Source organism: Saimiri boliviensis, chromosome 4 (assembly GCF_048565385.1).
Source record: "Saimiri boliviensis isolate mSaiBol1 chromosome 4, mSaiBol1.pri, whole genome shotgun sequence".
Lineage (NCBI taxonomy): Eukaryota > Metazoa > Chordata > Mammalia > Primates > Cebidae > Saimiri > Saimiri boliviensis.
In genome coordinates, this window is record NC_133452.1 from 97,918,861 (window position 1) to 98,039,491 (window position 120,631).

At 53.4% G+C, this 120,631-nt stretch overlaps 2 protein-coding genes across 4 annotated transcripts; one reads left to right on the forward strand and one right to left on the reverse strand.

Moving 5' to 3' along the window:
- The first annotated feature begins 17,388 nt into the window (after positions 1-17,388).
- ITPR3 (inositol 1,4,5-trisphosphate receptor type 3) lies at positions 17,389-96,109 on the forward strand. Of its 3 annotated transcripts, none has more exons than XM_003923153.3 (58): positions 17,389-17,752; positions 37,793-37,863; positions 52,892-53,013; positions 55,309-55,395; positions 56,308-56,466; positions 56,673-56,771; positions 57,093-57,176; positions 60,407-60,553; positions 60,808-60,903; positions 61,401-61,451; positions 61,634-61,776; positions 62,738-62,837; positions 62,940-63,100; positions 63,751-63,892; positions 65,352-65,513; positions 66,011-66,183; positions 66,716-66,835; positions 67,122-67,304; positions 68,772-69,023; positions 69,118-69,262; positions 69,617-69,758; positions 70,477-70,676; positions 73,360-73,489; positions 73,978-74,035; positions 75,445-75,610; positions 76,537-76,701; positions 76,784-76,858; positions 77,264-77,389; positions 78,476-78,598; positions 78,680-78,880; positions 80,215-80,466; positions 80,662-80,787; positions 80,892-81,017; positions 82,213-82,333; positions 82,896-83,086; positions 83,707-83,855; positions 84,033-84,141; positions 84,266-84,356; positions 84,442-84,611; positions 85,012-85,186; positions 85,295-85,479; positions 85,692-85,892; positions 86,048-86,158; positions 86,647-86,742; positions 86,860-86,961; positions 87,107-87,193; positions 87,710-87,820; positions 87,900-88,092; positions 88,306-88,431; positions 88,862-89,034; positions 89,621-89,785; positions 90,517-90,709; positions 91,201-91,305; positions 91,387-91,514; positions 92,310-92,475; positions 93,120-93,280; positions 94,476-94,637; positions 95,260-96,109. In XM_003923153.3, exons 1-58 carry the CDS (start codon positions 17,664-17,666, stop codon positions 95,326-95,328), a joined length of 8,016 nt encoding a protein of 2,671 aa, XP_003923202.1. In that variant the 5' UTR covers positions 17,389-17,663; the 3' UTR covers positions 95,329-96,109. The 3 variants fall into 3 exon arrangements, with proteins under 3 accessions (XP_003923202.1, XP_074254016.1, XP_074254015.1); XM_074397915.1 differs by lacking the exon at positions 17,389-17,752 and adding an exon at positions 28,253-28,275; XM_074397914.1 differs by lacking the exons at positions 17,389-17,752; positions 37,793-37,863 and having other exon boundaries at positions 52,936-53,013; positions 55,265-55,395.
- Positions 96,110-97,424: 1,315 nt separating this feature from the next.
- Positions 97,425-112,452, reverse strand: UQCC2 (ubiquinol-cytochrome c reductase complex assembly factor 2). The gene is made up of 4 exons (XM_003923154.4): positions 112,272-112,452; positions 101,172-101,246; positions 100,261-100,330; positions 97,425-97,595 (listed from the first exon to the last, which is right to left on the reverse strand). Exons 1-4 carry the CDS (start codon positions 112,407-112,409, stop codon positions 97,498-97,500), a joined length of 381 nt encoding a protein of 126 aa, XP_003923203.2. The 5' UTR covers positions 112,410-112,452; the 3' UTR covers positions 97,425-97,497.
- Positions 112,453-120,631: the final 8,179 nt, after the last annotated feature.

A 120,631-nucleotide genomic window follows, 5' to 3' on the forward strand; every position in this document is an offset into this window, starting at 1 on the left:
GCTTGAACCCGGGAGGTGGAGGTGGAGGTTGCAATGAGTGGAGATCATGATATTGCACTCCAGTCCGGGCAACAAAAGGGTAAAACTCTGTCTCTCTCTTTTTTTTTTTTTTTTTTTTTTTTTTTTGTGAGACGGAGTTTTTTTGCTCTCGTTATCCAGGCTGGAGTGCAATGGCGCGATCTCGGCTCACCACAACCTCCGCCTCCTGGGTTCAGGCAATTCTCCTGCCGCCTCAGCCTCCTGAGTAGCTGTGATTACAGGCATGTGCCACCATGCCCAGCTAATTTTTTTGTATTTTTAGTAGAGACAGGGTTTCACCATGTTGACCAGGATGGTCTCGATCTCTTGACCTCGTGATCCACCCGCCTCAGTCTCCCAAAGTGCTGGGATTACAGGCTTGAGCCACCATGCCTGGCCCAACTCTGTCTCAAAAAAAAAAAAAAAAAAAAAGAAAATGCTTTTTTCTTTCTCTGCCACATGGTCAGGCTGCAAAGTTTCCAAGCTTTTAAGCTCTGCTTCCTTTTTAAATATAAATTCTAACTTTAAGTCATTTATTTGTTCCCATATCCAATAATAGGTTGTTAGAAGCAGTCGGGCCACATATTGAATGCTTTACTGCTTAGAAATTTATTCCATCAGATGCCCCAGGTCATCACTCTTAAGTTCAAACTTCCTCAAATCCGTAGAGCATGGAGACAGTGCAGCCAAGTTCTTTGCAAGGACGTAACACGGGTGACCTTTGCTCTAGTTCCCAATAACTTCCTCATTTCCATCTGAGACCTCATCAGCCTGGCCTTCAGTATCCATCTCACCATCACCATTTTGGTCGCAACCACTTGACCAGTCTCTAAGAAGTTCCAAACTTTCCCTCAATGTCCTGTCTTCCTGTTAGCCCTCCAGACTCTTCCAGCCTCTACCCATCATCCAGTTCCAAAGCCACTTTCACATCTTCAGGTATTTTTATAGCAACGCCTCACTCTTGGTACCAATTTTCGGTGTTAGTCCATTCTCGCATTGCTATAAAACAAATATCTAAGGCCATACAGAAATTCTGTAATTTACACAGAAAAGAGGTTTGATCGGCTTACAGTTCTGCAGGAACTGCACAGGAAGCATGGCACCAATATCTGCAGCTGGTGAGGCCTCAGGAAGCTTCCAGTCATGGTGGAAGGCAGAGCAGGAGCAGGCATGTCACATGGTGAAAGAGGAAGCAAGAAAGAGGTGGCGGGGGGAAGGCGCCACATTTTTTTTTTTTTTTAAACAACCAGATATTGTACAAACCCAGAGCAAGGACTCACTCATCACCATGAGGAGGGCATCAGTCATTCAAAAGGCATCCACCCCCTTAACCCAAACACCTCCTACCAGGCCCCACCTCCAACACCGAGGATGACATTTCCACATGAGATTTGGAGGGGACAAATATCCACATCATATCAGTCCTCTACCTTCGTAGTCCCCATTTGACAGATAAGAAAGCTGAGGTTTAGAGAAGGCTTTTGTTCAAGGTTAAGAGCTAGGCAGTGGGCCGGGCGCGGTGGCTCAAGCTTGTAATCCCAGCACTTTGGGAGGCCGAGGCGGGTGGATCCCGAGGTCAAGAGATCGAGATCATCCTGGTCAACATGGTGAAACCCCGTCTCTACTAAAAATACAAAAAATTAGCTGGGCATGGTGGCGCGTGCCTGTAATCCGAGCTACTCAGGAGGCTGAGGCAGGAGAATTGCCTGAACCCAGGAGGCGGAGGTTGCGGTGAGCCGAGATTGCGCCATTGCACTCCAGCCTGGGTAACGAGAGCGAAACTCCGTCTCAAAAAAAAAAAAAGAAAAAGAAAAAGAGCTAGGCAGTGGCAGGTTGGCCTGGGGAGCCTAGGCCCAAACAGGGGTGGTCCCTAAGCACTGACTGCATTGTGGAGAGCAGAAAAGAGAGAGGCCGGAGGTCCTTGGCATGACCTTTCAGGAAGGGAGACCTTGAGGATGCGCAGATGTTGGGAAGATGAAGAGTCCTGCGGAGGGCCTTGGGCCTCAGTTTTCTCATCTGTCAAGTAGGCATGATAATAGGACCCCTCCCCTCCCATAGGGCCATTTGGGGATTGAGTTAATATAGACATAAAGAGCCTGTAGTAAGTGTTCACTAAATACTAATTATTATGATGAATGGGAACAATGTGAGCTGTCGGGTGTGGTCCTGGTTGGAGGTCTGAACAGGTTCCAGAGGCAGCCTTCCAGTTCCCACTCCCAGAACCCAGGCCCTGAAGGGAGAGAGCTGCAAAGACAAAAAAAAAAAAAAGTTAATCACTCTAGAACCCTTGGACTTGGGGTTTTAGTCAGGCAGCCTTCATTCCTGCATCTTCTGTTTTCACAGAACACCACAATCTCCGTCACCCAATCTTCACATCTCCATTCTCAACAACCTGGAAGTCCTCCCTGCTGTCTAACCTCTTATCTTCCTGCTGTGCATTTAGTCTGTGGGGCAAAGGGAGAGCTAATGAATCTCAGTGATTGGCTTTGGAGTCAGCTGGAAGCAGGGCAGGTGGAGCCTGTGTGTGGTCCACAGACTATGGTGCCAGAGAAAACTCACCCTGGGCTCAAAGGCCTGTCTGGCTCAGGATGGACGGAGTGGGCCAGAGGCCCCCACTGGACGGTGGGATCAGAGAAGATCTTGGAGGCAGCTGCAGGTGGAGGCTGGAGATAGGCTTTGGTGAAGTCCCTGTCCCAACTTTGAGGCTCCTCCCAGCCACTGCTGGGGAAGTGTTCAGGGCAGGGTCTGTGAGGGGTCCTCTGCCGGGCTGCCCTGCCTTTGTCTGAGCGTAACTCCTGAGTGAAAAGAGATTATCCTCCCAGATTCCCCGGCTGTGACTCTTCTGCAGCATGGAGGTGACGTCTACAGGCTCTGGTGACAAGCAGACCTGAGTTTAAGTCCCCACTCTGTCACTCACTAGATTGTGACATTGAGCAAACCCCTTCACCTCCCTGAGCTTTCCTTATGTGAAAAATGAGGCTGTCTTGCTGTACAGCCTTCACCGAACAGCTGAGTTTCCATTCCCTAGCTGGAGCACAGGAATGACCCATTAGCTGTTTGATTGGCAGCAAGTCCCAACAGCTGGGTAAGCCTCAGTTTCCTCATCTGTAAAATGGGGACTAGAATGAGTTAAGACAAAGCACCAACACACCTAAGCACCATGGCACCACCTGGCGGGGGGCATCGGGTGTTGGCGATGGTTGGTTATTTGTTCCTCCTTTCTGAATCCTCCCCACGTGCCTCGCTCTGGGTAGCTTTCCTTTCCGCTCCCCCAGCCAACTCCGGGCAAACACAGAGGGCTGCCAGTCTGCTGGGGTCACTCCTGGGAGTGGTTACGCTTTGAGATAGAGCATAGAATGACATCTCTGTCATTCCGTGCCAGCCACAGGAAGGAGCTTCTGATGTTCAGCTTGGCCCAATCCTGTCTACCACAGGCTTGCAGGGGGTCAGGAGCTGGGCTGCGGCTGGGGGCCATGGCAACCAGGGGCACCTAGGCCCGTGGGGAGTCCTCCCCTTCATGCCCCTGCTTTGGCTGGGAGGGGAGAGGAGCCTGCCAGTGCAATGGTCCTTCAGGGTTGGTTCACCCGGGAACTCAGCTGAGTGTGGGCAGTGCTTGGCAAGAATCCATCACTGTACTCTGGGAACCACCCTTTGGAGCTCAAGGAGACTGACCACAGGCCCTCCCGTTCCTGGGGACCCCCTTCCAGGGACCTTGAGATTCCACATTCTGCTGCTTCCTGCAGCAAAGTGACAGGGATCTGAATGTTTCCTGTGAAATGAGCCCCACATGAGGCTGGCACGCAGCAGGCGTCCACTGGGGGTCTATGGGATGAATGAGTGACTGGAGATGCGGAGGAAAAAGCAGAGGACTGGCCGGGCGTGGCGGTGCACGCCTGTAACCCAAGCACTTTGGAGGCCAAGGCGGGTGGATCACCTGAGGTCGGGAGTTCAAGACCAGTCTGACCAATATGGTAAAACCCTGTCTTAAAAAAAAAAAAAAAAAGCAAGGACCTAGTTTGGGGCCCTCAGTGCCCCTCTGAGTCCTTCCATGGTTTCTGCTAGGCTGTTCCTCTGTCCTGGGCTTCCTCCCTCTCCACAGGGACATGAGGATGCTGGGATTAACATCTTAGTACTACCCTCAACCAACAAGTGCAGGAGTTAGTGGTTAAACAACCTGCCCCCCACCTCGGCTCTCTCACCCCTTGGTAGGACAACCTGAAGTTATAGCGCACAGCTCATGAGAATGTTGTCAGCAGGGGCGAGCCCCATTGCCAACCAGGCTTGTGTTTCCTGGGATCGTCTCCCAAATAAACCGCTATCCATAAGACCTGGCCTTAGGGTCCACTTTAGAGAAACACAAATGAAGCCAGGGTCCCAAGCTTTGCTACTTCCGGCTCTGTGGCCATGAACAAATGAAATAACGTCTCTGAGCCTCGATTTCCTCACTCGCCTGCTGTCTTCATGATGGCTACTCTCCACTGTGGCAAGGGTAGTGGGGTAGCGTCGCCTGGGAGGATGGAGTGCAGTCTGTGGGCTGGGAGCAGCTGGCTGGTTTCCGCTGGAATTGCTCTCCTGAGATGGTGAAGCTATCTGCATACTGCAACAGTGGATGCGTGACATGATACATTTTTCAGAAGCCATGGAACTGCGCAAAACGAAAAGTGAGCCCTCATGTAAACTGGCGTTTCTTTAATAATAACGTATTGGTTCCACAGTTGTAACACCCATATCACACGACAGCACCACGGTCATCATAGGGGAATCCGTGAGAGGGTGAGGGGATATATGACGACTATATATTAGCTGCTCGATTTTTCTGTAAACCTAAAACCATTCTGCAAAGATAAAGTCTCTTAATAAAAAAGAAAAAGAACAATCTGTGGGCAGCCAGCACAGGGCTTTCTTTGGCATTGCTCTCCCAGGAGTCCCACCCACCCTGGATGAGGGTCAGAACAGAGGACGAGGTTGACCGGCCGGCCACATGTGTCAGCTAATCAGCAGGACAATTAAACCACTGGATCCTTCCCTGCCCGGGATTCCAGGAGGGACTGGCCTGGTCAGAGTGGGGACTCAGGAGGTTAGAATCTTCCTGTGAACCAGGCAGATGCCTTGCATGTCCCAAAGCCCTTGGGAGGCTAAGGCGGGGAAGCAGGTGTTGAGGGAGGATGAAAGCCACCTCCCCACGTATGACAGCCCATCTGGTTCTGTCAGGGCTCATCACCCCCTCAGGCTGCGGGCCCCCGAGGGCAGAAAAGTCACCCTCATCCCCCATTCTCTGTTATCTCCAAGGACCACTGTAATTTACTCTTGACTCCCTTGAATCTGTCCACTTCTCTCCCTTCCTGCTTCCCTCCCCTCACCCAGCCCTGGCACCTGCTGCCTGGACCCTGTGGCAGCCCCTCCAAGCAGTGCCGCACTCAGATACTGGGAGTGGGCTTCAAAACCCAGCCACCAGCCAGTCCTCCCACGAAAAAGCCTTCCGTGGCTTCTCATTGCTTGAGACAAAGACCAATCCCTTCCTGTGGCTCCAAGTCCTGGCCTTAGCCCCATCTCTCACCAGGGCCCCTCCTGACCCACGACAGCTGCACTGCCTGCTCCTTTCTGATGCATATTCACTGTGTTCCTTCCTGCCCCTGGGCCTTTGCACTTGCCATTCCCCAGTGCTTGGAGTGTCAGTTCAAGTGTCACCTACTCCGGGAAGCCCTCCTGCCTCTCCCTGCCTCCCCCGCCAACCCCTACTGCTCTAGCGTCCCTGGGAGAGCTCCAGTCCTGTATCACCACACCCCACTCTCCCACAGCACATGGCAAAGTTGCAATATAATTTAGGTAAGTGATTCAGACCTGCATCCAAACTCGAATTCTAAGGGGGCAGGGCTGTGTCTACCTGGGGTCACTGTAGTCCCCCGGCATCCCGTACAGCAGTTAGCACACAGTGCAGACTCAATCAATGTCAAGTGGCTGAACTCAGCCTCCACGCCAGACTGCTTGCTTCGAAAGTCAGAGGCTGGGTTTGGTCATCCACAGACTGGAGAGCCCCTTCCAGAGAAAACCTGCGCAACTTTGAAGGCCAGACTCTGAGGATGTTTGCAGCACCGGGGCCTCCGGAAGGCAGCACTGCATTCAGCACCTTGGGATGTTTCTGAGCCCTGGCTGCCTCTGCACTGTGGTGCCTGCGGGGGTTGGGAGCTGCAATCCCTCAGACCTCAGTCAAGCCTCCTCTGTTCTCAGGCGGGCCCAGCAGTCCGTGGGGCTGTGGGAGGAAGAGGCCGACTGCTCAGGCCAGGCCGGCTGCTCTCCATCTGGCCAGCAGCCTCCCCTGACTGCCCTAGGACAAGGGCCCCAGTGTCTGCTCAGCTCCTGGGCAAACAGCAGGCTTTTCTCTCCCTCTCCACTCTGGAGCCTCAGCTGTGACCCCTCCCTGCCCCCTTGGGAGGCACAGCCCTCCATGCATGACCTTTTCCTTCTCAATGATTCAGAAACAGGCTGACAAGCCCAGTGCGGGAGCAGGTCCTATATAGTGGGTGAACCCCTCCGTTTCATCGTTCCCAGCTGTGGCCGGGCAGCCAGGGCAAGGACTGGCTGGGAGGGCCTCAGTCCTGCCAAGGTGGGGTGGGGTGCGGCTGGAGGCCAGGCCCAGCCCAGGTGGACTTGACGTCATGCGTTTCACCTCTGGCTCCCTCAGACAAAGCCTGCTTGCTCCTTCCTGCCTGGCCCTGCCCCGGGGGAAGTTTTCCACACCTCTCTCCTTTCCCAGCAGGATTACAGGGTTGATGCTCCCCCTCCCAACCCACCTTTCTTGTTGGCAGGTAAGGTGCCAAGACCTGGGCATACTCACAGAAACCCGCCCCGCTTCCCTCTTGGTGCAGGGTCCACCTCTAGCGTCTGGAGAGAGAAAGAATGGCCAGAGGCCACCCCCTCTCTTTGGGAGCTCCTGCCAAAATGCCAACCTGGGCTTCAGGATGGGGTGACTTCAGAGGGCAACTGGGAACTGTAATGAGCCTCCACTGCAATCCCCACCACTCCCAACTCAATCTCAGAGCTCAGGGGGTTTGGCCGCTCAGCCTGGCCCCCCAGCTTCCTCCTCCTAGCCATCGGGTATAACAGGCACTCAAAAACTGATTACTAAACAGGGAAGGGGACTTGGAGGCCTGATTTGTGGAGATCTTGTTAAAATTTTGCCTTATACATGTCCTATTCTTGGTCATCCATTTGAAACAAAATTCCACCATTAGATGGTCATTCCTTTAGTGCGCTCTCTCTCTCTCTCTCTCTCTCTCTCTCTCTCTCTCTTTAAAACAATCCTGAGGTCTGGCTTGGCATGGTGGCTCATGCCTGTAATCCCGTCAGTTTGGGAGGCTGAGGTGGGTGGATTGCCTGATCTCAGGAGTTTGAGACCAGCCTGAGCAACACAGTGAATCCCTGTCTCTACTGAACTACAAAAAAACTTAGCTGGGCATGGCGGTGTGCACCTGTAGTCTCACCTACTTGGGAGGCTGAGGCAGGAGAATGGCTTGAACTCAGGAGGCGGAGATTGCAGTGAACACTGAGATTGTGCCACTGCACTCCAGCCCAGGCGACAGAGGGAGACTCCGTCTCAAAAAAAAAACACAAGAATCCTCAGGTCTAGGCAAATAATGGCAATTACAGGCAATATTTCTTTCCTTTTTTTTTTTTTTTTTTTGAAAAGATGGGGTTTCACCATTTTGGTCAGGCTGGTCTTGAACTCCCAACCTCAAGTGATCCACCCGCCTTGGCCTCCAAAGTGCTTGGATTACAGGTGTGAGCTACCAAGCCCGGCCTACAGGCAATATATGTATATATATATTTTTTGAGACAGTGTCTCATTCTGTCGCCAGGCGCCAGGCTGGAGGGCAGTGGCGCAACCTCGGCTCACTGTAACCTCCACCTCCCGGGTTCAAGCAATTCTCCTGCCTCAGCCTCCCGAGTAGCTGGGACTACAGACGCGTGCCACCATGCCCAGATAACTTTTTATATTTTAGTAGAGACAGGGTTTCACTATTTTGGCCAGGATGGTCTTGATCTCTTGACCTCGTGATCTACCCACCTCGGCCTCCCAAAGTGCTGGGATTACAGGTGTGAGCCCCTGCGCCCGGCCTGGCAATATTTCTTGATTAAGCTAGGTGTTTTTTTGTTTTGTTTTGTTTTGTTTTGAGACGGAGTTTTCGTCTTGTTACCCAGGCTGGAGTGCAATGGCACGATCTCAGCTCACCTCAACCTCCGCCTCCTGGGTTCAGGCAATTCTCCTGCCTCAGCCTCCTGAGTAGCTGGGATTACAGGCACGAGCCACCATGCCCAGCTAATTTTTTGTATTTTTGGTAGAGACAGGGTTTCACCATGTTGACCAGGATGGTCTCGATCTCTTGACCTCGTGATCCACCCGCCTCGGCCTCCCAAAGTGCTGGGATTACAGGCTTGAGCCACCGTGCCCGGCCTAAGCTAAGTGTTTTACAAAGTAGTCACTTATGCCAGATATTTCCATCTGCCCCTCCAGCTCCTATGCTCCCTCTTCTGCACTGGCTCTGTTCTGTGCCCCAGGAGGCTGACCTCTGTGACCTGAATCACTCAGCTCCCTTACCCTCTGGTTTCCCATTAAGCTGTGCCAATGGGGGACACTGGTAAGAGACTGGAGAGCAGAGGAGAGAGAGGTGGGGGTATCTGTTCCATCAGGTCCCTGCTTCCAAGGCCAGGCTGGCAGTGGCTGGGCCTTGCCCTCTGGAAGGCTGTACTCCTCTCCTTGACCTTTTCAGGCCTGAGTGGTAAGACCTTCCTGCAGCTGCCAGCTCCAGGGTGCTGCACCACCCTCGGTGCCCACACTTCTGCCACTCCATAACCTCTTTCTTTCTTTTTTGGTGGGGGGTACAGGGTCTCACTCTGTCACCCCGGCTGCAATGCAGTGGTGCGATCTTGGCTCACTGCAACCTTCGTCTCCTGGGTTCACTCGATTCTTGTGCCTCAGCATCCCTAGTAGCTGAGACTACAGGCGTGTGCCTGTAGTCTCATGCCCGGCTAATTTGTATATTTTTAGTTAGAGATAGAGTTTCACTCTGTTGGTCAGGCTAGTCTCAAACTCCTGACCTCAAGTGATACATCTGCTTTGGCCTCCCGAAGTGCTGGGATTACAGGCATGAGCTTCTGGGCCGGTCCACTAGCCTTTCTCTTTAATCAGCTGCTGAGGGTGTGTTGCCAATTTCCTGCCAACAACTTTAGACACAGGTCTACATTTTTATTTTACACAGAAGGAAATGGAAACCCAGAAAGGCTGGGAGCTACTCTGCCCAGTTAGTGGCCAGAGGTAGGACTGCAGTGATCTTGCTCCAGGACTTTTCACTGTGACTGTGAAAGTGCCCTGGGAGGTCACAGGTTACCTATCCTATGACCTATCCTCTCAGGGGAGAGCAGGAGGGGTCGCCTAGTAATGGGGTGTCAGCCTGAGAAGACCTGGAGTAGAGGCCCCTTGGTTTCAGGACTCCAGCACCAGGGGGCTTATTCCAAGGCCAACACCAGAAGGGGCGGGGGTCAGGCTTTCTATTGTGCCGGTGGGCATCTCGGCAGCGGCTGGCTTTCATCTCTTGCTTCACCAGGCTAGAACCACGTGCTGGAGTTAGCTGGCTGCATTCCTCCAGTCCGTTGCATGTGGTAGGTGGTTAGCAAACATCTGAAAGAAATAGATGTGGTATTGATGACTGGGGCATGGGGGTTGGGGGTGAGGAAAACAGAAAAAGTTCTGTCTCCTTTCTAGTCTTCCCGAGAAGCCCAGTGTGCCAGTGTGTCTGAGTATGTGGATGAGCGTATGTGAGTGAAAGTGTTGGTGTATGAGTGTGAAAGTGTATGAGGGAGAGTGTGTGTGTGTGTGTGTGTGCTCCTGGGCCAGGAAGCCCTGTACATTATTCTCCCTGGCTGTGGCTAAGTGGTTACTGTGGGCTGGGGTGCCTGCCCAAGGCAGCTTATGGCATGGGGAAGGAATTCTCTGGGAACCCCAGCAGGCCTGGTTTGGCACCCCACCCACGGAGGGTGACCCAGCCGGGTGACTGCTACACTGAGTCAGCCCTTCTGGCCCGGCCTCGCCCCACCCTCTTGGCCCTGCTGTCAAATGAGGACTGCGGGGCAGAGGAGCCCTTGAGAACTCCTTGTTATCTGCCCTCAACCACGAGACTATCTGTCTGCACAACTAGCTGGCATAAAGAGTATGTTCTCCTACGCCTCCCAATCACAGTCAGAGAGGGCCAGTCAGAGCTTCAACAGTCAGAGCCAAGGGTGGAATCTGGGAAGGTGATGTGAACCCTGCTTAGGTCTGGTCCTTGTGCAAAGCCACATAGCAGAGCTGAGAGCAAGTCTCCAGAAGGTGGAGGGGAAAGAAAGACACTGTTGGAGGATGCGTAGGTTTGGAGCAGCTTGCCCCTCCCCGGATCCCAGTCCCCTTCTGAGTCAGGGAGAAGGTCTGGGCACTGCTGCTTTTCTTTCCTTGCCTCCTCAGGCCCAGGCTGGATACAGAGTGTAGGAGGAGGGTTTCCTGGGGACCTCCTGCTGCCACTTGGAGCTTGGGGGTGATGCTTTGAACACCTTTTATTTGTATCTATTTTTGGTTATAGGTTATACATCCACATAGTCTGAAAGGTAAAAGTTTTAAAGCCGGGGCATGGTGGCTCATGCCTGTAATCCCAGCACTTTGGGAGGCTGAGGCACGTGGATCACCTGAGGTCAGGAGTTTGAGACCAACCTCACCAACATGGTGAAACCCCAGCTCTACTAAAAATACAAAAAATTAGCTGGGCATGGTGGCGCGTGCCTGTAATCCCAGCTACGCCGGATGCTGAGGCAGGAGAATTGCTTGAACCCAGGAGGCGGAGGTTGCGGTGAGCCGAGATCGCGCCATTGCACTCCAGCCTGGGTGACAGCAACAACAACAAAGGTTTTAAAAAGAGAGAGGGTAATGCCGGGCGCGGTGGCTCAAGCCTGTAATCCCAGCACTTTGGGAGGCCAAGGTGGGTGGATCACTAGGTCAAGAGATCGAGACCATCCTGGTCAACATGGTGAAACCCCGTCTCTACTAAAAATACAAAAAATTAGCTGGGCATGGTGGTGCGTGCCTGTAATCCCAGCTACTCAGGAGGCTGAGGCAGGAGAATTGCCTGAACCTGGGAGGCGGAGGTTGCGGTGAGCCGAGATCGCGCCATTGCACTCCAGCCTGGGTAACAAGAGCGAAACTCCGTCTCAAAAAATAAAAATAAAAAAAATAAAAATAAAAAGAGAGAGGGTAAAAAGTGACTCTTTTACCAGTCCCTGGCCCCCAGACCTCCCACCCAGAGTTCTAAAATCACTGGCTTCCTGGGAATCCTGATCAGAGCTTCTTATTCTCTCTGGGAGAGGAGCCTTGGGAGGTGGGGCTGGGGGGTGCTGGGAGATGCCCAGCCACTGAGGTTGGGGCCTGGGCCAGGCAGATTGGTCATGAGGGGGATGATGGTGACTCCTTCCTGGGCCTGAACTTGGCCCCAGCTTAACAGCGTTCTACTCAAGCCGCTCAGAAGAGGTGCAGTCCATCAGTTCTTCCCAGTTCCTTAGAGTGTCTCTGGGAGCTCTGTGTTCCCCACCCAGGGGACCCAGCCACCTGACACCCCAAGCTGGGGATCCCACGGTCTCCTTGTGTATGTATCTCCTGGTGTAGTTTATATACTTTCCTCACCTCTTTCTCCTTGACAATTCAATTCCACACAGATTTATTAGGCACGCACTGTTTTCTTTTTCTTTTGTTTATTTATTTAATTTTTTTAAGATGGGGTTTCACCATGTTGGCCAGGCTGGTCTCGAACTCCTGACCTCGAGTGATCCACCCATCTCAGCCTCCCAAAGTGCTGGGATTACAGGCATGAGCCACCATGCCCGGCTACTTCTTTTATTTTTTTGAGACGGAGTTTCCCTCTTGTCACCAGGCTGGAGTGCAATGACATGATCTTGGCTCATTGCAACTTCTGCCTCCTGGGTTCAAGCGATTCTCCTGCCTCGGCTTCCTGAGTAGCTGGATTACTGGTGCATGGCACCATGCCCAGCTAATTTTTTGTATTTTTAGTAGAGATGGGGTTTCACCATCTTGGCCAGGCTGGTCTCAAACTCCTGACCTCAAGCGATCCACCTGCCTTGGCCTCCGAAAGTGCTGGGATTACAGGCGTGACCCACCTCGCCCCGCCAAGCACTTACTATTTTCCTGACTTGACCTGGAGACACAAAGTGAGGGACACAGCTTCCTTCATCCAGCTCACAGTTGGCTCAGGGAGGCCAGAAAAGACAGTATTTCAATCCAAGATGGCCCATGATATGTTCTCTGATAGTGGGGGAATAAGGAAATCTCTTTTTTTTTTTTTTTTTTTTTTGAGACGGAGTTTCACTCTTGTTACCCAGGCTGGAGTGCAATGGCGCGATCTCGGCTCACCGCAACCTCCGCCTCCTGGGTTCAGGCAATTCTCCTGCCTCAGCCTCCCGAGTAGCTGGGATTACAGGCATGTGCCACCATGCCCAGCTAATGTTTTTTTTGTATTTTTAGTAGAGACGGGGTTTCACCATGTTGACACCAGGATGGTCTTGATCTCTTGACCTTGTGATCCACCCGCCTCGGCCTCCCAAAGTGCTGGGATTATAGGCTTGAGCCACCGCGCCCGGCCTTTTTTTTTTTTTTTTTTTTTGAGACAAAGTCTCACTCTGTCACCAGGTGCCAGGGGCTGGAGTGCAGTGGCGCGACCTTGGTTCACTGCAACCTCCGCCTCCCGGGTTCAAGCAATTCTCCTGCCTCAGCCTCCCAAGTAGCTGGGACTGCAGGCACGAGCCACCACGCCCAGCTAATTTTTTTGTATTTTTAGTAGAGACAGGGTTTTACCATATTGGCCAGAATGATCTCAATCTCTTGACCTCATGATCCGCCCGCCTCAGCCTCCCAAAGTGCTGTGATTACGGGCGTGAACCACAGCGCCTGGCCTGTAAGGAAATCTCATGTTAAAAATTCTGTGTTGGTTTAGGGTATGGTTCAGTGGGCACATTCCTATGTAGCTGGTAAGAGAGTAAATTAGAATATCGAAGGCTGGGCTCGGTGGCTCACGCCTGTAATCCCAGCACTTTAGGAGGCTGAGGTAGTTGGATCATGAGCTCAGGAGATGGAGACCATCTTGGCTAACATGGTGAAACCCTGTCTCAACAACAACAACAAAAAATTAGTTGGGCGTGGTGGCAAGCACCTGTAGTCCCAGCTACTTGGGAGGCTGAGGTAGGAGAATGGCTTGAACCTGGGAGGTGAAGGTTGCAGTGAGCCGAGATTGTACCACTGCACTCCAGCCTGAGCTACAGGGTGAGACTGCAACTCAGAAAAAAAAAATAATAAATAATCCAAATTGGAGAATAATTTGGCAACTCCTAGGAAGTAATCCAGCAATGGTACTTTCTAAGTTTTTACTCTAGTGCAGGGCTTTTCAAGCTTTTTTTTTTTTTTTTTTAAAGAATTAAAATTTAGCCGGGTGCAGTGGCTCAAGCCTGTAATCCCAGCACTTTGGGAGGCCGAGGTGGGTGGATCACGAGGTCAAGAGATCGAGACCATCCTGGTCAACATGGTGAAACCCCATCTCTACTAAAAATACAAAAAATTAGCTGGGCATGGTGGCACGTGCCTGTAATCCCAGCTACTCAGGAGGTTGAGGCAGGAGAATTGCCTGAACCCAGGAGGCGGAGGTTGCAGTGAGCCGAGATCGCGCCATTGCACTCCAGCCTGGGTAACAAGAGCGAAACTCCGTCTCCAAAAAAAAAAAAAAGAAACCAAATTTGGCAAAATACAAAGATTTGGCAAAGTTGGAGGAAAGGTACAGCACACTCACTGTATTTTTATCTATTACTTCTTAAAAAGTGTCATAATAGTACTTAAAAGATTGGTGCTCCAGTAACTTAGGGAAGAAGACTTTATTCTGATCTTGGGAAACTGAAAAGGGGAAGTGCTAGAGGAAGCCACAGGAGCCCAGGCACAGGCGTATGAGTGGATGAGGTCCCGGGGAAATGAGAAGGGACATACTCTCACTCCTGCCTGGGATGCTGTGCTGACGGCTCACGCTTCTCTCAGATGTTGGGATGGCACTTTACCCATTTAACAGATGAGGACACAGGCTGAGAGAATGTCTTCTAGAAAGTGGCAGGGTGGGGACTCTAACCAGGCTGTAAGAGTCAGAGCCTGCATTCTTTCTTGGTCAGTCCACAGCATGGATCCTCCTTGAGGAGCAATGGTGGTGTCTGCAGAGGGTGGGAGGACAGCAAGGCTTGAGGGTCTGGTGTGCGGGGTTCGGGTCTGTAGACTGTTCTGTGGGCAGTGAGGAGGCACAGGAAGGCTTTACGTAGAGAGCAGGGGAGTGAACTCACTGCAGCTGTACCATCTGTTTCTTTTTTTTTTTTTTTTTGAGATGAAGTCTCACTCTGTTGCCTAGGCTGGAGTGCAACGGCAAGATCTCGGCTCACTGCAACGTAGCCTCCCAGGTTCAAGCGATTCTCCTGCCTCAACCTCCCGAGTAACTGGGATTACAGGCATGCGCCACCATGACCGGCTAATTTTGTATTTTTAGTAGAGACGGCGTTTCTCCATGTTGGTCAGGCTGGTCTCAAACTCCTGACCTCAGGTGATCTGCCCACCTCAGCCTCACAAAGTGCTGGGGTTACAGGCATGAGCCACCATGCCCTGCAACATGTTTCTTTTTTTTTTTTTTTTTTTTTTTTTTTTGAGACGAAATCTTGCTCTGTTGGCCAGCTGGAAAGCCACCACACTTGGCCACCATCTGTTTCTTAAACTTTGGTTTCTGTTGTTGTTTTTTAACCAACAACTTTTCTTGAAACAAATTCTTTTTTTTTTTTTTTTTTTTTGAGACGGAGTTTCGCTCTTGTTACCCAGGCTGGAGTGCAATGGCGCGATCTCGGCTCACCGCAACCTCCGCCTCCTGGGTTCAGGCAATTCTCCTGCCTCAGCCTCCTGAGTAGCTGGGATTACAGGCACGCGCCACCATGCCCAGCTAATTTTTTGTATTTTTAGTAGAGACGGGGTTTCACCATGTTGACCAGGATGGTCTCGATCTCTTGACCTCGTGATCCACCCGCCTCGGCCTCCCAAAGTGCTGGGATTACAGGCTTGAGCCACCGCGCCCGGCCAACAAATTCTAACTCAGAACCCAGGTATATAAAAGAGCTTACAGTGGAGCTGATTTGGCAAAAGCAGATGACGGGGGCCTACAGCCCTCACCTTGGAGACCTCCTGGTTGGTGGAGAGATAGAAGTTCCAAGTACTCCTAGGCTGGGGAGGGGTGGGGAGAACCAAGGCCATGTGCTTTAGTCCAGAGAGGACCGAAGTGGAGTGACCTCCATTCCCGGCTACCACACCTCATCTGAGTTATGGAACCATCTATATGGATGTCCGGGGAGGAGACAAGTTGTCAACTTGTCCCTCTTCCTCCTCACCGTCTGGGGAGGGAAAAACGCAATTGGGCCCAGGCTGACAGCTTGATCAAAGCCTGATGCCCAGCAGAGGCCTGACATAACAGGCCTTCAATAAATGCTTACGGAACGAATGCATATTTTTTCCTTCTAAGTTTTGGGGAAGATACAGGAGGCATGACTTCTGGGAGCAGGTGAAACTGTCCCAGGGGCTGACCCTTCTCAGTGAGGTTCCAGTGATCCACGCTCTGGCTCAGTTGGTGTGGGGTGGTAGGAGAACACCGGGCTAAAAATCAGAGGCTTGGTTAGCTTCTGCCTCCAGTTGCCAGGAGCCTGCTGTGTGCTCTTGATGGGTGGTGCTCCTTCTCTGGGCTTTGGTCATCTCTTTTTGGCACAATGGACTGGATGAGGTTTTTCAAACTGCAGTTTGCAACCCGTTTGGAACATTTAAAAAAAAAGCAATTCAGTGGGTTACAATCAGCATTAAAGCAACAACACCAACACAACTCAAATAGAATAGAAAATATCAGCGGGCATCAAAGGTCATAAGAGTAAGTATTGTTTGGCGAAACTATTATTTTGCTTATATATAGATGAAGGTGGGGACTGGTCTGCTGTAAAACTTGTTACTGTTTGCCCTGGTGAAAAACAAAACAAAACTGTAAAATACGGGACTCGGCGATCCTGGAAGTGTCCTTCCCTCCCAGGTTCCTGGGGGGTCCTCGAAAGAAAAATAAAAAAGGGAACCCCCCCTCCAACCCCGCCACTGCCTGGGGCTCTTCTCCTCCCAGGGTCAGCAGCTGTCTCTTTGCTCTTAGCTGTCTCCACCCCTCCCCTAGCCTCTCTTCTTCCTGCTTCAGTCACCGAGTCCCCTCCTCCCTTTCTTCCAGGGACAAACGCCCCCCCACAACTCAGGAAGTGGGGGTAGGGGGGTCTGAAGGGAGAGAATGTGATCGAATGGGGGTGGCAATGTGGGCACCCTATCCTAGAAGTTCAAATAAAGGACTAGAAAGCAAACACCCAAGCACCGGGAAACAGAACAGAAAGTAAGCGAGCTGCGGACGCGAATTTGAGGGCAGGACTTCGGGAGCCAGAGCCTGGCGGCGCCGCCGCAGCGGGTCACTCCCAGAGGGCCGGCACCCAGACTTGGCATCCTTAGCGCTTGGGTGCGCTATCAACTAGCGAAGGTAACTTTGTGTGTGTGTGTGTGTGTGTGTGTGTGTGTGTGTTTTGAAAGGAAAGACGGAAGGAGCCAAGAGTTTTGGAGCCAACTCCTGGAGAGGGAGCGGCTGAACTGATTCGGAAGTTGGATCTCTTTGTACACAGGAATGCGGAGGAAAAAAACAAAACAAAACAAAACCCACCCCATTGCTTCATTTCCCCTCCAAGCCCGAGCACTTTCTATTGTGCAATGAAAAGGCTTTTTTCACGTTGAGAAAAATGAATCCCGAATTTGCGCTGCAAAGGGATGAGCGCGCTTCTGGGCGCTACCATGCTCTCAGCTGGGCTCGGGGACCGCGCGGTGGCCGCAGGGCGGCCGCGGCCAGGGCGCTCCAGGGCGCGTCCTCCGCGCTCCGCTCCGGGATAGCGCCCGCGGGAGCCTTGGACTCCGGGAACCCAGAGGGCGGAGAGCTCCCCACTACGCCTGGGCCTCCCAGGTATGGCAGTTCCGCGAGCCCGCTGGACCCAGGGCTCCCCAGTGCGGTACAGGACGCCTTCGGGGACCAGGAGAGCTGGCGGCGCATTTGGCGTCCGGGAGGCCGGGACCCGGACCAGCGAGGAGCGCTGGGCGCCGGGAGGCGGGCCGGTGCACATGGGTGCCGGCGGGCGGACGGTTGGAGGGGGGGCAGGGGGCGGGGTGTGGCCTCCCCGCCTCCCAGGCGGGATTTGCATGTATCTGGCGGCCCCAGACTTCCTGCTCCCTCTACGCTGCAGGTACGCGCGGGCCGGGCCGGGCGGGCGGGCGGCGGACGCGCCCAGACGTGGGCACCTCCTCACCCGGACCCCGGGCCGCGCCGCGCCGCCTCCTGGCTCCCGTGGCCACCAGCTCGCCCCGGCCGCCCCGAGCGTCGGGCTCCGAGGTGGGGGCGCGCCCCTCCCCGACCCCCGGACGTCTCAGTCCTCCGCACTGAGCTTGGCCACGCGCCCCTGGGCGCCCCCCACGCCCACGGAGGGCCGCAGCCATGAGTGAAATGTCCAGCTTTCTCCACATCGGGGACATCGTCTCCCTGTACGCCGAGGGCTCCGTCAATGGCTTCATCAGCACTTTGGGGTAAGTCTAGCTCTCGACAGGGGCGCGGGCAAAGAGGGGGCGCCGTGGGCCTTGGTGCCAGCTGCGTGCGTCCTGCCGCCACCCTCCGACAGAGGGCCTGGAAGTCCCCCCAGCCTCAAGGAGCGGGGAACGCCTCGCCTCCTTCTTTTAGAGAAAGGAAGTGAAGTGTTTGCTCAGGTAGGACTAGGGCACCCTACTGGAGTTGGCAGGAGGCGCTCCCAACGGCGCAGCCTCTACCCTCCTGTGCAAGCCTTTGGAGGGGGCAGAGGGGCCGAGACTTCCTTTGCAGGTGGTCCACGGGGCAGGTGGGTGGCTGGAGGCTGAGTTGGAGAAGGGCAGCCGGGTCTGGACGTGCCCAGCTCTGAGGCCAGGGCGGAGCTGTGGGAGGTGGGCAGGCTCTGCCTGGAGCCCGAAATCCTCTGTGATGCCTTTGAGGGTTCGCACCTTCTCCTCACAGCTCTCTCTCTGTGCTTCCCAGCTGCAGTAGGAGTGTCTTAGCCCTCCCCTTCCAGGCTTCCAGGTCCTGGCCAGCTGCCCCTTCTCCCCGCCTGTCCCGTTTAATTTCCTGCGCCGGTCATCTGGCGCCCTTGGGTCCCTGGTTCTAGCTTCTCTCCAGCACTTCACAAACATTAATTAATTCTGGCCACCACCTCCCAGGGTCTGGGCTGGATAAACAGGGAATCAATTCATGTCCCTGGAGAGGGCCAGGCCTGTAGCAGGGATGGGGCAGGAGAGAAATAAGACAGAGAAGATGGGTTTATCTTCAGAGGAGCAGCTGAGTGATTGGGAGTGTAGTGTGGTTTCTCCAGCCAAGGCCCAGAGCAGAGCCTGCTACCTTTGTCCTGTTTGCAGTCTGGGAGTCTAGGTTAAATTGTCTCATCCTCCCAACCACACATAGCTTCCCTCTAGGGGACACCTCCCTCCTCTGCTGACCCACTCAGTGGGACCAGCCAGCCTGGTGGTGCTTCCGGGGGATTTGGAGGACAACCTGGTACCCTCAGCTCAGGACTGGCTCTGGACAGGGCCCATCTCACCCCACGCCTAGGAGGTGCGGGGTCACCGGTCTTCTCCAGCATTGCTGGGAGTTTAGCTTTGGTCTTGCTGGAAAGGGAATGGATTGTGGGATTGGAGGGCTGACTCTGCCGGCAGGCAGTTCTCACCCAGCATTCCAGCGTGCCCTGGTCCCCTTCTCCCAGAACCATCCACGTCCCTCCTGGTGACCTCTCTTTCACACGTGGAATCCCTGGCTACTTGTCCCCCCTTCCACTAGATCTGGCTTGTTCCCAGCTCCCTAAAGGATGGGGGTGGAGCAACATCTGGGACAGCATCTGTGCAGGCCTCCTCCAGAGAGCAGTGACTAGTCTCTGGCTGCCTTGAGGCCAGGGCCTGCACATAGTAGGTACTGAGTAAACACCTCTGATAAATCTGAGGGAAGGGGCAGAGGATGTGGGGGTCGGGAGGGTCATAGGGAACTATTGGGGAAGTCCCCTCCTAGTGAAGAGCACCAAGGACTTTTGGGAAATGACCACCTCTGTTGCTGAGTGCCTGGCCCAGGGCTGAACACACTGTGGTTTTTAAGCACCTGTAAGGTTTTTTTTTTAGACAGAGTCTCACTTTGTCATCCAGGCTAGAGTGCAGTGATGCGATCTCGACTTACTGCAGCCTCGACCTCCAGGGTTCAAGCAATCCTGCCTAAGCGCCCCCAGAACGAGCTGGGACTACAGGCACACCTGGCTAATTTTTGTATTCTTTGGTAGAGACAGGGTTTCACCATGTTGCCCAGGCTGGTTTCCAACTCCTGAGCTCAAGCAATCCGCCCGCTTCAGCCTTCCAAAGTGCTTGGATTACAGGCGTGAAACACCGCGCCCTGCCTAGCACCTGTGAGATTTAATAACATCAGGGAAGACATCTTACTGCTGCTTCCCCTGCTCTTGTGCAGGCCTCACTCCCAAGGATTCCCTCTGTTGCCTCTGTAACTTCCTTCCACCTCGGCCCTTCCCGCCCCAGGAACTGCTTCCTCCACCCACCTTGATCTTGGGGCAGGTCCAGGCGACCTCTAGAGCGCTCTTCTATGACAGGGTGCTCTCTTCCTCTGCAAACACCTCCAACATCTGATTTTCCACCAGCAGGCATCCACCCTCCTAGCATGGCTTTCTAGCATCGGCCTGTGCAGGTCTGCATCATAATTTTCTTTTTCTTTCTTTTTTTTTGAGATGGAGTCTCGCTCTATCACCAGGTTGGAGTGCAGTGGCATGATCTCAGCTCACTGTAACCTCCGCCTCCTGGGTTCAAGCGATTCTCCTGCTTCATCCTCCCGAGTAGCTGGGACTATAGGCATGCACCACCAGGCCCAGGTAACTTTTGTATTTTTAGTAGAGACGGGGTTTCATGATGTTGGCCAGGATGGCCTAGATCTCTTGATCTTGTAATCTGCCCGCCTCGGCCTCCCAAAGTGCTGGCATTATGGGCGTGAGCCACCGTGCCCGGCCTACTGCATCATAATTTTCTGGGGCTTTTTCCCCACACACCTGGAGCTCCGGGTGCACCACATGACTGCAACCTGTCCTGCGCTCTGAGTCTCTTTACCTTTGCTCTTGTGTCGTTCCTGCCCTTTAGCCAGTCTCCACCTGGGTAAATCTGTCCCACCCACTAACGCCTAGTGCAAAGTGGCCTCTTTTGAGAGATCCAGCTTCCCCTACCTGCAGGGCTGAATTAACCCTTTGTCCTCTGTGCTTTTGAACTGCTTTGGACAAACCACTCTCTGGTGTCCCTCACATTGGAGGCTTCCCTGTAGGCCCATCTAATGCTGGGCACCTTGCCAGGATTAACACCATTCATACATTTAGCAGGTCCACAGGCACTGTACTGGGTGCTGGGGATTTGGTGGTGATTAAAGGAGCTGTGCTTCCTGCTTCCTTGGAACTTAAGAGTCAAAGAAGGAATGATTTGTAAGTGCTGTAAATAATTAGTCCAGCAACTTCAGTGTTACAAGGAAGCTTGTCAGAAATGCAGAATATCAGACCCCTGTGCCCAGTCCTACTGAATGAAAATCTGCATTTTATTAAGATCCCCAGGGGACTGGTGCCTCCTTTCTCAACTCCGGTCCCCTGTGCCTTTCCCAAGGCTGTTGGTGCCCATGTCTGTGAACCCCGAGGCTGATTTGACTGAATTCCGGGGCTAACCCAGTGCCCACTGTGTGGGTTCCAGGAGGTACCCAGTAAGGGCTCGATAAAATGCATTTGTTGAAGGCAGGGGTGGCCTTGGTGGGCAGATGGGCCAGGTCACCTGGGAGATGGGAAGAGGGCATTGGTTGGGGAGGAGGGCAGGGGCAGCCTTCAGAGCCAGAGCTCTTCAGTGCAAAGTGGAGGAAGCCAATCAGAGCCTCCTGGAGAATTAGAAGTCCTGGTAAAGATTGTACATTAATTGTGGGTCGGAAGGACAAGAGGGGTTCAGGGAGTGGACTCAGGAGCGGTGAGACTGCCGGCCAGCAAGGGAAAGCAGCCCCACGCCTGTTCTTGGCATGAGAGTGAGGTCAATGCCACTGACTTAGCCCTCACCCCAGGGGGAGCAGCAGAGGCCAGGGCTGGAGTAGCTGATTACGGCCAACAAAACAAAAAGTGGAGAATTTAATGTGGCTTCAGGCCAGTGGCGAGGAAGAACTGGCCTTGGGTACACCACAGGATGGACCCGTCAGGATCTCATGTCATCTCTTGAAAATCTTTTTTTTTTTTTTTTTTTGAGACGAAGTTTCACTCTTGTTACCCAGGCTGGAGTGCAATGGCGTGATCTCAGCTCACTGCAACCTCTGCCTCTCAGGTTCAAGTGATTCTCCTGCCTCAGCCTCCTGTGTAGCTGAGATTACAGGCATGTGCCACCACGCTTGGCTGATTTTGTATTTTTAGTAGAGATGGGACTTCTCCATGTCGGTCAGGCTGGTCTGGAACTTCTGACCTCAGGTGATCTGCCCACCTCGGCCTCCCAAAGTGCTAGGATTATAGGTGTGAGTCACTGCACCTGTTGAAGATCTCTTTTGAGTACCCAGAGGAGTGGCTCCAGACCCGCAGAGAGTAGACTGGGGGAGTCCAGGTGAACTGGGTCTTGGAGCTGAGCTTTCGGCACTTGTCAAAATGCCTCTTCCCACCCATGGCTGGGCTTTGGTGCCTCATTTGGAGCTCTCAGGACCTCTGGACCTGGATCACCAGGGGCTGGGTGATCATAGTGGGTAGGATCAGAAGGGACCCTGCCTCTTACCCATGGGGTTCCCTGTCCACCTGCCAGCCTGACCTGCTTCCCTGGAGGTCAGGACCCAAGAAGTATGGGGGTGAATATAGAGAAAGCCCGGGTTTCCAGGCGCATGATCCCTGCATCGGAAACCTCGGGGCATGGCTCTCAGGAACAGTGTCAGTCTTGTGTTCCATCAACAACTTGCTGGATGGTTTGCGTTTTGTTTTGTTTGAGATAGGGCCTTTGTCCCCCGGGGCTGGAATGCAGTAGTGCGATCTGGGCTCATGCAGCCTTCACCTCTCAGGCTCAAGCAATTCTTCTACCTCAGTTCCCCTCAGTAGCTGGGACTACAGGCATGTATTACCACGCCTGCTAGTTTTTGTATTTTTTGTAGAGACAGGGTCTCCCCTTGCTGCCCAAGCTAATGTCAGACTCTTGGGCTCAAGTGATCCTCCCTCCTCAGCCTCCCGAAGTGCTGGGATTACAGGCATGAGTCACCGTGTCTGGCTGTTACTGGGTGTTGCTGGGTGTTTGTGCTCTGGCTTTACCTGAGAATCTCCCAGGGATTAAAAAAAAAAAAAAAAAAAAAAAATCCAGCTCCCAATTCTCATGCCCAACCAATTGAATCACCATCTTTAAGGCTGGGGTCTGGTTGTTGGATTTTTTTTTTCTTTTTTTTTGAGGTGGAATCTCTGTCACCCAGGCTGAAATGCAGTGGTGCGATCTTAGCTCACTGCAACCTCCGCCTCCCAGGTTCAAGCGATCCTCCTGCCTCAGCCTTCCAAGTAGGTGGGATTACACATTCGTGCCCCAACGTAGGGCTAATTTTTTTGTATTTTTAGTAAAGACAGGTTTTCACCATGTTGGTCAGGCTGGTCTTGATCTACCTACCTCATGATCTTCCCACCTCAGCCTCCCAAAGTGTTGGGATTACAGGTGTGAGGCACCATGCCCGGCCTGGGTGTTGGATTTTAAAAAAGCTCTCCAGGTGATTTTAATGAGTACCTGGGGCCTGGATTCCTATCTGAGGGCCCTCCTGGGCTGACAGTCTGTGAGGAAAGCCTGCCTGCTGGGTCTACCTGCCCCTCAGCCCAGAAGGCCCATCTCTTTGTCCTTATCAGACTTTATAATGCCATTCAACAAACATTTATTAAGCATCTACCATGTGCTAGGCAAGGCACTGTTTTAGGCACTGGGGAATCAGTGGTAATCAAGGCACATGTCCAGCTTGTTCCATTCTGTGCAGTGAGGCCCTTTGAGCCTTAAGTCTGTTAGACACATGTAATTCCAGGAATGTGAGACTGCCCCTCCTATGCGGACCGCATTCCCTGGGTGGATTTCAGACCTGCCTTGGCTTTCATTTAGCTATTATTTCACTGGAAGGAGATGTTAGACTACTGTACCCCAAGGCAGAGTCTTGGTCTCAGCCTAATCCATGCAACTCATGTTTTGAAAATATATATATATTTTTTCAGATTAAAAAAATATACATTCCATGGAGAAAATGTGAAAAACTAAAAAAAAAGAAAAAAAGTCTGTAACTTACATTAACATTCTCTAAGTGACTTACATTAACTGTGACTTACATTAACATTCTCTACGACCTTCTAGCCTTTTTTTTTTTTTTTGAGGTGGAGTCTCACTCTGTCACCCAGGCTCGAGTGCAGTGGAGCCATCTCGGCTCACTGCAACCTCCGCCCCTCAGGTTCAAGTGATTTTTCTGCCTCAGCATCCTGAGTAGGTGGGGCTCCAGGTGCCCATCACCACACCTGGCTAATTTTTGTATTTTTAGTAGAGATAGGGTTTTACCATGTTGGCCTGGCTGGTCTTGAACTCCTGATCTTGTGATCCTCCCACCCAAAGTGCTGGGATTATAGCCACTGCGCCTGGCCCTAAACAACTTTTTTTTTTTTTTTTTTTTTTTTTTGAGGCAGAATCTTGCTCTGTTGCCCAGGCTGGAATGCAGTGGCACAATCTCAGCTCATTGCAACCTCCACCTCCTGGGCTCAAGCAACTCTCCTGCCTCAGCCTCCTGAGTAGCTGGGACTACAGGCTTGTGCCACCAAACCCGGCTAAGTTTTTCCGGGTGAGACGGGATTTCACTGTGTTAACCAGGATGGTCTCGATCTCCTGATCTTGTTATCCGCCCACCTCGGCCTCCCAAAGTGCTGGGATTACAGGAGTGAGCCACTGCGCCTGGCTACCTTAATTTACTTAAGCAACTCTAGTGTTCAGCATTCAGGCTGTTGGTCAATTTTTGCTGTTATGAACCATTTGTCCTGAACCTCCTAGTCCATACATGCCTGAACACTTGTCTAGTTACAGGTATCCTCTCAGGTAATAAGTTTCCAGAAATGGAGACCAAAGATAAGGTAGACCTTTACCTCTTAGGCTCTCTAATGTTTTGTGTTTCTGTGGTGGTGGAGAGGTATAGGAACAGAACTTGTGCCACAGAGGGTCAAACCTGATTCATGTGATGTGTAAATGTTGCACTAGCGTGTGGAGAGTAAGATCAGCCTCTGCCCTTGAGGTTAGGTTGCAGAGGTACCAGGCACTTCCCTGGCAGGGCAAGGATGTGCTGGAGAAGGGATGAAGTGGAGAGAGGGTGGTGTGGGGGTTGGCTCAGCCTAGAATCAGGGCCACACGTCCACCTTGGGACTCCAGGGTCTCCAGCTGCATCCAGCTCCTCGCCCTGAATCCTGCCGGCCTGAAAGAATCCTGCTGGAGCCACTTGCTCACACTCTGCCCTGCCCTACATTCCTGACCCCACATCCTCTCCCTGGCTTGGTCCATTGGGGTGGTGGCTTGGGTTGGGGGTGGGGACACATGCTGCGTTTTAGGGTGGGGCCACACCAGCTTTCTGCTTTCTGCTTGCAGGGAGGTTTCTGGGTTTCAGTGACCTCTGCACACATGCCTGGAGTCCCTGCATGTCCACCCCCAGCCCTGCTCTCTAAACTTCACCCCGTGTGCAGCTGGGGCACCCCTCTCTGGGAGTGGGGGCTGTATGAGTGGAGGGGAGGAAATCTGCGGTGGGGGAAGGAGGAAAGCAGAACCCAGATCTCCACTAAGTTCATCACAGGCCTCTGAATGTGAGCTCTGAACCCCTGGGTACCTCAGGCTGGTCATACGAAAGGTGCCAGTGGCACCCAGCATTCGTACCTGCAGTCACAATTCCCTGCAGTCAGGACCCTGGCTTAGAGAGCTTGGGGCCATGAAGCAGGGGCCTGAGGAGAGGGGGTTGCAGCGCCTTTCAGACCAGTGACTAGGAGAGAATTGTGGGTGCAGAAATGAGGCTGGGCGTTCACAACACAGTGAGTCCAGGGTGTGGGCTGGGGATGGAACTGGGTGGAGCTCCATTACTGAGGGATTTCCACTTGGGGAGACAGGCAGGAGAGACTCATTGGAGAGGCTTCAGTGAGGGAGTAAAATGATCAGAGTGGTATGTTTTTTTTGGCCAGCAGGTGGACAGAGCCAGAAGGGGCAGTGAACACAAATCTCAGTCCAGGAGCAGCTGCAGGTGCTTGAGGCAGACACCTGTGCATATTTGGTTAGCAAATTACTCTCCCCATCATTCAGCCAGCCAGCCAGCCATCACCCCTTCCTGCATGGTGCAGGAGAGCCCTCTTCTCCAGTAGAAGTCTAGAAATAGATGAATGGGGGTGATATAGGTAATGGGAGGGAGAATTAAGTCTGTGACTCAAAGATGATGATGGCAGTGGGTAGACTTTACAGATCACTTACATTGGGTGGCTCTGGCCTTTATGAATGCTATCACAGCCTGAGGCGTAAATATACTTCAGAAAAAGTAGAGAGAACCTTTTAGAACACTGATTTGCCTACCACCTAGATTTAATAATTGTTTACAGTGGTCATACTGCTGTGTATTTTTTGCTGAGGTATTTTACGAATAATTACATACATTGCATCTTTTTCACCTCTAAGTATTTTATTATACATCCCTGTGTAACTACAGTGCTGTGATCACACCAATTAATAGTTTTCTAATGGCATTCAGGACCCAATCCATAGTCAGATGTGCCCATTGTCCTCAGTAGTATGATCGGAGTTCACTGTAACCTCGAACTCCTGGACTCAAGCGATCCTCCTGCCTTGGCCTTTCAAAGTGCTGGGTTGTGCCTGGCCTTAGTCTGTGTTTGACTGACCATTGGTTTCTTTCTTTTCTTTTTTTGAGATGGAGTTTTGCTCTTGTTGCCCAGGCTGGAGTGCAATGGTGTGATCTTGGCTCATCACAACCTCCGCCTCTTGGGCTCAAGCAATTCTCCTGCCTCAGCCTCCTGAGTAGCTGGGACTACAGGTGCACACCACCACGCCTGGCTAATTATTTGTATTTTTAGTAGAGACGGGGTTTCACCGTGTTAGCCAAGATGGTCTCCATCTCCTGACCTCATGATCCAGATGCCTCGGCCTCCCAAAGTGCTGGGATTACAGGCATGAGCCTCCGCGCCCCGCCACGGTTTCTTTTTTCTTTCTTTCTTTCTTTCTTTTTTTTTTTGAGATGGAGATTCCCTCTTGTCGCCCAGGCTGTAGGGCAATGGCGTGACCTCAGCTCACTGCAACCTCTGCCTCCTGGGTTCAAGTGATTCGCAGCCTTCCGAGTAGCTGGGATTATAGATGCCAGCCACCATACCTGACTAATTTTTGTATTTTTAGTAGAGACGAGGTTTCACTATGTTGGGCCAGGCTGGTCTTGAACTCCTGACGTCAGGTGATCCACCCACACCTCCCAACCCCTGCCTGGCTGTGGGTAACCTCCCATATAGGCACCGAGGAATGAGAGCTAAGCAGAACCCTTGCACAGTTAGGGCTTGAGGAATATCTCACTTTATAGTGTTACTACTCAACTATTTCCTTTTATATATCCTTTACATAATCATATACTAGTTTATAGAAATAGGGCTTGAAGAATCCCTTTATATAATCCTCTATATATAATCATATAATAGTTGATAGTATGAGTGCCTAAAGAATATTTCTCTACATATATACCTACAATTATATCTTAGTTCATAATCGGAGGAATGCCTAGAGTGGACACAGTACAGAGCATGAATTAAGGAATAAGCAGCTTATAATCGGAGGAATGCCTAGAGCAGACACAGTGCAGAGCATGATTTAAGGGAAAACAGTTATATCAGGACAAGGATCCATGGCCCAGGTGGCAGCGCTCAGTATCGTAAAGATACCCGCTGTATGGCAGGCTTGGGGCGAGAGCCGCTCCTCCTGATAAAGGAGTTGTAGGACCTTGCTCCAGTTCTTGTGGAAGGCTGCCCTCAGAACGGCCATCCACCTTGGTGACCGTGAACTTTATCAGCTCTTGCTACTGTGCTGCTTGAAAAGCATCTTCCCATAGGAGCCATTGGAAGCTGCCAGAAGGTGGCGGTAACCTTGACGGCTCTGTCAGTGCTATGTGGCTTAAAGCATCCTCCTATAAATCTTCTTAGAAGTAGTTTCCTGTAGATAGAAGTATCGCACAATGCACCCTCTTGACTGTGCACGGCCCACCTCCATGCCTCGGTGACCTAATGGTGGTGGACCCCTTACTGCACATGGCTCTTGCCTTCATGGGAACAGGGCCCTTGCCTTCGTGGGAATGGGCCCCTTGCTGCACGCACTGTCCACCTCCTGGCCTAGGTGACCTAATGGGGGTGGACCTTATGTTTTAATTGCTCACGACCCTATCACTATCCTTAAAGATGATTTCACTCACTGCCCTACCCCCTAACCTATACACAATAAATACTCATGCTTCTGGACATTCGGGGCTTGCAGCCGCCTCGCCAGCCGCTCGCCAGCCAGCCTCTCCTGACTCCGCTTATAGGTGGCGTGGCCCCCCAAACCCAGCTGCATTTTCCTTGTACTTCTGTGTCCTGTCTCTATATCTCTCGGATCCTGCACCTCAGCACAGCATAAGGCTCACCCCACGACCCTGTGGGGCAATCAGCCATACATCTGGCTCCCAACGTGCCCTACACCTGGCCTGACCATTGGTTTCTTTAAATTAGGATCCTATCTAGGTCCTCAAATTACATTTGATTCTTAGGCCTCTTCAGTTTCCTTGAATCTAAAACAGCGCCCTGCCCCCCTTCTCCTTTCCCACCATGAACACTGAATTCTGGCAAGGCAGGGTTGTGCTGTAGGCTGCCTCACTTGCTGTGTTGATTTGTCAGGGCTGCCTTTGTTGCTTTGTTTCCTAGAGAGCTCTGTGGAGGTCTGGAGCCAGGGCGAGCAGGCCTGAGGGTCTGCTCTGCCGAGGGTCCTACAGCCTGTTACTCTGTCAGGTGAGAAAGACTGAGAGTCCAGATCTGGGTTATGGAGAGTGGGAGACAAGCTTGGGGCTGGCAGGGCTTGAGGCAAGGGCAGGCTGGCAGCCCATGGATGCATCTTTTCTTCCTCTCTTCCCAGCTTTCCCTCTGGTCTCCTGCTCCCTGTCTTCTCCTTGTCCTTACAGATATGTTCTCCCATGCACCCAGCACTGCTGTAGAGACCCCAGGACTTGTCAGAGAGCCTGCCTGCCCCTTACAGCCAGAAACCCAGGCCTGTGGCAGAGGCAGGCTGGCACACTGGCCCCGACCTTTATTTCTACTGCGTTGTTCTTGCTGTCTCCGTTCTTCCTAGAGAGACTATTGGGGTTCTCTGCGTGTGCAGATTATTGTCCTTTCTAGGACTTTAAGCTTTCTGAAGGCTTTAGCTGTACTTGTTTTTTTTTTTTTTTTTTTTTTTTTTCGAGACGGAGTTTCGCTCTTGTTACCCAGGCTGGAGTGCAATGGCGCGATCTCAGCTCACCGCAACCTCCGCCTCCTGGGTTCAGGCAATTCTCCTGCCTCAGCCTCCTGAGTAGCTGGGATTACAGGCACGTGCCACCATGCCCAGCTAATTTTTTGTATTTTTTTAGTAGAGACGGGGTTTCACCATGTTGACCAGGATGGTCTCGATCTCTCGACCTCGTGATCCACCCGCCTCGGCCTCCCAAAGTGCTGGGATTACAGGCTTGAGCCACCGCGCCCGGCAGCTGTACTTGTTTTAAAATTCCATATATTCCATATACTGCCTGGCCCCTCGGTCGGCACAGGCACAGATTCTTGGTAAAGATATGTAGAGGCAAAGAAAGTAGTTGCTTTTGCAGGGATGCAGGAGTTAATTTCTTTTCTCTGATGAGCCAGGAACCCCAACCAGTGAATCTGGGTTCCTCTCTTAACATTCCTGCCTCACCTCTTGCTAGTAGTGTGACTTTGGATATCTGGAGATAAGGCCCCCCAGGCCTCCCACCCACCACCAACCCAGTGTTCAGACAGTGCCTGCTGTTGGAGTGGCCTCCTTGGGGCTGGCTTGGATCTGTGGTGTGGTGACCAGTGTTTAGGGCTGGGAGTCAGAAGACCTGGGATCTGGAATTTGCTGTTCCATTAACTTGTGTGACCTGGGCTGGTCAGTTTTCCCTCCATGCCCCAGGGACACTTTTCTCATCCACAGCTGGATGGAGTGGGGGTTGTTCAGGGTCCCTCGGGGATCTCCCCAGTCTGTGACTCCCTCTCCCATGGTGCTCTGATGGTGGCCAAGCTGGTAGGTGCAGGTTTTGAGTCAGGTTCCTTGGTAGTCACCTGCCCCACTTCTACCTAGCTCCCTTCCTCCTTATCTAATCTTTCCCGACAGCACTGCCCCGCCCTGCTGCCTTTCCCAAGGCGCCCACCTGGATCTCCAAAGTCCACGCTGGGTGGAATGGGGCCACCCAGGTCTGGGGATGCAGCTGTCTTCCTTTCCTACCTCAAATCAAGGTCTTGGAGTGTAGACCCTGAGAGCATTTCAGGGACTGTGCCCTCCTCATACCTTAGAACAAGCTGTCAACCAGCTCCTCTCCAGAAGGCCCAGGATGGCTCTGCCTGGCCTCCAGCCAGGACCTTTTCCTTGTGACCCAATCCTCCTCTCCCTTCTGCTGTTCAGACTAGTCTTGTGCCTCCCAGTGGATGAAAGGCGCCCTGCAGGGACCGTCCTCTGGGCTCCTGAACCCACAGGTGCCAGTCATGAGCTGAGCTGGTCCTGAATGGAGGTGGGAAGGGGACACACAGGTGTAGACAAGGCCCCTGTCCCCCGCACTCAGAATGGTTGAAGGAGATCCCGGAGGGTGGGGACCACACCCAGCACACTGTAGGCTCGCAGTGAGGTTTGTTGAGTAGATGGAGACCTGGGTTGTGTTTGTGCCATTCTCTGAGCCACTATATGGCTCCAGGGTTCGGTCCACTCTGTGGGCCTCACACTGGACTGTGGTAAGAATGCAGTGAGATACTGGATGTAAAAACAATTGATGAACTCTAGAGTTCGAGCGATAGAAGGGCAGTTTTTCTGTGATCTTCGCTGGGGTACCACCGGCCTCTACATGAGGGACGATGCCGGTGGTGGACGTGGGCAGGGAGCCACGCGGGAGCCTCAGCTCAGCCTTGAGATGGCAGGAGTGGATTGGGGCTTCATCCTAGTAGAGGCTGGACGGTGAGATCGGAGGGCTGGAAGAGGGTGGGAACAGGCCCTTTCCGAGGCCCGTGGGCGGAGGGACCTTGTGGGGAGGCGTTCGGGAAGGGGGGTGAGGCGACGCGGCCACTTTCCCCTGGAGAGCGCGGCTCTGGTTTCAGGGCTAGGTGCGCACTCAGTAGGGCACCTGCGGCCCAGCTAGTTTGATAAACACAGGTGCCCGCCATGAGGAAGAGTCGAGGTGGCGCACTAAGGCCAGGGACATCGGTGCCAGCGGGTGGGGAGGGGTCCCCTGGGGCCGCCCTCCGCGGGCGGCGGAGCCGGGGAGAGCAGGAAAGCGCGGGCGCAGCAGCACATCACCCGCCCCGCCCCCGGGCGCGCCTGGCGGAGGCGCGGCGTCCTGGCAGCGGCCGGCAGTCGGAGGCAGGCCGGGGCGAGGCTGCGCCGGCCCTCCCTTGGTGGCGGCGGCGCGGCGGGGGAGACGGCTGCACGTGGGACGGCTAGTTTCGCTCCGCCGCGGGGGCGGGGGCGGGGCCGGACGCCTGGAGCTCGCGGGCCGGGCCAGGCTGGGGGCGGGGCCAGAGAGCGTGGGGCGGGGCGGGGCCGGGCCGGGGCAGCCAGACCCGCGCGCTCCAGAGCCGCGCGGACCCAGAACCGCTCCCTCCACGTAGCGAGGAGGAGGTCTCGGTCTCGCCGGGTGGAGCTCCATCAAAATTACCTGACTTGTGTCCCGGCCCTCGAGCCTCCCTCTGGCCCCAGGTCTCCCGACAGCTCATCTGATAAGAGCTTTTCTGCTGATGTGTTAAATGACTTCACCCGACGCTCCCTCCCGTCCCGCCCCCTCCCGCCGGAGATCACCTTCCTTCGATCCCTCAGATCCAATGAGTATGCACGGAGACATGGGGGAGGGCCGCTTGGGGGCACGGTGGGACCCTGGGAACATCTGCCCAGGGCCACCTTCTTTGCCTACACACACCAGATGCGGGCTGCGCTAAACACTAGCTGGAGAATAAAACAAGGAAGGCAAGGTGGCAAGGTGCCACCCCTTGGAGGTTCTTGTGGGGCACAGAATGGAGCCTAACATTCCCAGATGATGCCTGTTTTGCTGGTCCTCGCGGACGCAGGAGGAAATGCCAAATGTCCCATCTCCTGCCTCGCAAGTCCTCACTCCTGACCGACCCTCCCTGCTTTCCAGAGCCCCCTCCAGGGCTTGTTTCTCTCCTCCAGCGCCTCACACAGACCATTCTCGCCTGCTCAGCTGCACATGTGGGATGTCTTCCCTTCCCAATCTTGTTTGAATTGAATTCCCCTCAGGAGGCCATGCTCCCCTCATGACCAGTCCCTCTCTTCTCTAAGTGGCTTCTGGATTTTTTTTTTTTTTTTTTTTTTTTTTGAGATGAAGTTCCGATCTTGTTGCTCAGGCTGGAGTGCAGTGGTGCGATCTTGCCTCACTGCAACCTCCACCTCCCAGGTCAAGCGATTCTCCTGCCTCAGCCTCCCGAGTAGGTGGGATTACAGGCATGTGCTACCACGCCCGTCTAATTTTGTGTTTTCAGTAGAGATGGTTTTTCTCCATGTGGGTCAGGCTGGTTTCCGACTCCTGACCTCAGGTGATCCGCCTGCCTCGGTCTCCCAAAGTGCTGGGATTACAGGGGTGAGCCTAAGTGGCTTCTGTTTGCACTCCCTGCTTTGCCGACTGCCGGGCACTGGGATGGGGAGGGGCTGAGTTGGAGAGGCGGGGCTTCAAAAGCTGTGCCAGCGTGGGCAGGGACAGATGGACATCCACCTAATGACCGCGTGGGCTTGTCCAGAGGGGTGAGGAAAAACACTTTGGCCCCCAAATTTGCATGTCTTTCCTTCATTTGTGACCCAGACAAGGAGTTCGGAGGAGAGGTGTGGAGGGGTCAGGAATGAGGATGTGTTTTTTTTGTCAGACAGGCAGTCTCTGAGGAAGGGGACTCTGCAGCTTCTTCCTCTTCCCCCCAAGCTTGTGTGCTGGTCGAGATGGGGGCTGTGGGGACGGCCGCCAGCCTCTCTCCAGCTGCACAACTTCCATGCTGCCCCTGTCGTTCCATCACCCCTGGTCAGTGCTTTCTTCCTCCCACCTTCAAGATTTATTCTTCAGGGCTTTGCTAAGAGACAAGCAGGTAGTCTGATTCACTAATATCTTACAGGTAATTTTATGAATTATTCAAGACTCTGAGCAGCTCCTGCTTCTCCCACACCTTCTCTGATTGGCCAAGTGCTGACCTCTCCCTTCCCTGAATTCGGAGAAAACCCACAGCTGGTACCACCAGTTGGCTCTGATACATATTCTTTATGTTTTTTTTATCTTTTGAGTATGTGATTTGTCTTCCCAATGAGATGTTAAACTCCCCGAGGCAGGGACCTCGTCTTTTACTTCCTGTGTACTTTACTGCACAGCTACTAAAACCAATTAATTAACTCGGTATGTATTTCATGTGTGCCTGCTCTATACCAGGCAGCGGTCTGGGTGCTGGGGATACGGCAGGGGGCAAAACAGGCATGTCTGTGCCCACCTGGAACTTACATCCCTTGGGGTAAGGGTAAAGAATAGTAAATAAAATAAGTAAAATAGCTAGCCAGCCAGGTGGTGATAAAGGCCATGGAGAACAATTACACAGGGAGGGGCATACCGAGTGTGGCAGGAGGCAGTTTGCAATTTTTAATAAAAATGGGAGGGAGGGTCTTCATAGGAACAGGGCTGTTTGAGCCCAGATCTGAAGGAGATGAGGATCTGGAGGTAGAGGGTTCTGGGCAGAGGAAAGAGCCATGTCCAGTTCCCTGGGGGGCTTTAAGGAGCCTTGAGGGGACTCCAGAGCCAGAGCAGAGGGGTGAGGGGAAGGGGATAGGGAGGAGATGCTATCAAAGAGATGAGGGGGATGGACCATGTGGATCTTTCAGGCCATGTGAGTTCTTTGGTTTTATTCTGAGATGGGTGGTTCTGGAGGGTTCCGAGTGGATTCTGGCCTGATTTGACTTATCTTTTAAAGGGATCCTCTCCCTGCTGGGTATGGTGGCTCACACCTCTGATCCCAGCACTGTGGGAGGCTGAGGCAGGCAGCTTAACCCGCGGTCAGGTGTTTGAGACCAGCCTGGCCAACATGGTGAAACCCTGTCTCTACTAAAAATACAAAAAAGAAAACAAAAGAAAAGAAAAAATCAGCTGGGCATGGTGGTGGATGCCTGTAATCCCAGCTACTCGGGAAGCCGAGGCAGAAGAATTGCTCGAACCTGGGAGTCAAAGGTTGCAGTGAGCCAAGATCACGCCACTGCACTCCAGGCTGGGTGATAGAGTGAGATTCCATCTCAAAAAATAAAAAATAAAAAAGGGATTCCCCTACTGCTGTGTGGGAAATAGCCTGTAGGGAGCGAAGGGGAAACCCAGGAGACTAATGAGGAGGTAGTTACTGAAATCCAGGTGAGAGCCGGTGGGAGCCTGGACAATGTGGTGGTGAAAGTGACAAGAAGAGGTCCAATTCGGTAGCTGATTGTGCATTTTGAAGATGCAGCCCACAGGATTTCCTGACAGGTTAAGTGAGGTGTGAGTGGAAGAGAGAAGCCAAGGATAGGTCCAAGGTTTTTTGGACCAAGCAGTTGGAAGGATGTAGTTGCCGTTGACTGAGATGGGGTGGACCTCCGGAGGAGCATATTCTGGTGGGAGGCCAGGAGCTCAGCTTGCACAGGCTGAGTTTCAGATGCCTGTGGACACCCAAGTAGAGGTGTCAAATAGGCAGTTAGATCTCTGAGGCTAGAGTTTGGGGGAGGTAAAGGTAGGAATTCTCAGTTGGTGGTGCTTTGAAGTTCATGAGTGGGGTCAAGATGCCCAAGGACTCGAGTGCAGATGCAGAAGGGAAGAGGGCCAAGGACGGAGCAGGTGCTGGAGGCTGGGAGAAGAAGGAGACAGAAGACCCTCCGCCCTCCCCGTCCCTCTGCGGTCCTGCACAGCGCCTGCTCTGACGCTGGGCTGCCTGGCTTCAAAGCCCGACTCTGCAGATTGTTTATCTTCTCCATACTCTGCTTTCTCTGCCTGCAAAATGGAAATAACAAAGTAGAATTAGAAACTTAAGTAACAATATATGAAAACATGAGGCAGTTCTCCAGTATCGAGGACACCACCTGATGTCCTCCAGTTCAATTCAATTCTGACACTATCTACCTGAAGTTTGTCAGATCCCACAGGTGGAAAGCTCAGTCCGCCAAGACTAACATCACTTCAGACACCAATCACAAGTCTGGGCCTCTGGGGCTTCTGACCAATCAGCCATAAATGAGGGGTTCCCATAAATCAGGAGTTCTCCATCTCCATCGTCCCTTCTCCTCTTCATGTTTGATAATTTGCTAGAATGGCTCACAGAACTCAGAAAAACAGCCAGGTGGAAGAGATGAATAGGATGAGGTATGGAACAGGAGGTGTAGAGCGTCCAGGCCCTCTCCAGGGGTACCCTCCTGCTAGTACCCCCATGTATTCACCATGTTCACCAGCCACGCTCTCTCCGAACCTGGTCCTTATTTATTTATTTATTAAATAGAATCTTGCTCTGTTGCTCAGGCTGGAGGACAATGGCATGATCTCAGCTCACTGCATCCCCTACCTCCTGGATCCAAGCGATTCTCCTGCCTCACTCTCCTGAGTAGCTGGGTTTACAGGTGTGCGCCACTACACCTGGCTAATTTTTGTAATTTTTTTTTTTTTTTTTAGTAGAAATGGGGGTTTCACCATGTTGGCCAGGTTGGTCTTGAACTCCTGACCTCAGGTGATTAGCCCACCTCAGCCTCTCAAGGTGTTAGGATTACAGGTGAGAGCCACTGCACCTGGCCCCTTTTGGGTTTTTATGAAGGCTGATTAAACCATTGGCCATTGGTGGCCAACCTAACCTTCAGCGGCTCTCTCCCAGGAGGAGGTTGTGATGGGGGTGGGGCTGAAAATGGGAACCCTCTAATTAGATGGTTATTCCTCAGGCAGCCCCATCCTCAGGGGCTTTCCAAAAGTCACCTCATTAACATAAAACCAGGTGTGATTGAAAGAGGCTTGGTATGAACAGAATTCATGCCATTTCATCTTTATTGCTTCCTATCTATTTCAGGAACTGGATACAGAAATCTGCACATTGTAACTCTTCTTGCCTTTATCACTTAGGAAGTTACACTTTAGGAACTCTGGTCAGGAGCTGGGATGAAGACCAAATATATATTTCTATTATGTCGTAACACTTTGCATTGTGCAAAATGTTAGTCGTTTCAAATAAAACACACCGGGGCTTGGTTCTCAAGGAACTCACAGTGTAGATCCAGCAAGTATAGAAGTGGGGAGAGACACTGTTGCAGGAAAGGCCGGGACCAGGTGCCGGAACATGGAGGAGGGAGGCCCACAGGGGCTGGCCAAGGAAGGCTTTGCAGAGTAGGAGAGCTGAGGGAAAAAGAATGGAGTTCTGCTAGGCCTGTGGCTTCATGGGGCCAGGGTGGAGCACGTGTGAAACACTGCAGGCTGCCAGGAGTGCCTCTGGAGAGATGAGTGCTTCAGGGACCTTGGGATCAACGGAGGTTTAGTAGAGTTGGGGCAAAGAAATAGTGAGGCTAGCTATGGAGGAGGTGGAGGTTAGATCACAAAAGACCTTGTTAACCAACCCAGGGAGGGGAGGTACAGAAGGAGCATGGGCTTTGAAATCAGCTCTGTGAGTTTAGGCAAGTTATTTAATATTCAGATTCAGTTTTTTCCTCAGTAAAATGGCACTAATAACAAGCCTCTTGCTGGGAAGTTGGTGAGAATTCAGAGGCAACAGGCATGAGGGTGTTGAGACAGAGTTGGCCTTTGACACAGTGGGTGATCAGTATCACTTTATCCTGAAGGCTGGAGACGCAGTGGCAAATTTTAAATGCAGGAAGCTGGATGGGTAGATGGGTGGATGGGTGGTGGATGGACGGGTGCATGGATGGGTGGATGAATAGATGGATGATGGGTGGTTGGGTGGAGGAATGGGTGAAGGGATGAGTGGATGGGTGGATAGATGGATGGGTAAATGAATGTCCTCAAGAGATGCAAGATTGCTGGGCGCGATGGCTCACGCCTGTAATCCTAGCACTTTGGGAGGCCAAGATGGGTGGATCACCTGAGGTCGAGAGTTTGAGACCAGCCTGATCAACATGGAGAAACCCTGTCTCAACTAAAAATGCAAAATCAGCTGGGCGTGGTAGTGCATGCCTGTAATCCCAGCTACTCAGGAGGCTGAGGCAGGAGAATCACTTGACCTGGGAGGTGGAGGTTGCGGTGAGCTGAGATCGCACCATTGCACTCCAGCCTGGGGAACAAGAGCAAAACTCCATCTCAAAAAAAAAAAAAAACCCAGGCACGGTGGCTCAAGCCTGTAATCCCAGTACTTTGGGAGGCCGAGGCGGGTGGATCACGAGGTCAAGAGATCGAGACCATCCTGGTCAACATGGTGAAACCCCGTCTCTACTAAAAATACAAAAAAATTAGCTGGGCATGGTGGCGCATGCCTGTAATCCCAGCTACTCAGGAGGCTGAGGCAGGAGCAATGCCTGAACCCAGGAGGCGGAGGTTGCAGTGAGCTGAGATCGCGCCATTGCACTCCAGCCTGGGTAACAAGAGTGAAACTCCGTCTCAAAAAAAAAAAAAAAAAGAGAGAGAGAGAGAGCGAGAGAGATGCAAGATTAACCGCAGCATGGCTATAAGGGGAAATTGTCCTAAGGTGAAGCAAAGAGAATATAAAGTGAGGCCTGACTGAGACTGGGAAGGTGTGAGACTCATTGTCCTTCCTGGGAGACCTGAAGACTCATGCCGCTGGTTTGGTGTCTCCTACGCTTCTCTCGTCTATCTGTCTCTGGTCTCTCTCTGCTGCTGTGTCTCATCCTTTTTATCTTTCTGACTCTCTTTGTGTCTCTCCCTCCCACTCCTCTGTGCCGTTGTTTTTCTGCTCCTCTCCTGCCTGCTTCAGCCACTGCTCTTCCCATCAGGGTAGCAGGGTCTCAGGACTGGGACAAGAGATGCACCTGCAGCATGTGACGGCCCCAACTGGTGGCAGAGTCCCCCCAGGACAGCTGCAGCTCCACTGAAGGGGTCGGGGTGGGCTGGGTGTGCTTCTGTGTTCTTCCTGGGGTTCTCCCCTCGCCACCCAAGAGACACCTTGCCTTTCTGCAGTGGTGCCAGGAAAGAATAACTTGATGGTGGGGGCTTGTTAGTGATGGAGGAATTATCTTAGGGGCTCACTGGTGCCCTGGAATCCCCTGCTGCAGGGGAGGGATGCTGTGGGAGATGGGTCTCTTCTCTCCTGCTGACCAAGCTGCCTTGTCCCCCAGGCTGGTGGATGACCGCTGTGTGGTGGAGCCCGCAGCCGGGGACCTGGACAACCCCCCTAAGAAGTTCCGAGGTAAGATCTGCACTCCCTCTGCCCCCGCCCCTCCCAGGCTGCCGGGTCCTGGACCTGCGACTGAATTTATTCAACTGCATTCAGCCGCAGCAGCTGGATTAGATGTGGCTGCCCTGCAGACCTCACTCTGCTATCGGCAGAATCCCCCTTGGCTTGCACTGCTGCCATCTTGGCACAGACGAACCATTCCCTTCATTTTCCGGGGCCACACCCCACTTTTCAGGGGCGCACCCACTGCTGGCCAGGGGCCCATTCTCCCCTCAAAATCCCCATAGCCGCAGGGCTTTCTGTGTCTGCGTGACTGGATGTTTTCTGAGGGAACAGGGATGGAAAAGAGAATTGTCTGAGGCTTTAGGAGGCCCTGGTGATAGCCCTTCCTTGTGCCTCAGTTCCTCATTTGCATGGTAAGCGATTCAGACCCTGGTTTCCAGAACTCTTTCGTCCCTGGCTGTGTCCTCAGCCCCATCCTGTGTGTGAGTCCTGCTCTGCAGGAAGCTCTAACAAAGCCCCTTGCTGGGAAGTTGTGAGAGTTCACCTTGGCCAAGTGACTTCGTTCGTGGGGCCTTGTCCTGTGTGGTCAGTGGACTCCTCAGCTGCCCATCAGGCTCAGGGCCTTTGTGGGGATTAAACAGTATCCTGGCTGTCGTTGTGCTAAGCCAGGGTGAGGTGCTGTTGCTGTGCTTACCTTTGAGGGTTGAGACCGACTGATAGTCAGACAGACAGGTCCTGGGCGTGGTGGGCAGGGTGGGGGCAGGCAGCAACACGCTGGGCCTGCTGCCACCAAGTCGGCCTGTGTGGCTGCTCCTCTGGGGAGAGCTCAGCTGGAATTATCCTTGATGGGGGTGCTGGGAGGGGAGCTGGATTTAAGACAGTCCAACTGCATCCTTGGCAGGCTGGCTGCTGGGGGCCTTGCCCGTCCCTTGGAATCCACAGAGGGGCCTCCATCTGCAATTCTGTTCCTGCTTCCATCACGGGGCTCTGAGCCGGGGCTTTGGCTGGTGGAGGTTTTAGGTGGGAACCGCTCTGGCCCTGGACCGTAAGGCCACTCTGCCCTACACCGTTGGCCCGGTGCCCCTCCACCTCATCCTGTCCCCTACACTGTTGTCCTGCGCCTCTCCACCTCGTCCTCTCCCCTGCACTGTGTCCCTGCGCCTCTCCACCTCGTCCTCCCCCCCTTGGGCCTCTCCACTTCCCTGCAGCCACACCGGCCTCCGCCTACCATTCCTCATAGTCACCAGCCACACTCCCGCCTCCACACCTTTGCTGTTCCTTCTGCCTGGAACATTCTTTCTGCACATACCCACGCGGCCCTGACACTCAGTGGCTTCAGGTTTCACATCTTCAGTGAGGCCCCACCTCCCTTGCTTGCTTTCTTTTTCTCTGTAGCATGAGTCTGCCATGCTCAGTGTATTTTATTCATTTGTGTTTGCCATCTATCTTCCCCATTTGAATGTCAGCTCCACCACGGCAGGAATTTCTGTGTTGTCGTCATTTCCTGTTTTACCTGCAGTGTCTGTCACACAGTGTTGGTCCCCAGCACATATGAGGCATCAGTGCATGCGCGGGGCCCATCCCTGGCATCACTCAGGCCTGGCTGCTCCATGTCCCGTGGCTGTGACCCACCCAGAATTTTCCCAGTGGGGCCCAGGCTCTGTGGGTTTCATGTGCTCGCTTAGAGGCATGAGGTGAGGACAGCTCTGACCTCACCTGTACCAGTTCCCTGAAGGATGGGTAGAGACAGGAGGCCTGGGCCTCTCCTGGAGACGGAAATGGGAGGGTGTTGAGGCTGCAGATGGGGCGTGGACTGCCATCTAGTAGCAGGATTTAGTCTAGTTCTTTTTTTTTTTTTTGAGACGGAGTTTCACTCTTGTTACCCAGGCTGCAGTGCAGTGGCGCAATCTCGGCTCACCACAACCTCCGCCTCCTGGGTTCAAGCAATTCTCCTGCCTCAGCCTCCTCAGTAGCTGGGATTACAGGCACGCACCACCATGCCCAGCTAATTTTTTTTGTATTTTTAGTAGAGATGGGGTTTCACCGTGTTGACCAGGATGGTCTTGATCTCTTGACCTCGTGATCCACCCGCCTCGGCCTCCCAAAGTGTTAGGATTACAGGCGTGAGCCACCATGCCCGGCCTAGTCTAGTTCTTGTAAGGAACTTAGAGAGAGAGAGAGAGAGAGAGAGAGACAGAGAGAGAGAGAGAGAGGTAAGGGTCCCATGGGTAGGCTCTGCCAGGACTGGAAGGAGAAGGTTTGCATGTGTGTCGAGGTGTTTGTGCAGCTGTGTGGTGTGACAGGCTGGTGATAAGGAGGTATGTGTGACCAAAGAAGACTTGCCCTAGGCTGCTAGTGGACAGAGTTTGGGGCCAATTTTTGACAACAACAAAGCCATTTAGCAGAACAAATGTTCCTTCCACTTCCTGCCCTCCGCCCTCATCACTCCTTCCCTCTTTCTCCTCCCCCAGGCCCCCCATCTCTTCCTCTCTGTTTTCTCAAAGCCTGTGAGTGGAGCCCACCCCAGAACACCTGGGCCACTCTGTGGTCCCATAGCCTTGCCGGGTCCATCCAGCAAAGTGACGTGGAAAAGAAAGATTCAGACTCCATCTCCTTCCCCCTCTTCTCTGCTTCAGCTCCTGCTTCCTTGGTGTCTTGATGAGGTGGGCAGAGGCCCCTCTGGACTCCCTATGGCCCTGTGGGGACCTGAGTGGAGCCTACCTTCTGGGACGGAGCCAGGTCTCCATGCACCCTGTGGCTGGCAGGTGCAAACTGGAGCATTAGAATGTGGGACAAGAGACACGGACTATATACCCTCTTCAATTTTGACACAGGAGCCTGGAGAAGACAAAGATGGGGCTTGGCTTCAAGCTGGGAGTCCTGGCTTTCACTGTTTCCATGTCTCCTGCAAACACCCATGCCTCGAGGGGTGGGACTTAGCAAGGGTGGGGTTATGGCAGGCGTTTTAGAAGTTGGCTGGTGGTCATCAGAAATGGCCTTGTCCTGAAGACTCCGAAAAGTTCTGCCCTCGACCATCCTGGGGTGAGCCTGGCCATTGCTGGGACTTCTAGCTGCCTGCCCAGCTCCCTGCTAGCTTCTCCTTTACCTGCTGACCCTGGAGGCTGGGCTCGCAAAGCCCCCGCCACCCCCACCTCGGGAAGACACCCCAGCATGGCTCCTTGCTTGTAGCTTCAGCTCCAGCCACTTTCGAAGCCACCCTAAGCCACAACATGTTCAGAGAATTATTTCCAGAGCTGCCAAGGCCCTGTGAGGCCCAGGTTGCTGGTGCCCTTGTGCGTGTGGCACCCACTCCAGGCCAGCCCTCGAACTCTGGCTGGCTGTAAGGTTTCTGGCTGTGGCTGCCATGAGACCCAAGCTGCTTACTGGGCTGAGCCTGGGGCACATTCCTTTCCCTAGCCCTTTCTCCTTCTCTTCCCCTTCCTGTTGGGGCATGGACTTGGGTAACACTTGTCTCCAAGTCTATCTCAGGGAAGCTCAGAACTTGCATCCCCAGCCCCGGTGCCCACAAGACAAATGTGTGGGGGCAGGTGCCAAGGAGGGGAATGATGAGGTGTGGATGCCTTCCATTTGTGTGAGTGGACACCCCCTTCCCCAGCCTACACCTCCTCTCTACCTGTCCGTGCTCCAAGTCTTGTTTATTGTTATTACAATTAAGACATATTGTAAGTGGGCCGGGCGCAGTGGCTCAAGCCTGTAATCCCAGCACTTTGGGAGGCCGAGGCGGGTGGATCACGAGGTCGAGAGATCGAGACCATCCTGGTCAACATGGTGAAACCCCGTCTCTACTAAAAGTGCAAAAAATTAGCTGGGCATGGTGGCACGTGCCTGTAATCCCAGCTACTCAGGAGGCTGAGGCAGGAGAATTGCCTGAACCCAGGAGGCGGAGGTTGCGGTGAGCCGAGATCGCGCCATTGCACTCCAGCCTGGGTAACAAGGGCGAAACTCCGTCTCAAAAAAAAAAAAAAAAAAAAAAAAAAAAGACATATTGTAAGTGAACACAATAGTAAAGAGAAAAATAGGGCTGGCACGGTGGCTCGCACCTATAAACCCAGCACTTTGGGAGGCCAAGGTAGGCAGATTACAAGGCTGAGTTCAAGACCAGCCTAGCCAATATTGTGAAACCCCATTTCTACTAAGAATATAAAAATTAGCCGGGCATGGTGGCACATGCCTATAATCCCAGCTACTTGAAAGGCTGAGGCAGGAGAATCGCTTGAACCTGGGAGGCAGAGGTTGCGGTGAGCCAAGATTGTACCACTGCACTCCAGCCTGGGCAGCAGGAGAGAAACTCCTTCTTAAATAAATAAATAAATAATAAATAAATAAATGAATTCTGTACTGTTTCTGAGATTTATCTGAGTTGATACACATGGTTCTAGTTCATGTGTTTAGTTGCAATGTTGCATTCCATTGGGTGATAAATTGAATCCCTTCATTGGCGCTCCTGTAGATGGACTTTCAGCTCATTTCCAGCAGTTGGCAATTGCCTGCCATGCTGCAGTGAACCTCCCTGGGCTCCTGTGCTCGGGTTCCCCCAGTGTGTTCTGAGTGGGGGGACTGCTAGGTGGGAGGGATGCGCCTCTGTGGCCTGAGAAGTGATGCTGTGGTGGCTGTGGGGCAGCTCCCCTCGCTCCGCCCACATCCTTGCCACACCTGGTTTTGTTCCACCTAAATTTCTTCCAGCCTGCTGGGTGTGAAATGGCATCTTACTGTGGTTTTGATTTGCATTTCTCTACTAGTGACGCTGAGCATCTTTTCCACTGAAAATGTGCTCTTATCCCTTTTTTTCTTTTTTATAAAAGTAAGACAAATACATGATCTAGAATCAAGAGGAAAACCTGGTCCCTGCTCTACCCTCTTCAACCCAACCTCCTTTTCCCTTCTCCAGGGCAACCATATAAGAAAATCTAAGTAGATAATTTATTCATTCAGTTAAAAAATCAAGCTGGGCATGGTGGCTCACACCTGTAATCCCAGCAGTTACTTTGGGAGGCCAAGGTGGGTGGATCACGAGGTCGGAACTTCAAGACCAGCCTGACCAAGATGGTGAAACCCCATCTCTATTAAAAATAAAAAATTAGCTGGGCATGGTGGCACATGCCTGTGATCCCAGCTACTTGGGAGGCTAAGGAAAAGAATTGCTTAAACCCAGGAGGCGGAAGTTGCAGTGACCCAAGATCACACCACTGTACTCCAGCCTAGGCGACAGTGTCTGGAATGTTCCATTAACACTAACATATATCCAGATTTTCCCTTCTTTTACAGAAAGATAGCATTTTATATATACTATTCTGTTTTTTTGCTGGTTTTGCTTTATAAATCTTGCTGTGGACAGATCATACTGGAGATCTTTCTCTGCTAATATATAGAAGCTCAAACTTCTTTCTCTCTTTCATTAAGTATATTCAATTTAGTCGGGCGTGGTAGCTCATACCTGTAATCCCAGCAGTTTGAGAGGCCGAGGTAGGTGGATCACTTGAGCCCAGGAGTTTGAGACCAGTCTGGGCAACATGGCGAAACCTTGTCCTACAAAAATACAAAAATTAGCTGGATGTGGTGGCACACGCTTGCAGTCTCAGCCACACAGGAAGCTGAGGTGAGAGGATTGCATGAGCCTGGGAGGTCAAGGCTGCAGTGAGCCGTGATTGCACCACTGCACTCCAACCTGGGCGACATAGTGAGATCCTGTTTCAAAAAAAAAAAGAAAGATGGAAAAAAAGTATATGTATTTTAGTTGCATATCCTAGACAACCATGAGAAAATAGTCTCCTACAAATTACTATGTAATTTGTCTTAAACTTAAAAAAAGTTATTTATGGGCCGGGCGCGGTGGCTCAAGCCTGTAATCCCAGCACTTTGGGAGGCCGAGGCGGGTGGATCACGAGGTCGAGAGATCGAGACCATCCTGGTCAAACAAGGTGAAACCCCATCTCTACTAAAAATACAAAAAATTAGCTGGGCATGGTGGTGTGTGCCTGTAATCCCAGCTACTCAGGAGGCTGAGACAGGAGAATTGCTTGAACCCAGGAGGCGGAGGTTGCGGTGAGCCGAGATCGCGCCATTGCACTCCAGCCTGGGTAACAAGAGCGAAACTCCGTCTCCAAAAAAAAAAAAAAAAAAAAAAAAAGTTATTTATTTTTAAGACAAGGTCTCACTCTGTTGTCCAGGTCAGAGTGCAGTGACACCATGGCTCACTGCAGCCCTGACCTCCCAGACTCAAGCAATCTTGCCTCACCTTCCAGAACAGCTGGAACTACAGGTGCATGCCACCATGCTTGGCTAATGTATTTAGTTTTTGTAGAGGCAGGGTTTCCCTATATTGCCTAAGCTGGAAAATAAGCAAATTCCTGGACTCAAGCAGTTTGCCCACCTCAACCTCCCAAAGTATTGGGATTACAGGTGTGAATCACTGTGCCTGGCAAAAGTCACTTATTTATTTTATTTTATTTTTCTTTATAAAGATGTTTCTCTATGATGGCCAGGCTGGTCTTGAACTCCTGACCTCAGGTGATCCACCCACCTAAGCCTAAGCCTCCCAAAGTGCTAGGATTACAGGCGTGAGCCACCACGCCTGGCCAAGTCACTTATTTTTAATTGTGGTAAGATACACATAACAAGGAGTTTACCATCCTTCTTTTTTTTGAGACGGAGTTTCGCTCTTGTTACCCAGGCTGGAGTGCAATGGCGCTATCTCAGCTCACCGCAACCTCCGCCTCCTGGGTTCAGGCAATTCTCCTGCCTCAGCCTCCTGAGTAGCTGGGATTACAGGCACGTGCCACCATGCCCAGCTAATTTTTTCTATTTTTAGTAGACACGGGGTTTCACCATGTTGACCAGGATGATCTCGATCTCTTGACCTCGTGATCCACCCGCCTCAGCCTCCCAAAGTGCTGGGATTACAGGCATGAGCCACCACGCCCGGCATCTTTTTTTTTTTTTTTTTAAGACAGGGTCTCACTGTATCATCCAGGCTGGAGTGCAGTAGCATCTTGGCTCACTGTAAACTTCCTCTCCCATGCTCAAGTGATTCTCCTGCCTCAGCCTCCTGAGTAGCTGGGATTACAGGCACCTAACACCATGCCTGGCTAATTTTTGGATTTTTTTTTTTTATGGAGTCTTGCTCTGTTGCCCAGGCTGGAGTGCAGTGGTGCAATCTTGGCTTACTGCAACCTCCGCCTCCTGGGTTCAAGAGATTCTTCTGCCTCAGCCTCCTGAGTAGCTGAGATTACAGGACCCCGCCACCATGCCTGGCTCATTTTTGTATTTTTAGTAGAGATGGGGTTTCACCATCTTGGCCAGGCTGGTCTTTAAGTCCTGACTTCATGATCTGCCGCCTTGGACTCCCAAAGTGCTGGGATTATAGGTGTGAGCCACCACACCTGGCCTAATTTTTGGATTTTTAGTAGAGATGGGGTTTCACCACGTTGGCCAGGCTGGTCTCAAACTCCTGACCTCAGGCAATCCTCCCGCCTTGGCCTACCAAAATGCTGAGATTACTTACAGGTGTGAGCCACCGTGCCCAGCCGAGTTTACCATCTTAATCATCGTTAAGTGTACGGTTGAGTGGCATTCCGTACATTTTCATTGTTGTGCAACCATTACCACCATCCATCCACAGAACTTTTTCATCTTGCAGAACTGAAACTTGATACCAAATAATAACTCCCCATTTCCTCCTCCCCCAGGCCCTGCAACTACCATTCTACTTCCTGTTTCTATGAATTTGATTACTCTAGGTACCTCATATAAGTGGAATCATGCAGTGTTTTGTTCTACAGGTTGAGTCTAAACACTGAAGACAATTGGAAGCAGATGCAGGGATTATTTCATGCAGAGCTCGTCCATTACTGGGATGGATAACTTGCTCTGTGTTCTGTCCTTGCCTTGGATCCTCTACACGGGTGCTTGGTTGAGCAGCAGAACCATCTGGGGTAGAAGGGGAGTGGGGGGAGATGCCTTTAAAATGCATGTTCCTAGGCCTCACCCCAGACCTGCCAAGATCTGTGGGACCTGGGAATTTATATACATATATATATATATATATATATATATATATATATATATATATATATATATTTTTTTTTTTTTTTTTTTTTTTTTTGAGACGGAGTCTCGTTCTGTCACCCAGGCTGGAGTACTGTGGACGATCTCCGCTCACTGCAACCTCCGTCTCTCTAGTTCAAGTGATTCTCTTGCCTCAGCCTCCTGAGCTGGGACCACAGGCGTGTGCCACCACGCCCAGCTAATTTTCTTATTTTCAGTAGAGACAGGGTTTCACCATGTTGGTCAGGATGGTCTTGATCTCTTGATCTCATGATCCGCCCACCTTGGCCTTCCAAAGTGCTGGTATTACAGGCATGAGCCACCACGCCTGGCCCGAGTTTGTATATCTGAAAGCTATTCCCCTTGCCCTGGAATGTTGGAATGCAGTGGCAGTGGGCGTTTGGAGTGGTAGGCACCTTAGTTTTGGGTGAATGTTGACTGACCTTATTTAATAGATGAATACCCTCTTGTCTGTAGTCTCACCAGCCCTGTGCCCCCTCATCCACAGGTACACACCCCGGGACACACAATCCTTACTTTAAGAAACCTCCCTGGTCTCTCCACCTTTTCTCATGCCTTTGATGCTGCAGCTCCTGTGTGAGCCCAGTCTCCTCGCTACCTGTCCACCCTGCCTCTCTCTGCCCTTTAGCCCTGTGGTTTAGTGACAAGGAAGGTTCAGGCCCTGTCAGGGTTCTGACAGGGCTGCCTCTGTGCAAGGAGCAAGCATGGAATGTGTGTGGTGACGGGCCTTGAGTCTACTCATTTGTTTATTCATTCACTCGGCATCTTCTGACATGTGAGAGAAAAAGTGCAATCTCACAAGTTCCAGGTATTAAGTTTCCAAGAAAGATAAGAAGAGAGGGCTCATTTCTGACTTCATTCCTCTCCTGGGGATGCTTCAGGGCAGTGCATGTCATGCAGACACAGGCTCTGACCCGCTAGTGGGCTGTGAAGTCACTTGAATGGGCTCAGCCATCATTGACAGAAATGGATAGGATAGAATTGGAATGAATCTACCCTATAAAGGCTGTTATGATTTCATTAATTCGTTCTTTAGCTCTGGCTATTCTCTGGTTAAATATGTCCAGTGAGTTTAAAATTTTGGTTATTAGAACTTTTTTTATTTCTGGAAGTTATACTTGGTTCTTTTTTTCAATCTGCTGTGTTATTTTTTATCGTTTTCTGTTCTCTGCCGGGATCTTCAAGCTTTTTTTGTTGATTGAAGCAGAGAAGACGTATCTGTTTTATGGGTGATGTCTGTATCTGAAGTCTCTGCTCGTGTCTGTTTTTAGCGTCTATTTTGTGGGCTTGTTCTCCCTCGTGGTGTCTGGTTCCCAAGGATTCCTGCTTCTCTTTGAGCATATACTGGTTATTGCAATTATAAAGTCTGGTTTTGAGTCTAGAATGAAGGCAGCTTCCTCCAGGAAGGCCCTGCTGCTCCTACTGCCAGACTCCTAGGGGAGTTTCACCAGTTCAAGCCCACTTGAAGCCCAGCTCAAGTTTGGAGTTACTTGAACCATCTGGGGGATTCCAGTTGGTATCTTTAGCTCCTGGTAGGAGCTGTTCTACTGTGGGTTCAGCACTTGACTGAGGCTGAAGCCCTTTAGGGTCCGGGTCTCCTGTTGACCCCTCACCTTCTGGGGGCCTGGGCTTGGATCTCTGAACCTTCCACCTGAAGAAGCTGTCAAAATTAGAGTCCATGCTTCCTGGAATCAGGAAGTCACCTCAGGGCAAAAGTAGCTGGTTGTTTCTAGATCTCTTGTTTCCCTTTCGATCTTCTCTTCTGGCTGGTTAATTCTTCACTGTCTTATCAATTCTTTAAGAAGTCTTAGCACAACATGTATTTCTTTCTTTTTTTCTTTTTCTTTCTTTCTTTCTTTTTTTTTTTTTTTTTTTTTTGAGACTCAGTGTTGCTCTGTCACCTAGGCTGGAGTGCAGTGGTTCAATCTCAGCTCACGTGCAACCTCTGCCTCCCGGATTCAAGCGATTCTCCTGCCTCAGCCTCCTGAGTAGCTGGGATTACAGGCGCCCACCACCACACCAGGCTGATATTTGTATTTTTAGTAGAGATGGGGTTTCACCATGTTGGCCAGGCTGATCTCGAACTCCTGATCTCATGTTCTGCCCGCCTTGGCCTCCCAAAGTGCTGGGATTACAGGCGTGAGCCACTGCACCTGGCCACACACCACACATTTTAAAAATCCCCTTGTTTCAGTTGCTTTCTGTTTGGGTTGGTCCTGAGTGGATGGTCGTCATGGTTCTCAGCACTGTTGGACCTGGAGCTCATACCATGACCAGGAGCGGGGAGTCCCCATGCTGTTTCAAGCAGTGGTGATCTAAGTTGTATTTCTTAAATGAGTCAAGGTTGGAAAAGCTCGAGACCGTTGCTCTAGGGTGACCTAGGGCTGTACCTGTCCCTTTCTGCCTTTTCTCCTGTCTGGACTAGGGGTCGAAGGGGCTGGTGGGCCATGTGGAGACTGGGTAGCTGACAATCCCCAGGACCTGTGGGCTCAGACGCAGGGCTCCGTACCTCTCAGCCCCTCTGGTCTCAGCTCAGCACCTCCCCACCACCCCCGGCCCCTCTTTCCTGTATGAGCGCCCTGCCCCTGCCAGGAGGGACCTCTGTCCTGTTCCCAGATTCGCCATCTCCTCTCCCACCTCCTGCCCTTTCCCCCAGTTGTGTGCTTCATAACCTTTTCCTCTCTCCAAGGCTAAATCAGACCCCACCTCCTCATATAGGAGGAAGTCGTTTCTGGGTTGATGTATTCATCCGGCAGATGCTTGCTGAGCCCCAGGTTAGGGCTGGGGAACAGTGATGAGCTCAACCAGGTCCTGCCCACCTGCCCACCCATGAGTCTGGTGAGGGTAGCAAAAAACACAGTGGAATTCATAAATAATACACTTTATCCATATCCATATTTATATAATGCAAAATGGTGGCCGTCTAGAGCCAGGGTCTGAGTGAGCCTGGAGCCAGCAGGAGGGAATGAACTAGTTTAATGTCCTAAGTGTGACAAAAAAGAGAAAAGAAAGGAAAATAACTTAAAAAATATATTTTGACCAGGTTCAGTGGCTCACACTGTAATCTCAGCACTTTGGGAGGCCAGGGCAGGTGGATCATGAACTCAAGAGATCGAGACCATCCTGGCCACACATGACGAAACCCTGTCTCTACTAAAAATACAAAAATACAAAAATTAGCTGGAGGTGGTGGCACCTGCCTGTAATCCCAGCTATTTGGGAGGCTGAGGCAGGAGAATCACTTGAACCTGGGAAGCAGAAGTTGCAGTTAGCCAAGATCGAACCACTGCACTTCAGCCTGATGACAGAGTGAGACTCCATCTCCAAAAAAAAAAAAAAAAAAAAAAAATTTTTTTTATACAAGGAGTCTTGCTCTGTCACCAGGCTGGAGTGCAGTGGCACGATCAGGGCTCACTGCAGCCTTGACTTCCTGGCCTCAAGCGATTCTTCTGCCTCAGTCCCCCAAGAAGCTGGGACTACAGGCATATACCACTATGCCACGCTAATTTTTTCGAATTTTACTTGAGACAAGGTCTCACTATATTGCCAAGGCTGGTCTTGAACTCCTGGCTCAAACAATCCGCCTGCCTCAACCTCTTGAGCAACTGGGGTTACAGGTATACACCACCATGCCTGGCCAAGTTTCAATTATTTTATTTTATTTTTTTTAAAGATGGGGTTTCACCATGTTGGCCAGGCTGGCCTCGAACTCCTGACCTCAAGTGATCTACCTGCCTGGCCTCCCAAAGTACTGGGGTTACAGGCATGAGCTGCCACGCCCAGCTAATTTTTAATTTTTAAAAAATTATTTTTAGTTTTTCCATCACTTGCTGCTTGTTGATAATTTTTTTTTTTTTTTTTTTTTTTTTTTGAGACAGAGTCTTACTCTGTAAGCAAGCGCCAGGCTGGAGTGCAATGGCTCAATCTTGGCTCACTGCAACCTCCACCTCCAGGGTTCAAGCAATTCTCCTGCCTCAGCCTCCCGAGTAGCTGGAACTACAGGCACGCGCCACTACGTGCAGCTAATTTTTTGTAGTTTTTAGTAGTAGAGACGGGGTTTCACCATGTTGGCCTGGATGGGCTCTATCTTTTGACATCGTGATTTGCCCACCTTGGCTTCCCAAAGTGTTGGGATTACAGGCGTGAGCCACCGCGCCTGGCCGATAATTTTTTATTAAAAAAAATTTTTTTTTTGTACAGTCAAGAATTCACCATGTTGCCTAGGCTAGTCTTGAACTCCTGGCCTCAAGTGATCCTCCCTCCTTGGCTTCCCATAGTGCTGGAGTTACAGGTGTGAGCCACTGTGCCCAGACCACTTGCCTTTAAATCATGAATGTGGCAGCCACACATGCACCCATTTGGTGTGGCCATGAGTGATGTGTTTTCTGAAACAGCAGAAAACTCCTGGGAAAATTTGAACAACATGAAGGACAGCTTTCTTTTTTTTTCTTTTTTTTTTTTTATTGAGACGGAGTTTCGCTCTTGTTACCCAGGCTGGAGTGCAATGGCGCGATCTCGGCTCACCGCAACCTCCGCCTCCTGGGTTCAGGCAATTCTCCTGCCTCAGCCTCCTGAGTAGCTGGGATTACAGGCATGCGCCACCATGCCCAGCTAATTTTTTGTATTTTTAATAGAGACGGGGTTTCACCATGTTGACCAGGATGGTCTCGATCTCTTGACCTCATGATCCACCCGCCTCGGCCTCCCAAAGTGCTGGGATTACAGGCTTGAGCCACCGCGCCCAGCCTAGGACAGCTTTCCCTTGGTTTATATTGGAGCTGCATTCCTGGAAAATTCAGTGTTTGCTAAAATGCATGCAAAAAAATATTTGTTCCTCTGTGTATAACTCTAGGCCCAGAATGCTACTCACAGATGTCCACCTACGCATGTGGGCAGGACATTTGCAATCAGGCATCACCCAGGACAATCTCCATGGTGCAGGCGTCCAGCATCCCTGTTATGCTCACTTAGTGCCACTGTGACAATCGGTGGTACAACCCCGATCACTCCCTGCCCACTGAATTTCTGGAACATTCCCTGGTGTGGCCCCATTTCCCACCACTCTGTTGGGAACCGCCTGCTTCTAACAAGGCAGTGAGAGTCACGAAATGAAATCAGGAAACCCTGGGAGTGCCAACCCAGCCGGAAGAAGCAGGAGACCCCAGCTGCCTACTGAGGGCTGAGCCGAGCCCATAAAGACACACTCTCAGCCCAGTGCGGTGGCTCATGCCTGTAAACCCAGCACTTTTGGAGGCCAAGGTAGACACATCATTTGAGGCCAAGAGTTTGAGACCAGCCTGGGAAATATGGTGAAACCACGTCTCTACTAAAAATACAAAAATTAGCCAGGCTTGGTGGCACATGCTTGTAATCCCAGCTATTCAGGAGGCTGAGGCAGGAGACTTGCTTGAGCCTGGGAGCTGGAGGTTGCAGTGAGCTGAGATCCGCACTCCAGCCTGGGCTACAGAGTGAGACTGTGTCTTAAAAAAATAAAAGACACTCTCTCCAACAAACTGGGTGCTCTTTCAGAAGTGATGTCCACTCATGCTGGCAGTGCTGAGTGGGGCTAGTTGGGGCGGCCCTTGGTGGCTCCATCTGCTTGTGGAATTGCCATTTTTTCCCTTCTTTTCCAGGAAATTCTGTCTTCCTTGATCTTTGGTTCACCCGGTTTCTACTCCTGATGGTCCCGTGGGGCCTTTGCCTCCTTATAAGCTGGGTGGGATATCCAGGTTTTCTTTGGTCCCTGCCACTGGATGACCAGCTTTGACCAGAAAAAAAGACACAGCTTTCTTAGAGGGAATAGGAAAGGACCCGAGAAAGGGGTTTTGTTTCTGGGACCCTCCATTGGCCCCCTCCAGTCTCCCAGCCCAGCGGTCTCCCTTCTGTTGCACGCTGCCGGAGCATTGTGCGATCAGGGGCTCACACAGCTGCAGCATGAGGGGGGTCTCAGGGCCACTGAGTCCTGCTCCTTGCCCGGGCTGTGGATCCCTCCTGTGATGGGGAGCTCACTGTTTCCCAGCCCAGCCCAGGCTACTGTCATGCAGGCCCCGTCACTAACACCAGCCCCTCACCAGCACCCAGAATCCGCCCTCCCCTCCCCCCAGGCTTTTGAATAGGCTTTTCCAACTCATGCCTCCTTTTGATAAGCAGAAAAGTCAGACACCCTTCCTGCAGCTTAGGCTTATGGGAGTGACAGTTGTTTTATCTACTTGCCGAAGTAAAAATTGTACTAGAGAACATGTTTCTGGACTTTGGATTTGCTTCGTGTTAGGTCAGGTTCCTAGAAGCAAAGCCTAAGATGGGTGAATTATTGAGGAAGTCCTCAGGAGAACAGTGAGGGAGTTCTTCCTCTCTGTATAGGGCAGGGGAAGAAGCTGAGCAAGGATGTGGTTTCAGGGGAAGATTCGCCTCAGCCTGACCCCACGGGGAGCTTGGGACTGTGAGCTGCCCCTCGGACAGTCCCCTCCAGAGGCTGGGCTGTTCTACACCTGTGTCAGTCACTGGATAGGGGCTGCCCCTGGGGAGAGGGGTATGCAATTTCCCAGGCATCTGTGTGTAGGATGGTTTCTATCCACCAAGGCAATTAGCTAAAGAAGGATGCAGATGTGGGCTGTTAGCTGCCACTACTCACAAAAGCTAGGTACAGACAGGGCATAAGGGGGAGGCTCTAGCAGCCTCTGGTAAATCTCCCGGGAAAAGAGGGTACATGCCCACCCCACCAAGTGAGATGCGCTGCTCTCAAACTTGCCTCTGAGCCTCCCTATTCTACTCAGCATAATCCAGGATGCTCCAAATTCTATGAGGTTCTTCCAACCACTTCCTCTTTACCTGCAGTGGGGACGGCGGGTGGGGAGGGGTTGGGAGAGCAGAGCTGCAGGCTGGGGTTTTTTCCAGGGAGGGCCCTGAGCCCCAGATGAACCATTCCCCTCACCTGCCTCCTGCCCCGCCACAGACTGCCTCTTCAAGGTGTGCCCCATGAACCGCTACTCGGCCCAGAAGCAGTACTGGAAGGCCAAGCAGACCAAGCAGGACAAGGAGAAGATCGCCGACGTGGTGTTGCTGCAGAAGCTGCAGGTATGTGTGTGTGCAGACATGCATCTGTGCGCATGCGCCAGGAGCCTGGGTGCACATGTGGGGCCACTGCTTGCCGGAGCCAGTAGGGGCTCCGTGGCTGAGCTGAGCGGTTTCCAAAACTCAGCTGGGCGTGGCAGTTCACACCTGTAGTCCCAGCATTTTGGGAGGCCGAGGCAGGAAGATTGCTTGAGGTCAGGAGTTCGAGAGCAGCCTGGGCAACATAGCAAGACCCTATCTCTACAAAAAATTAATAAAAAATTAAAATTCCAATATGCAAGAGATTGGTGTGAGTTGCTGTGAAGGAGGGGATGTGTGTGTGGGGTTAGGGTCCCTTCCCAGTGACCCACCGGTCTGTATAACTCTGTTGTGTCAATGAGAAGAAAGTGTCCCCTCCTCCAGGCTGCCACAGCCCCATGCCAGAGTGCATGGCTCAGAGAGTGGAATGCTCACACCTAGAGCAGTGAACAACCTTTGCAGCTGTCCATGGAGTTCCCAGTGGCTCCTAGAGACGGTGGCTCCAAGGAACCCAATTTGGGAGCCCTGGATCTAGTCTTACCCTCTCCCGTTGTTTTATAGAGTTGGAGTCTGGGCCCCTTAGATGGGACTGGCCTGACCAGTCATGCTGTAAGTCTGTCTGCAGTAGAGCCTAGATGGCCCCAGGCCTCTAACTCTCCCTGGCTTCCTCAGATGTGGATTGTGCTGTGGTGCTGGGATGTGGTTGCTCATGGGTGCCTTGTGGGCAGTGGCTCAGTTCATATCCTGGGCAGATGTCAGGGCCCAAACCACAAAGAGAGTGGGAGGCTTTGACTGTGGTCAGGAGCTTTGCAGCCAGGGCCCTGGGCCTTGTTGTCCCACCCCTTGACATACAAACCTTGCTTCCCTCTGTCCCCTTCCCCTGAGCCCCATGCCCGGAGGAGGTGGGTCTAGAATGGGGACATTGGGCTGCTCCCTACAGCTGTGGACTAGGTTGGAGGGAGGGAGCTGCAGGTGGGCCCCTGAGCTCTGGTATTACTACCCCAGCTCTCTTCCTAGGGTGGGGGCTCCCACAGGCTTCCTTCCTGCTGCCGGCAGGTGGAGGCTGAGCTGGGGATCTGGCCTGGGGGTAGGGCATTCACATATGCAGAACCACATAATCAGAATTGCAAGTGGTCATACAGTCACATGCTGTTGCTTTGTGGAAAGTCACATGGTCCATAGCAAGACTCTCCAGCTGCCACCCTTCCCCCGGTCTCAGTAAAGGACTGAGGAGGAAAGGGCAGAGACCACTGCCCTCAAGAGAGTGCCAGTGTGATGGAAAGGACAGGGCTCCTGCCATCCAAGAACCCGTAATCTGGTGGAGGAGACAGGGCATCTATAGTTAGGCAACTTCCAGTCTAACGGAACAGAAGAGTCTAAAAAGCTGTCTCTAATGGGATGCAGCCCAAATCCTCAAGGCCACCAGCACTGGATCCATCAGAGTGGGATGTGACCAGTCAGGGTGGGCCACCTGGAGGCAGTGGGCTGAGTGCACAGTTTTGTTTTTTTTTTTTTTTTTTTGAGACGGAGTTTCGCTCTTGTTACCCAGGCTGGAGTGCAATGGTGCGATCTCGGCTCACCGCAACCTCCGCCTCCTGGGTTCAGGCAATTCTCCTGCCTCAGCCTCCTGAGTAGGTGGCACCCGCCACCATGCCCAGCTATTTTTTTTTATTTTTAGAGACGGGGTTTCACCATGTTGACCAGGATGGTCTCGATCTCTTGACCTCGTGATCCACCCGCCTCAGCCTCCCAAAGTGCTGGGATTACAGGCTTGAGCCACCGCGCCCGGCGAGTGCACAGTTTTGGGAGGGAAGGTCGAAGAGGAGTGGGGGTGGTGGAGGGAACCAGGAGATGACAACAAGCAGCCCCTGCCAGGGTTTGGACAGGACAGGGGTCCCATGTCTGGGGCACTGGGAGTCTGGTGAGATGGGGGTGGGTGGTGAGGCACAGCTATACGTTCCTGGGAGTGTAAGGGGATCGTGGGGGTGCTAAGGGTCCTGCCGGCATGCCCTCTCGAGGGGAGGTGGCCGGGGCGGGGGTAGCGATTTGGCTCCTTGGGCTGTTCGTGATGTGAGACCTCAGGCTGCCATCTGCACTTGGACGGCAGCACTCTGGGTGCAGCACCAGGAGCTGGGACAGGAGTCCCAGGGGTCCTGGAGTCCAAGGTGACTGTGTGTGTGTGTTTGTGTGCATGGGTGCGTGTGTGTGTGTGGGCCTGGAGTACGTCTCCCTCTAGGAGCAGCTTCTGAGCCCGCCCTTCACTTCCGTGTGTCTGCCCAGCATGCCGCCCAGATGGAGCAGAAGCAAAACGACACAGAGAACAAGAAGGTGCATGGGGACGTGGTGAAGTACGGCAGCGTGATCCAGGTGAGGCCGCCCGCCCTCCTCTCCCTGCCTAAGAGGCTTCGCTGGTGCCAGGTGAGGGCTGCCAGCAGGCAGTGCCCTCTGCGCATGTGTGTCCCCTGGAGAATGAGTGGCCCTGGGGCCAGCTGTGTGGCTGTGCGTCTGACTGCGTGGTATGCCTGTTGCTGTGTGACCTGAGTAGCTGTGCCATGGGTGTGTTGACAGCATGGTGGTCTCAGCATGAAGTCTGGAGCCGCGTTGTCTGGGTTCAAATCTTGGCTCTGCCACTCTTTTTTTTTTTTTGAGATGGAGTTTTGCTCTTGTTACCCAGGCTGGAGTGCAGTGGCATGATCTTGGTTCACTGCAACCTCCGCCTCCTGGGTTCAAGCGATTCTCCTGCCTCAGCCTCCCGAGTAGCTGGGACTACAGGTGTGCGCCACCATGCCTGGCTAATTTTTGTATTTTTAGTAGAGACAGGGTTTCACCATGTTGACCAGGATGGTCTCCATCTCTTGACCTCGTGATCCACCCGCCTCGGCCTCCCAAAGTGCTGGGATTACAGGCGTGAGCCACCGCATCCGGCGGCCTGGCAAGTTACTAAACGCCCCCTGGTGCCTTGGTTTCCCCATCTGTGAAATCAGGCAGTAATAGTACTTCCCTCTTGGATCGTTGTAGGTGACTTGAGCTAATCTATGTAAAGTATGTAGAACCGCTTCTCTCCTGTGATCACTGGGGCGTCCATGGGGGTGTGCCTGTTGTGTGTATGTTTGTGTGTGGCTGTGGCTGTGGGTGTCAGCCTGTGTGTTTGTGACAGGTGTCTGACACTATGTGCGCAGCCAGGATGTGACCAAGGGTCTAGTGGATCCCCGCATGTCCCCTCCCTGATGGGCCGGCCCCTGGGCCCCAGTGACCTTCCCGCACCCACCTGACCCCTAGCTCCTGCACATGAAGAGCAACAAGTACCTGACGGTGAACAAGCGGCTTCCGGCCTTGCTGGAGAAGAACGCCATGAGGGTGACCCTGGATGCCACGGGCAACGAGGGCTCCTGGCTCTTCATCCAGCCCTTCTGGAAGCTGCGGAGCAACGGGGACAACGTGAGGGCAGGGCCGGGGCTGGAGGGGCCTGGTGGAAGGTGCCGGGCACAACTCCGGAGGGACTTCTCTAGAGTTTTTGGTGTGGAGACTGGATAAGGTCATGCCCATTTCTTAGAAGGGAAGATTCAGACCAGAGGGAAGCCTGGAGGCGTGGCAACAGGAGGGCCCTGCCCTTCCCACCTCACCTGCCCTACTTGTCTGCCCAGGTGGTCGTGGGGGACAAGGTGATCCTGAATCCTGTCAACGCCGGGCAGCCTCTGCATGCCAGCAATTACGAGCTCAGCGACAACGCCGGCTGCAAGGAGGTGAGCGGGCGGAGGGTCAGCCGTGCAGTGCAGGGGCGTCCACACACCTCTGGTGGCGCAGACACCCTGCCGCCCGCCATGGTCTCTGCCTCTAGCCCCACCTGACCTGCCGGACAAGCTGGGCCTCAAGGCTCCTGCATCCATTTTCCAACACTGCCCCCAATCTCCACCCCACAGGCTGGGGTCTGGGGACCCTGGCTGGGAGAAGACACCTGTCCTTGTGCTGTAATGGTGGCTGGGCTGGTCCTTCCCTTCAGCCGCTCTCTGGGCCCTCCGTGGTTGGGGCCTGCTTGGCGTGATGGGTCTGTTCCCCTTCCCCAGGTCAACTCTGTGAACTGCAACACCAGCTGGAAGATCAACCTTTTTATGCAGTTCCGGGACCACCTGGAGGAGGTGTTGAAGGGGGTAAGGACTGGAACCCCTGCCCTGCCCAGTTAGCCACCCGGCCCTCCCCACCAGGGCCCTCTTCCAGCCTTCTTCACCCACCAGGCCTGAGGCCCTTACCCTCTTCCTGGCTCGGTGCTCTCCAGCCTCTGGCAACCTCCTCAGGTCCCCACCCACATGGCCCTACCAGGACTGCCCCTTTCTCGTCTCTGGCCACAGCCCCCTTCTCCATCCTCTCTGGGTCCTGCCTGGCCTCTGTTTTCTCTCTGGTTTAAGCGGGTGTCAGACTGGAGGTCTCCATCCCCCCAACCCAGAGCCTTTGAGCACCATCCTCTCTCTGACTCCTGCTGCCTGGATCCATGCCAGGCCCTCTGCCCCTTGCCCTGTGCCCTCTTTGGCAAGGGAGTGAGGCTGCCCTGTCTGCTGAGTTAGGGGTCACCGCTTGTCTCCTTCCTGGTCCCAGACACGCTAGTGTGGGATCTAGGAGAGAAAGGGGGCCTGGGAAATACTGCAGTGAAGACTTTGGGAAGGTGCAGGACTGAGGGCAGAAGATGCTGTCTAGGGCCACCAGAGAGACCATTCGAGAAACCCTGAACACCAGATGTGGGCGAGAGAGAAGAGTTCAGACATCTCTTAGGTGGGGCTGCAGGGGATGGAACCAGCAGATGGGGTGTAGATGGCCTTGTGGGAAGGCAGATTTGTAAAGAGTGCCGGGCTGGCTGGGCTCGGGGGCTCACACCTATAATCTCAGCACTTTGGGAGGCCGAGGTGGGCGTATCACGAGGTCAGGTGATTAAGACCATCCTGGCCAACATGGTGAAACCCTGTTTCTACTAAAATACGAAAAATTAGCCGGACATGGTGACACGTGCCCGTAGTCGCAACTACTCGGGAGACTGAGGCAGGGGAATCGCTTGAACCTGGGAGGTGAAGTTTGCAGTGAGCCGAGATTGCGCCATTGCACTCCAGCGTGGGCAACAGAGCAAGACTCCATCTCAAAAGACTGTGAGGCTCTCCAGCTAGGGGAGCAGGCAGGAACACCCAGCAGTGAAACCTGTCAGAGGGACAGGTGAGAGGCCCGAGAGCAGCCACCTAAGGAGGCTGCATGTTCATGCACCTCCCTGCTCAGAAGCCTGCAGTGGCTCCCTTTGCTCTCCTCCCCCCGCTGAGCTGCTCCGTTAGACTCTCCTGCCCTGCTCAGGCTGCCCCAGTCGCCCACCCTCCTCATCCTTCCCGCCTCCCAGGCTGCTTCCCATCTACCCAGGCACCACCCCTGTGCCTTCTCCCTCGCTCCCTCTCTTAAGCCTGCACATTGTCCACACATTAGTCATGGCCCAGCCATGCACTACCCCTCCCAGAAGCCCTCCCTAATGTTCCAGCCCAAATCTGTGCAGCACTTAGGAAATGAAGCATCTTGTCCAGGTGCGGTAGCTCATGCCTGTAATTCCAGCACTTTGGGAGCCTGAGGCAGGTAGATCACTTGAGGTCAGGAGTTTGAGACCAGCCCTGGCCAACATGGTGAAACCCCGTCTCTACTAAAAATATAAAAATTAGTCGGGCATGGTGGGAGGTACCTGTAATCCCAGCTACTCAGGAGGCTGAGGCAGGAGAATCACTTGAGCCTGGGAGGTAGAGATTGCAGTGAGCCGAGATTGCATCACACTGCACTCCAGACTGGGCAACAGAGGGAGACTCAGTCTCAAAATAAATAAATAAATAAATAATATGAAGCATGACTTGGGCCTCACTCTGTGGTCTACATGGAATCATTTCTGGGGAATCTGTCACGGCTCCATGGTTCCAAGGCAGCTCGGAAGCAAGGCTTTGTCGTGCTAAGTCCAATGCTTTTTTGCCCTTACCCTGCACTACTGGGTCACAAGAGTCACTAGGTTCTGCCATAGTAACTGACCCAACCTGTGTATCGTCATTTATTTATGCATTCTTGCTTCACTGATGCATTCGCTCTGTGGGTATCCACTGAATGCTCTGTGTCTAGTGTGTGTTTAGTGGAGGGAAGACAGAAAACGCTATTCGTGTTGATGGCAGGAGCTGCAGCCATGCATGGAGTGCCTGCTGCGCGGCAGGCTCGCTGGGGGAGGACGGTGATAGAGTGATTAAGGTGTAGGCCCTGGAACTGAGCCATAGATTCATGTCCCGTTTGCCCTTCGTTGCATGACCCTCAGCAGGATATTTGCCTTCTCTATGCCTGAGTTTCTCAACCCATCAAATGGGGCTAATGATGTATTTACCAGAGGGTTGGTGTGAGGATCAGGTGAGAAAGTCCTTGTGAAGCGCCTGCACAGTGGCTAAGTGTGCGGTGTGACTTCATCATGTATATTGTAATCCTCACAATTTCTGCAAGGAGGTCGTAGTACTCCCATTTTACAGAAGAGGCAACTGAGGCTCAGACAACACAGCTTTTAAGCACAGAGACAGAGGCCGGGCACAGCGGCTCATGCCTGTAATCCCAGCACTTTGGGAGGCTGAGGTGGGTGAATTGCCTGAGCTCAGGGTTTGAGACCAGCCTGGGCAACATGGTGAAACCCCATCTCTACTAAAAAATACAAAAAATTAGCTGGGCGTGGTGGCACACACCTGTGGTCCCAGCTACATGCGAGGCTGGGGCATGAGAATCACTTGAACCCAGGAGGCAGAGATTGCAGTGAGCCAAGATTGTGCCTCTGCACTCCAGCCCAGGGGACAGAGCGATACTGTCTCAAACAAACAAACAAACAAACAAACAAACAAACCAGAGATAGGATCCAAACTTGGTCTCTGTGTCCAAAGCCATGGAGATGCCCTCCATGCTGCTCCAGTCCAGCATGGGAGGAAAAGACATGGGCACAGCCTACCCATAGTTAGGCAGAAAGGACCCTGGGAGAAGGGCAGCCACAGCCCGAGAACACTGAAGGCGTGAGGTCCCCTCCTTCATGGAGGGGGAGACTGGAGATGGGCTGTTAGTGGTTAGGCAGGGTGTCTAGAGGTACAGATAGGGAAGGAGGCCGTCCAGGGTGGGTTTGAACATGGGAAGGCCTGTGAGGGCTCTGGGATGCGGGCTGAGGACAGAGTGCCTGGGCTCTGGCTGTTCTCTGGGGAGCCTCAGCTTGCATCCCCCCACTCTGTTTGCCGGCTCTGGAAGAAGGGTCCTGCCAGCAGCCACCCATGTTTGAGGCAGGTGGAGCTGGGCCCTGGGCAGTTCCTTGAGCCTCGAGGGGCCGTAGCCATCCTGAGCCACACCCCACTGCCTGCAGGGAGACGTGGTGCGGCTGTTTCATGCGGAGCAGGAGAAGTTCCTGACGTGTGATGAGTACAAGGGCAAGCTGCAGGTGTTCCTGCGCACCACACTGCGCCAGTCTGCCACCTCGGCCACCAGCTCCAATGCCCTCTGGGAGGTGGAGGTCAGAAGAGCCCCGCTTCTGGCACCCTGGACTCAGCCCTGGATGTCACCCCTCCTTCTTCCCCACCATCCTGGAGGGTGGGATATTGACCCTACCTCCCTCTGAGCCCCTCCAGAGTCAAAAGGCCAGGGAGGGTCTAGACCCCACCTACGCAGAGATCTCCAGGCCTCCCCGGGGTCTGAGCTCCCCCTGCCTGGCTAGTCCCTCCTGCCTGGCTAGTCCCTCCTTCCTGCCTCACCCCTGTGTGTCTCCAGGTGGTTCACCACGACCCCTGCCGTGGAGGAGCTGGGCACTGGAATGGCCTGTACCGCTTCAAGCACCTAGCCACTGGCAACTACCTGGCTGCTGAGGTGAGCAGGAGGCAGAGGGAATCCTGGGGGCTCATGTTGTGTGCATGTACACGTGGGTGTGCAGGAGCACGTGTGCACATATCTGTATATGTGGCCCATGTGCCTACGGACCCCGACTTCTCTGCACTCATGCATTTGACCAACATTATAAAATAAAGGCATGATTGTGAAGAAGCCTAATAAATATCACTGTGCTCCTACTATGTGCCAGGCACTATTTGAGGCATTGGGGATACAGAGTGAGCAAAACTTCCTGTCTGTCTGTAATGCACATACTTGTGTGTGTTGGGAGCATTGGGGTGTGTGTGTGTTCATTTGTGGTTCTATGGGGAGGGGCCATGAAGGGCTCCCCTGGAATGATATGGGTACCCCTGGGAGGATAGAGGCCTCCTGCCCAAACCCAGGGCCCTATGTAGATGACAATGTTTTGCAGTGGGGTTGCGTGGGTATAGTTTGGTGTCCAGTAGCTCCCCCCACCATCTTGTATCTCTGTCCAGGAGAACCCCAGCTACAAAGGTGATGCCTCGGATCCCAAGGCAGCAGGAATGGTGAGGAGCAAAGCAGGTCTCCAGCGAGACCTGGGGCTGCCATGGGGGTAGGCGGGGGCAGGGGATACTGTGAGACCCTGGGAAGTGGGCTGGAGGGAGACAGCCCCTCGGATGGGATCCCAGGTGTTTCAGGGGCCTGAGAGGAGGGAGGGCCTCCTACCTGATCTGAGGTCCTCACCCAGGGGGCCCAGGGCCGTGCAGGCCGCAGGAATGCTGGGGAGAAGATCAAGTACCGCCTGGTGGCCGTGCCTCATGGCAATGACATCGCCTCTCTCTTTGAGCTGGACCCCACCACATTGCAGAAAACCGACTCTTTCGTGCCCCGGTGGGTATGCGCCGTGTGCCTGGGGGTTGGCTGGTGGTGCTCAGGCTGGGCCCTCCTGTCTCTGGAACTCTCTGGATCCTACACTCCTCCACTCTCCTGAGGTCCTTTGGCCTTCGGGGTCTCTGCAGGTCCCATCCCTCTGGGGATGCAGCTCTGAGGTCTGTCGGTGGCTGACCACCATTGCATACGTCCACGTGCCCGGCGCTTGCCCGTCGGTTTGGCTGCATGACAGTTTGTCCAGGACACAGCAGCATGGGGAACCGAAACACTGGGTGGGGATGCCAGACTCTGTGGCCTTTGAGATCCCACCAATCCTGGGATTCTAGGACAGACCTCGAGAAACTTCTCAGTGCCAGTCCAGGCTTTGGCATTTCCTAAGCTGTGTGACCTCAGGTCGCTGCTCACTCTGCCTCATCTTTTCAGTGGGAACATCAGGTTTCCCTATCAACAGGGCTAATGGGAGAGTTAATTGAGTCACTACAAAGTCCCACAGTCCCTTCCCTAAGACTCAGGGAAAGAAGAATTTGGTATTCAGATTGTTTTTCATTTCAGAAAGGTAACCTTGTATTTTGTAATCACACAGTTTTTCTGTGTCGTGCATGTGTTTCTATGAAATGTGTACATCTTGACATTCAAGGGGATAAATAGTTAAATAGCCTTATTTGTCCAAATGAGTCTTGGTCCCAGGTTGCCCGGGAGCGCTTCGGTTCTGGAAGCATGGACAAGGCAGGGGCCCTGTGAGTGCAGTGGTCAGGACGGGGCCTGGGCGCAGGGCTAGCTCCGCCTGCTCTTCTCCGGCCTCGGCCTCCTCACCTGGAGGGGCACCAGTGGCCCCTGTCCCACAGCTGTGGAGGGTGTGGAGTAGGGCGGAAGCTGTGACAGTGTTGGGGAGGTAGACGGCGGGCAGCAGGACAGGCTCCGTGGTGCACTCTCTGAGTCCCCGCCCTCCCGCCGCCTGCAGGAACTCCTACGTCCGGCTGCGGCACCTGTGCACCAACACGTGGATCCAGAGCACCAACGTGCCCATTGACGTGGAGGAGGAGCGGCCCATCCGGCTCATGGTGGGGGTCCCTAGGGGTGGGGGTGGGGGAGGGGGTGGGGCTGGGGCCAGGGCCAGGGCTGGAGCTCGTTCTCAGGTGCCCTGCTGACCCCTGTCCCTGCAGCTGGGCACCTGCCCCACCAAGGAGGACAAGGAGGCCTTTGCCATTGTGTCGGTGCCCGTGTCCGAGATCCGAGACCTGGACTTTGCCAATGACGCCAGCTCCATGCTGGCCAGTGCCGTGGAGAAACTCAACGAGGGCTTCATCAGCCAGAATGACCGCAGGTGGGCCGCAGTGGCACAGAGGTTTTCTGAGTGATTTTGCCTTCCCAGGGCCTTCATTTCATGAAGAAAGGAGTCGGGAAGCAGAAACCGGGCAAAATAGGCTGGGGCAGGAGAGAGAGGGAGGGGCTGGCCCCTGCAGGGCCTTGGCTGAGCCTGGGACCCTGGGGTCGGGACCTGCCTCACGGCTCAGGTACTCCCAGAACTACCCTATGATGCAGCTGGTCACTGTGCTGAGCCTGGTCTCGAGGCCAGTTAACCCTGCTTTACTGATGATGGGGCTGAGGTTCAGGGAGGTCACGAGACTTGCCCAGGGTCACACAGCTAGTAAGTGGCAGAGTCAGGACGCGAATGCAGCCCCCTCCACACCAAACTCCTCACCTTGTGCCCTGCACTTCCTTTCCAGGCTGGAATATTCTGAGATTCTGTGTCTTGGCGGCACTTTGGATTCCAGGGTGGGTGGGGCTGGGCGTGTTTGGAGAGCATTTCAGGGGAAAGCCAGGGAGAGGAGTTGTAGGCTGAGGATGGGTTTTGTGCTTTGGGGGCTGCTGAGTGAACTCAGGAAAGCCAAGCTTTGGGAGGGACTGACTCCCCACGAGGGGCACCTGCTGGGTGGGCATCTCACACTTGTCATCCCTGGTCCCCTCACCCAGGTTTGTCATCCAGCTGCTTGAAGACCTGGTGTTCTTTGTCAGTGATGTCCCCAACAATGGGCAGAATGTCCTGGACATCATGGTCACCAAGCCCAACCGGGAGCGGCAGAAGCTGATGAGGGAGCAGAACATCCTCAAACAGGTGCGCGTGCACTCGGGAGGGGACAAGGCGGGGCCGGGTGCGGGGAGCAGGGTGCCTTGAACTGCCGGCTCAGCACACCCTTTAACAAAAATCAGTATTTACCGGGCACGACCACACGCCAGGCACTTCCGTAAGTGCCCCACGTGTGTTGACAAATTCGATCCTCACTGCCTGGAGGAGGTGCTGTGATTCTTACCCGGTTTTGCTGGTAAGGAAGCTGAGACGCAGACCGGACTGACTTGGCCTAGGACTCCCAGCTAGGAAGCGGCAGCCAGGATCTGAGCTCAGGATGTCAGGTCCAGAGCTGTGCTTCACATTTTTTTTTCCTAAATTTTTATTAAGAGAATCGTCAAATAGTGAGAAAGTGTTGGAAGAACAGTACAGGGAACAAGGTGAGTGGCCGTTTTGCCGCCTTAGCTTTATGTAGTTCTATTCACACAGCCATCTTGCCATCTACACGTTTCAAAATAGGCAGCATTTTGCCCCCAAAAGTTTCAGCATGCATCCCTAACAATAGGGACATTGCCTTATATAACCGTAGTGCATTATCACACCTAAGAAAATTTTAGCAATACCAAGTCCATAGCGCATTTCTCTAATGTTCCCAGAATGTCTTTGTAAAGCTTGTTTTTTTTAAAAAAACGAGGATTCAATTAAGCTTTTTTCCTTCCATTCTGTTGCTCTGTCTCTGTTCCAGAACAATTTTTCACCTCTCCACCAAACCCCCACCTTTAAAAATTTTTTGTAATTAATGTAACATTTTACTTGGACAAGGAAAGCCTGTGTCTCATTTCCTAAGCTCTGGCCACAGCGGTCTGGCCTGCCTTTTCTCTTAGCCTCAGACCCTGAGCTGCAGTGACCCTCTGCTCTTCCCCCAGGCCCCAGATCTGAGCTGGGATTAGAATCTGAATCAGGGAGGCATGGGCTAGGATCCCTTGTTAGGGATTCCATCAAGGAGTTGGGAGAGCTGGGGCTGGAACTGGGGCAGAGGATGGCTGGGCTGGGGTTGGGGTCCAGCTTACAATCAGCTTTAGGTGCCGGGTGTGGTGGCTTACATCTGTAATCCCAGCACTTTGGGAGTTGAAGGCAGGTGGATCATGAGGTCAGGAGATCGAGACCATTCTGGTCAACATGGTGAAACCTCATCTCTACTAAAAACAGAAAAAAATTAAGGCGTGGTGGCGCACGCCTGTAGTCCCAGCTACTCAGGAAGCTGAGGCAGGATAATTGCTTGAACCCAGAAGGTAGAGATTGCAGTGAGCCGAGATCACGCCATTGCGCTACAGCCTGGGCGACAGTGCAAGACTCCATCTCAAAAAATAAAAATAAAAAAATCAGTTTGAGGCTGATGTTGGGGCTGGCTTGAAGAACAAGTCAGCAGGGGCTCAGGGCTTGTGGGATGACTTAAGGGTGCAGAAGGGTATGGGGCAATCAGTCTTCATCCTCTCTGTTCCCCCAGATCTTCGGCATTCTGAAGGCCCCATTCCGTGAGAAGGGGGGTGAAGGTCCCCTGGTGCGGCTGGAGGAGCTGTCAGACCAGAAGAACGCTCCCTACCAGCGCATGTTCCGCCTGTGTTACCGCGTGCTGCGGCATTCCCAGGAGGACTACCGCAAGAACCAGGTGCGCGCCGCCCGCTGCCCACTCGCTGGCTACACCTTGCTTCCTCAGCAAGTGTTTCCTCGGGCGCATGTGCTGTGTCAGGCACTGTTTTGAGGCCTGGGGTCCGGTAGGGCACCAGACAGCAAGGCCGGGTTCATGGGAATGGGGCCTGGCCTGGTGCTCACAAGGGTCTTGCACTGGGTTAGATGCTCTGCTGCTGAGCAAGTGTCCTGCTCTTTCATTTTGCACTGGGCCCTGCAAGTTATGTCGCCAGTCCTTCCAGACAGATAAGGACCCTGTCCTCGTGGCGGTTTCGCCCTGGTGGGAAACAGCCCACAAGCTAAGTAACTATGTGATCTAAGCCACTCTTCTGCCCAGTGCTGCTTCCTCTCCTGGACCTCTGCCTTTCTAGGGTGTTGAGTCCCTACCTCGGGGTCTGGGGGCAGCGTTCCAGAGCAGAGCTGGGCCCTGAGCTCCGTCCGTGACTCTCTATGACCCCCAGCCTGTCTGCCCCCCAGGAGCACATCGCCAAGCAGTTTGGGATGATGCAGTCCCAGATTGGCTACGACATCCTGGCAGAGGACACCATCACTGCCCTGCTGCACAACAACCGCAAGCTCCTGGAGAAGCACATCACCAAGACTGAGGTGGAGACCTTCGTCAGCCTCGTACGCAAGAACCGGGAGCCCAGGTGGGCCCGAGCCCCCTCCGCGGCCAGTGCCTGCCCCTCCCTCCTCCCTTGCCTCGGTAGAAAGTCTGCTAGTTGTAAGAATACTGAACTATTCCTGCACCTGTTGGAAACTGCCACATCCCTGAGGCCCTAGCCCTCCTAGCTCTTCTCTGGGATCCTCCCAAATTTGGCCCACTCTAGCAACAATGGGAATGACTTCTGGTACCATGGGAGGCCCCCAAGACCTTCTCCAGTGACAAAGTCAGGACCTGTATTGAACCAGTTGTTAAATATTTTGAATATCACCTCGGCCCTTGCACCTCCTCACCCTGACCCCCTGAACTCCCACCTAGCCTTCCCTGACCCCAGGATGATGCCCTGGGACTGTCCTTCCTTGGGGAGCTGGGAGTCCATCCCACCCATCTCCAAGCATTGGGAGGGAGCTAGTTCCAGGTGGTGGTGCTCCTAGCTGGGGAAGGGGAAGGGTGGGCTCTGTCCTTAGAGGGACCAGCCTCTGAACCCCTCTCCCCACCCCTGGCTGTCACCACCCCAGGTTCCTGGACTACCTCTCTGACCTGTGTGTGTCCAACCACATCGCCATCCCTGTCACCCAGGAGCTCATCTGCAAGTGTGTGCTGGACCCCAAGAACAGCGACATTCTCATCCGGACCGAGTGAGCCCTGCGCCCCTGCTCGCACCCGGGCTCCACACTGCTGGCCCCCAGCTGTCTTAGAGCTTAGAACTAGCACCCTTGCTCTCTGCAGCTGTGAACCCTGTGCCTGGCACTGTGGGGGAGCGGGGAAGGGGCACAGAGGAGAGTGAGCCATGGACCCTGTCCTTGAGATGCTTATGGCCTGTCTGGGCCCCTATGGTGGCTGGCACTGTGCAATGGGGGAGGGCTCCAGGACAGGGAGCTCCCTGACCTGGGCTCCCTGTGACGGGACGCTGGTGCTCTGCAGGCTTCGGCCGGTGAAGGAGATGGCCCAATCCCACGAGTACCTGAGCATTGAGTACTCAGAAGAGGAAGTGTGGCTCACGTGGACCGACAAGAATAACGAGCACCATGAGAAGAGTGTGAGGCAGCTGGCCCAGGAGGCGCGAGCTGGCAACGCCCATGATGAGAACGTGCTCAGCTACTACAGGTGCCCCGGCCTCAGCTCCTCGTCTCCCTCTTCCTGTGCCTCTGGGCCTTCCCAGCAGGCTGTCAGCCAATCCCTGCTGAAGATGAGCTCTGACAGCCTCAAGTGGGGCTCCTGCCTCCTTGGAAGAGGCATCCCTACTGTCACTCCCCTGCCACACAGCCTCATTTCAGGAAGGCTGAATGAAGAGGACTTTGTGCCCTGAATAGCACTGGGCAGCCTTGAGGCCAGGCTCAGCACAGGAACCAGGCTTCAAAGAAACCCAGCCTGTTTCCAAACGTGTATATTATTAAAATAATCTCACCAAATTAGCTGGCCATGGTGGTGCACAGCTGTAGTCCCAGCTACTCAGGAGGTTGAGGCATGGGAATTGTTTGAACCCAGGAGACAGAAGTTGCAGTGAGTCAAGGTCACACGACTGCACTCCAGCCTGGGTGACAGAGAAAGACTGTCTTTTTTTTTTTTTGAGATGGAGTTTCGCTCTTGTTACCCAGGCTGGAGTGCTATGGCGCGATCTCGGCTCACCGCAACCTCCGCCTCCTGGGTTTAGGCAATTCTCCTGTCTTAGCCTCCCGAGTAGCTGGGATTACAGGCACGCGCCACCATGCCCAGCTAATTTTTTGTATTTTTAGTAGAGACGGGGGTTTCACCTTGTTGACCAGGATGGTCTCGATCTCTTGACCTCGTGATCCACCCGCCTCGGCCTCCCAAAGTGCTGGGATTACAGGCTTGAGCCACCGCGCCCGGCTAAGACTGTCTTAAAAAATAAAAATAAAAATAAAAAATAGTCACATTAGACACCTTTCTTAAATGCTTGCCAAGTAGCCCGCACTGTTTTATGCACTTGTCCTGATCACACATTTGAGCCACACGACAACCCTTGTTGGAGCTACTATAGTTACTCTTGTTGTAAAGCTGGGGAAACAGTGGCACAGAGAAGTAAAGGAACTTGCCCATGGTTACACAGCCATCAGTGGTGAGTCACGGCTCACACCCAGGCTGTCTGGCTCTCCTGGAAGTCATGTCTGTGAGGAGGACGCAGAGGGCCTGGCATCGCCAGGGCAGCACAGAGCTTCCTACGTTCCTCATTTTTGTATCACGTCCATCAAGGTGGCACCCCTTTCACCACCTCCCCACCCTCCTCTCCTCTCTCTCCCATGTTGCCCTCACCTTCCCTGCCCAAGGCTGGCCCTTCTCACCTCACTGCCCTCCCCTGTCTCCCACCCTTTCCCTCATCTCTCAGACGTTCCTCTTCCCATAAAGACCATCCTGGCTGAGCCTGATAGCAAGGAGAGGGAGAGTCCCAAGTACTCGTCATCACAGACAGGTTTTCTGTTCACCTTTCTCACTGGTGCAGCTTTAACCTAGTCCCTTTGCCACTTTACTGAATCCTCACGAAGCCCAGTGCCCAATGCCAGCAGCCCCCTGGCTGCCATCTGCCATGTCCTCACCGTCCTCTCTGTCCTGCAGGTACCAGCTGAAGCTCTTTGCCCGCATGTGCTTGGACCGCCAGTACTTGGCCATCGATGAGATCTCCCAGCAGCTGGGCGTGGACCTGATCTTCCTGTGCATGGCGGACGAGATGCTGCCCTTTGACCTGCGCGCCTCCTTCTGCCACCTGATGCTGCACGTGCATGTGGACCGCGACCCCCAGGAGCTGGTCACGCCCGTCAAGTTCGCCCGTCTCTGGACCGAGATCCCCACAGCCATCACCATCAAGGAGTGAGAGGAGTGGAGGCAGGGTGGGCGGGGCAGGGGCAGAGGCTGGGGTGGGTGCATCTCAGGGAACTTCATGCCCTATGGCCCCCACCCTCAGCTATGATTCTAACCTCAACGCGTCCCGAGATGACAAGAAGAACAAGTTTGCCAGCACCATGGAGTTCGTGGAGGACTACCTCAACAATGTGGTCAGCGAGGCCGTGCCCTTTGCCAACGAGGAGAAGAACAAGCTCACTTTTGAGGTGACTGGGGGAGTGCCAGGGGCTGGGGTCTTTGGGGCTCTGGTTGGCCCCACACTGGCCTCAGTCTGCACCCAGGAGTGAGTTGTGGGACCCACGACCCCATTTCTTTCTGTGCCCCCAGCCGGTGCGGGAGGGAGGGGACACCGCTTAGACGGCTGAGCTTCTCTAAGAGGCAGGCTCCTGTTCCAATGCCTGAGAAAAGGCTACCTCTCCCCGCTCCGCCCTCCCTCCCGGGAACCCCGCCCTCAGGACGCCCCTTTTGCCCTAGTTTCCTCATCCCGGCCGGCCCTCCACGAAGCCCCGCCCCCGTGCACCGGCCCCGCCCACCTCACCTCGGCCCCGCCCCCTCCGCAGGTGGTCAGCCTGGCGCACAATCTCATCTACTTCGGCTTCTACAGCTTCAGCGAGCTGCTGCGGCTCACTCGCACGCTGCTGGGCATCATCGACTGTGTGCAGGGCCCCCCGGCCATGCTGCAGGCCTACGAGGAACCCGGCGGTGAGGCCTTTGCCCGGCTCGGGCCAACCTGGCGGTCCTCAGCCTCCTCCTAGCACAGGAAGTCCCCTCAGAGCAACACCTGACCCAGCCCCGCATTCCGCCCACCCAACCTGGCTTTGCCGCAAGCGCAAGCGGGTATCTTGGGCCCAAGCCCGTCCCACTTCAGGGACCAAAGGGGTCCCTGCCCGGACTCCTGGAGACCCCGGGTCTGGGGGAGTTGCCCTCCAACGCTGCTTAGTCTTGAGAGGAAACAGTGAGGGAGGAGCGAGACATCCCTGTCACGGGGTGTGAGGAGGGAGGCACAGCCTGTCTGAGGGATGAGGGCACCCCTGCCCCTCCAGATACCCTCAGGCTGAATAAACTCATCTAAAAAGGTGCCTAGAGCCTGGCACTGGTTTTCAGGGCTGCTCCCCCTGCAGTGTCCCCTCAGTCCCCAGGCTGTGTAGCTGCTCTCATAGTTTCCTACAGAGAATTCTGCCATCTCCTCACACAGCTCACCTTTGCCCTGACACTCCTTTCTTTTCTTTAAGATTTGGCTTAAAGCTCACATCCTCCAGGAAGCCTTCCTGGGTTAGCCCTGTCCCTTCCTTAGCAAGGCTTTGCGCTGCAGCTGACATAAACTGAGTGTGCACACTCTGCCTCCCTCGTCAGACCAGGAGCCCCCCACTGCACACCCTCTACAACTCCTAGGCAACCTCCTCTGCTCCCCGCTCCACAGGCAAGAATGTGCGGCGTTCCATCCAGGGCGTGGGGCACATGATGTCCACCATGGTGCTGAGCCGCAAGCAGTCCGTCTTCGGTGCCCCCAGCTTGCCTGCCGGGGCCAGTGCTGCGGAGCCGCTGGACAGAAGCAAGTTTGAGGAGAATGAGGACATTGTGGTGATGGAGACCAAGCTGAAGATCCTGGAAATCCTTCAGGTGCCTTGGCCAGGACCCTTGGGGAGGTGTTAGAGATAGGGGCAGGGCGATGGGGCAGGTACAGGGAGGCTGGGCGGGCAAACCCATTCAGATCTCAGTATCTCATACCGGAAGGCTCCATCGTGATTGGCTGTCAGGCCCAGCCTGACAGTGTGGTTCTTGGGCCAGCCTCTCCTGGGAACTTGTTAGAAATTTGCGTTCTTCGTTGGGTGTGGCTCACATCTGTAATCCCAGCACTTTGTGAGGCCAAGGTGGAAGGATGGCTTGAGGTCAGAGTTCAAGACCTGCCTGGGTGAGACCCCCTCCATCTTTATTGGAAAAACAGTAATAATGATAAATAAATAAAAATAAAAACAGAAATGCACATTCTCAGGCCCCCACCCTAGACCTACTGAGTCAGGAACACTGGAGAGGGGCCTGTCGGCTGTGTTGTGACAAACCCTCCAGGTGACTGTGACATGCACTGAAGTCTAGCTCAATTCTCCCATCTTGCAAAATGGGAAAGTGAATGCCCGGAGGGGACTTTGCCAAGGTCACAGGGATTCCGAAGCAGAGCTGGAGATTTAAGGACCCATTTCTTGGTGAGGTGGGCACAGTCATCCCTGCTCTGGTCTCATCTGAGACTCTCCAGCCACAGCCCAGGAAGCTCATCCCCAAAGAGGAATGAGGATGCTTGCTTTTTTTTTTTTTTTTTTTTTTGCCTTGCCGTCACCAGAGGGCAGGAAGGGCAGGACAGTGACCTCCATGGGGGACCTCTGGTTGGGGGGAAGGGGGTGGTCAGAGAAGAGGGAGCTTCTGACTCATTCTAGGGGCTGGGGACTTCCATGTCTGCATCCTGGGGCTTGGCCAAAGGCTCTGTGCCCCATGAGGCTGTGTAACTCACCCACGTCTGCAAACCCTGCATCCTCATGTCTGCCCCACGGTAGCCTCTCCTGCTCCTTCACAGGCCTCAGTTTTCCTTCCTGTGAGTATCCAGGGTCTGTTTGGCTGAGCCGGATAGGAGGACAAGAGTCAGCCTTTGGACCTGGGGCTTCATTCCCCTTCCTGTCAATGCCTATCCTGGGAAAGAGGGACTGATTGGGCTGGACGAAGGGGTGCTCACTGCCTCATGCTGAGAGGAGGCCCCCTCATCCTCCATCCTTGGAGCAGGAGCTGGGGAGAGGGCACCCTGGGCCTCCTTGGGAAGAGGGGTCTTGTTTTTTTTTGCTGTGACATCCTGGAGTATCCTGAACGACTGTGCTGAGGACCCCCTCACCCCAAGTGCTAGAGCCCATTTGGGGTCCCCGTATTTCTCATGGAGTAGGAAGGGCCTTCTTGTAGGGCTGAAGGCCCACAGGGTCATGGGGTGTGCCTTATGCTGTGCTGAGGCGCAGGATCTGAGAAATAAAGAGACAGGACACCAAAGTACAAGGAAAAGGCAGCTAGGCTCGAGGGGCCACGCCACCTGTGAGTGGAATTCAGGCGAGGCCCCAAATGTCCAGAAGCGTGAGTATTTATTGTGTATAGGTTAGGGGGCAGGGCAGTGAGTGAAATCATCTTTAAGGATAGTAATAGGGTCGTGAGCAATAAAACAAGGGGTCCACCCCCATTAAGTCACCTGGGCTAGGAGGTGGACAGTGCACAGCAAGGGGCCCGTTCCCATCAAGGCAAGGGCCAGTTGCAGTAAGGGGTCGACCTCTATTAGGTCATCGAGGCTTGAAGGTGGGCCGTGCGCAGTGAAGAGGGTACAGTGTGCAATACTTCTATCTATGGGCTGGGTGCCGTGGCTCACGCCTGTAATCCCAGCACTTTGGGAGGCTGAGATGGGTGGATCACCTGAGGCCAGGAGTTCGAGACCAGCCTGGCCAACATGGTGATACCCCATCTCTATATTAAAAAATAATAATAAAATAAAATAAATACTTCTATCTATGGGCAAATTACTTCTAAGAAGATTTATAGGAGGATGCTTTAAGTCACACAGTAGTGACAGAGCTGTCAGGGTTACCGCCACCTTCTGGCAGCTTCCAATGAGTTCTATGGGAAGATGCTTTTTGAGCAGCACAGTAGCAAGAGCTGATAAAGTTCACAGTCACCAAGGTGGATGGCCGTTCTGAGGGCAGCCTTCCACAAGAACTGGAGCAAGGTCCTACAACTCCTTTATCAGGAGGAGCGGCTCTCGCCCCAAGCCTGCCATACAGCGGGTATCTTTACGATACTGAACGCTGCTGCCTGGGCCATGGATTCTTTTCCTGGTATAACTGTTTTTCTCTTAAATCATGCTCTGCACTGTGTCTGCTCTAGACATTTCTCCGATTATAAGCTGCTTATTCTTTAATTCATGCTCTGTACTGTGTCCACTCTAGGCATTCCTCCGATTATGAACTAAGATATAATTATACATATATGTAAGGAAATATTCTTTAGGCACTCATACTATCAACTATTAGGGATAGTTGATAGGGATTCTTCAAGCCCTAATTCCATAAACTAATATATGATTATATAAAGGATTATATAAAAGGAAATAGCTGGGTAGCAACACTATAAACTGAGATATTCTTCAAGCCCTAACTGTGCCAGGGCTCTGCTTAGCTCTCATTGCTCGGTGCCTATATGGGGGGTTACCCATACCTTCTGACCTCAGATCAGTCCTCACCCCATCCTCATGTGACCCTCTCCCCATTCTTTCCCCCTTCTCCAGTTCATCCTCAATGTCCGCCTGGATTACCGCATCTCCTATCTGCTGTCTGTCTTCAAGAAGGAGTTTGTGGAGGTGTTTCCCATGCAGGACAGCGGGGCTGACGGCACAGCCCCTGCCTTCGACTCTACCAGTGAGCCCCTGCGCTGCCTTCAGGCTGAGGCTGTGCGACTCCCCTGGGGATACACAGCAGCGGGGTGGAGGCAGCTCCCCAGCCCTGCTCCTTTTTCTAGTCTGCAAAAGCCTTTTCTCCCCATTGTCTCATTTAATTGCCTCAGTGAGGGAGAAGGGCAGGGATCCTTCCCTTTGTTTTCCAAATGGGGAAACTGAGGCTCATAGAAGAGCAGGGATTTGCTCAAGGTGACAGACAGTCAGAGGCTGAGCCAGACCAGGAACCAGTCTCCTGACTCTCAGGCTAGATCTCTGCCCACCTTGTACTGCCCTGCAGGGCAGTGGGGGGCTGTGGCTCCTACCCTACTTGGTTCCTTCCCAGAAAGGTGCAGGCAGAGTAGCTGCTGCGAAGCCAGTGCAGGGAAGAGGGTGGTTTGAGTGTCTCCCTGTGCTTCCCTCTTTCCCGGGCTGGGCCTTTCACCTGCTGCCATCTGCCCCTCTGCCTCACAGCTGCCAACATGAACCTGGATCGCATCGGGGAGCAGGCGGAGGCCATGTTTGGAGTGGGGTGAGGCCAGGGTTGAGCTACAGGGGTGTGTGGGGTTGGGAGGCTTGACACCCCCTTTCGGGCTGGTCTGGGTTCCTGGGCTGGGGCTGGCCCTTCCTCTCTGCCATTCCCCCTGCAGACAGACCCTCACCGGGCCTTGTGCTCAGTCCCTCCACTGCCTCCCCAGTCCCTCCACTGCCTCCCCAGTCCCAGTTATCTGGGGGCCGCTTGGTTCCCAGTCATCCTGCCATTCCCCTGCCCCCACTCAGGGCAGGTGTGCCTCACTTGTGCAGTGGACTTGAGTCAGGTAGCTGGACGCACGTCCCTGGTCCCATGGCAGGGAGGAGGTGTGGGGACATGCAGCCCATCCACCCGCAGCCCTGAGAGGCTGGAGACAGAGGCTCACAGGGGACTCTTATCATCTTGGGGCTGGGCTTGTGCCTGGGTCTAGCAGGACCTCTGGACTCCTTTTCAGAATGGTGATTGTAAATTCATAAAATAAAGCATATAACAAGACAAAGGGGACCAATGGCTTGGAGTGACAGTTATCAAAATATTGGAGAAAACAAATTAGAAGTGGCAGTTATATATGTGCCTCTTTGCTAACACTTTAAGTAGTAAGCCGTACTGGAGGGTATAATTAGTACCATTACTTCAAGGCAGTGATGAATATAAACAAAATTTGTGATTTCTCTTAACTCTGAGGTGATGTGAAAACATCTGTGATATTTATTGGTGACAGACTCGCAGGTGCCACGAATATTTCCTTATTGAAGGAAATGCTGTATTTTGGTTAGAGGTTGGGAAAAATAAAGATGTAACATTTTCTCCATTTATCTGTTCATGGGCCCAGCTTCTATCCATGAATCTGTGTTAAAAGTCTTTGCTTCTGGCTCGGTATGGTTGTTCACGCCTGTAATCTCAGCACTTTGGGAGGCCGAGGCAGGCAGATCACTTGAGGTCAGGAGTTTGAGACCAGCCTGGTCAACATGGTGAAACCTCGTCTCTAATAAAAACACAAAAATCAGCTGGGCGTGGTGGTGCATGCCTACTGGCTACTCAGGAGGCTGAGGCAGGAGAATCATTTGAATCCAGGAGGTGGAGGTTGCAGTGAGCTGAGATCATGCCACTGGCTGCACTCCATCTTGGGCGACAAACCAAGACTCTGTCTCAAAAAAATAAAGTCTTTGCTTTAATTGCTTAATCAAGGGAGTCCTGAGAGATCCCAGGAGACACAGGGGTCACTCCGGGGGTTCAGGGCAGTGGCTGTTAACTGCTGAGAAAGCGTCATATTTTAAACACATTTGGACTGGCCCTGCATCTGCTAATTGGGTGGTGGGGAATGGGCTTGTGCCTGGGCCCCTTACCTGCCACGGACAGCAGGGAGCGTGCCAGCCTCACCCATGCACCCTGCACCGCTGTGCCTGCAGGAAGACGAGCAGCATGCTGGAGGTGGACGACGAGGGTGGCCGCATGTTCCTGCGTGTGCTCATCCACCTCACTATGCACGACTATGCGCCACTGGTCTCGGGTGCCCTGCAGCTGCTCTTCAAGCACTTCAGCCAGCGCCAGGAGGCCATGCACACCTTCAAGCAGGTGATGGGACCACCTGGCCCTGGCCCTGGCCCTGAGCATGAGGCCTGCGCTGGGCACAGGGGATGGTAAACAATGATTAAGGAGCCCACAGCTCAGGGGGTAACTTGGGATGCACATTTGGGGTTTTAAGCCTTGCTGAGCTCCTAGGTGAAGACTGAGTCTTGGCCACCTTCGTCTCCTGGCCTGGCTCAGTGCCTGCCCCTTCTTACCATGTGGGCAGCACTTTAGTTTGCAAACTCTATTATGCACACCTATGCTAAATGCTTCAAATCACGCCTAGCATGCAGGCAACCCTCACTAACGTGTCTGGTGTTTGCTATTGTGATGTCACGCAGTCCGACAGCTCCCTGTGAAATATCTGTACCAGTCAGTGTTGGCCTTTAAAAATAAGTGCCTGCCATGTACCAGGCACTGAGCACTGGACTTGCAGGTTTGCATGGCCTTCTCACAGCAGCCCTGGCAACGTGGTCACTCTCCCCATTCCAGAGCAGGTAGAAATCCAGGCTCAGGGAGCTTTCCTCCCTTGCCCACTGACCCAGAGCGAGGACAGTGGCAGTCAGACGTGGGCCTGGGTCTTCAGGGTTCAGGGCTGCCAATTTGCTTTGCCTGCGTGTTTGGGGTCTCAGTGGACGAGTGACAGGCCACAGCCACATGTAACACTAGTCAGTGAGTAACTGAAACCAGGTGATGTGGCAGCTCAGGGCAGGCAGTGCAGGGAGGCCTGTGGCTATAAGGGGAGGCTTCCTGGAGGTGGTGGGCTTATAGCAGAGCCAGAAACATTGAGTGGGAACTGGCTCACCAGAGAGGGACAGGTGGTGGTAGGTGATGCTGGGAGGGGAACCCTGGAGTGGGGAAGGTGCTGGAGGTCTCTAAGTGACATGCACCTGGAGCCCATCTCACCAGCCGGGCCCATCCTCCACCTTCAGGTGCAGCTGCTGATCTCGGCTCAGGACGTGGAGAACTACAAGGTGATCAAGTCGGAGCTGGACCGGCTGCGGACCATGGTGGAGAAGTCGGAGCTGTGGGTGGACAAGAAGGGCAGCGGCAAGGGTGAAGAGGTGGAGGCAGGTGCAGCCAAGGACAAGAAGGAGGTGAGCGGGGCTGCAGGGGGCTGGGGCAGGCCTCCCTGCCAGGGCTGGGCCCGGCTGACCTCCATTCTCTCTGTGCTCCCAGCGGCCCACGGACGAGGAGGGCTTTCTGCACCCGCCAGGGGAGAAGAGCAGTGAGAACTACCAGATCGTCAAGGGCGTGAGTGGCCAAGGGTCCTCGCGGTAGGGTTCTGCGGCGCTAATGGTCCTGGGGGCTCCTGCTGGCCCGGCCTCCTGTGCCTCTCCCTCTGCCGGCCACTGGCCCTCACAACAGGCATCATCCATCCTTTGCTACACATTAAAAACAGCCCTGCCAAGGTCCAAGTGGAATTATTTTAAAGCTGAAGGAATTTCATGAAATTCAATTTTACAGTCATATTGTTCTGTTTACTTTTATGGGTGGAATTGGGTTTTTTAGTGCTTTCCTGGCCTGTTGTGAGGGTCTGATTCAGCACCTGTGACCTCCGTCCCCCTTCCTGTCCCGGTGCCCCTGGAACTTGGCTGTGGTGGGACGGATAGAGGGGAGCAGAGGGAAGGGACTCCAGCTCACCCACCTCCCCTGCAGATCCTGGAACGGCTGAACAAGATGTGCGGGGTCGGGGAGCAGATGCGGAAGAAGCAGCAGCGGCTGCTGAAGAACATGGACGCCCACAAGGTCATGCTGGACCTGCTGCAGATTCCCTACGACAAGGTGGCCCTGACTTCTAACCTCTGACTCCCCGGGGCAGCTTCCCCCGAACCCCGACTCGTACACTAGGCCCTAACGCAGGCGACCTCTCCCGGCGTCACCTGGCCTCTTATACTGCCCTGTTGGTTTGCAGACACGCCTTGACCTCGAACTCTGTCTTAGCATCAGCTCAGCCTTTGACCTTCTACCCCTCATCCTAATCCCCTCTGACCTTGATTTCGCCCTGGCCTCACACTGATTCTTGACCTTGACCTCTTTTTCTTCCCCCTCTCTAGCCAAACCTTGATGATCTCACCTTCATCTCAACCTTTGACTCTCGGCTTCCTTACCTTGACCCATGTTGACCCTAACCGAATCCAACCTCTGATGACCCATGACATCAGTGACGGCCTTGTCCAGACCCCCCACCCCAGCTCCTTTTTTTTTTTTTTTTTTTTGAGACAGAGTCTTGCTCTGGCGCCAGGCTGGAGTGCAATGGCGCAATCTCGGCTCACTGCCACCTCCGCCTCCCAGGTTCAAGCAATTCTCCTGCCTCAGCCTCCCGAGCAGCTGGGACTACAGGCGCACACCACCATGCCCAGCTAATTTTTGTATTTTTTTAGTACAGATGGGGTTTCACCATGTTGGCCAGGATGGTCTTGATCTCTTGACCTTGTCATCCGCCAGCCTTGGCCTCCCAAAATGCTGGGATTACCGGCGTGAGCCACCGCGCCCAGCCCTGACCCCTGGTTTTGATTCCTCCTCCTGACATTTTATGCTGACCTGTCCCCAGGCCCACCCTGGCTCCTGACTCCAATCTTAGTCTCATCGCCACCTTTCACCCTCAGCCCTTTGCCATGACTGATCCTGATCTCGGTGTGTCCCAGGCCTCACCCTGAGGCTGACTCTGACCCTGTCAGTTTGCCCCAGCTCCAGCTTTATCTCGGCCACTGAGCCCCAGCCCCTCACGTTCCCATCCTGACTTTTCCCTTTACACTGGCCTCTTCAAGGTCCCAATCCCAAGCGCGATCCATCCTGCTCAGAACTCAGCTGGGGCCTCGCCTCCCTCCTTGGTGGGCCCAACACCCTCTCCCCGCCTTCTGTGCCCAGGGTGATGCCAAGATGATGGAGATCCTGCGTTACACGCACCAGTTCCTGCAGAAGTTCTGTGCGGGGAACCCCGGCAACCAGGCCCTGCTGCACAAGCACCTGCACCTCTTCCTCACGCCAGGGGTGAGGGCGAAGGGCTGGGGTGGTGGTGGGGGCGGGGCCCAGACCCCTTTCTGACAGACATCCCGCCCCCTGTACCTGCAGCTCCTGGAGGCAGAGACCATGCAGCACATCTTCCTGAACAACTATCAGCTCTGCTCCGAGATCAGCGAGCCCGTGTTGCAGCACTTCGTGCACCTGCTGGCCACGCACGGGCGCCACGTGCAGTACCTGGACTTCCTGCACACCGTTATCAAGGCCGAGGGCAAGTACGTCAAGAAGTGCCAGGACATGATCATGACTGAGGTGAGGGTGGGGCCGAGGGCGCTTGGGGAATCTTGGGGTGGGGGGCCAGAGCGGAGGCTTGTGGGAAGTCCACAGAGTTAGACCAGTCGGACGGTGGGTCACAAAAGGAACACTCAGCTGCTGGACCGTGGAGGGGACGCAGAGGGAGAAGTGAGGCTGCAGACGTGGGAGAACGGAGACTGTGGGCCTGACAGAACTTGAGCAGGGTCCCTGCAGCACCAGGCACCTGTCTGAGCAGAACTCAGACAATAGGCCAGAAAGCAATCAAGCATGCTTTCCTTCACTTGTCACTTAGCATTGTTGTTTTTTTTTTTTTTTTTTTTTTTTTTTTTTTTTGAGATGGAGTTTCACTCTTGTTACCCAGGCTGGAGTGCAATGGCGTGATCTCGGCTCACCGCAACCTCCGCCTCCTGGGTTCAGGCGATTCTCCTGCCTCAGCCTCCTGAGTAGCTGGGATTACAGGCACGCACCACCATGCCCAGCTAATTTTTGTATTTTTAGTAGAGACGGGGTTTCACCATGTTGGCCGGGATGGTCTCGATCTCTCGACCTCGTGATCCACCCACCTCGGCCTCCCAAAGTGCTGGGATTACAGGCTTGAGCCACCGCGCCCGGCTGCATTGTTTATTTAATGTCACGAAGTACGGGCCACAGACTGTACGTGCATGTGGAGGTCAGCTGAGTGTCAGCTCCTAGGGGACAGGGGCAGGGACCCTGTCCTTTGTGTGTATTGCCAGGGCCCGAGGGTGTGGCGCATAGTAGGTTCTCAAGAGACACCTGCTGCGTGAAGGCACAAAGATAAAGGGCTGAATCTAAATCTGGAACAGACGTGGTCCCTGCCCCTGAGCATCTGACAGTGTAGGCGGTAGGAGGAGAAAGGAGCAAACACTGAAGGGAGATTAGGACATCATAAACAAGACACGATGTGCTGGAAGTGCTGTGTGGTGTTAATTATTAATTGCTATTATTATATCACTGCAAATAACGCAATTGCTGGCACGAGAGGGATGCCAGCAATCGCAAGGGATGTGAGGGGGATCACAGGGGAGGGAGGGATGGGCGGGGGTGGGATTAGAGAGGGCTTCCTGGAGGAAGCTGCCTCTGAGATGACCCCCATAGGACTTCTTTCCAGTGGGGAGAAGTGGGGACTTCTCAGCTGGCAGAGGGCCTGAGACATCAGCTGGGGAACCCCCAAATCCCAGGCAGGGGTTTTTTTCCTGATTTCAAGTGAGGGCTGTGGTCAGAGTCCCGGTTTCTCCCTGGTAAGCAAAGGAGAGGATAGCCCAGGGCCTGCTGGACCGAGAGAGTGTGACCCGTGCCCCTCCCTCCCGCAGCTGACCAACGCAGGTGACGATGTGGTCGTGTTCTACAACGATAAGGCGTCGCTGGCCCACCTGCTGGACATGATGAAGGCCGCTCGCGACGGCGTGGAGGACCACAGTCCCCTCATGTACCACATTTCCCTGGTGGACCTGCTGGCTGCCTGTGCCGAGGGCAAGAACGTCTACACTGAGATCAAGTGCACCTCCCTGCTGCCGCTGGAGGACGTGGTGTCTGTGGTGACGCATGAGGACTGCATCACCGAGGTGGGGATCAGGGGACTGGGAGAGACGGCTGGAGATGGGGCGAAGGGGTGGGGAAAGCCATGGGAGAGGAAACGTGGGCGAAGCAAAGCCAGGGAGGTGGGCAGGAACCGGGAGGCCAGGGGACAGGAGCAATGGGGAGGGAGAGCCAGGCCCGGCGGCCCTGCTCATGCCCATGACCTCCTGCCCGCTGCCCAGGTGAAAATGGCCTACGTGAACTTTGTGAACCACTGCTACGTGGACACGGAGGTGGAGATGAAGGAGATCTACACCAGCAACCACATCTGGACGCTCTTTGAAAACTTCACCCTGGACATGGCTCGGGTCTGTCCCCGTGGCGGGTGTGGGTGACGTCTCCCAGGAGGGGTGAGAGTGGAGGGGCCCCTGGGTGGATCCCCCAGGCATCCCCCTCTCCTCTCCTGCCTCAGGTCTGCAGCAAGCGTGAGAAGCGCCTGGCTGACCCCACCCTGGAGAAGTACGTGCTGAGCGTCGTGCTGGACACCATCAATGCCTTCTTCAGCTCCCCGTTCTCCGAGAACAGCACCTCCCTGCAGGTGGGCTTCTCCTCTCCCACCCAGGGCCAACTTGCCTAGCTTCTGTGATGGGAAGAAGGGACATAAGCATATTCATATTTGCTTATGGTACATAAAAAAATAGCAAAAGGATACGTAAGTGTAGTAGTTATCTATGCCGTGTTAACACATTATCCCCAAACCTAGCAGTTTAAAACATGCATGTGCTATCTCAGTGTCTGTGGGCCAGAATTATAGTGGGAATGGTCCCATCCTGCAGGAACTCCTACATCTGGTGGGTGTGGCGGATCCCAGGGTGGCAGCACTTACTCACCAAAGATAGGTGGACGTGCTGTGCATGGGACATCACAGCCACAGCAGGGATCACGACAGTCTCCCTGGCAGAGATCCTTTCTGCTGGCTAGCTGATCACAGCAATCCTAGAACCGAAATAGGCAGGCAGCCTTCTGAAGTCCTAAACAGAAAAGCTCCAGGCTAGTGTGCAGAAGCCTGATTTGAATCACTGCAAGATTCATGGCTCCTCGGTCAATCCCCAGATTTCCAGACTCGAGCCAGTGCTTAGCCCCAGAGCCTCTTGAATGAAAGCGAGCCAGGTTCCCTTAAGGAAGGGCCCTGCTACAGGACCGAAATCAAAGAAGCACTGAAGGATGCAGAAGAACCAGGAAAAGGGGCTACCTAGGGGCACAGGGGCTGGGGTAGGGTGGGGATAGTGCTTCTAAGAGTGGTTTTAAAAAATGCTGAGTTCTGCCTTCCTAGGAAGGGGGGGTATTTTTTATCCACATTGTTTGGGCCCTGGGATCCCTTTGGGACCATGGGACTCTGGTAAATTATATCAGCTTTCCCCGTCCTTGATCAGCACCAGCTCAGGATGTAGGCGAATGAGAGTGATGGAGGAGAGACTTCTGAAAGTCTTATCTTTTAAATAACCTTTTGGCTTTTGAACCATGTAAATCCATCACCTTTTTACAGCATTAATTCATTTAAACATTTTGTAGGCGGGTCAGCACCATGGCTATGAGCAGGGCTGCTGTGTACAGTCGTGCAGGGCTGAAGGGAATGCGAGTGCCTTTTTCCAGCTGGCACAAAGGCACACAGTGGCTAGTGGAGGCTCCTTCTCTCCACCCATGCCCATTCTTATTGGGCCCTGATTGCTGGACCTGGGGCTGCCCAGGGTTGGGGGCTGGGCTGCAGCAGCGGGCTCTGTGGCTTCTTGCAGACGCACCAGACGATCGTGGTGCAGCTGCTGCAGTCCACCACACGGCTCCTCGAGTGTCCGTGGCTACAGCAGCAGCACAAGGGCTCTGTGGAGGCCTGCATTCGGACCCTCGCCATGGTGGGTGAGTGTGCCGGGGCGCTGGCCAGCTCCAACCCACTCCTCCCCTCCGCTCACCACAGGATGCCTGCCCTCCTAATAAACACTTTGTTCCTAAGCTCGCCCATCTCCTGCTCCCAGATGGCTCTCAGTAAGTCCTTCTTGGTGTCTGCCTAGCATCCTGGCAATTGAGAGAAGCTGTTTTCTCCTCTGGGTCCGTTCCCCAGAGAAGGATGCTGGCTGACTCTCCAGCTGCAAACTCCAGCTAGAGCTTGCAGATGGGCTCAGGCAGGAGGGAGGCCTGTGGATTGTTAGGGACAGTTGGGGAAGAGGAGACGGCAGGTGAGAGAGGATGGGGAAGTCAGGGTAGAGCAGGGGGGAATCAAAGAGGCAGAAACTCTCCTTTTACCCAACAAGGGTCAGAAGGCCTCTCAGTTCCCCAAGCATAGGCCAGGGTGGGGGGTCTCTGTCCCCAGACCCTCAGTCTAGTTCACTTTTTCTCCTGGTGTGGCAGCCCTGAGCCTGGCCTCTGGCTGGTCGAACTGCCCCTGCCCCAGTCCTCCAGCACCGCCTCCCTTCCCACCCAGCCAAGGGCCGGGCCATCTCGCTGCCCATGGACCTGGATGCCCACATCAGCTCGATGCTCAGCAGTGGAGCCAGCTGTGCAGCTGCCGTCCAGCGGAACACCTCCAGCTACAAGGCAACCACGAGGGCCTTCCCCCGCGTCACCCCTACCGCCAACCAGTGGGACTATAAGAACATCATCGAGAAGCTACAGGTGGGTGTGGGGCTGCCTGGCATCTGCCATGGGAGCTGCTTGGTTGACTCAGCAGCCCCCCATCTTTGGAGGGGCAGGGTTCTCGGGGGGGTATTTCTTCCTGTGTTGCCCACACTTCCAGGAAGGAGCTGGTTGGCTTCTCCCCACTCCGGGGCTGCTAAGGGCTGGCCCAGCAGCAGGGGACCAGTGAGTCTCGTTCCAGAGGAAGCCTGGAGAACCCAGGGACCTGCTAGAGGGTTGGAGCTCACGAGGAGCTCGGGACCACCCCTCACTCCTGCAGCGCCCTCCTGTCTGTGCAGCATATTTCTGTGTGCTCTCGTTGGCCTCTAGAGAGGTGTGGTGGGTTATTTTCCCCATGCAGGAGGAGACTGAGGCTCAGAGAGGGTAAGGGATTTGCCCAGGGTCACACAGAGCTGGGAGAGAAGCCAGGCCTTGCGGCTCCCAGCCAGGGCTCTGAGCAGACAGACATCACGCTGTGTTCAGGGTGTCTCTGTGGTTGCGGGCCCCTCAGACAGAGGCAGGGCAATCTGTGGGGCTGTTTGGTGTTTGGGTCAGGGGAATGGCAGTCACACCCAGGTCATCTCTTGGGCCTGGCAATGACCCTGCCCTGCCCACCCCAGGACATCATCACAGCCCTGGAGGAGCGGCTGAAGCCCCTGGTACAGGCTGAGCTGTCCGTGCTGGTGGACGTCCTGCACTGGCCTGAGCTGCTCTTCCTGGAGGGCAGTGAGGCCTACCAGCGCTGCGAGAGTGGGGGCTTCCTGTCCAAGTGAGCGAGACGCGGGGGCGTGGGGGCAGCAGGTCGGGGGCAGGGAAGGGCCTGGTGGGGACTAGACAGGCTCGGGGGGTCAGAGAGCCTGGGGTGTTCCTGCCTGGAATGGGGCAGGGAAGTGGCAGGAGGGAGGCAGCGTGGGGCTGCCCTGAGCCACCTCCTCGGCCTGCCCAGGCTGATCCAGCACACCAAGGACCTGATGGAGTCGGAGGAGAAGCTGTGCATCAAGGTGCTGCGGACCCTGCAACAGATGCTGCTCAAGAAGACCAAGTACGGGGACCGGGTGAGTGCCCTGGTGGTGCAAGTGCTGCCTGGGCCAGTCAGGGAGTGCCCAGGGGCTCAGGGTCAAGCCAGTGGTCAATGGTGTGCTATATCCACGATGGGGCCTCACCCCCGTCCTCCCCCAGGGCAACCAGCTGCGCAAGATGCTGCTGCAAAACTACCTCCAGAACCGGAAATCCAGCTCACGGGGGGACCTTCCCGACCCCATGGGCACTGGTCAGTATCACCTTCCCCTGCCCTCGGGCCCTCCCTTCCACTTTCCTGTCCCACCATTTCTCCCTCAATGGAGTCCCCCCTCCAGGCCTGGACCAAGACTGGTCAGCAATCGCGGCCACCCAGTGCCGGCTGGACAAGGAAGGGGCCACCAAGCTGGTATGTGACCTTATCACCAGCACCAAGAATGAGAAGATCTTCCAGGAGAGCATTGGCCTGGCCATCCGCCTGCTGGACGGTGGCAACACGGAGATCCAGGTTTGGGTGTCTGGGGCCTGAACATGCCCTCCTTTGCCTCCCTCCCTTTTTGGAGGAAATGCACCTTGAGTTAGGCACTGAAGGCTGAGGAGGGTGTCAAAGAGGAGGGGAGGATGCCTGAGCAGAGGCTGAGAGGTGAGAAGGGTGGGCATGAGGGGCCAGGATGGTGAGGAGATGGGCTCAGGCCCAGCTGGGACAGTGGGGTGTCTGGGGGTGGGGAAGGGACCATGCAACGCAGGAGCAGATACGGGGCATGGGGCCGCCATGGGTGGCCACGGGTGCTAGCCCCCAGCACCCAGGCCTGCAGCCAGGCTCAAGCAGTGTGGCATGACTGCCCCACGCCCTGGGCAGGAGCAGGGCCCAGTGCTGAGGCTGCTCCCTGGCCACTGTCCACCTGCAGAAATCCTTCCACAACCTGATGATGAGTGACAAGAAGTCGGAGCGCTTCTTCAAGGTGCTGCACGACCGCATGAAGCGGGCCCAGCAGGAGACCAAGTCCACGGTGGCGGTCAACATGAATGACCTGGGCAGCCAGCCGCATGAGGACCGCGAGCCAGCCGACCCCACCACCAAAGGTCAGGGGTCTGGGGCAGGGGCGCGGCGTGATGGGGCTCCTAGGATAAGATGTGCAGGGCGGGGCCCCGGGAGTGGGCCGCTCCAGCCTCACCAGGTCTCGCCTACAGGCCGCATGGCCTCCTTCTCGATGCCGGTTTCCTCATCCCGCTACTCGCTGGGCCCCAGCCTGCGCCGGGGGCACGAGGTGAGCGAGCGCGTGCAGAGCAACGAGATGGGCACGGCCGTGCTCATCATGCAGCCCATCCTGCGCTTTCTGCAGCTGCTCTGCGAGAACCACAACCGGGACCTGCAGGTGGGTGCCTTGCCACACACCTGCCCCTTTCCCCGCCGGCCAGCCGCCATGCAGACCATGTACTGTGGCTGGCGTCCCTTCTGTGGCATGTATGCCCTGGCCTGAGCACCGCTGCTTTGTGGCTGGTGGCTCCCCCACCCCTGCAGCTCCCCAGGCCAGCCTCGCGCTCCGTGCTGTAGCCATGGGGTGCCCAACCCTTCTGTGTCCTGCAGAACTTCCTGCGCTGTCAGAACAACAAAACCAACTACAACCTGGTGTGCGAGACGCTGCAGTTCCTGGACATCATGTGTGGCAGCACCACGGGCGGCCTGGGGCTGCTGGGGCTCTACATCAATGAGGACAATGTAGGCCTTGTCATCCAGACCTTGGAGACCCTCACTGAGTACTGCCAGGGCCCCTGCCATGAGAACCAGGTGAGCCGTCCTGGTCGCCCAAGTGGTGACCAGGGTGGCAGTGTGGACATGCGGGTGGATGGAGCCGGCTGGGGTAGGGAGAGAGGCTGAGGTCTCTGGTGCTGCTACAATTCTGAGAGAGCCTGGGCCCCGCGTCCCCCACTGCTTCCTGCCAGACCTGCATCGTGACGCACGAGTCCAACGGCATAGACATCATCACCGCACTGATCCTCAATGACATCAGCCCGCTGTGCAAGTACCGCATGGATCTGGTGCTGCAACTCAAGGTGGGGCCCGGCGGCAGGCATGGGAGTGTGCGGGTGTGCATGTGACGTGTGTGCGTGTATGTGTGACTTGTGTGCCCAGTGTGCAGACTGGTGTGTGTAATGTGTGTGATAGCACTGTGTGTGTGATGGGGTGTCATCTAGGTGCACAAGTGTGTGGTGATGTGTGCAGGCTGTGTGTGTGTAATATAGGCATGTTCATATGTACATGAGTGCACGTGTGAGCAAGCATGCTGGAACATACACTCACTCTGGATGCCAGTATCTGAGAACTCGCTGTGCGTGTGTCTGCTGTCTGGGTGACTGTTTGCCACAGTTGGGGTGAAGGCAAGCCTGTGGTAGGCTGGCTGTGCAGGATGCTTCTCAGCAAGCCTCAGTGAGGGAGGGTGGGAAGGTCATGGTGCCTGACCTTTTTGGGGGTGGGAGAAGTTGTTGGGGGCATGGTGGGGAACCTGAGACTGTGGCCTGCCTCCCTCCACCCCTCCACCCAGGACAATGCCTCCAAGCTGCTCCTGGCTCTGATGGAGAGCCGGCATGACAGTGAAAACGCTGAGCGCATCCTCATCAGCCTGCGGCCCCAGGAGCTGGTGAGGCTGGGCAGTCGGGAGGGTGGGACCGGGTGGAGTGTGTTGGGATGGGGATGAGGGCCCGGCTGGCCCTACTGCCCCAGGAAGAGAGCACTGGAACAGGCCCTGCCCCTCCAGGTGGACGTCATCAAGAAGGCCTACCTGCAGGAAGAAGAGCGTGAGAATTCGGAGGTGAGCCCACGTGAAGTGGGCCACAACATCTACATCCTGGCGCTGCAGGTACCGTGGCCCCTTGGGTGCCTGATGGCCGTGCTCCCCCCAGCCACCATCATCTGCCATGCCCCCCACCACTGCCATCACCCCCCAGTTGCCATCGTCTCCACCAGCCGCCATGCCCTGATGAGTGTGCTGCCTTCTCCCTCAGCTCTCCAGGCACAATAAACAGCTGCAGCACCTGCTGAAGCCCGTGAAGCGCATTCAAGAGGAGGAGGCCGAGGGTATCTCTTCCATGGTGGGTGCCACCCCAGAGACTGGGGTGTGGGTGGGGCTTAGGCCTGGGGGCGGGGCCTGGAGCCCAGGGAGGAGCCTCGACCTGAGGGCTTGGCCTGGAACAGAGTGAAGACCTAGGATTTGAGCCTGGCTGGAATTTGGGAGTGGGGCCCAAGGGGCTGATCAGCACTGGCAGCCAGGGATGAAACCCAGACTGAGAAATGGAAGTGAGGCCCAGGTAGGTCTGGGGCAGGTCTGCAAGCTCCAAGCAGGAACTGGGCTGCACTTGGGCAGGACTGAGGAGGGGGGCCGGCTGTCCTCTGAGATTCTCCGGTCATGGCTTTCCAGCTCCCCTCCCTTTGACACCAGATTCTCCAGGCTCAGTCCTAGCTAGTCTGGGCTTGGCCTGGTCTGGCTTAGTGGGGACACTCACTGAGGTGTAGTTCAGAGCTGGGCCAAGGCCTGGGAGAGCAGGGGCTGAGTGCCAGGCCTGGAAGTGGAGGCTGGGGCCTGACCTCCACACCCTCCCCACCTCCAGCTCAGCCTCAACAACAAGCAGCTGTCACAGATGCTCAAGTCCTCAGTGCCAGCACAGGAGGAGGAGGAAGACCCCCTGGCCTACTACGAGAACCACACGTCCCAGATCGAGGTGAGCCTGTGGGTGGCAGGGGCGGGCACGGGGGCACGGGGGCCCGGGCCGGGCCTGACGACTTGCGGTGTGTGCTCAGATTGTGCGGCAGGACCGCAGCATGGAGCAGATCGTGTTCCCGGTGCCCGGCATCTGCCAGTTCCTGACGGAAGAGACCAAGCACCGGCTCTTCACCACTACCGAGCAGGACGAGCAGGGCAGCAAAGTGAGCGACTTCTTCGACCAGTCCTCCTTTCTGCACAACGAGATGGAGTGGCAGCGCAAGCTCCGCAGTGAGGACCCGTGGGCGGGAGGGCAGGGCGGTCTGGAGCTGCCCTGTAATAACGGCCTCCCTCGCCTGCCTGTGGGTACCCTGCTTCCATCCCTGCCTCACCCCAAGGAAGGGCTCTTCCACGCGTGGCTTCCTCCTGAGTGGGTCCCGCATGCAGCTGGCAGAGGATACTCACCGGGGCCCCCCAGCAGCTTGCCACTGCCCTCCTCCCCAGGCATGCCACTGATCTACTGGTTCTCCCGCCGCATGACCCTGTGGGGCAGCATCTCCTTCAACCTGGCTGTGTTTATCAACATCATCATTGCCTTCTTCTACCCTTATGTGGAGGGTGCATCCACAGGTGAGGACACAGGGCTGGCCGGCAGATTCCCTGGGCCCCGCCATGCCTCCTCCCTGCGTTGGGGCAGAACCTTGGGGCCAGCTAACCTCGGAGGGGACCAGATGCACAATGTGCAGAAGCACCCCCTGCACCACCCTGTGGGATCTCACCCCATCATGAAGAGACACGGGTGTGGTCCAAGGGGATGGTCAGGGTCTTTGACCTCATGGGCGATGGCACATGCATACACGTGTACACGCATTGATGTGTCAGCCAGAAACCAGACCTGGTAGCCGCAGCCTGACGGCCTCCCGCTTAGGCCTGAGAGGCAGGTGTAATGGAGGAGGCTAAAAGCAGGCACCAGGAACTTAACTTTTCGGCACCTGTTGGACCTGCGCCGGGGCCGTGGTGGGCTTGAGGGAGCCCTGCTCACCCTGTCCCCGGCCCCCAGGCGTGCTGGATTCCCCTCTCATCTCACTGCTGTTCTGGGTCCTCATCTGCTTCTCCATTGCTGCCCTGTTCACCAAGAGCTACAGCATCCGCCCCCTCATCGTGGCACTCATCCTGCGCTCCATCTACTATCTGGGCATCGGGCCCACGCTCAACATTCTGGGTGCCCTCAACGTGAGTGCCAGAGGGAGCCCCCACTCCCAGATCAGCCCATGATCACTGTGCATTCAGACTGGAAGCCGGTCTGCTGCTTCCAGGAGCCACTCCTCTGCCCCATCCCCTCCGCGCTGTTGGGCTCCCAAGTTGCTTATAGACCCATGGCGGGGACTGTTCTGTGCCTTCTTCCTCTCCCTCAACACCTGAGGGAGGCTGGCACTCAGAGACAGAAATTCAAGAGTCCTTTTGGAACCACAGGGTCAGGGTGGCCGTGCACAGTGCTGGCTGAGCACTGCCCAGAGGCAGACTGGAAGATTCGTGTATTATGACAGATGGAAATAAAGTGCCTTGGGCAAGGAGTACCTTTCCTTGACAGATGCAGTCAGTGGTCTTCTCTGTCCCCATCCTTTATCTTCCTGGAACTGAGGCCCCAAGGGGCTGCTTCTGTGTTCTGAGTCCCAGGAGCCCAGATGCATTTCTGGAAGCAATTTCATGAATGCCGTGCCTCCCAGGCTCTGAGATGGGCATTGTGGGGCATGTGGGCAGATTCAGGGTGGGTGGTAGGGTGCTGACTCTCAACCTCGTGCCCTGCACTTGCCCCCAGCTGACCAACAAGATCGTGTTTGTGGTGAGCTTCGTGGGCAACCGTGGCACCTTCATCCGGGGCTATAAGGCCATGGTCATGGACGTGGAATTCCTCTACCACGTGGGCTACATCCTGACTAGCGTCCTGGGCCTCTTTGCTCACGAGCTGTTCTATAGCATCCTGGTGAGGCCTGCCGGCTGGGCTGGGGCTAAAGGGGGGCATGGGGTGGTTGGGGCTTCCCATGAGTTGCTGGCCGTTCTCTGGCACCAGTTTCTCTGTCTAGTCCTTTTGCTGCTTGGCTGGGAGCAGTGGAATTCCAGAGTCTTCCTCTGTCTGGCCCAAGCCTGGCCCTGAAGGCCCCGATGGCCATTCCTGGTGGCCATCTGACCCCTCTGTGCTATACAGTGGTGGTTCAAGCCTGGACTCTGAGGCTGGACCAGGGCTTTACATCTCAGCTGCGCTATCGCTAGCTGTGTAACTGGGAAACTGGGCAAGTTTCTTCACTGCCCCATGCCTCAGTTTCCTCACCTGTAAAAAAGGGCTAACAGCAGCCCCTGCCTTCTAGAATAATTGTGAGGATAAGACGAGCGAATGCGTGAAGCGCACTTAGGCTGTCGCCTGGCATGCAGCAAGTGCACTGTCAGAGCCGGCTGGTCTTCAGCCACCGGTTTCACCCCTCGTGCCTTCCCCTGGCCCACTCCCTTTCTGTGGCCTTAGAATTACAGGTTCCTTGGGAAGCTCCCCTGACAGGCCCACCCAGCTTGATTACTCCCAGCTAAGCACAGACCTCCCTGGAGGAGCCTTGGGAAACTGTCCGGAGCCCAGGCAGCCCTTGGGGTTCCAATGGCATCCCCAGCAAGACTGGCCAGCTCAGCCCCTCAAGGCGCCATCCCTGTCTCATCCCCATGCTGCAGCTCTTTGACCTCATCTACCGCGAGGAGACGCTGTTCAACGTCATCAAGAGCGTGACCCGCAATGGCCGCTCCATCCTGCTGACAGCCCTGCTGGCCCTCATCCTGGTCTACCTCTTCTCTATTGTCGGCTTCCTCTTCCTCAAAGATGACTTCATCCTCGAGGTCGACCGGCTGCCCAACAACCACTCCAGAGGTCTCGGAGGCTCCCCTCCTGGGCAGGTTGTGGGGAATGAGGTTGGGTCTCACAAGTGCCTGGCCTCCAGACCATGACCTGCAGCCCTTACCCCACCAGGCCCCCGTCTTTCTCCTCTTGGCTTCTGGGGAAGTCTAGCTCACACCAGTCCATCTCACTCTTTCCTGGAACACACTGAGCGGGAGGGAGTCTTGGGTCTCTGGCCCCTAAGGAGCCCCTTGCTTGAAAGCTAGAGGCACTGTCATTCATGTGAAACCCAGTAGTTGCAGAAGCTGCCCATGTGCCAGGCCTAGGGGTACAGAGACCCCTCCCTGCCCTTAGTGTGCAACCCAGTGGGGGCAGAGGCGTGAAGACCCTTCATTGTGGCCAGACAGTGGAGGGCTGGCAGCATCTGGGAGGGTTTCCTGGAGAATATGACGCTGGGTCCAGAGCCAGGGGGTGATAATGCCAGGCACTGGACCTCCTGGTGACCTCTTCCATGCCCCTTGCAGCCAGCCCCTTGGGGATGCCACATGGAGCTGCTGCATTTGTGGGCACTTGCAGCGGGGACAAGATGGAGTGTGTCTCGGGGGTCTCGGTGCCGGAGGTCCTGGAAGGTGAGGGTATTGTGTCTGCGGAGGTCTGGGTGGGGTAGGGGGAGCAGGCAGCTCAGGTCTGAGCACACTCTCTGCTTGCAGAGGACGGGGAGCTGGACAGCACAGAGCGGGCCTGTGACACTCTGCTGATGTGCATCGTCACTGTCATGAACCATGGGCTACGCAACGGTGGTGGCGTGGGCGACATTCTCCGCAAGCCCTCCAAAGATGTGAGCACTCCTGCCCACTCCCAAACCCGTGGGGCCCAAGCCACTGTCCAGATCAGCAACTGTGGAGAGTCCTGTCCTTGGCCTCATATCAGATATTCGGGGTTGAACCCTCCCTCCCCCAAACTTGCATTCTCTTTTCCCTGCTTTCCATACCTGGCCAATTCCATGACGTTACTGCTTAGCTGCCCCTCACCCTCCCATTCCATAAGGAAAGACCTTGGCAACCAAACTTTGCCCCAGGGCTGGGGATGGTGACCCCTGGCTTTTGTAGCCCACAGGGGGCAGGCAGAAGGCAGAGCAGAGTCGGCTTCGTCAGGAGGCCTCATGATTTGGCTTGGGCAGCCACGTCCCGACATCAGTCCTTCCCGTTGCTTGAGAGTGAGAAGCTGCCTCCCTGGCCAGACAGGGTTTCTAGAATGTTTGAGGCCAGGTGTCATGAGTGTGGGGCAGAGGTATTCAGAGCTGGCTCTTTCCCTAACCAAAGTTCGGGGCAGAGACACGCCTAGACTCATAGCCCTGCCTCCCTGCACTAGACTCCTGTAAGACTTTACCCCGGTGTGTCCCGAGTCCACAGTTTTCCTCACCCAGACTCGGGGCTTCTGCTTGCAATTCTTACTCTGTGGAGCCAGGTTGGGGCCACTCTCCCATCTGCATGGCTCACGAGCCAGAGGCCCTCATTTCCTTCTGCCGGGGTCTGGATCCCCAGTATCACAGCCCTGGCCCTCACCTGAGTCCCGTCTTGCCTGGGTGAATGCAGGGACCACCTGGCCCAGCCTCCCTGCCTTGTCCCTGCAGGAGTCTCTGTTCCCAGCCCGAGTGGTCTATGACCTCCTGTTCTTCTTCATCGTCATTATCATCGTGCTGAACCTCATCTTTGGGGTAATCATCGACACCTTCGCTGACCTGCGCAGTGAGAAGCAGAAGAAGGAGGAGATTCTCAAGACGACATGCTTCATCTGTGGTGAGGGTTGCTTCCTGCTCTGCAGAGGCTGCGGTGGGGCTGGGACATCATCTGATGCCAGTGGCCTTGGAGGTTTAGCCCTTCCTGCCCTGGGAACCCTGGCCTGGGGAACCCTGCCCTGCTGATGATTCCATGCATTTGCTCATCCCAGAACTTGGGAGAACATGACCCTGCTGAACTTGGAGTCACAGAAGGGAGCGAGACAGGGCCATCCCTATAAACCCTTAGGGTTTCCTGGGCAGGACACGAGCCCAGTCAGTGCCTGGAGCTTCTGGTCTCAGTCCAGTGCTTTTTCCCCACCCCTGAAATGAAGTGCTAGCCCCCTCATACAGGTGACCTGTAGGACCTCGCTCATCCAGCCATTCCTGCTTCCCCCGAGTTCGGGGAATTCTGCCGTTTACTCCTAGAGTCCTTGGTTGCCGCTGCGGGAGGGCTGCAGCTGTGGCGGGCAGGAGCAGGATCTCCACCGCTAAGTGGCTGCTGCTTTAAATAGCAGTGACCCAAATAGCCCAGAGCGAGCTGTCGGAAGCGCTCATTCCGAGAACAAATGCCTCCACTCCCCGGAAGCCGGGTCCCCTCCAACAGGTGGCCCGGCAGTGGCTCTTGAAGGCTGATGGTTTCATTCCCGCCCTCTGCACCCTCAGGTCTGGAGAGGGACAAGTTTGATAACAAGACAGTGTCATTTGAGGAACACATCAAGCTGGAGCATAACATGTGGAACTACCTGTACTTCATCGTGCTGGTCCGCGTGAAGAACAAGACGGACTACACAGGCCCCGAGAGCTACGTGGCCCAGATGATCAAGGTGCAAGCCCGGGCTGCGGGGCCCGTGGGCCCAAACCAGCCGTTCTAGAGTCAGCAGCACTGTGCACCACAGGCCTTGGGGATTCAGCTTCTGAGTACCCTGGGCTCTGGGGAGGAGTGGCCACATCTGTGTGCCTGTCCTGGGAGGCCAGGGGGAGGGGCTCGGACAGCTGCAGACACTTGTGGAAAGGTCAGCAGGGCGAGGAAGAGCAGCTGGAAGCAGCCCTGGGCTGCATGGGAGCCCTGCCAGCCGCCGGCTGCTGTGGAGGGGCCTCCTCGAACCTCTGGGTGTCAGGAAAAATCCCACGGCAAACCCATCAGCCCTGAAGAATGCGTGTGGTGTCCCTGGGCCGGTGGTGCAGTGATGCTGAGGAGGGGTGGGGTGGGGAAGACCCTGCCCATGGCCAGTATCTGTGGGTCACCGGCAGGGAGTGTTTTCTAGCTCGGTGAGAAGGCAGGCTGCTTCCTAAAGTCTGGATCAGATGGTCCTGGGCTGAAAGGGAGCCTGGAAAAACTTTATCACTTAAATCAAATGTCATCTGCCCAATTTCTATAATGGAGTGAAGCAGTGAATCACAAAGGAGGAATTCTATGTTAAGTCTGTATTTCGAGCCGATCTTTGTGTACAGATTTATTTGTTGATCTAAGAATTCACAGCTTACAAGGAAGCTTGAGAATTGCTTGGTGCCCCCTCCCTCCCCACTCCTCTGTCCTGGGAAACATGGCTTTGCCTCCCAGACACGTGTCAGATGCCAGCCCTCCTCAGCGGAGCCTCCCTATCCCTCAATTTGCCATCTGTCTGACTCGCATCTTCCTGGGGCGTGGGGCGTGCTTGTCAGGCAGGCGGGCGGGCGGAAGGAAGGAGATCCAGGGTCTGTCTGGGTGCAGAGGCCTTCCTCCACCTCTCAGGGAATGTTATGAGAGTAAACAGATGGTGCTGATACCAGCGAAGGACTCAAACTCCGCTGCCAACGCTGCTTAATGGAAGTCGGCATGTCTTGGTGGCAGAGGGTTGACTGCCAGCTCACTCTGGTCCCAGGGAGGACCAGGTCAATTCAGATTTTCCCATGACACAACCCTGGCAAGTAATTTCGTCAAGGGTGTGGCAGAAGCCTCCCCCCACATTACTGTTTTTCTAAATGAGGCCTTTCTAGGCCAGGCCCACGCCTGCTCACCCCACCGGTGATGTTTTTCAGAACAAGAACCTGGACTGGTTCCCCCGGATGCGGGCCATGTCCCTTGTGAGCAATGAGGGTGAAGGGGAGCAGAATGAGATTCGGATTCTTCAGGACAAGCTCAACTCCACCATGAAGCTGGTGTCCCACCTCACTGCCCAGCTCAACGAGCTCAAGGAGCAGGTGTGCACCCGCCCCAACCCGGGCCCATCCTGGGCTCTACCCCTGGGCAGCCCCTGCCTGCCTCCATCCTTCCTGCCCCACCCTCTCCCCACAGGCCTCTGGCCCTAGGCCTGGATGAGAAGGAAGGTTCCAAACCCATTCTCCCCTCCAGGCGAATCAGAGTGGGGTTGACAACCCCTGCCTTGGGCCCCTGAAGACAAGGCCAGGTGGAAGCTTAGTACAGGGTAGTGGGCCCTCTGTCTCTCATCCCCCTCCTCTTGCAGCTGCCAGGCGGGGCCTCTGAGGAAATCCCCGTCACTGGAGACAGGGAGTTTAAGGCCTTCTTGCCCAGACGTCCTCCTCTGCATCTGGCAGTGCCTCCATGAAGACGAGGCAGCATGCGATGTGTTAGTGGGGTGGTTTCCCAGCTGCCTCAAATCCGGGGTTTGTGACACACTAATTGAGAACGAGGGTTTGGTGCTGACAGACATCCTCCAAGCACCCGGAGGGGCCCTGGCCCACCGCCAGTGCTGAATAGCAGCTGGGCCCATGGGGGAAGACTGGCGCCAAGTCCTTCCATAGCACCCATGGAGAGAAGGTGCCAGGTGGCCTGACCGGGCCTGTTGGATCTGCTTAACCCTAGATGACGGAGCAGCGGAAACGCAGGCAACGCCTAGGCTTTGTGGATGTCCAGAACTGCATGAGCCGCTGAGGAGAGCCACTGGAGGCCCCAACAGGGGATGCTCATCACTGGGGACTGCGACTGGGAAGCACTACCCCTTCCTCGGGCGGAGTGGCCCAGCCAGCCGCTACTTCCACTCTGCCAGACACCCCGACACCAACCCAGGCTTTGACCAGCGTGGAGGGGGAGCCTCAGGGCTGACAGTCCTGCCTAGAGCCCTTAAAAAAGACTTGAAAGTTCACTGGGACTCAGTTTACCTTACTGCCTTAGCAGAAGATAAATCCTAGAGACCTTTGTCCCTTAATGCAGTAACTGACAACTCTTTGTAGTCCTCCTTGTGGGTGGTTAAGAGTGGGGTCACCTCTTTATCTCCAAGCACTACATTTTGGCTGCTGCCTACCTCTGGGGGAGGTGGCAGTAATGCTGTTACTAGTAATTTTAGGGCTTTGTTATTTAACTTATTCCAAGGGCGCTGTGCTCAGCCCTGCCCATGGCTGTCCAGCTCCCGCCGTGCCTCAGATCTGCTGTAGACAGTGCAGACCTCACTGTCGTGTCCTTGCCGCTCCCTGGCCTGGCTCCAGGTGGCCTGGTGACTCAGTGATGGACAGCCTTGCTCCCGGCACCTGCCTCCTCCCGGGCTTCCTGGGGAAGAGTTGTGCACCCAGGCAACAAGGGCTGGGCTGCGTCTGCGCGGCTGTCTCATGACCGCTTGGTTTTCTCCTTTTGGTGTAACGTTTTACAAATCCTTTGACCTAAGAACTAGTGTGTTAATTGCCTTAAATAAATTAACAGAAATCTAGTCCATTAAAAAGGGCTGTGTTTCCTGAACGCCTTCAGGGGCTGTGGGGATTAAAAGGGCATGCTGGCAGAAGACAGGAACAAGAGCCTCTCCCTGCTGGCCTGGCCTCTCCTCTCCTCTGGCTCTCGGGAGGTGCACTGAGTGACATCCTCGGGTGTCCTGGGCAGAACTGTATTTTGGCATAACTGCTGTCTCCTGCAGTCCTGGTCGATTTTGTTTTATGCATTTCAGAACATCCTGAGGAGTCTAGATACAGAAGAGATTAAGAACCCACTTCCGGCCGGGCGCGGTGGCTCAAGCCTGTAATCCCAGAACTTTGGGAGGCCGAGGCGGGTGGATCACGAGGTCGAGAGATCGAGACCATCCTGGTCAACATGGTGAAACCCCGTCTCTACTAAAAAAATACAAAAAATTAGCTGGGCATGGTGGCGCATGCCTGTAATCCCAGCTACTCAGGAGGCTGAGGCAGGAGAATTGCCTGAACCCAGGAGGCGGAGGTTGCGGTGAGCCGAGATCGCGCCATTGCACTCCAGCCTGGGTAACAAGAGCGAAACTCCGTCTCAAAAACAAACAAACAAAAAGAACCCACTTCCACTTTGTACCCACCAGGGGCGCTGTGGGGCCCAAGCTTGTCCCTCTCCCAGCACAGTTCCTGACGGATGCTCAAGTAGGAAAGTGAATGTGTCTTATCAGTAAGAGCCGAGGTTCCATGGAATAATAAGGTGACCCTGTGTGTGTCCCCAGCCAGCAGGACCTCTGACTTGTGGTCACCTACAGAACCTGCCCACGGTGCTGCTGCCAACTGCAGCTGAGGCCCCGCCTGGCCAAGGCCTGCCCATAGCTTCCCCGTCCCTTAAGCCAACTGGGCAATGTGGGCTTTTTGCAAGGTCAGGGACAGACCTGAGGTCTGTCCTCCTCTCAGTCCGTGGGGATGACGGCCAAGTGGGGCTTTTTGCCTCTCTCAGCCTCATACCTCCCTGCTGCTGTTCGCGACAGGCTGCCCTTTTCAGTATTTACTGCTATTTTTGGCTTCCTCCCAGGAGCTCCTGCAACAAAAGGGAGCCTGAGAATCTTGCCAGGAGACGCCAGACCCCTGCTGGAGGGTGGGGCTCCTGTGGCCGAGCAGGAAGCACCTTGTGCTGAGGCCCCACCACCCTCCCCTGTCAGGCTCAGAGGGAAACCTGCGTTTCCTTTCCCCAGATTTCCCAACCTTGCCAGCAGTCACAGCAGACGGCTCGATCAGCATCCCTTCTCAGGCTGAAACTTTCTTTAGAGCAGCAAGGGCTTCCTTTTTGGGAAGGCTAGAGGAGATTCCCAAAGCGGAAGGTTATGGGGAAACAGGCAGTTTTATTGACGATGGCAACGCACAAGACTCCACACCTAGGTATGAGGGCGAGAGCTCAGGCCTTAGGCTTCTCCTCAGGATCCTTAGAGGCAAACTTCTCCTGCAGTTTCTTCCACAAGCTTTTATCCATTTCCTTAAGCTCTTCCAAGGTGTCTGCAAGGGGGGGAAGACAAAAAGAGAGAGGGACTGAAGTCTAAAACCTGATGACACAGACTGGACCCCGGGACTTTCCCGACACAAGCATGCCTTGGTTTTCACACAGTGTGTTCCTGAAAAAGGGAAGTGCAGACGCAGCTTCTGAAGAGCCGATCAAACAGTGACAGAAGTGACCGCTCATGGTGACTGAGCACTGTGGGCCATGTCCTGTGCCCAGCAGGCTCTCAGTGGTCTTCTCCCCTCCCCTCAACCTTGGCATCAAAGTGGGGGGTTCTGCTTGTTGCCCTGCTCCATACGAGGGCAAACAAATGGCCCTGTGCTGTCTGCTGCACAGCCCACAGGACCAGATGCTTCATTGCAAAATTTGGCCTGCTTCATGCAGCCCTTCCTGTCTCAATTCTTCAGGTGTGGAAACTGAGGCAGGGGGAGAGGTAACTTGCTGAGGTTACCCCGCTGGGAAGTGGAGCAGGGATCTGAATCCTGGTGTGTGGGCCCAGCACATGCTGTGGAGTTGAGCAGGCACCAGGAGAGAGACGGACTGCAGCCCAAATCCCAGCCCATCACCTTCCACTCTGGGTCCCCTCAAGCAAATCATTTAACTCTCTTTGCCTCAAGTTCCTCATGGGTAAAATGAAGATAAAAACACATCTGCAGACAACCTGGGGAGAGGTGAAAAAGAAAATAAAAAACCACAGGTATCCCAAAAGTTGTAAGGATTAAGGAAAATAATGGAAGTGACTTTCTTGGCACACAGTCTGCACTCAGTGAAAAGGCAGCCATCTCCACCCCAATGCAGGCGGGAGAGGCTCTGGTTTAAGAAAGCAAACTTTACCTGCAGCCAGAGTCAAAGCAGAGTTTCTCGGCCTTGGCACTACCAACACTGTGGGCCAGATTATTTTTTTTGTGGCTGGCCTGTGCATCACTGAGGGCTGTTTTGAAGCATCTTGGCCTCTACTCACTAACGCCAGTAGCACCGCTGCCCCCGGCACCAGCTGTGACAACTAAAAATGTCTCCAGACATTGCCACGTCCCCTGAGGGCCAAAATCACCCCCAGTACGGAATCATTTGTCTCAGATCTCTAGGGCTAATGTTCCATGAAATCTAATTTTGTGTATATGTTGAATTTTAGATATTCTTATAATATTGTTTGGCTTTCCCACCCTGAATTTTCATGTTAACAAAACTACTGGAGAAAAAAAGAGTATCTTTTCTGACCAAAAGAGGTCACAGAAAAAAGCCCGTGCTATGGGGCTCTTCCAGAAGCCTAGGTCACTGAGGGATCCTCGTCCACCTCCAAGCCCCAAGGATTCCGTTTAGCGCCTTCCATGACCCCAATCCCAGGGTGGCCACACGCGTGACCCAGAACACAGCACCCTGCAGACTCGCCAGGCCCTCAGAGCCTCTCACTGCAAGGTGCTGCAGGTCTTTTCTTGTCCTGGCAGAGGAAACATTTGGTAAGCTTACTCCATGCAATTTGCAACAAAAATATGAGGCTTGCTGTGAAAACAAATTCTCAGCAAATTTCCTGGAACTAAACTCACAGCCAGAACAAGCTGCGGCGCGGACCAATGGCGGGGACGCCTCCATCTCCCGGCCTTCGTGGCTGCCAGTTACCCCCTGCAGAGGCTGCCCTGAGGGTGAACAGACAGGGCAGAGGCAGGGCCTCCGGAACTTACTTCCACACTCACTTCAAGCTCAAACTCTCCAGGGCCCTTGCAATAATGAGCATCAATGCTGTTAATTACATGGACCCAGGGATACAGGAGTAAAGTTACACATTAAAACAAACTGCCAATAAAGTGAGTCTGCCTGGCCAAAATACCTTCACCCCCATTTTCCAGCAAGTACTGGAATAAAAATAGGGTTAGAGTTGACACGTAACAGCAGGTCACACCACCAGGTTTTAATCTCAGAGGAAGAGTGTCTTCTAGAAGCCCATATCCTCAAAACTAAGTAGCTGAAGGCTGCCATTAGAAGAAAGACACATTTCTAGGATACCAGAAGGAAATGTTTCAGGGCCATGCCCTCCCAGAAAAGGTTAGCCTATTTTTGCATATAATATACTTGGCAACAAAAATAGTAATTTTCCAGTACCTGCCGACTTCAGCCCTGGCTCTCCTGCCTCCCTCCTTAGGGAGAATGGAGATAGGGAAGCAAGGGAAGGACGGGCTTGGCAGGGTGTTTCCTTTCTTGCTCATCACAGTCTATCAATGACTCGAAAACACACCTAGTTAAACTCATCTAACCCACAGACCACGTCCCCTGGGTCCGATAACTCTTCGGCGGATATCCCCAAACACATTTATTGAATGGCTTTTTGTTTTAATTAAAACCTTCATTGTTTATAAAGCCCTCTTAGGACCATAAAAATAAAATTATTTTCCTTCCATCTTGATTTCGACTACTTCCATTTGGCAAATATGTATTCCCCTGTTCCCTGCTGCCCAGCCTCGAATTTAAAAGCACTAAAGATAGATTTCCTTTTTAAATAACGCCTTTGACCTTCTCCACAGTATATGGTCAAAAAGCATGAGGCTTGTAGCTTCAGAATTTCCTACAGGACTTTCTATCAAGCAAAACAGTTAGACAATTCCCCTTGGCCACTCAAACTCCGAGAATCATCTGCAAAGCAATGAGAAAAGGCAGCTGTGCTTTCATTACCTGTGGACAGGATCAGCTTGTACTCTTCCAACGACAGGCCACTGAAGCTGGTTTCTCTGGGGCGAGGGTACTGGTCACAGGGGCAGAGAGGACGAGAAGGGAGGGGAGAGATCAGCACACAAGCTCTGCTCTCTAACTGCGGTTCACCTGGGCCCTGGGCAACCACAGGCCAGGAGGCCTAGCAAGAAGAGCAGCGCCACCTTGAGGTCAAGACTTGGCCTCGCAAGAACCTGTACAGTCTCCAGGAGGCAGCTCCAACTTCAACGTGCCCATGAGTCCTCTCCGGAAAACGCAGGTATGGGCGGGGCCCCTGATTCTGCATTTCTAACCAGCTCCCAGGTGATGACCAAACTACTGCTCATGGACCACATGTTAGTAGGGAGGATTTAGAAAAAATCCATTTTCCACATGGGCATATGGCCACATATATTTGTGGAGTTACACAACGTATTTTTCGAGTCTGGGAAAAACCACTCTAAATGGAATTTAACAGTAATCACGTTGGGGCCCAGCTCTGGAAAAGGAGGGCACATTCCCAATCATCCCATCTTTATCACCACAGTGCGGGAGGCGTCAGTTTCATCAGAGTGGATGGGAAAATAGGTATAAATCCAATGGCTGTCAGATACTCCCGGGAGCATGCACTGGCGTATCAAATACATGGCTTCTATTCGTAATTGGTTTTCTTTGTTTTTTTTTTCCCTATTCCCTATATTCACAATTTTAAATAGCTTTTATTTAGGTGGCCTAAAAGCCTCTACCGGGCACCTCTGTTCGCTTGGTTGAAATTACTGGTTTCATCTAAAACAGCAAACCCAATTCTTTACAAAACATTACATAATCAAGATTTTCACTCATTCTTATTAGTTGTCCTGTCAGAAAGCTGGGGGTATGCAAGGTGGCCCACTCACCTTGTGTTTGTAGTAGTTTGAATGGAGTCGCGCTAAGCTCTCGTACATCTGATCACAGGCCTCAGGCTCTGCAACCTGAAAAGCAAAGAATCCCCAAGGAGGTAAGCAAAGGCGTCCTGCCTCCCACAGTGTCTGTACCTTGAGGAAAGACCGTACTTAATAAGGCATTCACATGAAGCAGGCCTGCAGCTAGCACCGGCTTCTCCACTCTGTGGGAAGCAAACCTGGACTACAGCTCTGCTATTAGAAACTACTTTTTGGAGGCATAGCTCTGCCTCATCAACTCCCCAACCTGCAGAAGAATCAGATCAATTAACCAGCAAACAAGCATTTGTTGAGCATCTGTGACTTGTAAGCCACCACACCAGCTGCAGTGGGAGATGCCACAATGGAAACCTAAGGTTGAGGGTGTGCCTAACAAAGCGGGTGCTGGGCAGGGTGGGCGGCATGGATTCAGTCGGGGAGTCCCCACATGCTCAAGTGGTCAGTGCATGAAGGAAGTGAGATGATGCTAGGTTCTGAAAGAAGCACAGGGGTCAGCAAGCAGAAGGAAGGGCAGGCCTTTCTGGGGGTGGAGATGCCTTCAGCAAGGAAGAGAAGGCAGGAATCCCCTAGGATGCTTTTTTTTTTTTTTTTTTTTTTTTTAAATTGAGACGGAGTCTCACTCTGTCACCCAGCCAGGCTGGAGGGCAGTGGCACAATCTCAGCTCACTGCAACCTCCACCTCCCGGGTTCAAGCGATTCTCCAGCCTCTGCTTCCTGAGTAGCTGGGATTACAGGCATGCACCACCAGACCTGGCTAATTTTTGTATTTTTAGTAGAGACGGGGTTTCACCGTGTTGGTCAGGCTGGCCTCAAACTCCTGATCTCAGGTGATCTGCCCACCTCGGCCTCCCAGAGTGCTGGGATAACAGGCATTAGCCATCATGCCTGGCCTCAGATCAGATTCTTTCAGGAAAGAAAAAAAAAAAAATCATCTGAGTTTGCTGAAACTCTATAAGAAGGAAAGAAACACGAAGAAGGCAACATTCAAGATGAAATGGGTGAACTGAGGAGAACCAAGACGGGACCCCAGTTAGGTCTGCTAGAAAGGAAATGGCCCAGAACACTGAGGCCTTGCCACAGAAAGGGAGAAATAAGTAAATCTAGTGCCGGAGACAGTGGTGCCCCTGCTGGACATTCTCAGGAAGACAGACAGTACACAGATGAGAAGTGGTCTTTTCCCTTTCACACCTTTTAAAATTTCCCTTTACTGTGTCCTTGTTACTGTTTATGTATAGTTCTTTCCCTTTACATTTTCCTGCCAAGAATTCTGAAAAGCTCCCCAGAACAAAACTTTCTCTTTTACATTTTTTCCCCCAGAATTCAAATGAAGGATTTTTTCCTAACTTCAATCCTTCCTTGGAGAAGGCAGAGCATAAATAAATCAGTAGTAAAGCACTTTAATAGGCAGCTCCACTTCTGCCTCTCTGTGCATGTCAAACAAGTCCCCACTTTACAGCAAACAAAAAAGACGATCCATCATTTAGTTCTACCTGATCCATTCCTGGGTTCAGGCTGAACATCATGAAAATGTTGAGCTAGATACATCAGGAGAGGAAGGATTATGGCCCGAGGAGGTGGCCAGTGTAATAATCAAAGTCATGATCGGAGTGGACAGAACGAATGGAGAAGTTTGAGGCTGCCGCCTCCTTGCTGCTGGTCAGCTCTTCCAGGGAAAGTCCAGTTAGAATGGAATTCTGCACACATGCTTTGGACGAACACACGTGGAACATTTCTTCAGCAGGGCACGCACAACCAAGAGCTAACACAGAAGACAGAAGGACAGGAAGTAAAAGACACAAAAGGAAAAAGAAAATTATACTGGCACAAAGTTTTCTGTGCACAGTGCATTTCACCTTTTGCTTTCTCTCTTCATACTTGTGTAGATGTGCTCATTTATATATATATATATATATATATATATATATATATATGTATATTTTTTTTTTGAGACAGTCTTGCTCTTGTCACCAGGGCTGAAGTGTAATGGCACAATCTCGGCTCACTGCAACCTCCGCCTCCCAGGTTCAAGTGATTCTCCTGCCTCAGCCTCCTGAGTAGCTGGTACAGGCCCCTGCCACCAGGCCCAGCTAATTTTTATGTTTCCAGTAGAGATGGGGTTTTGCCATCTTGACCAGGCTGGTCTCAAACCCTGGACCTCATGATCCATCCGCCTCGGCCTCCCAAAGTGCTGGGATTACAGGCGTGAGCTACTGTGCCCAGCCTATAAATTTAACCAACATTCACGGAGACCTTCCAGCATGCCTGGGCCATGCGTGAGCAGGGGGATGCTTGGGTGAAGGCTCTCTAAGGCTGTAGGGAGCAGCGGAGTCAAGCTGCCTGGGTTGAATCCTGGCACCATCACTTATCAGCCAGGGGATGTCAGGCAAACCACTCACTCTTTCCCTATGAAACACACTTAAAAAAAAAAGTTTCACCAGTTGCTTTATCTTTCTCTATGTCTGTACATATACATCTTTCTTCTGATCCACTTGAAAGTAGGAGCATAATGCCCCTTCACCCCATATTTCAGTGTGCATTTTCTATGAACATTCTCTTACATAACCAGAGTTCAGTGATCAAATTCAGGCCACTTAACATCGACACAACACTATTATCTAATGCACAGTCCATATTCCAATTCTGTCAATTGTCTCAATAATCATCGACGGAAAAACAGGATGTCCTGCTGCATTTACCTGTCATGTACCTTTCAGTCTCCTTTAATCTGGGAGAGTTCCTAGGCCTTTATGTTTCATGCACTGAACATTTTGGAAGCATACTGGCCAACTTAACCTTTCTTTTAAAAGAAAAGATAATAATAGCCCCTACTTCGCAGGGTGGTGTGAGGATAAATGAGGTAATGCTTGGGCTGCTCTGAATTCCGGGCCTGGAACACTGATAAACGTGAGTGATTAGTTTTTGTGACAGTTATTAGTAGTGAAGAGTTGCAGTAAGCACAGGCCTGTCACATAAAGTGAGAGGGGAAAGACAGAACAGTTCAGGACCACCGTGGTGGGAGTGGAACGAAGCGGCATGTACAAGAGGCCGTGGGCCCGCGGAGCCCGGCAAGAAGTGCTGGAGGATGGGCGCGTGTACCAGCAAGGAGTACGGGCGCTCCAGGCACGGGACCAGGTGGAGCCAGTGCCAGGAAATGGGTCAGCATGTTATCAGTGGATCAGCGTGGCTGATGTGCACTGCCGAGCCTGGCACTGGAGGCAGAAGTGAGGACGGATGAGAAACTGCCGAGGCTTCACTCCTGACTGACCCTGGTGGCTCTCAGTGGTCACTGAGCTCTCCACGGCCTGCCAAGTGAGCAGCTGTTTGCTACACCCGGTCTTCACGTGGTGACCGCTTATCTGGACCTTCCCTTCCTGCCACCGTCCCCACGACCTTCCCAACCAAGCTCTTAGGAAAGGAGTCCACGGGCTGATTCGCTTTCCTCCCAGAGCCTCTGCCTCTCTCCTGGGCTCCCAACACTGCTTCCTGGTAAACCTGCATTCTTTTTTTTTTTTTTTTTTTTTTTTTTGAGACGGAGTTTCGCTCTTGTTACCCAGGCTGGAGTGCAATGGCGCGATCTCGGCTCACCGCAACCTCCGCCTCCTGGGCTCAGGCAATTCTCCTGCCTCAGCCTCCTAAGTAGCTGGATTACAGGCACGCGCCACCACGCCCAGCTAGTTTTTTTTTGTATTTTTAGTAGAGACGGGGTTTCACCATGTTGACCAGGATGGTCTCGATCTCTTGACCTCGTGATCCACCCGCCTCAGCCTCCCAAAGTGCTGGGATTACAGGCTTGAGCCACCGCGCCCGGCAAACCTGCATTCTGACGAGAGCCGCACCCTCAAACGCCTGTCAACTCAACTTCCCCTCCAACTTCTCTAGCAGTGAGACGTCAGCAGTAGGCTGCTCAGCGACCTTATACCACACCCTCAAGCGGAGGAGGGTGAGGAGGGTGCTGTCCTTCCTTGCCATCTATTCCCATTCCTGATGGGCAGCAGGACAGACGGGAGGGGCACAGGGAGAGGGTCACCCTGGCAGAGCGCTGCTCCTGTAAGAGCAAAGTGCACAAAGTCTAAGTGCAAAAAGCAAAGTGACCCTCAGGTGCCCTCATCTCTTAAGCTTCCTCAGCGTGAAAGAGATAGTTTATCCTAGAGAGTTCCCATAATTCCTGGACTCAATCGTAATCTGAGAAAAAAGACCAAACACCTGAGTCCTAAAAACAGCCTTGCCAGACAGCTTCCCGTCTGAGGTCAGAAGGCGTCTGAGGGTGTAAAAGGAGTTTGAGATATGTCCATTTCTAGCCAAGTTCTTACTGCCTGAGGAGTGACCGAGTCTTTGTCAATGCCAAGTTCCTAGCCACAGAGAACTCCAGCTCAGCAATTAAAAACAGTCATGCTTACTACTTAAAAGGATGTCGATGGAGACATCTGTCAGATTCCGGAAGCCTCACCACGTTCCTATACCTTACACTTGATTCACAGACTCCAGCACTAACATTCCCGAGTCCTGAAATGCAGTTTTTCTGATGAAATGGACTGTGCGTTTTCAGAAATATTCTTAATACAAGCTTTAAATTATCTGATTTTGCATTCACACCTAATGAGATCACGGAAGTTTTAGGACTAATCGCAGTGCTGGGTTTGAAAAAGGCAGCAGTGGGGACATGATGAAAACTTCAGCGCTGCTCCTGAAATGTGAATCAAATAATGTTCATCTGACGAGTGTCCTTTGTGGCTGTTTTGCTCCTTTTGCATTTCCCTTGCTCAGTCATCAGTAAATTTCTCTTTACCATATTAAACTTTTATACATAGAAATCTACATCAGTGCCGCAGGCACCCGTTTCAATTTTCAAAATTGAATTTTGGGTGGTGACAGCAATTGGTACAGCGGCCCTTATTCTACTCACACAAAGGGACACATAAGCACTTTTGGGAAAGGGTATTGCAAATTGCTTTGCTAATTAAGGTAGAGCTGGATTCAGTCCAGGAGGATCTATTAAAAAAAAAGGTTTTCAAGACTTGGTAATGAACTTCCGAAATGAGTTCATTCTGTTATGGGAGCCTATTCCCTTCAATTGAGTTGAAAATGTATTTCTTAAGCACCTACTACAGAGAGAGTGCTCCACGAGGGGGGTGTGAGGTGCCACAAAGAAGACCCAGGCCAGCTGGGGAGAAGCTGGCAGACACACTGCGGAGACAAGATACACAGGCATTAGAAACCAACCCTACCCGGGGCAGCGTGCAGGCGATCGCCAGAGCTGCAGAGCACGGGCCGCTGCAGGAGACTCGAGGTGGGAGCTGGGTACCAGGCTGGGCTGCCAGGGAGGTGTGGCGGGGAAGGGTGGAGTTTCACCGCAGCGACAGTGCACAGAGTGAGGAGTGCCAACCTGGGCATGAATGACACAGGGACCAGAAACGACTGTGAGAACGAGGCACGACGACGCACAGGACAAGGGCGTTTTAGGCAGGCAAGGTTTTTAAGGGGAACCCAGGGAGGGCTCCAAGAGCCTGGGAAGCCACCCAGGTCTTTACAAACTGTGTCTGGGTTTTCGTGGGTTGTAAGGGTGCGGTGACTCAGTGCACTTGCCTCAAAGGTTCAGAACCGTGTGTACCATGGCCAGTTTGGGAGGCCACTGGGAAGGGACCCTTGCTGAGCCTGGGGCTTGGGTTGGGGTGGTGAGAGGCAAGGCTGGAACTGCAGGCTGGGACCAAGGGTCAGAGGCACTGTAGCTCTCAGAAAGTTGCCTGCCACCTGTCCAGGAGGCAACAGGCAGACCCCAAAGATCACTGAATAAAGGAGTGACGCATCAAAAGTGGCCAAGAAGTTCTCCCTTCCGGAGGAGCACCGCGTCTGCACATGCGCAGAGAGAACCACCGCCCCACAGTGTGTACCACCCTAGCTCACAGGGCGCCTTCAGAATCGGGAGAGGAAAAAGGATGGCGATGTTTGCATTCCCTTAGAGAAGATTCTCCTCACAACTCCTGTTTTTCAACGGGCTCAATACACGACTAAAAATAGGATAATCTGTTCTTAGGGCTATCTTCAAAAACATGACTTCAGGGGGCCCATAAGTGGGGGTGAGCAATGTTGAGATGGCTTCACTGTGGCCAGCATGTGCCAGGCGGCTTGGGAGCTAGCTCCTGCCACACTGAGGAATGTCAAAGACCAGGCCTCAGCTGCATGACTGAGAAAACAGAATTACAAAAAAACCTTTGAATTCTCCTCTGAGAAGGTGGAAATATCATTTACATTATTAAAAACCCAAGACAGAGTTTAACTTTTTTCAAACTGGGCTAGTATTATCAAACTTGATACAATTAGAACTCCCGGGTGGGTGAGCCCCTTCCTGGGCAGCAGCTCTCACAGGCCGCCCCTCGGAGCTGCACCCCGTGCTACATAAGTGGGTGCTGGTATGCCGTCCGGGATCTTTTAGGAAGCACCTAATGAACTCATTAGAAAGACCTGCTCCTTTCCCTATTGTTAAGTCAACAATTACAGTTGTTTTGCCATCTTCCCGCACGCTGCGATTCCTTCATTAAGCTCTAGCGCTGTAGGAAACACGTGCTCTTAGAAAAGCTGTATTCAAAAGGGGCAAAGCCCATAAACACTGACTTTTTAAAACTACACAATAGGATATGGGGTGTGAGAGGAGTTACGTGTGTTCCTGCTCCCACCACCACCTCCCCACTCGGTAGGTTTCGGTGGACCATGAGACTCCCCAGAGGGCAATGTGAGGTGGAATAAACGGAGGCAGTGGTTTCTGTACTCCGGTTTTGAGTATGAATTATTACTTTACCCTCTAGTGAACCTGGCTTTTCTCTGCCTGGTGGCCCACCGAGAACCATCTTTCTTCCCATCTGCACTGGTAGTGGCTGGGACAAAGAATAGGTGGGCAAACACAGGGAGTTCCATCTGCTGCCCAAACTATCTATGGCCCAATAAGGTTTGAACAGGCAACCAGGGGAAGGAAGCGGCTTGACGTTCATGGAACAAGACACTGTCCTAACAATAACTCAGAAAGGCCAGGCACCCAGGAGACGGCGCGTGCCAGGGCCAGGAGGGCTGGGTCTGTTTCTCACTTGGCTTGTCTCTTACGGCTAGAGAACCCTCAGTGCATTGTCTTATGTTTCTGATTTGTTTCCTCATCTGTAAAATGGAGCAGTAATGGCTACCACTCAGCTGCACTAAGGATTCAATGAGATTATCATGCAAAGGTGTGCTGTGCACCTTCTGGGGCGACCGTTAGGACCAAGGAAGCCAAGAGGCTGAGAGGACTGACTGCCTCTATCCTCTATGGGAATGGAAAGATGGCATGAGCAGAGCTACTGGCCCCCCAAGTCCACAACCAAGAGGGAGCTCCATACTAGTCAGTCGACTGGATCTAATCCCCACCTCCTGCTGCCAGTTTAATGAAGAGCCTACCAGAATCACCTTTCTTTCTCAAGGTCTTTATCAATGATCTGGGGGCGTCAGCAGGAGTGACTCACAGTAGTGTTTCCAACTCCAGTGAGGGGCTGCCCCCTTCAACAGTTATCACAAAGATTTACTAAGCCCAGGTGCATTCTCAGGTGACATTAGGATGAGGTACCACCACAGTGGTCCTGAGTAATGCACCTTCTGCCATCTTGAGGCACTGGTTCACTCTACCAGGAATGCATTCATCAGCCACTACAGAATCATCAATGGAGCATGACTTGCATCTGCAGCTGGGACTCAAACCTGTGTGGGCCTTTGACTGATCAGGAACGATTTCCCTAGGAGATGACAAAGGATGACAACTCCCAAACAGAAAACTCTTTCCCACTTTGCTGGCTCCTCTTACACTAATAAGCAAGTGAACGTAATGCTCTCTCGCCTCACCAAGGATCAAGGCTCTGATGGCCCAACTGTAAGCTCCTTGGTGGTGAGGACCAGGTTATGGCCTTCTTCCAGAGATCCTGCAATTTCCCCATACAGTAAGCTCTCAAATAAATTCTTACCACTCAGGACACATAGATATTCCCTTCTCACTCTTCACAACTTTCTTCCATCTAGTTCTGCTACATCTGAAACGATATCCAAATAATCTTTGTCTCATGTGCCATAACCAATTATTTACTTATCTGTTCATTCAGACACTTACTGAGCATTTTTTATGTGCCAAGAAGTATGCTAGACACTGGTAGGGGAGGGAGGAAAAGATAAAAATGGCATCATCTCTATTTTCAGGAAGCTCATGCTAAAAATACGCAGGGAGCACAGCCAGAAAGTTTACGGGGTTTGTAGAATTGGGACTAGATAAGATTCTTGCCTTAAAGATCTTTACACTTTGGACCAGTAAAGACCACCATGAATGATGGAAGAGCCCTGGGTAAAATACTGCCCAGGCTGCCAGCCAATCAGTAGTTCAGTCACAGGGATGCCACTGGGCATGCTCCTGCTCCATGAGGTGGGCTGGCTTGGCTCCGTTTTGGGCTAAGCTGCAAAAAAAAGACCATGCTCCTGCTTTGACAGGTCTTGGCCAAGTTTCACAAGTCATTTCTTCAGAGAGTATGTGTATGTATCTCATCTCATATCTGATCTCTTGCCTGAGCCCCAGGCTCAAATATAGCACTGCCTACTTGACATTTCCACTTGGAAATCAGTGTACTTGGCATCTCAAGTTTAACCTGTTTAACACTGAACTCAAGATATTCTTCCTACACCCACCTATTCCTCTCTCAGTAAATGGCACTATCTTAGACCTAGTTGCTCAGGCCAAAAAAAAAAAAAAAAAAAAAATCTAGGTGCTATGCTTGGCTCCTCTCTTTCCCTCGATTTTTAAAAAATATTATTATTATTACTTTTTTAGAGACAGGGTTTCTCCATGTTAGTCAGGCTGGTCTTGAACTTCTGACTTCAGGTGATCCGACCACCTTGGCCTCCCAAAGTGCTGGGATTACAGGTGTGGGCCACCACGCTGGGCCCTCTCTTTCCCTTTATCCCACATCCCATGTATCAGCAAGTCCTGCTGACTCGACCGGCCACCTGCGCATAACCTGAGTGCAGCCACTTCCATCTTCTGTGCTGCCATACTCACCCAACCCGCCACCATCGCTCGCTTATCCTACCAGCCAGCTTCTCTCCAGCCTCCTTGTTTTTGTTCTTGCCTCCTGTACCCCACTCACCACATACAACCAGAAGTCTTTTTAAAAAAGTAAATTGGGGCCGGGTGTGGTGCCTCACATCTGTAATCCCAGCACTTTGGGGGGCCGAGGTGGGTGGATTACTGGAGGTTGGGAGTTCGAGACCAGCCTAACATGGAAAAACCCATCTCTACTAAAAATACGAAATTAGCTGGGCATGGTGGCGCGTGCCTGTAATCCCAGCTACTCAGGAGGCTGAGGCACGAGAATCACTTGAACCCAGGAGGCAGAGGTTGTGGTGAGCCGAGATCGCGCCATTGCACCACGCCAGCCTGGGCAACAAGAGTGAAACTCCGTCTCAAAAAAAAAAAAAAAAAAAAAAAGTCAATTAGGGCACATCAGTCCCCTCACTAAACATCCTCAGTACTTCTCACTGGCCTTACAATAAGGTCTAACTCCTAATCAGGGCAGATAATACCCTACTATGCCTGGCTCCTGACCTCCACTTAGCAAACTCCACCTTACTCACTACCCTGCAGCCATTCTGGCTTTCTGTCCTTGAACATGTCACTCTGCTTCCTGTCTCTGGACATGTGCAGTGCCTGGAATATCCTTCCCACCAAGTGTACATGGCTGGTTCATCCTCTTGCCTTAGGTCTCACCTATGTGTCATCTCCTCAGAAATGCCCAACTATAACATTACCCTTTTATCATGCTACCCTATTTTCTATCGATCACAGTACTTCTCTGTCTTATGTACACCTACTGTTTATTGTGCCCTGAACTACAGTGTAAAATTTCATGCGGGCAAGACTTCACCTGTTTTAACACTACCGTTTCCCTAGCCCGTTCCAGGCATATGGTAAGTGCTCAATAAATACGAACTCTATGAATGAATGAATCCCAGAGCCTGCAGCATCAACCTAGAAGAGAGCCACAATGTAGGCGTAGTACTACTCACACATAGTTGCCGGAGCTGAGGACCCAAACCTGATGCATAGGCTTACAGGAGCTCAGAAGAACGCAAACGCTTAACGGGGGCCTAAGGAGTTAACTGGGGATCAGCTCAGTGGATACACAACACTGAGAGGTAATGGTAAATTGACATGGAAACAAAAAGCTGAGGCTGCCACCAGCTGCCACTGGTATTGCGGGTCTCAACTCTGTGTGCACCTTGAATCACCTGGAGAGCTTTTAAAACACTGAGGCCAAGGCGGGGCGCAGTGGCTCGCGCCTGTAATCCCAGCACTTAAGGAGACAGAGGCAGGCGGATCACCTGAGGTCAGGAGTTCCAGACCAGCTGGCCAGCGTGGTGAAACCCTGTCTCTACTACAAATACAAAAATTAACTGGGCATGGTGGCAGGCGCCTGTAACCCCAGCTACTAGAGAGGGTGAGGCAGGAGGAGCATCACTTGAACCCGCGAGGCGGAGGTTGCAGTGAGCCGAGATCCCGCCATTGCACTCCAGCCTGGGGGCAAAGAGTCAAACTCCGTCTCCAAAAAAAATAAAAAAAACAAAAAAACACCGAGGCCAAGACCCCATCCTACATTTTGAATCATTAAGGTTGAGCGATCCCAGGCATCTTAAGTTTTTGTTTCTTGATCTGCAGAGACGAGGTCCCACTATATTGCCCAAGGCTGGTCTCCTGGACTCAAGCGATCCTCCAGCCTCGGCCTCTCAGAGTGCTGCGATTATCGGTGTGAACCACCGCACCCGGCCCATCTGGAGTTTTAAAAAGCTTCTTCGGCAATTCCAGGGTGCAGCAGGGGGAGAGCACTGAGTAGAAGGGGAGTCGCTATCAGCAGCTCCCTGGGGGAAAAAGGGGGCCACGCGCACGTGCCGACTGGAAGGAAGGGCGCGCGCATGCGCAGATCCAGCCGCTAGCGCGCTCGCTGGCCCCGCCTCTGCCTCGTCCTCTCCTCCCCTCGTCCCAACCGCCTCCCCGCCGGTCACCTGGGTATTCTCTCCCTCCCGAAAGGCCTGTGCCACCCGCTGTCGCAGGTAAGCGCCCAAGTCCCGGCCCCGTTTGGTCTCGTCCACGGGCCATTCCTCACAGAGCTTAAGAAAACGCCGGTACCGGCTGGCCGCCATTTTGGGCCCCGCGCGTTCCCGCCCTTGGGGGAGGAGTCGGTGCCGCCGCATGGCGCTTGCGCACTAAGTCTCGCAGCCTTCCTAAGGATGGGGACGGGAGGCCTGGTGGGCATGCGCGACTTTGCAGGCGCCCAGCTAGTGTCCGGGTGGGGGCGCTGCTCGCCTGTCTCTGCAGGTAGAGCGAGTTCAATCTTCGTCCTCCTGGAACCGGCCCAGCTCCCAGGGGCAAGGCCGACGTGGAGTACCCCAGAGACAGCTTTGCTTCTCTTTTTCAATGACTGCAGAAGCTTGAGACTAAAAAGCACTCCTCCGAGGCCTCTGCTGTTTGGCATAAAGCGATACATTTACATGTAAATACAGGTTACTGGATGAAGATGTGTTTGAACGTTGTTCGTGTGTGCCCCTGTACCTGTCACTGTCCTTGGTACTCCGCCTCAATTCCTTTAGTGCTTTCTAGTTCTCGTTCTTCTCTGCCCAGCCCCTGTTAGTATCCCTTCTGTGCCCCCACCCCGACCCCTCATAAGCCAGACATTTTTCTGTGGGAGGCCCAGGTTTTCTAGTCTGAGCAATATCAACTGGGTTGATTCGGCCTAGAAAAACCCTTTTTTTTTTTTTTTTTTTTTTTTTCCCAATTTATTATTATTTTGTAGTGTGGTAAAATACGCAAAACAAAATGTACTATCTTAACCATTTTTTTTAAAGACAAGGTCCTGGCATGTGGCCCATGTTGGTCTCAAACTCCTGGACTCAAGTGATCCTCCCACCTTGGCCTCCCAAAGTGCTGGGATTACGGGTGTGAGCCACCATGCCTGGCCTTAATTTTTTTTTTTTTTTTTTTAGTTGGAGTCTTGCTCTGTTGCCCAGGCTGGAGTGCAGTAAATGACACAATCTTTGCCTTCTGGGTTCAAGCGATTCTCCTGCCTCAGCCTCCTGAGTAGCTGGGACTACAAGTTACAAGTGCTCACTACCACGCCCAGCTATGTTTTATATTTTTAGTAGGGTCGGGGTTTCACCGTGTTGGCCAGGCTAGTCTTGAACTCCTGACCTCAGGTGATACTCCTGCCTCCGTCTCCCAAAGTGCTGGGATTATAGGCGTGAGCCACTGCGCCTGGCCAGCCATTTTTAAGTGTACATTTCAGTGGTATGAAATGTTGTGCGGCCATCATACCATCCATCTCCATAACTCTTGTAAAACTGAAACTCTATACTCATTAAACAACAAATCCCCATTTCCCCCTCTCCCCCGACCCCCTGGCAATGACCATTTTATTTTGTCTCTGATTTTGACTGCTATACGTACCTCATATAAGTGGAATCCCGCAGTATTTTTGCGACTGGCTTATTTTGCTTAGCATAATGTCTTCGCCTCAAGGTTCATTTATTTTGTAGCAAATGTCAGAATGTCCTTTCTTTTTAAGGCTGAATACTATTCCGTTGCATGTATGTACCACATTTTGTTTATGCATCCCTTGATAGACTCTTGGTTGCTTCCATGTTTTAGCTCTCGTGAATAACGCTGCTATGAACATGGGTGTACAAACATCTCAAGACCTTGCTTTCAATTCTTTTGGTATATGCCCAGAAGTGGAATTGCTGGATCATATGGCATTTCTATTTTCAGTTTTTTGAGGAGCTACCATACTGCTTTCCACAGCAGCTGCACCGTTTTTCACTCCCACCACCAGTGCAAAAGGGTTCCAATTTCTCCACATCCTTACCAACGTTCGTTATTTTCTGGTTTTTTGATAGTAACCATCCTAATGGGTGAGGCTGTATCTCAATGTAGCTTTGATTTGCATTTCTCTAATGATTAGTGATATTGAGGATCTTTTTATGTGCTTGTCAGCCATTTGCATATCTTCAGAGAAGTATCTTTTCAAGTCCTTTACCTGTTTTAATCAGGTTGGTTTTTTGTTTGTTTTTTACTGAGTTTTAGGAGTTCTCTATATGTTCCAGATATTAATTCCCTGACAGCTATATGATTTCAAAATATTTTCTCCCATTGAAATGTGTTTGTTTTACTAAGTTTTCTCTTAAATGTCTCTGGCTACATCACCATGTGGACTGATTTTTGTTCTCAAAAGACTGTCCCACCATCCGTGTTTTTCATAAGAAAGCCTCAGCCCCCCTGTGTATCTCCACTGTCCTGTATTTAGCCAAGACCATCCAACGTGTACAAAACTTTGCTTCCTCCAAACCTTTTCCTCCTTCTTGCCCTACCTGCATTTTAAAGGTGAATCCAGGAGAGTCCTGCCTTCAAGAAGTTGACTGCCAAATCTGGGGATGTGTACATAACCAGGACACAAAGTTACAGATAATGAGAGGTTTTTGTTTTTTTGTTTTTTGTTTTTGTTTGTTTGGTTTTTGTTTTTGTTTTTGTTTTTTTTTTGAGACATCCACGTTCTGTAGCCCAGGCTGGAGGGCAATGTTATCATCTCTGTTCACTGCAATCTCCACCCCCAGGCTCAAGCTATTCTCCTGCCTCAGCCTCCTAAGGAGCTGGGATTACAGGCACACGCCACCACACCCAGCTAATTTTTGTACTTTTAGTAGAGACAGGGTTTCACCATGTTGACCAGGCTGGTCTCAACACTCCTGACCTCAAGTGATCCACCTGCCTTGGCCTCCTAAAGTGTTGGGATGACAGGCGTGAGCCGCCGCCAGAGCTTTGACTGACGTGTCGGACAACACCGGAGAGTTTGGAGAAGCACGTACGTCTGCTCTGCTGGGGAGAGTGGGAGGAGATCAGGGATGGCTCCAAGAACAGCCACAGGCAGTTCTGGGGTAGCAACGGGAAAGAGAGGGAGGAGTTTAATTTGAGAAAAGATCAATGGGTGATTTTAACGGGAATGGCTTTAATTGTTCTGAAGATGTTAAGAGTAAAGACCATCAAAGAAAAACCTTTGGGTTATGAGCCGGGCATGGTGGCTCATGCCTGTAATCCCAGCACTTTGGGAGGCCGAGGCGGGTGGATCACGAGGTCAAGAGATCGAGACCATCCTGGTCAACATGGTGAAACCCCGTCTCTACTAAAAATACAAAAAATTAGCTGGGCATGGTGGTGCGTGCCTGTAATCCCAGCTACTCAGGAGCCTGAGGCAGGAGAATTGCCTGAACCCAGGAGGCGGAGGTTGCGGTGAGCCGAGATCACGCCATTGCACTCCAGCCTGGGTAACAAGAGCGAAACTTGGTCTCAAAAAAAAAAGAAAAACCTTTGGGGACCAGAATGTGTGATGCCTAGCTGAGATAAGGAGAGTTTAGGGGGAGTGGAAAACCAGGTGCTTAAGGGCACCTCCTCCAGAAAGCTCCCCTGATTAACCGCACCAGGTTCCCAGCGCAACAGCCCCTCCCTGCTCCATCCTCACCTCCTAGCCACGAAGTTTTGATGACAGACCAGAGGCGCAAAGGGGCAAGGATTGTATCTATTTCCTTATCAAGGTCCTGGAGCCTAGCGCTGTGCCGGGTTCCCTGAGGCCCTGTCACAGCTGTGGCTTTGAAGAGCAGCTGGCTGGTTCGCATCTGTCCTGAGAGGCAGAGCCAAGGCCCCTCTGTCTTAGGCAACCAAAAAGTAACATTAGGTGGCAGCAAATGGTTTTCATGCCACTTGAGGTACGCGGCAATGAGAGGTTGAGAAGAACGCTGGCCTCCAGAGGAAGCGCAAACAGATGCTTCTTTCTAAGGTGCTCCCTTCCCCTGTACGCTGGCTTCTTCTCGGTCAGGTTGTGGTTGTCCCTGGTTCTGACTGCCCTACCTACCTCTCTTCCTCCATATGGAGGCTTGTTTGGCCGTGGTGGTTAAGTAGTGGGGTTTTGGAGTCTGACAGACCTGGTTGGAATGTAGGCTTGCTCATTTGTTTGTTTGTTCATTCATTCATTCACTCATTGATTCAGTGCTCTATAGCCCTGCTCACTCTATCAATATAATTTCCTGGGGCCCAGTACAAAATGAAAATGTAAAGCCTTTTGAGAAAAAATTGTTAAGGCAGAGAGTGATGGCTTGCACTTGTAATCACAGCTACTTAGAAGAATCACTTCAGCCCAGGAGTTTGAGACCAGCCTGGGCCACATGGCAAGACCCTTGCCTCTCCAAAAAATTTTAAAAATTAGCCGGACGTGATGGTGCGCACCTGCAATCTTAGCTATGTGGGAGGATCGCTTGATTGCTTTGAACCCAGGAGTTAGAGGCTGTAGTGAGCTATGATTGCACCACTGCACTGTAGCCTGGGTGTCTCTAAAAATATTGTTAAGAATTTCAAGACAGTAACAGCAGAGCATTAAAGCAAATGTGGCCCCTTCTGAGTGCAGGGCCCTGGGTGAGTGTGCAGGTCACACACCCATGAAGCTGGCCCTGAGCTCCTGGCATGCGGTGGACAAGACAGGTGAGGGCCCTGCTCCTATAGGGACAGAGCAACCAAGCAAACCTGTAATTGTAACGGTGCTCTATAAGTATTAGCTCATTTGCTGAATGAACAAGATAATTTCAGATGTGGTAAGTGCCAAGGAGGGATCAAGGCAGGGTGCTGGGTCAACAGTGATTGGGGCAGGGGAGGGGTAGGTGATCTGGAGGCCATCCCTGAGCGGCTTGTGAGTCACTTGAGGGGTCAGCCACCGGAAGGTGGGCAACAGAGGCTTCCAGGCACAGGGTGCAAAGGCAAAGGTCTTTGGAGCAGCCAACCTCAGGTGGGTTATTTAGTTGCTGTAAGTTTCAGTTTCTTCATCTTCAAATGGAAACTATGATGATAAATTAACACTATTTACTATGTGCCAGCACGATTTTTTAAATCTTAATTTTATATTTCATTTATTCTTTTTTAGAGACAGGGTCTCACTACGTTACCCAGGCTGGAGTACAGGGGTGCAATCACAGCTCACTGCAGCCTCGAACTCCTGGGCTCAAGAGATCTTCCTGCTTCAGCCTCAGCTTCCTGAGTAGCTGGGACTATGGGTACCATGATGCCCAGTTAATTGTTTTATTTTTGGTACCCAGGCAGGTACCATGATGCCCAGTTAATTGTTTTATATTTTGTGGAGATGGGGGTCTCGCTATGTTGCCCAGGCTGGTCTTGAATCCTGGACTCAAGTGATCCTCTGGACTTGGCCTTCCAAAGTGTTGGGATTACAGGTATGAACTCCCGTGCCCAGCTCAGGCACAATTCTAAATCCTTACGTGTGTGGACTCATTTAGTCCTCACAATGGCTCTCAGATTTATTTGCCACTGTTATCCTGCCATTTTTACAGAAACTGAGGAAACTGAGGCACAGAGAGAGAGGATAAGGTCGCCAGCTGGTAAGTGGCAGTGTCAGGACTTGAGCCGAGGCTGAGTGGCTCAGAGCCCCTGCTTTTGCCCACTGCCTCAGGTGCCTCTTCAGGCCCCCTTGCAGCATTATCGTCCTAAACCTTGTGCGTGGTGTGTTTATTCACCTGGCGTAGCCTTGGCCAGTGCCGGCACAGAATAAGCCAACACGTTGCAGTGGCTCCTACTGATCATTTTCTAGGCCCCCTTTTCCTTTCGCTGTGCTCGTGGGTGATTTCAGCCAGTCTGGACTCACCAGCTTGTCAATCACCCAGCGCCATTCCCAGCACATTAATAGGCACTGCCTGGAATGCAGCTTGGTGGCGCCAGAACTTTGGGGAGTCGATGACCATTTTAACACCCACCTGCCAGCTGTCACTCATTCCACACTGAATGCAGCCCCCTTGGCTCATTGAAAACCCCCACCAGGGCCTCACCTCCCAAGTCATTTGGAATGGGTATTTGGGCTTTATGGAGCCCTGATTGCTCTTTATAGAAACTAGGCACCATCAGGGGGAGGAGAGAGGAGGGAGGGAGTGCTGCTTCAGTTTTTCAAGTTAGAATGATCCCAGTAATCGAGACACCGGATTGTGCATTTAAATGGTTTGAAAGTAAAAAATACCATTTTGTAATGCTGGTGTTAATAATGTAAACATTAAAAAGGGATTAAATTCTTAGCTTCTTTGTGGAACACGACTGCCTGATTTCTCTTCTTTCACCTTATTCAACTGGAGGAAATGATTGGCTGCAATACCCAGATATATTACCCAAAAGTGGGTCTGGACTTGCATCAGAGTAATGAGTCATTTCATGCTCCCGGTGAAAGGTAGCCGGAAGGGTCACCCTGGCAATAGACTGCTGCCGTATTCTGGAGGTGAGCTTTTTTGAAAGACATGTAAGTGTTTGAGGTGTGCTGGGATAGGCTCAGTGGGGGCCTGAAGTGTAGCCGAATATATCCAAAGCCCCTCAGTTCTGCCGAGTCGCCTGTCAGCTGCCTCAGGGATCTGCCGCCCCTCTGCATCTGTTCCTTAGTAGATGTCACCTGAGAGCGACCTTCCTGACCCCCATCTAAAGTAGCAACCCCCTCTCTGTTTGCTTTTGCCTCAAAGCACGGGTCAGTGCTTGGCAGCAGGGCCTGGTACCCAGTCATCTGTAAATACGTGTTGAGTAAAAGAATCTGAAGAGAATGAACAATCTGGGAATATAAGCCTAGGTCACTTGGCCCTCCAGTCCCCAGCCCCAGCCCTTCCCCTTTAAGTTGCCCATCTTTGAGGGCTGGGGGAAAAAGGCTAAGGGAAATCGGGCGCAGTTAGATTTCCGCATTTTGCTCTTGGATTACTTTCTGTCCCATTTCGGGGCAGCTCAGCAGCCGAAGGGAGAAGTTCTGAGAGAGGCCTAATGGAATGGGCCCGCGCCTGGCTGCAAGTCCGCCTGCCTGGCTGGAGCTCAACTCGGTGGTGTCCCAGGGCTGACTTTCCCCCTCCCTCCCTCCCCTCTAAATCTTGGCACCCACACTTTCATTTTCGTTCTTTTCCTCATCTTCTGTTTTATGGTTTTGGCCACAGAGGATGCAGATTTAAATCAAAATGCAGAAGTTTAGATCATTTTGAAGAGCTGCTGATGAGTGGTCTTGCCTTGCCATTTGTTTTATTAGACTGCTTCCTGCCCTTTCCTGCATGGTCTGAAAGCTCCGTGCAGCTGGGAAGAGTGATGGGGCTGCCAGGGTGCTGCCCAGAGGCCCAGGGCTTCCTGATGACATTGCATTATGGAAAAGCTGTAATAACATTCGGCTCTTTAGCCTCCTCTTTAATCACACAGGGGACACTGGAGGGATGGGGTGGGGGCGGGGGGTGGGTGAATATCCTCCAGGCTGCCCTGAGCCCCTGCTCCATGGATATGAGAAGGATCCATGTTTGCTCTTCCACATCTCCTGTCTGGAGGACCAAGTTAAGAGTTCTCAGAAGAGGAGAGTGAGGTGGGGGAGACGCTTAGGAAGTCTCCCAGTGCTCGGAGCACACTGACTATATGAGGACATGGGCAGAGGGAGAATCGAGATCAGAACCGGCAGCCCTGGCACTGCCAGACTCCTGCCATCCCCTCACCCTCCCCACTGGCTCTGTCTGTCTCTGTTTCTCTCTCCTTAGGTCAGGTATCAACTTGACTTGAGGTTTACGGAGAGAGAGGTTCTCAACAAACCCATTTCCTCTTTATGGGCACACAGTTAGTTAAACGACACGTCAGACCCCTGGCATCTGGGTAGGGCCACATGGCTAGTTCTTGCCCATGGTATGTGGATGTGCCTTCTCCCTGCTGTCTGACTTTTACCCGTCGACAGCAGCCTTGTAGACTGAGTTTGAAGAGAGTGGTGGTACATGATGGAAAGAGCCTGGGTTCCTGAATCACTGTGTGGAGCAGGGGCTCTCTGCTGACCACATTGGATTGTCACGTTATGCTACTGATATTTGGGGATTGTTAGTTGGCTAACTCCAACTAATACCTGTGTATTACTAATTCAGTTATTCAATTAGTAATTACTAACACTTGTGTACCTCAATTCACAAAAGAAGAGAGCTGTACCCTTCCCCAACTGGGTGCCAGCCAGGAGGCTCTTACCATCTTCCAGACAAGAGGGAGCCATGGAGGTAGAAGGTTCCGAGGTGCTTTTTAGTTGTCACCTTCTGGGGTTTCTCCGTTTCCATCTTAATCTCTCGGTGCCCAAGTATATCAACCCCTGGTGGCCACCTGAACCACTTCCCATTCCCGGGCAGAATGCTTGATTTGCCGTTCCCATGCTTGTTGATCCTTTTCCTGGAACACCTGCCCCTCCTCATCACCTTTCAGACTCGACTCCCTTTCAAGGTGCGGCTCAAACACCACCTCTGCAATCACCCCGTGAGGCAGTGAGCCCTCACTGCCGCTCCTCTCCCAG

Coding starts and splice junctions, on each gene's coding strand:
- ITPR3 (XM_003923153.3), top strand. CDS start 17,664: ATGAGTGAAATGTCCAGCTTTCTCCACATCGGGGACATCGTCTCCCTG. Junction 85,480..85,691: donor ACCACAACCGGGACCTGCAG/GTGGGTGCCTTG, acceptor TGTGTCCTGCAG/AACTTCCTGCGCTGTCAGAA. Junction 87,194..87,709: donor CCGAGGGTATCTCTTCCATG/GTGGGTGCCACC, acceptor CCCCACCTCCAG/CTCAGCCTCAACAACAAGCA.
- UQCC2 (XM_003923154.4), bottom strand. CDS start 112,409: ATGGCGGCCAGCCGGTACCGGCGTTTTCTTAAGCTCTGTGAGGAATGG. Junction 101,247..112,271: donor GGGAGGGAGAGAATACCCAG/GTGACCGGCGGG, acceptor TTTGCTTTTCAG/GTTGCAGAGCCTGAGGCCTG. Junction 100,331..101,171: donor CAAACTACTACAAACACAAG/GTGAGTGGGCCA, acceptor CCCTGTGACCAG/TACCCTCGCCCCAGAGAAAC.